The sequence below is a fragment of the Chenopodium quinoa genome, unplaced genomic scaffold (genome assembly GCF_001683475.1).
Source record: "Chenopodium quinoa cultivar QQ74 unplaced genomic scaffold, ASM168347v1, whole genome shotgun sequence".
Lineage (NCBI taxonomy): Eukaryota > Viridiplantae > Streptophyta > Magnoliopsida > Caryophyllales > Amaranthaceae > Chenopodium > Chenopodium quinoa.
Window position 1 is genome coordinate 1,121,701 of NW_018743391.1, and position 144,179 is coordinate 1,265,879.

The window sequence follows — 144,179 nt, forward strand, 5'->3', positions numbered from 1 at the left end:
AGCATCTAAGACTGCGGCGGCCATGCTGCGGGTTTCGCTAATGAAGCAGTCGTACGCCGACTCCCCCAGCAAGGAGGCACCCTTGGTAAGCTTTGAAAACTCTTCCCCTTTAAGTTGTATTATGCATATACTAACTCTTTTTGTTTTCAGTCTGGCACTCCAAGGGCTTCTTCCTCGCAACAGCCGGACCCCAAGGCCCGGAGAACGACTGTTGCAAGCTCTCCTGGGTCTTCCAGGAAAACAGTGGCGGCTGAGAAGCAGCCGGCCACTTCTTCAAAAACCCAGGCGGGGCCGCCTAGATGTATGGACACTTGCTTGTAAAAACTCACTCTTGCTTCCTTCTTGATTAGGTCTAACTTGTTTTTCCTTTTGCTTAATGCAGCCGGCCCCCAGGGACTTGACTTGGTTGAGGTAGCCAAGTCAATGGTTAAAGTAGTTCCTCCCTCTGACAGGGAGGCGGTCAAGGGTGCCGGCACCCTTGACCTCGATGGAATTTCGGGGATCCTAGCTGAGGTATACCCTTTTGAAGTTCCAGGACGCCTGTTAACCCTTATGATTGGAAACTGACGCCTGTTTTTCTTTGTACTTAGGCCCTGCTCCGAGTCAACAGCCTTCGCAAGCCGATTGATCGGAAAAAACAAAGAGGTAAAGGCCGCAAAGGCTATGGCCGCCTCCAGCTGTGATAAAGCAATGTTTCAAATTGCCCAAAATGAAGTACTGACCATTGATCTTCTTTATTATCAGGCGCAGGCGACCGCCGCTGTTCGGGCTCAGCTAGAGGCGGCCCAAAAGAAGGTTGACGAGCTGGAGGGGACCGTCACCAAACTTAAAGCCGAGCTGAAGCCCCTTCGTCAGAAAATGCACTCTTACGAAGCCATGGAGAAATCTTTGGCTAACGTAAAAGAACGCCTGGTGAACCAGGAGAAGAGTCTTACCCAAGAGCTCTCGGACAAGGCCGAGCAAGAGAAACAAGAGCTCGTCCGGGAGATGGTGGAAGACTCCGCCCAAATCCAACGCATGACCTGGGAACGACTGTTCCCCAGTGCCGACTTTGCCTCATGGGAAAGAACGTACCGCCAGTGTTCGGAAATATATAATCAACAGATCCTGGCGGCTGCTGAAGAAGAGGCGATGGACGTTGCGTTGGAGGAGGAAGAGCCGGTTGTGGCGCTTGTGCCACTTGGGGGAAAGGCATCAAAAGATGATGCAGCGAAGGCCGAGTCCAGCAAGAAGAGTGCTGACCAGGCGGCTGCTGCTGATACTGAACTGCCCCCTTCTTAAGCTTTAAGTATATTTTTTCTTTTCACGGCCTGCGTGCCGTTTGCTTTGTAATTACCCGGCCAGGGGGCCGGGGTTTTGAATATTCTGCTGGTCTTTTATGGCCGGCTCATTTTAATCAAATTTTTTGTTTTTGTTCAAATTTGTCTAAGTATTTGAAATTTGCTCACTAGACAGACTGTTGTGTATGGCCGAACGTTAAGACAGGTACAAATAGTAAGTATGCCGCCTATGCCCCTGGACGACTGGTTGTCTGTTTCCAGGATAGATGATCAGTCGGCCATTTAATCAATCGGTATTCGAACTCTTTATTCAATTTGACCAAGTAAATAGAATTACCAAGTAGCCAAGGAATTTAAGTAGGAAAACAAGCGGCGGGTACCGGTTGTTTCCCTTTATTGCCAATGTTGGCCTCTAATTTGTTATTTGTTAACCTAGCAAGAGTATTGGTTGAGAGCCTTTGTTTATTAAAAACAAGTGGACGACTCGTACCTTTTAGGCTCAGTACTAAGTTTGAGTGACTATTAAGTTAACATAGGAGTTACTTAGTCTTCGTCACAATCTTGATTGAGTAGTAAAGGTATCAGGCGGCGTAGGCCGGCTAGACCCCTTGATTTACCAATGTTTGTTGGCTATTTACTCAATAGGTTATCCAGTAGGAATAGGGGTTCGAGTGCCCTTGTTTGTATAAAACAGGCGGACGACTCAAACTTTTTAGGTTCCATACCAAATTTGAAGGAGTGACTATGAGTTAACTTTGGAGTTACTCAGTCGCCGTCACTTTTGTTTGAGAAGTAGAGGTACCAGGCGGCGTAGGCCGGCTAGACCCCTTGATTCGCCAATGTTTGTTGGCTATTAACTCAATAGGTACCCCCTGCATTTATCCCAAGTAATACAGGCGGTCATCTGACTCAGATGTCAACTGCTACCACTGGTTTGGTTAGTGATAGAGTTATCCTTGTCTCAAAAACGGCTACGTGGTTGCCCTTTGGGACAGTCGTATAGGTGCCGTGTAATTAGTTTATAGAACAATGTTCCACCCAAAAGGGAGCTGCTCTCTGCGACGAATTTCATCCGAATGGATGCCGCCGGACGCCTGCTATAATGTTGGGACAGGTCGGATTAGTTTTTAAAAGTTAGATCAGTTGACTAGGCGCCTGGTCTGATCATTCGGCCAGTGGCCTTGGTATGTTCTTGGTGAACGTATGTGCTAAGTAAAAGAAGGGTAGCCGCCTGTTAGTTACAGGATCGGCCAGGCCCTAAACTTTTTAGCTAAGTATTGTGAGTAAAATACTCGAGGGAGAGTAGCCGACTGTAATGGAACAGACGGCATGCCCCTGTAAAGATAAAGAGTGAAACTCAATGGAGAGTAGCCGACTGTAAAGGTACAGACGGCATGCCCCTCGTAATACAAAATTGGATAGTAAGTGCCAACTTTTTTAAGTAGCTCTTTACTTTACATCATTCAAAAGAAATATTTCTTAAGGTTATCTACATTCCAAGTTCGAGGCAACGGTTGTCCGTCTGGTGTTTCCAGACGGTAGGTACCGTCCCTGACCTCCGCATAGATTCGGTAGGGTCCTTCCCAGTTGGGAGTTAGTTTGCCAGACTCGTTAGCCCTACCAACTGCTTCCATTTTTCTAAGTACAAAGTCCCCTACTTTGAGTGGACGCCTGTGCACTTTTTTGTTGTATGATCTAGTCATTCTCAGGCGGTAGATTTCATGGCGCAAAACAGCATTGCCCCTCTTTTCAGGAAGTGAGTCTAATGCCAGGCGCATAGCTTCCCAGTTTGCCTCTTCGTCATATAGCATTACTCGAAGAGTCGGCTCGTGGTGTTCTATTGGAAGAACAGCTTCTGCACCATAAGTTAGGAGGAATGGAGTTTCTCCAGTCGCCCCTTTTTCAGTCGTCCTAATGGCCCAAAGAACATGTGGTAGTTCATCTGCCCATAGGCCGCCTGCTCGTTCAACTTTTTTCTTGAGACCGTCTGAGATGATTTTATTAAAGGCTTCTACCTGGCCGTTTGCTTGTGGACGGCCGACAGATGCAAAGTAATGTCCAATTCCTTGGTCTCCCAACCAGCTTTTGAGAACAGGCGTCTCAAATTGGGGACCATTATCAAAAACCATAGACATGGGAACCCCGAACCGAGTGATGACGTTTTTCCAAATGAATGAAATTACATCTTTCGTCTTGATCCCCTTTACAGCCTCCGCCTCTACCCATTTAGTGAAGTAGTCAACGGCAACAAGTATATACCTTCTGCCGCCTGTAGCAGGCGTATATGGACCCAGAATGTCCATGCCCCACTTAGCAAACGGTAGTGGGCTGTGAATGGTAGTGAGATCAGTAGCCGGACGGTGAATTAATTTGCCAAACCTTTGGCACTTGTCACATTTTTTCACCATCTCCATTGCATCTGCTTCCAAAGTAGGCCAAAAGTAGCCCTGCCGCCTTGCCCTTTGAGCAAGCATCCTACCACCTATATGGGAAGCACAGAAACCAGAGTGAAGATCATCTAGTATCTCTCGTCCCTTTTCAGGAGTAACACACTTTAAGAAGGGTTGAAGGTGCCCCCTCTTGTGCAGTTCCCCCTGTATCATTTCAAAACAGGAGGCTCGTTTTTTCAGTGATGCCGCCTGTTGAGGATCATCCGGCAGTGTACCGTTTGTCAGATATGCCCTGATTGAATCCATCCAGGTTGAGCTTCTGTCTAGAATTCCAATAGGATTTTCCTCGATGCTTCTCTTCTCCATTACTTCCCAAAACACAGTTCGAGGAGTATCGGAGGAGGCGGATGATGCTAATTTCGAGAGTGCATCTGCCTGGTTGTTTTCTGATCTCGGTACTTGGATCAGATGGAAATCCTCAAGGGAGCCGACTGCTTGTCGGACCGCCTGTAAATATTTGATCATGGCCGGATGTGTTGCTTCGTATTCGCCATTGTACTGACTCACTATCAGTTGTGAATCAGAACAGGCGTCTATTTTCCTTGCCCCGGCCGCCTTACACATGCGGATCCCGGCTAGTAAAGCTTCATATTCTGCCTCATTGTTTGAAGCCTGGAAACTGAAGCGTAGAGCATACTCGAACCTGTCGCCCTCTGGAGATTGACATACGACGCCTGCTCCACAACCGTTTGAAGTAGAGCTTCCGTCCACATATACCTTCCAGACTTGGTCTGGAACTTGAGAGTCAGGAGGACGAGTCATCTCTACAATAAAGTCAGCAAAGGCTTGCCCCTTCACTGCTTTTCTAGGCTCGAAAGTAACTTCGAGACTCTGCATTTCTATGGCCCATTTGATCATTCGTCCGGAGGACTCCATGGTGGTAAGGGGCCGTTTGATCGGTTGGTCGGTATACACGACGACTGCATGTGCCAGAAAGTAGGGCTTCAATTTTTTAACAGCCATGAAGAGTGCAAGACCAAATTTCTCCACTAGGGGATACCTCAACTCGGCATTTTTCAGTACGTGACTGACAAAGTAGACCGGAAGTTGACAGCCGTCCCTTTCAGCAAGGAGCACCGCGCTTAACGCATGATCAGAGACGGCCAGGTACATGTAGAGATTTTCTTTGGGCAAAGGGCTGACCAGCCTTGGCAAGGAATGCAAGTGAACCTTTAATTTCTGGAAGGCGGCCTCAGCATCCGGCCCCCATTCAAACCTTGCCTTTTTCTTAATTGCCTGGAAAAAGTATAGGCATTTGTCGCCTGATCGGCTTAGAAATCTTCCCAAGGCCGCCAGACAACCTGTTAACTTCTGAACCTCTCGGACGGTACGAGGCGACTGCATGTCAATGACCGCCTGTACCTTCTCAGGGTTCGCCTCTATTCCTCTCTGGTTGATAAGGAATCCGAGAAATTTCCCAGACTCAACTCCAAATACACATTTCTTGGGATTGAGCATGACATGGTGCCGCCTGAGTGTGGCGAAAGTTTCTCGGAGGTCCGTCAGATGATCTTTCTGAAGTTTAGTCTTAACAATCATATCATCAATGTATGCCTCGACGTTTCTCCCAATCTGATCAAAGAACACTGTGTTTATCATTCGTTGGAATGTAGCCGGGGCATTCTTAAGACCAAACGGCATGACCGTATAACAGTATAATCCCTGATCAGTGACGAAGGCCGTCTTCTCCTGATCTTTCTTCCACAAAGGAATTTGATGAAAACCAGAATAGGCGTCCATAAAACTCATCAAGGCATGGCCGGCTGTTGAGTCGACCAGGTTATCAATTTTGGGCAGAGGATAACTGTCTTTGGGGCACGCCTTGTTCAAGTCTGTGTAGTCTACACACATTCGCCAGGTGCCATTCGGCTTTTTAACAAGTACCACATTTGCAACCCAATCTGGGAAGTAACATTGCCGAATGAACCCTGCATCAAGTAATTTTTTGACTTCGGCGGCGGCCGCCTGACCTCTTTCTTCACCATGGTTCCGCTTCTTTTGCCGTACCGGCTTCTTTTTCGGATCCACAGCGAGTTTGTGTACTGCCAGATCAGGACTAATGCCTGGCATTTCATGGACTTCAAATGCAAAGATGTCCTTGTATTCTTTCAACAGGTTGTGAAAGTCATCACCAAGGTTTCTCAGAGCAGTCGTCCCAACTTTGACTGTTCGGTCAGGGCGGGAGTCGTCTAATATCAGGTCCGTATGCTCACCAGCCGGCTGAGGGCGGAACTCATCCGGCCGGTCCTCTGCCAATGATTGCTATTTTCTTGCCTTTCTGGCGGACTCTGTCTGGGACGCCTTTCTTTTTCTGTCGCCTGTTTCTTGAACAGGCGCACTTTCCTTGACATTGTCAAGGTCTGTTTTTTCTCCACTTGACCCAGTGGCCTTAGCAGTGGGTTTGACATCCGAGAGATAGCACTCTCGGGCAATCCTCTGATCTCCCCTTAGGGAGCCGACTGTTCCATTGTCCCTTTCAAACTTAAGCAGCATAAGTGACGGGATTATAACAGCCTTGGCACTATTCAGGGTTGGGCGACCCAGAATCATGTTGTAGGCAGAGAGTTCCTCTACAACTAGGAATCGGACTACCATGTGTCGTCCTTCCCCTTTTTCGCCCAGGCGGACGGGTAGATCAACTCGTCCCAGTGGGTGGACGACTCCTCCTCCAAACCCTATTAAAGGGTGGGAGGCCGGATGTATGCAGTCCGTCTGATATTTCAGTTTTGACAGACATTTGCTGCTGATGAGATCTGAAGAGCTCCCAGTATCTATGAGGATTCGACCAACTCTCTGGTTGGCCACTTTACATTCAATAACGAGAGGGTCGTCATGCGGCCCCCTTATTCCTCCTAGATCCTCTTCAGTGATGACAATCTCAGGAAATGTATATTTGGACGGTCGTTCTTGGTGAACGGAATTTACATCTAACCGCCTTATATTATCTTTGTTGCCCCTAATAGTGGGGCCGCCTCCTGAGAAGCCGCCTGCAATGGTGTAGACGACTGCATCATCTGTATCGGAACTGTCGGCCTGTTGATTCTTTTTGGCCGACTGCTTTTTTGAGAAAGTATTCCCCGTAGATTTCTTGACATAAGTGTCAAGATCACCTTGATCAGCCAAGCGGTCTAGGTACCGCATGAGACTAATGCAGTCGTTGGTGTGATGACCAATGTCATCATGATAAGCACAGATTTTGTCTTGGTTCCGGTTGCTCGCAGAACCCTTCATGGGGAGCGGTTTCTCAATTGAGAGCCGTCCCTTTATTTCTTTTAGGATAAACTGGTTATCCTTGTTAAACACATACTTTGGGGAGTATGGTTTGAATTCCTTTTTCTTCTTGGCCGGCTGTTTAGAGGAATCAGCCGCCCAGACCCCTTTTCTTTTTTCATCTTTGTTGGACGACTGTTTCTGTCGTCCTTCTCTATTGTCGAACCTCTTCCCGTCCGACTGTTTCATTGTACACAGATCAGTCGCCTGTATATAGGCTTCTGCTTCAATCAAGGCCTCTTGAAGAGTCGCCACCCTTTTTCGAACTAAATCAAATTTGAAGGTAGACCCGTCTTTGAGACCTCTAAAAAAGTCAGTATAAGCTACCTCATCCGGTAACCCTTGAATCTGTATTCTCATCAGGTTGAACCGCCTGATGTAGGAACGAAGCCCCTCCTTTTCACCCTGCTGAATTGTTCCCAAATCAAGGGTCGTTTTCTTCGCAGGGATGTTCATTGCAAAGTTGGAGGCAAATAAGTAAGCAAGCGTCCTGAAACTGTTTACACAACCAGTCGGCAGGTTGCCGAACCATTGCTGTGCAATTCCCTTGAGAGTTGCTGGGAAACACTTGCACCAAGTGGGATCATCCAACCCTTGAAGGTACATCAGGTTGGTGAATGCCATCAGATGGTCTTCCGGGTTAGTAGTGCCATCATAGGCGCCTACTAAAACATTTTTTACTTTGGCCGGCTGAGCGGCTTCAGTAATTTCCTTGGAGAAGGCCGACGGCTGTTCACCAAGTCTAAGCAGCCGTAGCTGCCAGTCCATAGGTTGGACGTGTTTTGCTGCAGGTCCACCAAATGGAGGTGGCTGCATAAAATATTGTTGTTGCGGCACAAATGGCAAATTTGGCACCGCCTGCGCACTATGAAAGCCAGACTGACGGGAGGTGCCGCCTGACTGACTCTCATGGTACGACTGAGTTGGCCTCATCGAGGCATTTCGCAAACTGTCCTGAAAATTTGAAGTAGAAGCCGACTCTGATAATCGGTCACTCTTCTTCTGCTCTAGCAGGTGCCGAGCATCTGTGAACGTTTGCCTTGACCCGTCCGCCTGAATATGACGAACCGGTTTCCTATTTCCCGTAGGATAACGGAGTTTTGTGAAATCAAGAGCAGACGGCTCCCGCTTCTTAGATTTAGGATGGGGAGTCGCCTCTCGCCCTTGAACTGGCTTCCTCTTCAGTGAAGTGGAAGGTTTTTTGGCCGCCTGCTCTTTGACTGAAGCAGGCGGTTTTTTATTGATCAACTCTTGGATCTCTCCCTTGAATCCCCTCATGAAGGTCATGAGTTCGTTCCTTGTGATCGGAGCAGACCCATCAGTCGGCTGTTGCCGAGCAAGCGGTGCGCCTGCTGGCTCGCTTCCTGTTTGAAGATACTCCCGTTCCCTTATTTCAGTATGACGGGTACGGCGGGCCCTTAGGGTCCCGTCTGGAGCTGTATGAGTTTCAACTTCAAATTCACTTTCGGTATCATGGTCCGACTGAACTTGAGGGTCGTCTAGGGGACGCCTCTCTTCTGGGGTCGGTACAGACTTGGATGCCATCTCTGAAGTACTCTCCCCACAGACGGCGCCAAATGTTTCGGGGTTTTCTGATGTCCTGCGGGAGAGTTACAATTCCGAGACTGGAACCGGACGCCTGTACCTGCAAAATAACGGAGACTCCTGAGAGCTCCGCCTCCAACGGTCAAGTTAGTACCTGATTAAGGAGTAATTAATACAGAAATTAAAGTAATAAGGTCTCTCTAGGTGAGAGTATTTAATGTAGGTAATCTGCTTTGCTAGCGAGATCAGCCGGTTATTAGTGTGTTCTGTCAATTATTCGGTCCCTCGATTAATGAGGATTAATCGAGTATTTATAGCCTTGGGAAGCGTGCAACTCTCTAGGTTTAAGGTAAACCTAGGGCCGATCGGGCTTCTAGACTGAAATGGGCCTTGATGGCCGGTTGTCCCATTTGGCATGGGTGGACACGTGGCGTGTCTTAAGTGGTCCGTGGAGGACGCGTGGCGGAACCTGGTTGGTCCACTTGTCAAACGGCGCTTGGTGGATAAAAATCCCCTAATCAATAATGATGTTGGAGAAGAAATTATTAATGAAAATATTAATGTAAACAATGTTATCCAAAGACCTAGTTATCAAGGAGAAGGAAGTTGCACACGGCCAAGATACATACCAGGGAAGACTACCCGGCCTACTCATATACCTAAACATGAAGAAGTGACTCTTGAACCCATAAGTCAAACTGATTATAAACTTAAATAAGATGGTTTAAGAGATAGACAAGATGTTTTAGATCAATGGAACAAGAGTATGAGTAGTGTACTTAATTTAAATACTGAATGGACTTCAGAAAATTTCTTAAATTATATTGAACATAGTCTCTACGGCTGTGTAGAAGACTGGTACGATGGAATAGATGAAGAAGTAAAGACTGCATTAAGAGCTAGTGAATCACCTACTAGAATGTTTAGGCAGTTATGTCAATATATTGAGTTAGAGTTCATTGGTCCTAGAGCCGATCCTAATGAGAAACGAAAGAAATATCAAAGAAAGTTAAGTAACTTGTCCATCTGTAATATGAGATAAGTTGATGATTATATTATGGAATTTGAAACATATTATTATAAAATTGGTGAAAATGAAACAAATCATGGAATGTTCTATGACAACTTACCCAATCCTCTTAATGAAGAAATTAGTGAAAAATATCAAGAATGGAGAGAAAGATTTTTAGCTAGGGATGCCATAAGAAACAGAATTGCTTTCCTTAGAAAGTGGATTGAAAAGAAGTGTAGAGAGGTTGCAGGAACTCAACAAATGAAGAGACAATTTCTCACTTGTTGGGATTTCCCAAATAACTATGGATGTAAAAGAAAAAACTATAATAAAAGAAAGAGCTATAAGAAAAATAAATTTGACCGATCAAGAGGATAAACCTATAAGAAGAAGTATTATAAACATAAATATAGAAAGCCAAGTAGGTTTTTCAGAAAGGCAACATATTGTCCTGAGAAAAAGAAAACATGCAAGTGTTGGTTTTGTGGAGAATTAGGACATTATGCTAATGAATGTAAGAAAGCTAATCATAAACTAATGGAAGCCTTAGGAAGTTGGGATTACATAGAAATACCAGAAGACGAGGCTTTAGAATTGTCTTTAAGCAATAATAAAGGAATAGTAGAAATCGTAGAAGAGGAAAATGAGTATAATGAAGAACCTGAAGTTAGTGATGAGTTTGAAGATGAAAATTACGAAGAAATAAATAACATGATGGAAGGAGAAGAATTAGAAAATTCAGAATCAGATGACAATGAGGAAGATAAAAGCAAAATGAAAATAGGTCAACTAAAAAGAGCTGAGTATTCATTTGAAGATAATGACCTCGATCAAGTAAACAAAGAAAGCTGGAAGTTTTCCCAGATTACTAAAGATAAAATATTTAAAACTTCTTTCTTTAAGACTAGAACTAAATATGTATGTGAAGAAATGGAAGGAAGTATAGTAATCGAGCGAACAAAAGGCAGCCGAAATTAATATCATAAACTGGAAAAGTATTAAAAAACATAAAGAAAAAGGAAATTATAGCTATATTTGTATTGGTGCAGTACAAGTATACATAACTACTTTGCAAGATTTTGGCAAAGATGTTAAATGCTTGAGTTTTATTTGTGATATTAGACATAAAGAATTTTATGATCAAATAGTTAGTGGTATCACATGTAACTTAAGTCAAGGAACGGTAAGCTATATATGTGAACCTAGATATTATGTGAGCTTAGAGGATTCCTTTGCGTCAAAGTTTTTAGCTATCAAGCTATTAACAGAAGGTGTGAAAATGCATAAAGGAACACGACCCATACAATTAAGATGGAAGGTGGTTTATAAGTTGGTAAACACTATAGACTCATCTTTTAAGAAACAAATAGTCGATGCTCAGAAATATGAGCAAGGAGGAGGTCCTAAGAAGAAAAGTACGCCTATAAAGGTAAATCCTAATGAAATTGAAATTGAAAAACTTGGGAGGAATTCTTTATGAACCCTGCAGTTAGTAATAGATCAAGTAAGATGTTAATTGATGAATCAGGATTACTTTATATTGGAATGAATACAAAATCTAAAATACAGAGAAATCTGAGTCTTAGAACACCAAGTCTAAGTAGACAAAATTCAACAATAATAAGAATAAAAAAACAAGGTGATGAAAAGCCAGAAGAGGATGAAGAAGAAATATTAGTTCTACTAAAAAAACTAAATGAAAAATATGAAAGTAAAAAGGCCTTAAAATAACCAGCAAGACATAGCATTGATATGGGATCATGCTCTAATTTTGAGTTAAATGAAGATCCAAATAATCCTATTGATAAAAGGAAGGTAATTGGATATAAAACCAAAACTGTGAGTGAACCAGTATATGAAGATGAAGTTAATATGCAAATGGAAGCTCATAATGAAATATCCAGTACTAACCCTAATAGCATTTATATTCCAATTGATATATGCATTGAGGATTACAATAAGTATAAATTATGTGCATATATTGATAGTGGTATCTACATGTTTTGGAAAGAGATTATTATTTCCAGAATTCTTGTGGAAAAAAGCCAAAAATCCTATGCAAGTTAGAATTGCTAATAATAGTTTCATGATTCATACAGAGATAATTGAATATTTAAAAATAGAAATTGGAGGAGTTCAATGTGTTATTCCTATTTTATGGGCAACTGATCAACCTAATCATGATATGATAATAGGAAATAATTTTCAAAGGTTATACTCTCCATGCACTCAAACTATTGATCAAATAATCTTTACTATTAATGATCATTTTGTTCCCATACAGAAAATAACAAAGGCTTATACTCATCAGACAATGGAATTTACGCGCAGCCAGCGTGGTGATAGGGTTACTCCTACACAACGAGAGGTTGCACTTAGAATTTCTGAGTGTTATTGTAGGGAATATTTCAAGCATTAATCCCCTAGCTTGAACCCCACTGTGATCATACACTAAAGTACGGTGGCGTCCAAAGGGAAAGAAGATAGAGCAAAAGAGTCACCAACAAGTTTTTTAGGAACTTGTAAACCGTTCACGAAGTGAAGGTTACACCCCTTAACGATCCAAGAGATCGTCAACTCCATAAGGTCTTGAACCAAATAGGGTTCGGGGATGAAGGTACAAGTCCAACCTAAAAAAGATTGAACTTGCCCTAATAATAGGCCTCTACTTTATTCTGATCGTATTCATGTGCGCTTTCTGACTAACATGCAATCAATAGGATTACCCTAAACCTGTTTATCTATGTTGGTTGAATATTAATGCACAAATAAACTATTATTGGTGATCACTTGAATTATAATAAAATTAACCCCTAAACAAGATTATTAATTATCTTATTAAGCGTGATTACAAGTATCAATTCCCTTTAAACATGCATAAAGACGTGATCAAGCAATAACAATAAAATCAAGAAACATAATAAATCATCATCAAAATAATAATTATAACCATAATAATAATAATTAAAATAATCATGATCATAAATTATAACAATTATAATCTTGATTAACATAATCGTAAATCATAATTAAAATAATCATATCAACGTTAAAGCATAATACTAGCAAGATCCTAGGAATGATACTAACAAGATTAATAATAAATCCTAGCATGTCATTAAGCATATAAAAATTCAAAGCTTTAACCCTAATATGATACTAACAATCATAAATATTAGGAAGAACATAAAAGGCATCATAACAATCATATTTAATATTAAAGTTACCCTAGACATGATACTAGGAATATCATAATAACAACCTAAACATGATTTCTACATCATAATTGACAGGGTAAAGTCGTATCCTCTAATCAAAAGTAATTCCTAAATCCTCTAACTAGAGTAGATAGGAAAGTAGGGTCGAACTCCACAGGGAAACAAGTCTTTCTATTCCTAATTAACTAATATAATCTAGATTATTAGGTAACCAATATATATGTTGAATATGAACTAAACTACGAAATTAAGAATAAGGAGAAAATAATATATAAAAGGATCTAGGGCATAGGTTCACCAATAAATAATATTCCAGCGTAGAAATAATAATCATTCATCAATGCATATATTAATCAGATTATAAAGGGCTTTCGCTACGTATTATAATCACACAATTAATTTACCGGTGTTAAATCTCATCTTTCGAATCTCGACCTAACCATTTATAAATTAACCTGCCTATTGAAACTAGACCTAAACATCAATTATCATATGTCGAATCTCGAATCAATATTGTTAAACTCATGCATAAAAGATCTGCGCAAATCTAGTCACAGATCATTAAACCAATCAATAGGAAATTAATCTAGCATTGATAATTAACAACAATAAATTACCGCTTCATTTTATTTATGGATCCCCATAAACCCTAGAAATAAAACTACTCACACATAATTAAAACTAAACTAATCAAGACAATTAGAGGAGACATGATCAAAGAAAGAGAATAAATTACAGAAATTAAACCAAGGGTTATATAGAGAGAAAATAATACTAAGAGTTTAAGAGGAGAGAGAAAAGAGTTAGAGAGAGAAAGTCTCAAAAAAATTAAGAAAGAGTAAAAAGAAGGTAAAGAAAAGTACTAAATTCGTTTTACGGAGAAGTATTTATACTCCGTAAGAATCCTAAACTAAAACAAACTTAAATGACGCTAATCGTCTCCTAACAATAACACGCGCCCGATCGGGTGAGGAACCGCCCGATCGGGCGCGCCATCGGGCGCCAGCCTCTTTGGCCGGGCGCCGACCTTTGCTTCTCCCGCCCGGCCGGGCGCCAGCCTTTTTGGTCGGGCGGCTCTCTTGGGCCACTATTTGGACTACGATTGGGCTCCAATTCTTCGGGCCAATTTGGGTTTCCTCTTCCGGTCTTGAATACTCGGTCCAAATGCCCCGGTATCACCTATACCGAGCCCTTAATCACCGGTTCGATGGCTCTAACCGGCCCTGGGCTATAAAATCTAGTCGTGTTTCTCCAATGCTCGTGATTGCTCCAAAATATCTCGGGAAAATACTCCAAAAGCATAAATCCCTGCAAAAGTCAACCAAATCTACAAAAACACTAGAAAACACCAATTAGTAATAAAAGTGGCTCTAAAGAGCCAAAAACACTACTAATTATGACCAAGGGACGGGGGTAAAATACTATATAAAATAAACATATCAAACTCCCCCAAGCCAAACCTTTGTCTGTCCCTAAGCAAAGATCTCATCAATGAATCAATAAATATGCTTCACCCCAAAAAGTAAAAATCAAGCACAAACGATCCAGGGTAAATCAAATAAACATGCTTCAAAGTCAACCAATCAAATCCATCTAATTACCAATCTTCCCTAACAATTGTCAAACAGAGCAAACCACAAGAGCATATAGAATTCAAGACTAGTGCTCACACACTCGACTCTCATTTTTGTGGCGAGTAAAAGATGTACTCGATCGCTCTCCATCCAACCCCTTTATGTGAATAATGCCCTCCCAACTCACACTCTCGTGTGTATAAAACAATGAACGCTCAACCTACTAGTCGACTCGAAATATGTCAAATCATAACTTGCATTGATAAACAACACTTTCACATTCATACAATTCTATGCACAAAGGTCAGAAGGTCTTTAAAACTTGTAATTTAAGGCTAGGGAAAAAGGGTAGGAATCATTTGGGGAAATGTGAGAGAAAAGCTATGCTTAAGGGAGCAAATAATAATAAAGCCCATGGTCAAAATAAATAATGATCAACATCTCCTACATAACCAACTCTAATATCAACCCAATATACTCCAATCATAATAAATAATCCCAACACTTACAATTTCACTCAAAAGATATAATAATGAAGAAGTAGAGTGAATAAACAAACTTTATTTCCAAACTTGAATTTTTTTACTGAAGCTTTATTATTTTTCTTTTGATCAACCTCGAAATAGAACATTTGAACATTGAACACTTTTCTTTTCTTTTGAAGTTCACTTATTTTTTTTCAACATATTTTTTTTTCTTGAACTTCTCTTTTTTTCATAACATCATGCTTTATTTTTTCAAGAAAATATAACTCTCAAACTTATCAAAAATAAACATGATCAAAAACAAAACTACTTCTCAAAAACCCACCCAAATTGTGCAAATAATAAGCACACTACAAACTCCCTCACCTAACTCACTAATAGCTCCCCCAAGCCAAACTTGGGACTAGTAACCAATGGGGCAAAATAGGCTTGTAATATGGCTATTAAAACAACAAAAAGTCAAGGCAACAACATGGGTAGAAAGAAGGGAACAAGTGTATCTACAATATCTGGAGGCTACCTAAAAGCACAAATGCCTTAGTCCTCCACAATGTGCATAATAATGAATCATATAAATATTACTAGTAGTTGCAAACCAATACTCAAATTCATTGACATACTAGGAACTATGGAACTATCACACATTTCTAACCAAATCAACTAGTCAAGCACTATATTCACAAGTAGTTGGACAAAATTGACGCATGTTAAGGTTTCAAGGCAATCAAACATCAAATCATGATCAACTAATCCACAATGCTTATCATCAAATACCAGGAATCAAAATAATTTTTCTCAAGTAAGGGGCACAGGGAAGCATAATTTACAATTCATTGGAACAAAACTAACCTAAGAAAGTAATAAAATCTATACTAAGAAAAATACATAACTTTTGATCATAACTTTTGAGTCAGGTGCACTATTCTGATCATAATTTTTTTCCTGAGACTTTCTCTCTCTAACTCTTTTCTCTCTCCTCTTAAACTCTTAGTATTATTTTCTCTCTATATAACTCTTGGTTTAATTTCAGTAATTTATTCTCTTTCTTTGATCATGTCTCCTCTAATTGTCTTGATTAGTTTAGTTTTAATTATGTGTGAGTAGTTTTATTTCTAGGGTTTATGGGGATCCATAAATAATATGAAGGGGTAATTTATTGTTGTTAATTATCAATGCTAGATTAATTTCCTATTGATTGGTTTAATGCTATGTGACTAGATTTGCGCAGATCTTTTATGCATGAGTTTAACAATATTGATTCGAGATTCGACAGATGAGAATTGATGTTTAGGTCTAGTTTCAATAGGCAGGTTAATTTATAAATGGTTAAGTCGAGATTCGAAAGATGAGATTTAATACCGGTAAATTAATTGTGTGATTATAATACGTAGCGAAAGCCCTTTATAATCTGATTAATATATGCATTGATGAATGATTTTATATTCTACCCTGGAATATTATTTATTGGTGAACCTATGCCCTAGATCCTTTTATATTATTTTGTCCTTATTCTTAATCTCCGTAGTTTAGTTTATTATTCAAATATAAATATTGGTTACTTCATAATCTAGATTATATTAGTTAATTAGGAATAGAAAGACTTGTTTCCCTGTGGAGTTCGACCCTACTTCCCTATCTACTTTAGTTAAAGGACTTAGGTAATTATTTTATATTAGGGGATACGACTTTACCCTGTCAAAATTTGGCGCCGTTGCCGGGGAAACGATTTTATTTTTATTTCTAATTATTATTAGAGTCTAGATTTTTTTAAATTTTTTTTTAATTTTTAATTTTTTTTATGAGTTGAAAATATCCATGCTTATGCCACTACAAGAATTATATAATTTTTATGCAGCACCTAACTACTGTAGTTGTCAACGTCTTTGTCATGAAAATCCTGAATGCCCTTATAGTGAGTTTTTTGTGCGTGCTCCGGATGATTTTAGAGTCTTTCCATATACATATGATCATATTCGGAAACGATTAGTTGCTAATGAAAGTTATTGGAAGGCTCTTGATGAAAAAGTCTATGGACACTTTAATAATATGAATGTTATTGAGGATGAAGAACCATCGGTTATAGAATTTGTGGTTGAAAAATCATTGGTTGACGAATCGGTGATTGAAAAATCATTAGTTGTAGAAACGGTGGTTGATAATTCCTTTGTTGATGATGAGGTTATTTGTGAGGGTAAAATTTTAAAGTCATTATTGGATGATAAAGACAATGACTACCTCCATGTTCGTTCTATTAATTCTAAATTTTTAACGGAGGAAGTAGAAGGTTGTGGTGTATTTTCATCTCTCTCTTTTGATTTTTCCTTCTACCTTGAGTTCTCTTTATGTGCTCCTAACGTTTTCTTCGTAGGGATATATGTGCTTGCTATTAAGCCCTATATAGTGCTTAATGAAATGTTTGCAGGAGCGTTTGATAAGTTACTCAAGGCATTGAATTCTTCTGATTGAGAGAAGGAGTATGGTCGAACGGGACCTTGATAAACTAGCGCTTTGCGGGAGGCAACCCGTATTTTGTTGCTTTTTATTTAGTTTTTTATTTATTTTTTTGTTTGTGTGTTTTCTTTTTTTTTTGTTTTAGAGAGGTAGAGGAGAGTATATCTTATATTTGTGGGAGTGTGATTTTGTGCAGAGATACTAGAAAAGTCGAGAAAAGATCGAAGGGCTAAAGGAATCCCGGGGAAATTAGCAGCAGCTAGCTGCCCCGTCAAATCAGTAGCACGGGCCCGATCGGGCAAAGCTAGCCCGATCGGGCGCGCGTACGCGTCAGCAAACTTTGTCAACTTCGACAGGCCATAACTTTTGCGTTTCTTATCCGATTTTTACGTGTGACCTGTTGTTGGAAATATCTTCAAGTCTAGTTTCCAATGAAATTAAAATCACTGTATTATCATTTATATATAAAAAGTTATGATCAGAATAGTGCACCTGACTCAAATTTGAACTTTTTCCCACTAACACTTTGTTTCTTTCTTGCCCAATTTTGTTCCAAAGAGATGCATTGCAATCCTCGAGTCTTTAGTGACATTGATGTGGTGATGATGAAGAGTAGTCACCTTGACTATTAACTTCCCTTTAAGACAATGGGAACATTGTCTGATTTAGCTTGGGGGGAGGTTCTCGTGTGTTCGTATGGTACATCTTTCACTCTCTCTCTTCTCTTTTTATTTTTATTTTTCTTAGTATACATTATATTACTTTCTTAGGTTAGTTTTGTTCCGATGAATTGTAAATTATGCTTCCCTGTGCCCCTTACTTGAGAAAAATTGTTTTGATTCCTGGTATTTGATGATAAGCATTGTGGATTAGTTGATCATGATTTGATGTCTGATTGCCCTGAAATCTTAACATGCGTCAATTTTGTCCAACTACTTGTGAATATAGTGCTTGAATAGTTGATTTGGTTATAAATGGGTGATAGTTCCATAGTTCCTGGTATGTCAATGAATTTGAGTATTGGTTTGCAACTATTAGTAATGTTTATATGATTCATCATTATGCACATTGAGGAGGACGAGGGCATTTGTTCTTTTAGGTAGCCTCCAGATATTGTAGATACACTTGTTCCCTTTTTGCTACCCATGTTGTTGCCTTGACTTTTTATTGTTTTAATAGCCATATTACAAGCCTATTTTGCTCCATCGGTTACTAGTCCCAAGCTTGGCTTGGGGGAGCTATTAGTGAGTGAGGTGAGGGAGTTTGTAGTGTGCTTATTATTTTCACAATTTGGGTGGGTTTTTGAGAAGTAGTTTTGTTTTTTATCATGTTTATTTTTGATGAGTTTGAGAGTTATATTTTCTTGAAAAAATAAAGCATGATGTTATGAAAAAAAAAGAGAAGTTCAAGAAAAAAAAAAGTGAAAAAAAATAAGTGAACTTCAAAAGAAAAGAAATATGTTCAATGTTCAAATGTTCTAGTTGGAGGTTGATCAAAATAAAAATAATAGAGCTTCAATGAAAAAATTCAAGTTTGGAAATAAAGTTTGTTTATTCACTCTACTTCTTCATTATTATATTTTTATGAGTGAAATTGTAAGTGTTGGGGTTATTTATTATGATTGGAGTATATTGGGTTGATATTAGAGTTGGTTATGTAGGAGATGTTGATCATTATTTATTTTGATCATGGGTTTATTAGGATTTGGCTCCCTTAATGCATAGCTTTTCTCTCACTTGTTCCCAAATGATTCCTACCCTTTACCCTAGCCTTACATTTTAAGTTTTAAAGACCTTCCGACCTTTGTGCATAGAGTTGTATGAATGTGAAAGTGTTTTTTGTCAATGCAAGTTATGATTTGACATATTTCGAGTCGACTAGTAGGAGTGAGCGTTCATTGTTTTATACACACGAGAGTGTGAGTTGGGAGGGCATTATTCACATAAAGGGGTTGGATGGAGAGCGATCGAGTACATCTTTTACTCGCCACAAAAATGAGAGTTGAGTGCGTGAGCACTAGTCTTGAATTCTATATGCTCTTATGGTTTGTTCTATTTGACAATTGTTAGGGAAGATTGGTAATTAGATGGATTTGATTGGTTGACTTTGAAGCATGTTCATTTGATTTACCCTGGATCGTTTGTGCTTGATTTTTACTTTTTGGGGTGAATCGTATTTATTGATTCATTGATGAGATCTTTGCTTAGGGACAAGCAAAGGTTTGTCTTGGGGGAATTTGATGTGTCTATTTTATATAGTATTTTACCCCCGTCCCTTGGTCATAATTAGTAGTGTTTTTGGCTCTTTAGAGCCACTTTTATTACTAATTGGTGTTTTCTAGTGTTTTCATAGATTTGGTTGACTTTTGCAGGGATTTATACTTTTGGAGTATTTTCCCGAGATATTTTGGAGCAATCACGAACATTGGAGAAGCACGACCAGATTTTATAGCCCAGGGCCGGTTAGAGCCATCGAACCGGTGATTAAGGGCTTGGTATAGGTGATACCGGGGCATTTAGACCGAGTATTCAAGACCCAAAGAGGAAACCTAGATTGGCCCGAAGAATTGGAGCCCAATCGTAGTCCAAATAGTGGCCCAAGTGAGCCACCCGGCCAAAGAGGCTGGCGCTCGGAGGCGCACTCGGCCGGGCGGGAGAAGCTAAGGTTGGCGCCCGGTGACAAGCCTGGTCGGGCGCGAGATTAGTATTAGGAAGCAAAAAGGCGCGCCCGATCGGGCGGTGCCTCGCCCGATCGGGCGCGTGTTATTATTAGGAGACAATTAGCGTCGTTTAAGTTTGTTTTAGTTTAGGATTCTTACGGAGTATAAATACTTCTCCGTAAAACGAATTTAGTACTTCTTTACCTTCTTTTTACTCTTTCTGATTTATTTTTCAATAGGCAGGTTAATTTATAAATGGTTAATTCGTATCCCCTAATCAAAAATAATTACCTAAGTCCTCTAACTAAAGTAGATAGGGAAGTAGGGTCGAACTCCACAGGGAAACAAGTCTTTCTATTCCTAATTAACTAATATAATCTAGATTATGAAGTAACCAATATTTATATTTGAATAATAAACTAAACTACGGAGAATAAGAATAAGGAGAAAATAAAGTTTACAATTCATTGGAACAAAACTAACCTAAGAAAGTAATAAAATTTTTACTAAAAAAAATACATAACTTTTGAGTCAGGTGCACTATTCTGATCATAACTTTTGATATATAAATTATAATACAGTGATTCTAATTTCATTGGAAACTAGACTTGATGAGCTTACACGCAAAAATCGAATAAGAAACACAAAAGTTACGGCCTGTCGAAGTTGACAAAGTTTGCTGACGCGTACGCGCGCCCGATCAGGCGAGCTCTGCCCGATCGAATACGAGTGCAGTTCCAACGTGATTGAAGCCTTCTCTAGCTCAAAATCTGCACAAAAACAAACTCCCACAAGCATAATTTACACTCTCCTTACCTCTCTAAAATAAAATTAAAAAAATAAAATAAAATAAAACACACACACATACACAAAGATAAGAATAAACTAAACTAGAAAGCAAATTAAAGTACGGGTTGCCTCCCGCAAAGCGCTAGTTTATCAAGGTCCCGCTCGACCATACTCCTTCTCTCAATCGGAAGAATTCAATGCCTTGAGTAACTTATGAAACGCTCCTGCAAACATTTCATTAAACACTATATAGAGCTTAATTGCAAGCACATTAATTCCTACAAAGAAAAAGTTAGGAGCACATAAAGAGAACTCAAGGTAGAAGGAAAAATCAAAAGAGATAGATGAAAATACACCACAACCTTCTACTTCCTCCATTATAAATTTAGAATTAATAGAACGAACATGGAGGTAGTCATTGTCTTTATCATCCAATAATGACTTGAAAATTTCACCCTTAGGAATAACCTCATCATCATCAAAGGAATTTTCAACCACCGTTTCTACAATTAATGATTTTTCAATCATCGATTTTCCATCCAATGATTTTTCAACCACAAATTCTATATCCGATGGTTCTCCTTCCTCAATAACATTCGTACTATTATAGTGTCCATAGACTTTTTCATCAAGAGCCTTCCAATAACTTTCATTAGCAACTAATCGTTTCCAAATATGATCATATGTATATGGAAAGACTCTAAAATCATCCGGAGCACGCACAAAAAACTCACTATAAAGGCATTCAGGATTTTCATGACAAAGACGTTGACAATTACAATAGTTAGGTGCTGCATAAAAATTATATAATTCTTGTAGTGGCGTAAGCATGGATATTTTCAACTCATAAAAAAAATAAATAAATAAAATTAAAAATTAAAAAAAATAAAAATAATCTAGACTCTAATAATAATTAGAAATAAAAATAAAACCGTTTCCCCGGCAACGGCGCCAAATTTTGACAGGGTAAAGTCGTATCCCCTAATCAAAAGTAATTCTTAAATCCTCTAACTAAAGTAAATAGAAAAGTAGGGTCGAACTCCACAGGGAAACAAGTCTTTCTATTCCTAATTAACTAATATAATCTAGATTATTAGGTAACCAATATATATGTTGAATATGAACTAAACTACGGAGATTAAGAATAAGGAGAAAATAATATATAAAAGGATCTAGGGCATAGGTTCACCAATAAATAATATTCCAGGGTAGAATATAATGATCATTCATCAATGCATATATTAATCAGATTATAAAGGGCTTTCGCTACGTATTATAATCACACAATTAATTTACCGGTATTAAATCTCATCTTTCGAATCTCGACCTAACCATTTATAAATTAACCTGCCTATTGAAACTAGACCTAAACATCAATTCTCATCTGTCGAATCTCGAATCAATATTGTTAAACTCATGCATAAAAGATCTGCGCAAATCTAGTCACATAGCATTAAACCAATCAATAGGAAATTAATCTAGCATTGATAATTAACAACAATAAATTACCCCTTCATATTATTTATGGATCCCCATAAACCCTAGAAATAAAACTACTCACACATAATTAAAACTAAACTAATCAAGATAATTAGAGGAGACATGATCAAAGAAAGAGAATAAATTATGAAATTAAACCAAGGGTTATATAGAGAGAAAATAATACTAAGAGTTTAAGAGGAGAGAGAAAAGAGTTAGAGAGAGAAAGTCTCAGAAAAATTAAGAAAGAGTAAAAAGAAGGTAAAGAAAAGTACTAAATTCGTTTTACGGAGAAGTATTTATACTCCGTAAGAATCCTAAACTAAAACAAACTTAAACGACGTTAATCGTCTCCTAACAATAACACGCACCCGATCGGGCGAGGAACCGCCCGATCGGGCGCGCCTTCGGGCGCCAGCCTCTTTGGCCGGGCGCCAACCTTTGCTTCTCCCGCCCGGCAGGGCGCGCCTCCGGGCGCCAGCCTTTTTGGCCGGGAGGCTCTCTTGGGCCACTATTTGGACTACGATTGAGCTCCAATTCTTCGGGCCAATCTGGGTTTCCTCTTCCGATCTTGAATACTCGGTCCAAATGCCCCGGTATAACCTATACCGAGCCCTTAATCACCGGTTCGATGGCTCTAACCGGCCCTGGGCTATAAAATCTGGTCGTATTTCTCCAATGCTCGTGATTGCTCCAAAATGTCTCAGGAAAATACTCCAAAAGCATAAATCCCTACAAAAGTCAACCAAATCTACGAAAACACTAGAAAACACCAATTAGTAATAAAAGTTGCTCTAAAGAGCCAAAAACACTACTAATTATGACCAAGGGACGGGGGTAAAATACTATATAAAATAGACACATCAATAATATCAATAAAAACCATTAAAATACTTACCTTGATGCCTCGTACCTCTTTCTAATAACAAAATACACACGTTAGTAACTTGAAGGAAAATAATAAAATCAAAGAATTAAATTAAATAATTGAAAGAGAGATTTGGGACCAAACCCTCAGAAATTAAACCTTTCATGTCTAGGGCGAAGGCAACTTCGAATTTGGCTAGGTGTATCTAAATCTAATGAATGCGGAATTTTTATATTTGTGAGAAGGCTAGTTTAGAAAAGAGAGGGAGAGGGAGAGAGAGAGTAATCAAGAGAATCTTATTGAGAGTTGGTGAATAAAAACGGAGTTTTTAACATGTTATTTATAGAGAAAATCATCCAAAAAGATAAAACATCAAAAAGAGAGTTCTGACGCAAAAAACTAAGTTGGCGCCAAACGCTGACCTTGGCGCCAGGCGCTACAGCTGGCGTTTGGCGTTGACTTAGAAATTCACGCGTTTTCTTAAAATCGGATAGAAATTGCCATACAGGAGGATAAAATCGTATTTTTCCTCAAAAATGTTCTTTAATTTTAATTTAAACTCTGAAAAGTCAACAAAAGTCAATTTATCAATGCTAATTGAATTAGGAATGAAAAGAACCTTCTAGAAGAATCTAGAAGACTAAAACCATTCCTAATTGCATTAGGAATGATAAATCTATATTAGGCCCTCCTCTAGATCATTGGGCCGCATATAAGGTTCAAACCGGGCCCAGTTCAGTAATTTGGCCATAACTTCCTCAATATTCATCGGAATTGGGCTTATAATATATCGTTGGAAAACTCTTTTCAAACCCTATCCAACTACACTACTATTGGACCCATATCATGGACCAACCAAATTGGATTGGCTTTTTTCTTAAAATAGGTTTTCAAAAACAGAGAGAAGAGAAAAGAAATTAAAACTTTCCGCAACACTTAAACTTTCCACACTTTCACTTCATTCGATTATGATTCGACGTGAAAGGTACTCATCACTGGGTTTGGTTTTGGGGAGACACAAATGGGTGTCTACAGTGATGCATCATTAATATATCAGATAAATAAGCAACAATAAAAACTATGCGAAAAATTATATTCAACAAATCCTTTAGAACATTGGGAAAAGGATAAAGCATTTGCTAAGATAACTCTAACAAATCCTAATAAGATTATTAGAGTGAGACAAATGGTTTATACTTACCAAGATGTTCAGGAGTTTGATGAACAAATAAAAGAATTGCTTAATAAAAAGCTAATTAAGAATAGCAAAAGCCCTCATAATAGTCCAGCATTCATGGTAAGAAATCATGCAGAAGAAAAAAGAGGTAAAGCTAGAATGTTTATTAATTATAAACAACTAAATGATAATACTTTTTTCATGGCTATTATATTCCTAATAAAACTGTGTTATTTAATAGAATACAAGGAGCCACATGGTTTTCTAAAATGGATTGTAAAAGTGGCTACTAGCAAATTAAAATGGAAGAAGAAAGCATTCCATTAACTGCATTTAGTGCCCCTCAAGGGCATTATGAATGGCTAGTAATGCCTTTTGGATTAAAAAATGCTCCACGGATATTTCAGAGAAGAATGGATAATATTTTTAGAGAACTTAATCATTGTTGTTTGGTCTATATAGATGATATTCTAATATTCTCAAAAGATTTAGAACAACATAAGAATGATCTTAAAGCAGTAACTTAAAAATGTGCAGAGCATGTTATAATCCTTGAAAAAGATAAATGTGTTTATGCTTAACAAGAAATTGAGTTCCTAGGATTAGAAATTAAAGCAGGACAAATTATACTGCAAAAACATATTCTAGAAAAAATTGAAAAATTTCCCGATAAAATTGAAGATAGAAAACAGCTAGAAAGATTTCTAGGATGTTTAACCTATGCTTATGATTTTATAGAAAATCTTGCTTTATTAAGAAAGACATTACAACAAAAACTCAAGAAAGAAATAACTTGGAACTGGAAGGAAAGTGATTCCAAAATTGTTCAAGATTTAAAAGCTATGTGTAAAGATCTTCCTGTACTAACACTACCTATTAGAGAAGATGATTTAATCCTTGAAACAGATTATAGTAATGAGCACTGGAGTGCTGTGTTAAAAATAAAAGAAGGAGAAAGACTTTGCAGATATAGCAGTGGAAGTTTTAACAAAGCTGAGTTAAACTATCCTACAATGCAAAAGGAAATCCTTGCAGTTATTAGAGGGATCGAGAAGTTTTTAATCTTCTTAGCCCCTAAACAGTTCTTAATAAGAATAGATTGCAAAGGCATACTCGGTTTTGTTAAAAAGAATTTGTCTAATATGCAAGCGCAAGGGAGACTCCTGCGTTGGCAATTATGGCTTAACCAATTCTCTTTTACTGTTGAACATATACAGGGAATTCTCTTTTACTGTTGAACATATACAAGGAACAAAGAATTCTTTGGCAGACAGCTTGACCAGAGAATTAGCTAATGTCGTCCAAGAAGCTCAAGACCACACAAAAACCTCTTGCATACCAACTTCAAAAGATGGATGTAGAGAGGAAAAATCTCATTGATGAGACCGAAAAGGCAATGGAGCGGGTTTCACCCTCCAGTTGGGCCTTAATGCAAGGCTTGATCATATCAGCAAAACAACGTTCGCGAGATGGTTTAATTAAGGGTTTCCATCGGGCAGTCCAAAGGTTATTGATGTTCGAAATAACAATTATGTTATTTCAGCTCATTCCAGATGTACGAAATACAATATTAAACAAAATAAGAGATAACGATTTTAGGACATGGTACGAGTTGGTGGTTACAAGGTCCAGTAAATTCTTTGATCTTCGAGATCTATGGGGAGAAAGAATAGAGTTTCCCAAAAACTCTAAAGTTGCATCATTGCGAATCTACCTATATCCTCTTAATAAAAATGCCCCATTCATTAGTATACATTACAAGGCTTGGGATTATGGAATGGTACATGATTTCTATGAATTCCCTACTCCTAATGACTCTTTCTTTCCAAGACTTACAAAGTTACAGCATTACGCATTCAACAAGGTTCGAAAATATTGTGATGACAAAAAAGACGAATTTCAGTTAAGAGTAAAGGTACAATGTGCTAATATCGAAGTTAAAGAAGGAAAAGTTAGTCCCCCGCATTACTTGATAATATTTGGGGAAGTAAGGTGTTGCAAAGATCACATACTAAATCGTCAGGTGACTGTTAGAAATCCAACTGAGGCAAGAGCACTGGGATTTTTCTACATTTCACAATATCTTAACGATTTAAAAAAATAATAATAATAAAAGGGGACCACTTGTTATGTATGAGCATATACATAACTAACCTCCCTTTGGAATCCCCCAGAATCTTGCTACAAATTATGAAGGGATATAGATAACATGTTAACGTATAAATGAAGCCATGCTTGGTAGCATTTCTTAGCTTTGGATTTCTTACTATTTCCAAAATATGAAGGAAATCTATCAAAAAATAAACTAAAGAAACCATGCGCTAAGGAAAATTGACTTCACTCTTCAAAACGATGCTAGCTCTTCTATAAAAGCACAAAATTTAAATGATCCATTCATGGAAAGAGCTAAAGAGGTGTAAATCATTTTTTTTACTGTGCAATTCATGATTCATTTGAAGCAAATTTGTCAAATTCAAGTCAAATGCACTAGGCGTAACAAAATCCACAAATATACTAATTTAGTAAAACTAATTGTTTTAAAGAAAAAATTATACTAATAATTGGATGATGTCTTTCTTCATCATGAATTATTTTTATTGAAAAGGATCATGTCCTAAGCTGAGTATAACATGCGTATAATCCTAGTATATCAAATTAACAAATTCTGAAAATGATCAAACTAAATTAATGAACCTCTAGTTCAAACTTCAAAGAAGAAGCTAACCTTGAAAGTTAGTAACTTCATAACAAGGAAAAATCACACTTTGCTATAAAATAATACTCGGTAATTCTGTTATATTAATGCAGGAAGAGCTAGAAACGAAAGAGTAGTGATATAGTCATAAAATTGCATTTGTTTGATTCTTATTACCTTAAAATTCCGTAATTTTTCGTATTTTAACATATTTGAATCTCATCAATTCCGTAATTTTTCCTATTTCAACGTATTACAATTACCTATCTTGACAATTTGACATAAAAGGGAAGAAACTTTTAACTTAAATAAAAAAAATTGTGATACTTTTTTAGTTAAACCATTTTTTTTTTTGAGGAAATTAGTTACACTGGAAGAATTAATTTAAGAATTTGACGCTCTCCTCTCCTCCTCTCTTCTAGGAAGAAATTAGACTATTTCCGACCTTTTCCTTTAATTTTATTTAGTTTTGCAATTTGAATTTCAATAAATCTACACAAGTAGTGTAGATATTCGTCTGTCTCCCTATGGTGGAGTCATTAGTTTTCGTTAGTTTAGTTGTTTGTTTTTGTTTAGGGTTTGTTTGTGTGTTAGGGTTCATCAAAAAAGTAATTATCTTTTGCCCTATTGTCAGTTCTTTGGTAAAGATTTGTTTGGGATCGCAACGGTTGTCAAATTTTCAAATGCGTTCAGGCGAATCAGATGAGAATCATCCTTACGGCTACAACAAATCGTTAGACCGTCTCTCCGAAAAGGCTGTAAATTCCAGCGATGTGTGCGAGAGATGTACCATAGTGCAAGATCTTTTCAACGACCGTAGCTCTGATGAAGGAAAACCTAATTTGATTCAATTTTATGTATTTGTTAATTTAAATTTCATTTGTAGATGCCGAATGACTTTTTATTAATAAATTGATTTGTTTCAAAAAAAAAAAATTAAGAATTTGACGCTCATCAAGGTAAGAACAATAAAGAAATTCAACAAAAAATAATATAGTATTTCAAAGATACCCTTATTTCACCTTTTCTTCCACCTTTTTGGGTTTATCATAGGAGCATATTTATCTTTCTCGTTTCTTGATTCGCCATCTTTCTTTCCTCATCATACAACACAAACTCGCACACAAAAATTTAAGTGGGGTTGGAATTTGGCATCATTAAAAGTATCCAAAAACCCAAGAAAATCAAATTCACAATTTATTTATTTTTTTCAGAATTTGAGAAATTGTGTTATTAAAATAAATAAACCCCAAAAAACACTCGGAAAACATGTCAACCACCACCTCATTGCGGCTGTTGTTGTCTCTGTCACCATCTTCACCACCCTTTAAACCTTCTTCAAGCTCTAATTGGAGCCTCTGTTCTACTTCTCCATCATCTTCTTCATCTTCTTCTTCATTTCACCGAAAATGGTTTGTGCCAAAGAGATCTTCTTTCAGTTTTGGGGTAATTTCTTTTTCTCTTAGTTTTCTCCAGTTTTTATTGCTTAAGATGTTAATTAGAATTATGAGTTTTGTTTGTTTTGTTTTTGTTTCTGAAATTTTCCTTGAAAAGGGGTAATGGGAATTTAGGAATTGGGAATTGGGTTTTTTTTTTTTTTTTAAATAATTTATTTTGCTGTGTATTTGGATAAGAGACATGGATTTAATTGGATTTGAACTAGGTTTTGTTGTTTTTGAAAATTAACTAAAAAAAAATTTAAATAGTGGGCTTGATGGAGTGTATAAATGTTTGTTTGTATAATAAAATTATGGACAATGCTTGCTTTTTGTTGAATTATATAAGCTGAATTTGAATCCGTCTAGTGTTCGGGTAATGCTGCTGTGCTAAACTACAATTTGTGAGTGACTATTCTGAATAGATCTCCTGTATCAGTTTGATCTTCGTCCACTGGTGTTGTTTTATAGATGTGTGGTTACTTATGTAGTTATGTATGCACTTGGCATCATGTGGTTCATTAATGTAGGAGTTAACGGATTTGTTTGCGTCGAATTCTTTCACTCGTGTTCAGTTTTCTGATATGTAGCTAGAAAATCAACCCACATGGCCACATTCATGAAATTCAATGAGGGAAATTCAGTGAGGTTGATCATTACCATTGCTTTTGGGATCAAAGGTCCATTGTGATTGTGTGTGATTAGTTTAGTAATTTAGTTTGGGTGTGCTTTTTATGATGTTTCAGTGTTTCACCCTTCTCTTACTGTGAAGGATGGATCAAGAATGTCTGATGGCGGATGGATATTTTAGTAACCGACTAACCGGGACTTTTACCAAATTAGTAAAGTTTGGATAACTTGCAATTTAAAATCTCAATATTACCTAAACAAGGGCCTATCATATTTTAAATTTTGTAAAAAAGAATACCATCATTAATTATGTCATTAGTTTCATTACCTTCCAGTCATCTCCCCTCTTGCACTTTGCTGCTTTGACGCACCATCATAACCACCACCAAGGCTCCACCTTCTCTTGGTTGGACTGGTTTCATGGGTGTTTTTACAGAGAGGAATATTTTGAATTACTCAAATGCTAAGGACCTTCATGACTAGCAGATGGAGGCGCATATCTTGAATATGCCGGAGTTAATGAATTGAGTGATTATCAAGTTGGATCTGTAATACTGGTTTTATTGTTTATAATTGAAGCCATCAACTGGAAATGTACTAGATCTTGGCATCCGGATTGCACCGAAGTTGTCCAAAACCTCCCTTAAACCTTTTTATTTCAATGATAACCGTAGGATTAACAAGAATGAAAAATTGGAAAGTCATTTGTGGCATTTATTTCTCCAATATTCTCGCATCAAGGAGGTGGAATATTGCCAAATATCTATAGAGCTTTAATCTTCGATTTCATTGTCGATAGTTGGAGTTATGGAAGAAAAATACCGTCAAAGACTACCGGAAACTCTTGAAAATTGAAATTATTGTTAAAATAAAAATAAGCAGTGCAGGGGGTGAGTCATGGCAAGTTGATGACTCATTAGGAATATGTGGGTTTGTTACGGTTGTATTTGAGAATGAAATTTGTGGATTAGTCATTGTGGGAAATAGCTTTCTAAAATGTGTTATTTTGGTAAAATATTAAACAAGTTCGAGTCCTTGTTTACTTTCATCAAGTACTACTTTGGTGGAAGAATCTGAAAAATTGTAAATGAAAAAGGGGAAGATAGAATTGTTGAGAGTAATGCCTGACGAGTAATGAGATCATATTGATGTTCAAGTGGTTTTTTTAATGCAACTCTGTATTAGTTTGGCTGAATTTGAGGTGAAGTAATAGAGTAGAATTATTGCAGGTGAAGCTTATCACACATGCTTTTGTTCAAGATACATATACTAAAAAAAACCTACACATTAGCTATTTACATTTGTGCTGTTTCATGTACCCAACTAATGTTTTGGGTTTATGTTCTTTAGAGCTATCTTTTTATGCTGTTTGTAGGTTATTTGATGAATCTAACTTCTAATCCTACTCATTACAATATATTTATTTATATTTTTGTACTGTGTTAAATAAAGATTGGATGTTAATTTGTGTTGCTCAAGCATTAATGGTGCTTATATTATACAAATTTCTTATTCTTCTTCCATTTGATAATCAGAAATTTCCTGCATACTTCCTTGGATGCAGTAAATGCATAACCAATACCTCTTTGTATTTTTCTGCCTTAGTTTTGAACTGTGGAATGCAATGTATGCTCAGTGCAAATTTAAGTTGCTCCACACCCCCCCCCCCCCCCACAAAAAAACAAAAAAAAAAAAAAAAAAAAAAAAAAAAAAAAAAAAAACCAAATATTATGGACCATGTTCTTTGTTTAGATGACAATTGTTGGTCAATTTGGTTGCCTACATGATGGCTTTTAAGCAACATATCCTCTATTGGGTATGGATCTCAGATGGTAGCTTTGAGTGGTGATATCTATATGAGTCTATGAGAGTATGAGGTCGTAGTTGCAATAGCCAAAAGAATTACTGCATCTAGTGAATTTGTTAGTTTTAAAATCTTTAAGGTTGGGACATTTTCTTTGGTGACTTTCTATACATTTATAACTTCTTCTGTGAGGACTCCATAACATTGTCACTTTGTATTTCAGAAATAATTAAAGAGTTCTCAAACACATAAAAGATAACTGACTAGAGATAGTAATGCAATTCTCTATGGCTTCTCTTGTCTTTAGCCATTGATCATGACTTAATGAAAGATCTATGTTTAAATAAAATATCACCTTATATTAGGCATTGTTTTAATGAAAGATCTTGTATTTCTGGAATTCCATATATATGCATGGTTTTATAGAGGTTTTTTTTGGTTATGTTACTCTAAACTCTTCATTACACCTTAAATACCCATGTTGGATTCTCGATAATTGAACTTGGATAGACACTTGACATTTCATTTGGGACCTTTTTATAATAGACAAGTCTAGCTCTTGGTCACATGCATGATTGTATTACTTAAAATTACTCATTTTGTGGAACATGACTTGTATGTCATGCACTCATGCTTTAAGTAAATTAATGGAGAGTTGGAGACACATATGTCTTAATCCTTGTCAGTCAAGTTCATGTCAGCTTGAGATCATTTATCATCTTAAATTGTGGACATTTGGTTTTCACTAATGATTTACTACCAGGGACTGTTTTTATGGTATAGTAGATTGGTGCAAATATGAGGAATCCGGAGAACATGGACAAAGGAAGGACTGGAATTGAAAACGTCATTGACATGTTTGGTTCTGATGAAGAGTCTGGCACTAAAATACCAACGCAAGCACAGTCTATTGTGGAGGGGTCAAGCACAGTAATGATGTCTGAGTTCAAACCTGCTCGCGATGTTGATTATATACAGGTCCAATTCTTTCATTGCAATCTTCTTTTGCTTGATCCCTGCTTAAGCATTTGAGCTTGTTATTAGAACCATTCTAATAACATCCCATTACTTCTCTTGAATGGCATTCCCTTTGTGTTATACACTGATGCCTATATTAGTGATTCGTTGTTTTGAGAAATTCATCTTTGCCAAATATTTTGCAGGAGCTGTTAGCTATTCAGCAGCAAGGGCCAAGATCAATTGGATTTTTTGGAACCAGAAATATGGGCTTCATGCATCAAGAGCTAATTGAGATACTTAGCTATGCTATGGTTATCACAGTATGTCTACTTAATTTCTGCATTTTATTTGGCTGCTCATAGTTCTTTTCACTCAATCATGAGCGAATTCTGTTTATGCAGAAAAACCACATATATACTTCTGGTGCCTCAGGCACTAATGCCGCTGTCATTAGAGGGGCTCTAAGAGCCGAGACACCAGAACTGCTTACTGTAATTCTACCTCAAAGTTTGGCAAAGCAGCCTCCAGAAAGCCAGGAGTTGTTGGCTAAAGTAAGAATTTAATTCTTTGCAATAGGGATTGTCGATGCATAACATGTTATTACCTCCTTTTGTTTGTTGTTGTCCCTATTTTGTGTGTGTGTGTGTGGATGGAAGGGGGGCAGCAGGGAAATGAGGGAGGTGTTTTATGTGACATTATTTGTGGGTAGATTTTGTTGTTGGATGTTAATACATATATTTTTAATTATAAATAGACTAATTATTACTTTGAAAAAGATACATTACATGTATGTAACTTTTAATGTACGTGAAAAAGTCACCTTCAACATTTTGGGAATATTGTTATTGGTAGCAATCTTCTTTCTCAGCCCTTTCTTTCTAAATTATTTTTCTTGTGGCAAGTATTTGTATGGTTTACATCCACTGTGTTGAACATATTTAAAGTTTCCTATAATATGATAACTAAGTTGTAGTGGACTTAGGCCCTGTTTAAATCACCTTATTTTTGCTGAACTAAAATTATTTTTATTGAATTGAAATTATTTTTGCTGAACTTAAATTATTTTTACTGAACTTAAATTATTTTTGCTGAACTGAAATTATTTTTACTGAAGTGAACTTATTTTTAGTAAACTGATATTATATTTACTAAACTGAAATTATTTTTGTGAACTGAAATTAATTTTTATAAGATGAAGTGAATAGGGCCTTAGTATGGAAAAGCTAATGTACTTCTTGCAAGTGTCTTGGAATTCGTCTATGAACTTCCACTCTTCCTTGTCATACAAATTATCTCATCTCTTCCCATTTCTTCTTAATTCCTTCCTCCCATTCCTATCTAATTATGTAGGTTTGCATGTCACAACTCATGAATGATGTGATAGAGACCCTCCATTATGAGTGATTTTAGGATTTCAGTGACAGCTATTTCGCAAATGTTGCAAAGGTTATTTTGATAAAAGGATAATTTTGTTTTAAACTCAACTACTTATCTTTCTTTTTGAAACACAACTACTTATCTTTGAGTACATCTTTGTTTTGCATGATTTGGCTTTTGCTGTATTGTATACAAAATGTAATTGGAATTCCTTTTTCTGCTTCTAATTTCGTTGGATTTTTTGTTCACCATAGTTAGTGTCGCTGAAGCCTATCCTTTTACAGGTAAAGAATGTCATTGAGAAGCCATACAATGATCACTTACCTTTGTTAGAAGCCAGCAGGTATAAAGACCTCTCATATAGTCATATACTTGACAGTTCACATTAACGTCCTTTAGATTGATGTTGATTAAACTAATGCAAATCTTTCCATAAATGTGTTAACATTTGACATTATTGTCAACATTATAACCATGTGTTTTTACTATATCGTCAACTAGGGGGAGAAATATTCCTTAATAAAAACAAATGTACTAGTTAAACAATTTTGTCCTTTAAAATTATATGTTATATTGTTATGTTTCCAATTTTCATATTATGATGAAGGTAGAACCAATGAACCATGATTGTGTAATTTGGAATAACTTTTATAAAATTGTAGGTTATGCAACATGGACATCATTTCACAAGTTCAGCAGGTTATTTGTTTTGCATTCCATGACAGCAAATTACTCATGGAAACATGTCAAGAAGCGAAGAACCTCAGAAAGATTGTAACTCTTTTTTATTTAGATTGAGTAAAATCAGAGATAGCAAACTTTCTTTTGTTTGTTCATATATTATTTTGGAAGGTGAAAAGAGAGATTCTTATGAATAGAAAATCAGTTAAACAGTTCTCGCTATGCCGGTGGACCAATTTCTAGGAGAGAAATGGTTGTTTAGCATTCTAGAATAGAAGATTATACAAACCAATTGAATTTTTTCTTGCAGATTGTTCTATTCAAAGGAACCCATTTGCTCCTTGTCTACATATTATTGTAGATTTGTAGTTGCTGATTTATTTTTTATATTTTGTACATTTTGCAAACCAATCATTAGTATTAATTATTCAAATTTGTATCATCTCAGCATTTGTCAATGATTTTCAGTTTTATTAATTATTCAAATTTGTATTATCTCCAGCATTAGAATATTCAACAAGGTAAGTTTTAAACTTTATTTTGATGATTCTATGTACAAGTGTGCACTAGATAACGCGCTAAAATGAGTGTTCAATGAGAATCATATTCAAAGTAAAGCCCTGTAAGAAAAGAAATTTGTTGTTGGTTGGTGGTGGCAGCCCTTGGGCGTCCACCAGGCCACGATGCTGCTATTGCCTTAGGACTGATTCTTTGCAACGGTGTTGGAATTGATATTGCACTTTCCTTTTTAAGAAACTACTTGGAGTATCAGTTCTCCTCACTGATTAATTTTGATTTACAGAGTAAAAAAAATGGAAGTAAATCACTTTAATTTATCTTTGTAATCATATAAAGATAAATATACATAATGTATCATTTCAATGCATGTTTCGAAATACTTCATGGCCTATTTGGTTTAAAGTATGTCATTTGAAATGCTAGATTTGGCCAAATTTTCATGTTTGGGTAATCCGAACATTTGGTTTTAGAATTGGCCCAATTCCAACCCAATTAAAACATTAGTCCATTTATAATCTATATCTATACTTAGTATTTAAAAATACAAACCATCATCCTCATGATGCCACATGTAAATTAAATTTTTCACCGATGCCACATGTCATTTCATTTAATCTTTCTTATATTAAAAAAAATACACTAGCTTTAATTCAATACATGAATGAATCTTTTGTTCACTTTCCCCCAACTTAATATTTTCTACAATTACATTCAATTTTCACCCCTTATTCTTCTTTATAACTATTAATTTTCCAATAAAAAAATATACGAGTATTATAAAATTAAAAATCATATTAAATACCTATAAACAATCCGTGCATTGCACGGGCCAGAAGGCTAGTTAATACTAAAATAACAACCGCTTTAGAACTATGGCAAGACATGCTATTTTGCCATGTGTCACCAATTTTGCCATGTGTCACCAATTTTGTGACGCCATATCATACAAATTCATTAATGATTGAAAACTCAATATATATATATATATATATATATATATATATATATATATATATATATATATATATATATATATATATATATTATTGTTTTGTTTAATTGAAAAACACTTCATATACATAACACTCTATTTAAATTTCCCTAGCTTGGAATGTAACTCCTTAATAATTGCATAATAATAAAATTTGTAAGAAACTAAACATTACTCTATATATTTATGCATTAATTCATAAGATTGTAATTATAGAGTAAAAGTTTTGATTTATATATATTACAATTGTAATTATAGAGTAATTTTTTAGGGTGCATTATGGAGTAGTCGTAGTATATATATTGACATTTATACATATTTGGTTTATCAATTACATTTTTTTTTTCCACATTGGATTGATTTATCATTTACCCTATATGGAAAGTCAAACCACCTCATACAAACAACTAACTACTTAAGCTATCTAAAAAAAAAATAAAAAAAAAAAACCTCTTAAAGTAATAAATTTATAATGACCCAGGGCATTGCCTGGACCAATAACTAAATAATACTAAAATAACAACCGCTGAAATCATCCTAGACACATGTCAAGTTTTTATTAAATTTTTTTCCCTCCAAAATTATACATAATGTCATTATTTTATAAATTTTATTTTATTTAATTAAAATTTAAATTAGCTATATTTATTATTATTATTATTATTATTATCGTATTTCATCATTTAATTTTTCTATAAACTCTATATGTTTTTAAAAAAATATTTAATGGATGTATTATTAATTTTGGGATTTTTTTTTAAAAAAAAATTGATGTAAGAAAATAAACAAATTTAGAATATTTTATTTGTTTAAATCGTGTATCGCACGAGACTAATCTAGTTTAAAATTCAATCTAAAAACCCATCATTTGAAATCCAACTCCTCAAAATTAACAACAATTTATATATATTTATATATATATTATTATTTTTTTTTTGGCTGAACTTGTGAAAACGTTGAGTAGTAAGTTAGATGTTGACGAGTTTATTTCAATATTTTCCAAATAAAGATAGCTGAAACCAATTCTTCCCACAATCAATTTTATCCTTAGTATTTTATTAATGAAAAAATTGACTGTTCAAAGTTGTATACCAGCCAATACGGACAAAAGAAAACGGAAATTACCCGGTGAGACTGGGTGTAAGTGTGTAACCATGTAATCATTAAAAAGACAGCCAAGACAGAACCAACAGGGAAAAAAATTGCCAAAAATGCTAGAATAACTCATTAGTCAAAACTCAAAAGTGTAACTACAAATGTCCTTTTTAAATCAATCAATAAAAACTTTAATCCCATAAGTGGGATCGGCTACACAAATGCCCTTTTTACTTCTATCTAAAATTTCCTACAGCCCTTCTCAAACCTTATTTAGTTATTTATTCACCAAACGTGGAAGGCTGGAGGTTAGCAATGCAGTGAACCTTAAGAGGCCCGGTGCAAACAGAATCAAATTTGCATATTTGAAGCTGTCATTTTAGCAAGCAGATGAATGACACTTTTTCGACTTCAGTCCTCATCTCTCCCTGCACTGTTCATGGAGAGCAGATACAATCATACAAATGTGAATTTCAGGTTTAAAAAATCGAATCATAGGCTGTAGCATAAGAATATTTATGCAGATACAAACCTTAATAGTCATCAGAGTAGTTGCCATCACTGTCTTGTTCATATATCTGATATTCCCCGACATCTGCACCATCCAACTGCTGATTAGAAGCTCCTGTAGATGGAAAGCTTTCAAATAGTTCCTGCAGGTAATTTCTTGATATGTTCTCTGCACCCAAATCTGAACTATGTAAAGGAGATACAATTGGTGTTGAACATGTATCTTAAAGGGGAAAAAGCTACATACAACAATAAAGAATTAAAGACATTGTATTGTAAGAGACAGAATCGGCACAGCTTCACTTCTGCAAGGCATGGCCACAACTAGGTTTACAAGTATTATTACAAAAAATAGCACAATTGGTGGATACAGGAATCAGACTGCAGGGTGAAATCAGCATCGTCTCCATCCTACATAAGAACAAAACACACGTCGTTAGAAAGGGGATATATACTAATCAGATATCTACTCGTAGCATATTAACATCATCTAACCCAACCGTGGCCTGTAGTTGAGGAAAAATCTGGACCAAAACCACTAAGTGTATGAATCTCACCAGGTATACAGTGTCATTTATGTCCAATTCCTCTTCACCATCTTCATCCTCAATCTCATTGTCTTCATCATCATCGTCATCGTCATCATCTCCTTTATCTTCATCACCTGTCAGCTCTGCTATGACAAGATTAGTCAATATCTGACAAGCAAGCAATGGGCGAAACTACAAAGGAAATAGCCCGAGAAGGCTGAGATGCGACAACTAGTTGTAAAGTGCAAACATTTACTACTGATAAAAGCAAAGTATCGCTATAATTATAGAGGGAGTAAGTTGGTAATTAAAAGAAAGCTAATCAACAATAAACCTACTGAGTGCTGAAGAAGTGATAAAAAATAAACCTGGATTAGCTTGCAATTCACCCTCTTCTCCGGGCTTGAGATTGTTTACTTGGTAGCGCATCTTTTTTGACTTCTCAAATTTTTCAGAAACACGTTTCAGCAAAGATTCAGCACCGTCTAGAGGATACACTGATAAAAACCTCACTGCAACACCTAATCTTAAACTATCAAGAACATATGATGTGTACCATCCCGTTGAACACTGCATAGCATTGAAAAAAAAAAGATAAGATGAAATGAAATGATCCTGTATAATAAACATATGATAGATATATGGCATCTAAAGTAGTATTCATTTAAGAAAATGAAGGAATCACAAAGATTATGAACTAATGACAAGGCAAGGGTGCTGGAAGCTAATGAGAAATTACAAAGTAAAATAGTAAATCCTCTATAAACTGATTTCTTTAGCTATTTGTGCTATAACTGTATAAATTAAGTTCATCCTAATAAATCCGTTCAGGTGGCTCCAAAAGCTCACATGGTAATGCATAATGATAAACCTGATACCGCATAAACATGGCAGTTTCAAATATATGCTTCAGCTTTATGCCAAGATTAGAGACAGCAATTACGCAGACAACACCGAAGTTATAGTCTTAGAAAGCATTGCAATGAAGGATATTGTTAACCAATGCTGAGCAGCTGGAAGCCTGGCAGTTATATAGATGAACTAGGAAGTAATGTAATTAAATATTTGTCACAAAAAAAAAAAAAAAAAAAAAAAAAAAAAAAAAAAAGGAGAGATAAGAGAACGGACTAACAGTGCAAACAGTGTGGTTTGGAGGCTTTCGTATCTCATTTTGAATGTAATCATCGGCAAGTTCAGAAAGTTGAAAATAAGTCTGACATTTGTACGGAAAAACCCGAAATGCGCACAAATCCTCCCAGTTATGCTTCTTTCTGTAAAACAAATGTTTACAAGATAAACAAAAATCAGTTAACTATGGATATTTGAGCACTTTATTTTTACTAATACTACTTTTCAAATAATACAACTTTACGGTAGGTCAATTGCTGACCTGTAAACTTTTCAAAAAAATTAAAATTGATTTAATTTTCAACTTTTTGAAGCACTTTATTTTTACTACTCCCTCACTTTCCTATGGTTACGTATTCTATTTTGGGTGTATCCTTTCTATGGTTACATTTCTGAACTTTCATAAAATAAAATACTTATTTTACGCATTTACCACCATATTTTCACACACTTACCCTCTGTAGGCACGGATATTTTATCAAGTGTCGTTATTTATTGTTTGGGTCAAAGTCAAATTGTTGACTCGGGTATATTGACTAAATAATTAATCTGGGTTACTTTGGCCCATGTTATTTGTTTTAGTTAGACTCATTTAATTATTAATAAAGTCCAACGGGTTATTTATGAAAGGAGGTGGAAGTGGATATGAGGCCCATTTAGTGGTTACCTTAAAACCCTAGCTTGGGAGAACTCTATAAATAGAACTCTCCCCCCTCATTTCACACATATGAAAAATCCAAAGAAAAACCTCTCTACAAAAAAAACCTCTCTACTCAAAAACCCTCTCTAAACTTCTCTAAAAACCAATCTCAAGAACTAGAAGAAGAATAACAAGCACCGGACGTGCCGTTCCATTCTAGAAGACCAACCTTGATCGAGATCAAGCCTTTTCGACCCTCTATCAAAGAATTCCAGTTTTGACTACAACAAATCAAGTCATCTAACGACGTAGCGTGGAAATCGAATCAGTGGATTACATTAGAGATTGTACTCAAATTTGTTATATTAATAAAAATTATATTTGTTGCATTTATTTTGACTATTTCACAGACTCAAAATTTGTGTTTACACCCTCGTATTACCTACTTCCAATGCAACTATTCCCATTCCCAAAGCAAATATTTCCACTTAACAAAATGTTTAACTACTCCCAAAATAAAAATTCTCATTATACATACTCCCAACTTCTTTTTCTTAATACCTGCTTAATAAACCAAATGTAACCATCTAATTAAGATGTCATAGCTAATATGCTTTCAATTGGAAATAATGGTTACACTTCTCATTTCATTAGAAGATTTAGAGCCAAGGTTTCATTGGAAAAGTAAGACAGGAAAGAGAAAAAAGTGGAATATTATAAGAAAAAGATAATGAAAATAATGTCCAGTAGTACTTCATATGCACAAATTCAATCATTAATATCTTTAATTACCGATAAGCAAAAATTATGAAAAGTTGATATTTTGAAAATAAACATTGTGACGAATCTAACAAGATCCCATATGACTATATTTTTCATCACGTATAAAGCACAAAACACGGTCAAAGGGGGGTCAAAGGGGAGTATGTGAATAGTGCTAAAAACAAAACATGTCAACTAAAAAAAAAAACGGAGGTAGTATATTATAAGAAAAGAATAATACAATAAGAGGTCATATTATCCAAAGTGAATAAGTGCAAGTGTAACCATTTTTATTTTTATTTTTTTGAAACAAGTGTAACTATTTTTTAAATCAATTAATTACATCGACTATGATAATAGAACAGAACAAATACCACAGAAAACATAACCTAAACATTAATCATCAAAATGTCATCAGAAATCAGAATCGCACATTGAAACAAAAACTAAACTACATTATTAGAGATCAAATCAAACAGCTAACTTACCCACTAGCAGCATCACAATACCCTCTCAAAGATGGGGGAACCCTGAAATCAATTCTTTGATATCTGTCAAAGTTTACAATAGTAAAATTAAAATTCAGGTTAACCAAGGTTAACTATCTCCCTCAGTAGATCAAATGACACATTGAAATTGAAATAGAAATTCTTGCAGTCAACTAGCAGTCTCAGTGACATCTAAGGTTAACTTAGGTTAACTATCACCTCTTCAGAGTTCAAATGACATGTAGAAATTGAAAAAGAGATCCTTGCAGTCAAATTAGCAGTCTCAGAGACATCAAAGGTTCACGTGGCCAATTAAGCCAGAAGGCACAGAACAATCTCCCAAAAAAAAGGAAAAGAAAAAAACATCAAAGATGACTTATTCAATTGTTTATAAATTCAGGAGTTATTAAGCCAAGCAATCATCCAGAAATGGCTCATGAAATTTAATGCTGCTTCCTGAATTTTTTTTTTTCCAGAAACTGAAAGAAAACAGAGCATTCCTCAAAAGGGGCATTTAGGGGTGTACACATTGCCCAAATCAAACTGTAAAACCGTAATGCAGAGATTGATGAATGTCCTCCCAATGTGACCCGAAAGAAAGCTAAATGGACATAAGTCCAAAAGATGCATTTTTTTCAGACATAAACTAATGAACTAATCATCATTCTACATCTTCATCCTATTGTCTTCAAGTAAAAAGATGTACAAAAATATTTGCGGAAAAAAATTAAAAATTTCAAGCTGAACCTCATATTACAAATTCACAATTGTTTCTATTGCATAAGCAAAGTGCTACTGCTCGTAAACACAACATACATAAATCTACCAGGTGATGTAATAACATAAATTTTCCAAGTAAGACACTCACGTAGGCAACTTTGACGATATTATAACAAAATTATGATAATAATAAAATTTCATGCAAAATTTGTTTTTAGAAGCATTATCAATATGTCATGAGTGGAAAATAGAAATCATCAAGCAGTTGCTTGATTTGATCTATGATACTTGACTCACCATGGCCTGCCAGCTCGAACATAAGTAGGAGTGTAACAAGAACAACTCTCAGTGCACAATGCAAATAGGATAAAGACAGTAATTTAGGCTATTTAGCACCATAGATGTATTTATAAATGAACTTACATGCGAGATTCAGGATCTTTGCGAGGATCATAACCTTTTCTGATCCAGAACCTGTGGAACGGTCCACTTCCAAAGTAGTATGCACTCCGAAAAAGAAGCCTGTACCACCAAACAGCAGAATAAAAAGCCACAAATGAAATTTTGTACATATATAATCCTACAGATTTTTGCCACATCAACATTGAAAGAAGAGCATTAAGATAACAATGACAGAGTAAACCTCTTAAGCATATGGTCTCCAAATTTCAGACCCTCTTTACACAAGCGTTCATGGATAGAGCTTCTTGTCCAAATGGGTCGTTCATCAAACAATTTAGACACAACCATCTGCCATTTCCATTGATCTGATCCTCGTGATATGTATTCCTCCCAGTTAACCCTTTTAGGAATCTGTATGATAGTTAAGTGCTACTAAGCAACAGGGAAAGATGGATAATAATGTGTACTTTTAATTGTAGTAGAGCACAATAAAGTGCCTTCAATAGGTAGATAGTACAGATATTTCAAGTTAGAATTGAAACACTGTATACCAAAATTTGAACATGTGACGTAACTTATAAGTATTCTCTAACAAAGGAAAATAAATCTCATAATGAATATCAGACAATCAGATGGAAAATGCAATAAATTCGGAAACCCTCACAAGAATATAAGCACTAAAGGTTTTCAGAAATATATCTCCAAGTGAGGATATCTTTGATATTGAAATCGATAGCTAGACATGGTTCAATCTCCATCTGCATAAAAGGAAAAGGGAATATCAGTCATTCGGCATATGTAACCCACCTTCACAGAGTCACAGACAAACATAAGGAGGACTAACTGTTTCTAAGTCCAAGTATTTCCAGAAACATGAGCCAAAATAGCAGTTATTTTTACAGCCAAGAATCAGAAATCAGTTTAATTTCAGTCATCATAAGAATGACAACATAGTAAAACGAAAGCAACCGTATAGTGATCAATCAATAGATTTGGAAACTATGCCTAGGCTTTGGCAATCCCAATGTAATGAGACCATTGACCCCAGCAGCTACAACCTATAAGATGTTTAAGGAGCAAGGAAAATTTTCCTTTAAACCTTCTAGTGCTTAATTTTCCTAACCCCTTCTAGTGCTAATATATGTAGAAGTATCCCACAAGACAACCTAACTTCAAAATATTAGCACTCTTAGCAGTCACTAGCAAGTATCAACAATGTAGTTTGAAAGTCTTTTTATAAATAGAGTATCTGCAGTAAGTAGAAAGTTTGTGTGCATCATAAATTATCGACCTGTGACAGATAAATTAAAACCACGCCTCTTACCTGAGACCCAATTTAGGTACATAAATTTTACTTTCTACAAAACCCTTCGGAGCCTTTCAAAATGTCAATTACATCAATTATGTCACCAAAACCTGTATGCATATTGCAGACTCAGTAATCTATTTGTGTATATGAGATTGACAATAATGGCTAAAACACAGCATTACAGCTTATAATCCCCCAAATATAAGTACGCACAAATAACTTGATATAATCATGTCACTGCAAGAACTTCAAGCAGAAACTAAAGGATGCCATGAAGATGTCTGAGAATGTGACTGCCACATACTATGCAACTTACAAGCTGCTGCCGCCTGCCAGCATATAATAGGTTGTCCAGCCATCATAGAGATAGACACTAAGGTCTAAAGGATGGTTCAATATTATAACATTCAAGATGAAACCTAATTGGATTGCACATATGCATATGAACATGAAATATACATGTAACTCTTCAATTTGAGAAATTTTTGACTCTTTAATGATCTAAACATCGATAATCTCGACTTTGTGCTCCATAGAAAGAACCAAAGTCATCTATAAAACAAAAAAACATAGCTCACATATTCACTTCAAACTAATGGTTGGTCGTATATCCCATCAATAAAGAGTAGGAGCAGCAAAGAAAAATAGAGTACCTCCCACCGATGTTGTACAACTCCCTCCTGTTTCTTTTTGGAACTCAATGTGATTGATGGCCTCAACCTAAAAAGTATATAAGAAGGCATAACAAATGAGTTCAAACAGTCTTGAATCTCTCCCTAATATTCAGACGTTCAGTTTTAATAAGATTGAAACAGCCATGACCAACACAATATAGTAGTGTGCTAGTATTATTGAAACCAAAGCACACCATATTATCTATAAGAAAAATTCATCGTTAGAGTTTCTGATTGGATTGTACTCATACATGAACATCAAAGCTAGCTATCCAAAGTTCTCTCATGCACCTTGTCCCAATTATTAAAACAAGGATATCCTAACTTATCTTCAAAATTCCAAAACAAATTAAAAGGTGCACTGGGAAATAAAAGACCAAGTAAATAGATCCTTTTTTCATTATTATCCATATTTATCAAAAGGAAACTTCATCATTAAAATTTCTGATTGTAGATTATTCATACATGAACTTCAAAGGTGGTTATCCAATATTTTCTTATAAGCATATCCTTACTTATCTTAAATAGTTTAAAACAAAATAAAAGGTGCACTGGGGAAAAGAAAAAAAGACAATCACAAGTTCACGACACTAAATCACAACAGGAGTTAAATCTATAATGATAAGAGCTTAGGAAAAACAGTTCCACAACGCCAACATACACAGCAAAAAAACAAAGCACAAGCAATTTGCTCAACCACCCCTATTAATTCAACGTTGAAATGCTCATAGAAGCAAAACCTATAGCTTACACTATATTCTCGGGAACATCTTTCAGTGAAAACAGTGGAGGTACCAGCATCATCAAATTTTCATCATCAGCATCACCAAGATCTCCCTTTTCTGTGAAAGTAAATGTCGAATAATGAGAACATAAATAATTGAATACAAAATATAAATATCATACTTGCACAAAAAGGAAACAATTTTACCAAATGGCCCCTTCACTTCATTATAGCTTCCTTTCCTCTGTGCAGCATCAGCATGTACAGCAAGGACATGCTGATAATCCACCATTCCTACATTTGAAAAAAAAATCAGGAAATATGACTGCACTTACTGAACTATCTAATTTAATTAGACACCCTGATCACATTTAAGATCGATGGCTGTGGAACCAAGTGAAGTTCAAAGATGCTATGAAAAAGACATCTTTGGTTAAATCAATCTTCAAAAATCATAAACAGATCTATGTAACAGTGCTTAAGGCAACTCTGTCTCTGTTGTTTAGAAAAAATATTGGTCCAAAGTAAGAGAATGTGAAGTTATAGTCTTCCTGCAAGAAGTTAGATAAGCAGAGATGTTGACTCACAAGGTAAGTAGGAACCTCTATAGAGAGTGATAACCTGATATCCTATGTAGCACCGCTAGCACGGAAACAAAAAAAAAGGGAGGAGGAGAATCTTCAAAGACTAGGAAACGAGGAATAAATAAATCTTGTAATCTAAATATAGCTTAGAATGCCTGACATAACCACATTCTAAATAAATAAACAGAATACTTAACATTACAACAACATTTAAACCTCATCTGAGTCATTTCAAGACTTGTTCACTTTTACTGAAAAGTACATTGAGGACAAAATTTACGAGTCCTTGATTCACTTTTCTTTCATGCTCTTTGGAAACATAGACAAATAATAGCTCTTTGAAAATCAATATATACAGTAGTCTGGCACTATACACATAATTTCAAGTCTTCAAAACAAATCAATTGATTTAGGAAGCTTAGCTTTTTCTTCAGAGATCATATGACACAAATCTTAGCTTTTCTAGCTATGCGGTTCAAAAATATCAATAGTTAGAAAGTCTAGTGTGGAATCATAAAAACTGAATTCAGCACAAGATTTTTTTTTTTTTTTTTTGTTGACAAGTCACAAGTGACAGCTCACATTTGCTAAAACAAATTCAAAAGAAAAACTACGCGTTTGGTGTATTAAATTCCTCAGTATGCCTTCCCTATGTGAATTAGTGAGAAGATACATATGCAGTATTCAATGCACATACAAACATATATACATTGAGAATTCTTTATTTCATGTTCAGTGATATCTCAGAATCCTAACCATTATTATTAAAGAAATAAATACAAAAATCATTTGTAAGAAGACCATCCCCTCCTCACCCCCCCCCCCCTAGTTAACTACACGTTGCATCAAATTTCTATTAATGTCTCAAATCAAACTATACAAATTGATTCAAAGAGAGAAATAAATTATAGTTTGCTCACCAGTAAAATTATAAGCCTCTGGCACTCTAGCAACAATATCGGCAGAGAGAACATTAGGCTTTTCAGATTTTTCAGAACTGCAATCCTTGGATTGGCTGCTGCAACAATTATTACTTTGAATACCCCCACTATTCCCCTTGGATATTTTCAACAGCAAATTATTACAAGGATAAATCTGGCCAAAAGCAGGATGTGAACATGGGTCTTCAGGACGAAAACGAAGCTCCAATTTGTTTAACTTGGAGCTGCGAGCCTGCACACAATGAAAGCAAAAGTAACCATCAACTAAGTTGCTCAAATTTTGCAGATTCTACTTACGTGATACAACGTTTCAGTATTAATAAACCGACTCAAATCTGGTAGTTAAAGCAAAACAAGAATTACTATTGAATTGTCCCTAGAAAGAATTTGCTAGATTTATTATATAAAATTATTTTCATAAAATCACAATTTTAACAAGTAAACTATGGTAGAGTAAATGAAAATTACGGTTATATTAGCCCACCAAAGTCAAACATAACCTATGATTTGAAATATGATACGTCATATAACATAATCTTTGACCAGTCTTTTATATGCTATATTATTCGATTTGCATCTCATCTGATCACAACCAAAAAAAAATAAATAAATAAATAAATAAAATGTTTAGCAGTATTCAGAAGCAAGCAAAGCAGGTAATTTGACATTTTTTTTTTAATCTAGGCTTTGTATGGGAAAGAAAAAAAAAAGATAAACCTTTAAACCTTTATCAATTACATCAATTGACCTTGAATTCAAAGAACAATTCCTAAAACCCTAAATATTTGTTGCATTGAATTGGTTTTAAAACTCTACAATTTACCTTAGCAATTGCATCAATTCCACCAAGGGTTTCGACAGCACGCGACATGGATGAAGGATATGCAGGGTAGTGTACTGCAAACAATTCCTCACTAGGTAAAAAGCCTTTTGCAGTACCATCTTCAATGATTCCCATAACTTGGAGCTGTAGTTGCAAAAAAATTCCTCCCTAAATATCAATTAACAAACTATAATATGATAAGAGATCTAGTAGAGCAATAAAATTAAGATATCAATCACGCTAATCTTCATCAATTAAGGGGCAACATTTCCACAATCTTGTCTATAGGCATAATTTTAATCACTACTAATGGATGGAAATGTTTGAGTGTGAAATAATATAATTTGGGTTAACAGACATAAACCAATAATACCAATTAATCAGAATTTAGGAATTAAAAGGCAAGTCAACGCCGGACTCCGGCGTTGACCGTCACGTGCCAGGCATGTGACTCATTAAGTTGAGTCTTTTTTTTTTTTTCTCACTTTTTTCACGATTTTCTCCCAAATTCCCAATTGCACCCAATTTTTTTTCATTTCTTCTTTCTCTCTCCTCAAAATATAAACCCCAAATAGACTGGAATGTGCTATTGCGCCCTCTTTCTCCTAACAAATACATCCACAATGCAATTGAGGACAAGTAACATAATGTATAAGCATTGTGAATTGTGAAATTTTTTCGAATTTGTCGAATTTCTGCAATTTTGGTTGATGTTGTTCGTTTTTGTGTTTATTTAAAATTGAATTTGCAGCAACATGAATTTGGGCAAAATGAAGAGAACTAAGTGTAGCTGAATATCAAGTCGGTTAAAAATTGTGCATTTTTTGCCCTTTTCCTTTCCTTTTGCCATTGATAAGGTCGAAAAAAAAATATTGAATAAAAATGGTGAGGACTCCAAAACAAGAAAAGACAGGAAGAGAGAGAGTTCAAAGAACTTACCTTTAATAGCCTGTTAAATTGTCGCTGCTCTGACCTCACCAACAATGGCAGACTTAAGTAAATGCCATGAACAAAGCTTAGAGGAGAAAGAAAGAAGAAGAAATGGAAAAATTGGGAATGTCAGAGGAAATCGTGAAAAAGATGGCAAAAAAGGAAAAAAAAAAAAAAAAAACTGACTCAACCTAAAGAGTGACTCAACATGGAAGTCCGGCGTTGACTTAGGGCTTTTTCACATTTACTTAATTTTATTTCAGTTTAGTTCAGTACTTAATTTTCCTCTCTTATAAAATATTCATTTCAGCTCAATTCAGTTCAGTTTAGCTCAGCTCAAATCAGTTCAGTTTAGCTCAGCTCCAATCAGTTCAGTTCAGCTCAGTTCATTAAATGTGAACAGACCCTTACTTGAAATTAGGACTTGGTCCCCCTCAATAACCCAAAGTGTGTTTTGTGGTCCTTTAAAACAACTTTTATCTTAATTAGTCCTTCTGAACAAAAGTAATCACTTAAGCGGTCCTTTTGAACAAATTTTCCCAAAGAGTTTATTTGTTGTTGATGTTGTTTAGAGAGCCACAAAGGCAAATAATGAGAATCGATTCAAGATCTCCTCAAACCGCGAATCAAGCTCTAATCACTTGAGCTATCTTTCACTCTCATTAACTCCTACAATATTTGATTTACTGATTACTCGTTTTATCATTAAAGGTGAGAACCGTGAAATGAAGTGGCTTACCGCCTTCCTGGCCCGAAACCTCTCACAAGCTAAGGTGTAACAAAATTTCATCCTTAAACTGTCACTAATGGAAATTTGATTATTTGTACCTATAATACGGAGTAACAATTACCGGTAATTGTTGGGTAGTAATAATTTGTTTTTTTTTTAATTATTTTTTTAACTTAACTTTTTTTTTTTAATTGAAATCTCCCGTATAAAAATTTAATCTCAAGCTCAATGACAAATCTAATGGAGGACATGGTCACCCCTACCCTTTGGGGTTGACCATACCCTTAATTTCACCCTTTATTCATAGGGTTTTCGTTTAATTTGGCGGCGAAGCCGCCGGAGATAGTGGTGTCGTCGGTAATATTGATGGTGGAAGGTGTAGACGAGGAAGACGGTGTCGATGGAAGGTGGACACAGTGAAGATGGCGAAAATGGTCGGTGGAGGTTGACACAGTGAAGATGGTGAAAATGGTGTCGGTAGAAGATGGATGGAAATGGAGGAAGGAAGAAGGAGCTTCATGACTTCATGGTACATCGTTAGCTAACCAACAAACAGAGTTACTATCATATGTCCAGCACAACACATCCAACCAACAATGCATCATATGTCAACAAGTCAAATATGATGTGTACAATTGAAACTTTTTCCAAAGTGAGCCAATTTTGGCAAATATTAACCAAAATGGTTGCGTGGCAAAAGTATTTACCAAACTAAGCTTCCAGGCTAAAACGCTGTCTCGGTCAGCGTTTTATGCCTGGGTTTTTTTTAAAAAAAAAATCAACCTAAAAACGCTGTCTAGGACAGCGTCTTTGTTGTTGACCTTTTTTTTAAAAAAATTTGTAATTGCCTTTTATTTATAAAAATGTTTTTAAAAAACAAAAACAGTTATACCAAAGACGCTATCCCAGACAGCGTTTAACTCTAGAACTATAAACGCTGTCTCAGACAGCGTTTAAGGTTATTAATGAAACGCTGTCTGAGACAGCGTTTCTGTCGTTTTTTTTTTTCCCTCCAACAGCGTATTTCATCCTTTCATTTCCTCCTCCTTCATTCTCAAACCCCTTCTTTCCCAAACTCTAACTTAATCCCCCCTCTCTCATACTTGTGCTCCTCCGTATAGACCGCCGTCGGCGCCGCCACCTCCACCGTCGCCCGCCGTCACCTCCACCGTCGCCCTCCGTGTAGCCCACTATACACTCCCCTCACCCTGAAATAGGTATTCATTCAACTTTCTTTGTGTTTTAAATTCTAGGGTTTATGTTGGTGATTTCTAATTTTTTTGGAATTGGGTTAAAATGTTGATGAGGTTGAGTTGTTAGTGTTAAAAATGTTGAATTGTTAGTGTTGGTATTGTTGAATTATTAGTGTTGGTAATTGTTGAATTGTTAGTGTTGATAATGGTAGTGTTGATATTGTTAGTGTTGATAATAGTTTGGATAATGTTGAATTGTTGTTGTTGGTTTTGTTTAAAATTGTTGACAATGGTTGATAATTATTAGGTTTTGAACAATTGTAATTACCTACATTGTTGTGTAATAATGGTGATTTAGGGGTTCTTAGTAGTTAATTTGTAGAGTATGTAAAATTTTTTTGTTTGATTGTGGTGATTTAGGGATGATTTAACGGCTTTACGTAAAATGTGTTTTGGTTGTTATGTAGAATATGGCTGGACAAAATGTAGCGTTGTTATGTCGATGGGGAGGTGAAATTTTGTGTAATGGATCAAATGTGGAGTACAGTGGAGGGAATATGGACCTTATAACACTTGAACCGAACATGACTGTGACTAATCTGATGAATGAGGTTCACAGTTGTATTGGTTCAAACCCTATGACTGTTGAACTGAACCTTAAAATGAGGTGTGATACTGGTCATGGGGTGCAAGTGTTACCTGTCTCTACGAACAGACATTTGAAAGGTTTGAGGAGCATGGTAGGAATGAAGGGTTTTCCCAATGAGATATATGTAGAAACAGTGCCTATATGTACCCAACAAAGTACTCGGGCAGAACAACAAGCTACATATGTCTCTGATTACAACACCGCGTCCTTCCAAGAGCCCGCAAACCACATTCCATCGAATGCATATGGGATGGGTTCTTTCACTCGAATGATGCAGGACGACCAATTTCACTTGCCTTTTAGTTCTCATATAGCTTCACCAGTACATGCGGGGGGACGCGTGACAGTGTTCGGCCAGCCTGCTCCGTCGTCATCGAACACCGTGACATCTTCGCCGATGCAATTGCATAGCTACTCTCCTATGCAAGGTGATGATGGTTCACCATTTCGAGAAGAGCCAAATCATTTTGATGATGTTGTGAATAATGAATTGTCGGTGTATGATGTGTATGCGGAAATGGATGATGAGGACGAGAACGGAGAGGGGGATGATGAACCTACACAGGTGGAAGATGGTCAGTCGTTGGTTAGAACTCCCATACCTTGGTTCAGTGAGGTACCCGAGAACTATGAAGTTGATCAGTATTGGGCCGAATCGGGTAGCCACACCTCTTTTGTTCCCGGGGGAGAATTTGAGAAGGGAATGTATTTTGAGAGCAAGAAACTGCTTCAAGAAATGGTGAAGATGTATTCTATTCAGAGGAATCAATTCTACACCACAGTGACCTCGAATGATGGTGTCCTACATCTGCGATGCAAGAAGAAATGTGGTTGGATGCTACGGGGTACCAAATCGAGTGAGCACTCACGTGGTTTTACCATAGTCACGTACAAAGGCCCGCATCGGGAGACATGTGTCAGTGAAGTACTATCTAATGATCACCCACACTTGGATTCGTCCGTAATAGCCGAGTATGTGAAGTCCTTTGTGCGGAAAGATCCTTCGTTGAAAGTGGAATTCATACAGGAACTGATCTCGAAGCAATTTCATTTCGATGTCCCGTATCGACGAGCGTGGTATGCCAAGGAGAAAGCTATAGCTGAGATATTTGGGGATTGGGAGAGTTCATATGGCAGACTTCCCCACTTCATGCAAGCACTCCTACGGTCGAACCCGGGAACATGTGTCGTATGGAAACACAAAGCTTTAGTGGATGGTGTATACTACAGCAACATGGAAGTGTTTGAACGAGTGTTTTGGGCCTTTGGTCCTTGTATCGATGGCTTTAAACATTGTATGCCTGTTATTTGTATCGACGGGACGCACTTGTACGGGAAGTATAAAGGAACACTGTTGGTTGCTACGAGTGTTGATGCAAGCTTCCAAGTATTTCCTATTGCATTTGCGGTGGTTGAAGGGGAAAACACTTCCAGCTGGTCTTGGTTCCTAGGTTGTATTCGAGATCGTGTCACGCAACGGGATGGCCTTTGTGTTATTTCTGATCGGCATCCTGGGATCATTGCAGCAATGAATGATCCCAATGTTGGATTCACCCAGCCCCGAGCGTATCACAGGTTTTGTGTCCTCCACATAGCCTCTAACTTAAAGACTCACGTGCGAAGTAACGACATGAGAGACATGTTCAAGGCCGCTGCGTACCAAAGGCAAGAAAGAAAACTTCAAGCTGATTTGTGTTTCATTGGTGAGGCCTGTCCCAAGGCCATTGAGTACATTGCTCAAGTCCCGTTCCCTATGTGGTCTCTGTTTCACGACAGTGGTCGCAGGTATGGTATATGTACTACTAACTTCTCGGAGACATTCAACAATGTGCTGAAAGGAGCTCGGTTTCTACCGATTATGTCCCTTGTCGAGTTAACCTTCCACAGAGTTAACAAGTATTTCACTTTGAGAAGGGAGTCTTCTGAGGCTAGGTCTGATCAGGGACTTCCATACCCCCCAAAGGTCACTGCCATCCTCGAGAAGAACACCGCTAAAGCCAGATATCATAGAGTGGATGCCTATAACCGGCGATTGCATATTTACCAAGTGACAACAGAGAGGGGAGAGAGAGTTGGTAACAAATGAGGCCACAAGCATACGGTGAACTGGCAGTTGAGAACGTGTACGTGCAACAAACCGAAGATATTCCACCTCCCATGTTCTCATGTGCTAGCAGTCTGTGCTACATACTCACTATCAGAACGCCCTTGGGTGGACCCTCTGTTGCAGTCGGCCGCCTCCATGAACACCTATGCACCACAGTTCTGGCCGATCCCCTGCGAGACAACCTGGGCACAGTGGGCACAGTACGTAGGCCCTAAACTCATTCCGGACGGCACAATGATACGTGGAAAAGGTCGTCCAAAGTCGAAGCGCATACGCAATGAGATGGATGACAGCAACCGGCCCCCAACCAAATGCAGCCGTTGTCACCAGCAAGGTCACAACCGCACTACTTGTCCATCTAGACCAACATAGGACCTAAGTGTATATGTGTTATTTGATATAGTAGTATGTAGTGGTGTTATTTTGATGAAACAATTATAATTTTCTACATTATGTGTTATTGTGTTCAATTCGATGAATTTTATTTTGTACGTTGGATGTTCGAGATTTCCTGTTTATGCCTTTCAATCGAAATTAGTATTCAATATATTGTGTTAGTGTTTGGTGTGTACATCGCTTGGGATTCAGGGAGATCGACCGACACCTTGTCACGGCGTTAGTGGAGAGATGGAGGCAGGAGACGCACTCTTCCACCTACCAGTTGGGGAGGCGACTGTGACATTGCGGGACGTGGCAATACTGACGCGCCTTCCAGTACAGGGGACTGCGGTGACGGGATCATTTCTAGTCGATCCCGTTGGATTGGTTGTGCGGGTTCTCGGGGTGCAGCCGGGTCCCAACGATGTTAGGGGCTCCGCCTTGAGGACGGTCTGGTTACGAGATACTTTCCAGGGCTTGCCTGCGGACGCCGATGACGCCACAGTACAGAGATATGCTCGAGCGTACTTGTTCTTCCTCATATCCGGCGTGTTGTTCGGCAACAAGAGCGGGAGCCACTTGCAGCTTATTTACCTACAGCTGTTAGACCACGACTGGGAGCATATCCGTGGATACAGCTGGGGTAGTGCCTTTTTGGCGGTGTTGTATCGCCAACTTTGCAGAGCCTCACGGAGTGGTGCGCTCGAGATTGGAGGACCTCTGTTTGTGCTTCAGGTATACTACGTATATTATCACAAGCGAATTATGCAATGAGTAATGTCATATTTAACATAGTTTTGTGTTTTGCTATTGAAGCTATGGGCTTGGGAGCACATCCACGTAGGAAGACCAGGTAGGCCTGCTGTACATCGTCCGGGGCAGCAGGACCAGGATGACCAGTATGAGCCGTACATCGCTCCGCCTCGCCCTGCAGCTGATGAGGCTTACGGTTGCAGGTTTGTAACAATTGTCATTTTTTTTTTCCCATATACGATTTCATTTTGTAAACATACTTACCAAATTTGTTGCCCCAGGTGGATGGTCCCCAGACTCACACAGGCACATACGGCGACGGGTCTCCCATACTACCGAAACGCCCTTGATCGACTCACTGAGGATCAGGTACAAACTCTGAAGAAATTTGTAATCATTTAGGTACTGTGTATACTGATTGTGGACTAACTTATTTAGGATGTGTTATTGCAGATCACATGGGATCCGTATGTACCGGAGTTGGTAGATGTCATGCCTGCACATCTATTGGAGCATCAGGGAGAGTGGCGTGCCCGGGTCCCCCTGATCTGTTTCGAGGTTGTGGAGAGTCACCTACCTGACCGCGTCATGCGACAGTTCGGACTGCAGCAGCCTATTCCCCAGAACTGTGACACTGTCGTGCGCCTTCACGACATTGACCGTCGGGGAAAGACGGAGACAAACTGGGTACTGGAGCATTGGCAGTATCTTCAGCTATGGGAGCAGCGGTTGGGTCATGTCGTTCAGGGTTATCCCATGCAGGGCGTTATGGATCATGACGTTCCGTACATGGTGTGGTACAAGCTTATCACACGCCGTTTCATTAACCCCAGCTACACACCACCGTCCACCCATTACCACCCGGCACATGACGTCATTAGCGGATATGTGAGTTTCTTTTACTATGCTTATCATCCTCATTTTTTAACTTTTTAAAATATCATGTACTTGACTGATCGATGATTACTACAGGCGGCGGATATGGTGGCGATGTATGATGCACTGTCCCTCGCCCTTACAGAAGGACCCGCCAGAGCCCAGGTCCAGCGGATGCGAGATATGTCCGCGACTTCCTTACGCAGACATGGTCACGGTCATCTCATCCAACAGCGGGACGGTGATGATGGTCACTCCATCGATTCGCGGTTCGACCCCGGCCAGAGTAGCAGTGGAGGTGATCCTACGTCGCACACAGAGGCAGAGGAGTACATCTTCCACAGTTCTGCACCCTTCAGAACCCAGGAGGACGCATCGTCCAGCCAGCTCACTCCCCCCCCCCCGCGCCGGAACCCATTCACCACCATTCACCATTACACTCGGCGTCGTCCAAGACGAAGGGACGACAGTGAGGCTAGGGAAGGGTTACACCAAATTGATGAGTAGTGAACGTATTGTATCATTGTTTTGTCCTTTTTCCTGGAATGTTGTATATAACGATTGCATTATCAATATAAGACATGCTGGTTGAATGAATCTGTTTGTGTTTTAAAGTTTTGTTTGCTTATTTATCCAAATCGGATTTTTGTCAGTCAAAATAGATCCTTCAGGGCTAATGTACATTAAACAACAGACATTTGGAATCCATAGTCGAAAATGGGGAAGAAAGGATGGCCCGTGGTGGTTAATGTGGTTGTTCATGGTGGTTTTAGTGTTGTTGGTTGTGGTGGGTGGTTATCGACGGTTGTTGAATGGTTGGGGTTGGTGGTGGAGCTGGTTGAAGTGTTGTTGGAGGTCAAAAGTGGTGGCAGATGGTGGTCGATGGTGGGGGTTGTTGGTGGATTGTGGTGGCAAGAATCATGGCAGGGGGTGGTGGGTGGGGGCAGAAGAAAGTGGCAGATCAGTGGCAAAAGGCTGATTCTGCTGCTGTTTTGCACACCAGCAGAGAAACACTGTCCCAGACAGCGTTTTAGGTTGAAAATAAGACGCTGTCTGAGACAGCGTGTTAGGTACAAGGAAGTTTGTACATAAAGCGCTGTCTGGGACAGCGTCTTTGGTATAACTGTTTTTGTTTTTTAAAAACATTTTTATAAATAAAAGGCAATTACAATTTTTTTTTTAAAAAAGGTCAACAACAAAGACGTTGTCCCAGACACCGTTTTTAGGTTGATTTTTTTTTAAAAAAAACCCAGGCATAGACAGCGTTTTAGCCTGCAAGCTTAGTTTGGTAAATACTTTTGCCACGCAACCATTTTGGTTAATATTTGTCAAAATTGGCTCACTTTGGAAAAACGTCCTGTACAATTAAACTGTTCCTTTTTATTACAAATTTGCCATTAGATAAACAAAAAATGTTTATCAAATAGATGAATGGGGCTCCCCCGCAAAACCCTACACTCTTTGTATATACCATTGCATACGCTTTCTCACCACAACAATATTATTACACAATTCTCCAATCGTTCACTTTCCTCCACCCGAAACAATGTCCTCCTCCGACCAAACCTCCGCACCACCGCCTCCCGCCGCCGCCGACGACGCCAACCAACCGGCGGAGCAAAGCAAGAAGGCCGCTAAGAAGGAAGTGGCAAAGCTTGAAAAACTCAAGAAGAAGCAAGAAGCTGCCGCAGCAGCCGCCGCAGAAGCCGCCGCCGCAGCACTCGCCGAAGCCTCAATCGCCGATCCTCTCGCCGACAACTACGGCGATGTCCCGCTCATTGAGCTCCAATCGAAGCCCGTCACCGGTCGTAAATGGACCGAGGTGAAATCTCTCACCTCCGATCTCAAAGACGAGGAGATTCTCATCAGAGGACGAGTGCAAGCGATTCGAGCCGTGTCGAAGAAGATGGTGTTCGTTGTCATTCGAGAAGGTTTGTTCACGGTTCAATGTGTTCTAATGGTTGCGAAGGAGAAAGTCAGTGAGCAAATGGTCAGGTTTGCGAGTGCATTGAGCCGTGAATCGATTGTTGATGTTGCGGGAATCGTTTCGGTTCCTGGTGAAGCCCTTAAAGGCACTTCTCAACAGGTAATATGATTTAGGGTTTGATTTTGAAGTGTGAAATTGTGATTGTTGAGAAGATTTGTGGAATTTGAATTGAATTTGGTTATTGATTGTGTCAATTGTGTAGGTTGAAATTCAGGTGAGGAAGATTTATTGTATTAGCAGAGCTGCGGCAATACTACCTATCAATATCGAGGATGCGGCTAGGAGCGAGGAGGAGTTTGAAAAAGCTGAGAAGGTAACTTATCACTTATTTGCTGCGTATTTCAGGTTTTAAGATCAATTGGACGCATAATTCTTTATTACTTGTAGTTATCAGGGTCACTGGTTTAGAATTATATGAACGTTGCACCTTAGGAATGCAGGGGAGTAAGTCTTATGAATACAAAAATGTGTACTAAGAAATCGTGTATATGGAAATGATGGCAAATTATTGTAGAAGACACCAACGAAGGGATTTTGTTTTTTTGTTTCCGGCTATCTTTTGACAATCTTCATCTTTTCCTGCTCGACGATAGCGTGTATAAGCAGTTAGTTTGAGTTTTTGATTCCTTAAACCAGTTACAATGTTACACCAATTTAGTCAACTGTGAATATATGTTTTTGCCCTTTGATTGGCTGGTGACTAATTTTGATTTTGCAAGTCTATTCACCAGGTCTAGGTGTATCTGGTGTTCTGCAAATAGCCAAGAACTGAAAGTAAGCACCATATAATCATACACTAGAACTGATTCCTATTATTGTGAAACATGGATTTCAAAATCAATGATCTTAGAATTTGGTAAGACAAGGATATACAATATTGTAATTTTGTAAATCAACACCCTTAGGGTTTGTTTGGTATCATTGTGGTTTTCAGTTTTTTGTTTTTTTTTTATTTATTTTTATTTTTTTATTTAAATCATATGATATATGTCATATAATGAATTAAAAATTAGTCAAACTTATTAAAATCATGACAATTTTGAAAATTGACAACAGAAAAATGAGGGAGATTATATTCAATGAGGGAGATACGAAGGAATTGGGTTAATCACTTAATCTGTAACTTATTTTAGTAATTTCTTGAGAGGATACCTTGTCCACCCTTATCCAAAAAAGGTGGTGTTATTGCAAATTTTACAGAAGCATATAAGAGATTTGAGAGGCCCTGGCTAAAAGTATTTGACTAAAATATCTTGAGAGGATACCTTGTCCACCCTTATCCAAAAAAGGTGGTGTTATTGCAAATTTTACAGAAGCACATAAGAGACTTGAGGCCCTAGCACTGAGGTCATTTTGGTGCAAAGTCATCTTGAAGTGTCCTTATATCCCTAATTTCCTACTTTTCTCTGATCTCTTTATTTAGGCATCATATCATTCTTCTAGTGCAATCAAAGCTTTTAGTTTTGTAGCATTTACTAAACTACATTGTGATTTTTACTTGTTCTTACCACTGAGTTTTACTTTAATTCCCTTGTTGTTCTTGCCTACAATTCATATTGATTTGCCCCCCCTCCAAAATCAAATGATGCCAGATAGCTGGTGCTTATTATGAGCAACAATTATCTTTGCTTTATATTGTAAATGAAACAGTGTGCATTGGTAATGTCAGAGTGTGATTTTACCCCGTTATTTTTTTTCCCTAGTTTTCTATGTACATGGGTTACACATTTTTGGTGTCCTGATACTATACTTTTGTTGCTTACAAATTAAAGAAAATAAAAAATAAAGCTTATCAATTTTATTTACATGTATGCAGGATGGAAAGCAACTGGTTCGAGTAAACCAAGATACACGGTTGAATTACCGAGTCTTAGACATAAGGACCCCAGCTAATCAGGCCATTTTTCATCTGTCAAGTGAAGTTGGTTTTGTAAGAAATGATTTTAGCTGCTTCAGATTGGTTAACATTGATAGTATTTACTTTATATGGAGTGTTCCCGTCAAAAAAAAAAAATAAAAAAAATTATATGGAGTGTTGGGGAGCTGTTTAATAGAGTCGTAATTGTATAGTACCTGCTAACTTTATTATTTTTTGTTGGTCATTGAAGTATCTTGGTAAATGATAATGATATGTGCTTATAAAATTTTTGTATATGTACTGAAAAACTCTGAATTTTTGCTTTTTATGCACAAATTGGCCCTAAGCTGTACTTGTATTTTTAGTGCCCTGAATTTGGGTAGCCCTCATCTAATCTTCTCTTAACCTTTGGCCCTTTTCTGAACTTATTACTATTGAAAAGAGCAAATTTGTACTGATGTCTTTTAGATCCTCTGATCGAGTGGTAGGAGGGGGGGGGGTGAGATGAGGAATTTGTATTTTTGCTGGGAAATCTGTTAGGTTTTATAAGAAAGAAGCATTCATGTTGCATGTTAGACTGCATAACGAGTTTGTTGAGCTGTCTTGTTATCCATAACTTAACATAGCAAAAACAGTTTTGTAAATGTATGAAGATGGTGAATCTTTAATGTCAATCATTGGTTTTTTTTTTTTTTATTTTATTTTATTTAAATAACAATTGATGTGCTTCTGGACTTCTGGTGATATTGATGGGGAAGATTATCTTCTTGGTTATTTTTGTTTTTTGTTTCTTGTTTCCATGCCTGGAAGTCTTAGTTGGGGCCCTCTTTTGAGTTTATACTTTTTTTTGGCAGATATTCAGTTCATTTTTGCGATCTGAAGGTTTTCGAAGAATTCATACACCCAAGTTAATGGGAGGAACAAGTGAAGGGGGTGCAGCAGTTTTCAGACTTGACTACAAAGGCCAGCCTGCATGTCTTGCTCAGTCACCTCAGCTTCACAAGCAAATGTCGATTAATGGTGATTTTAGGCGAGTATATGAAATCGGTCCTGTTTTCAGAGCTGAGGACTCCTTTACTCATAGGCATCTCTGTGAGTTTACGGGTCTTGATGCAGAAATGGAGATCAAAGAGCATTATTCAGAGGTAGAACAGGGTTTTCAGATCTCTTTGTCCAGGTTCAAATATCTCACATTTTTGCAGGTTAAATAAGGTTTCTGGTTGCATCATACAGGTTATGGACATAATTGACCGGTTGTTTGTGACCATTTTTGACCATTTAAATGAGAACTGCAAAGGAGAACTTGAAGCTGTTTCAAGGCAGTATCCATTTCAGCCTTTGAAGGTTTTTCTATCCTTTAATTGTTTTACTTCATTGTGTTTATGAAAATTGATTAAACTTCTTGGTTTCTTTTGTACAGCTTCATAGTTTTATACTTTCATGTTACTATGTGCTTGCACATTTACTTGGGATTTATGTACTTGCAGTATTTGAGGAAGACATTGCAGCTGACATTTCCAGAAGGAGTTCAAATGCTGAAGGTAAGGAAATATCGTACATTTTACCTTAGTAAATCTATAAAAGTAGCATACAATGATGAATGGAAAATTTTATAGAAACTTCTGCAGCCTATTAAGCTTCCTTTGCTTATATGCTGTAAAATATTCTGACATTATGCAGCATATAGATTTCATTGATTTATATCCGGGGCATGTTAAATGCTGAGATGAGTTTCTTGATATTATGCTTTGAAAGTCTTGTTGCATTAAGTGATCTAACCTTTTTGCATTTGTTGTTTCTACACGTAAATTTCATTTGCAATTGACAATATTTTTGCAGGAGGCGGGTATTGAAGTTGATCCTTATGGGGACCTTAATACTGATATTGAGAGAAAGCTTGGCAAATTAGTCCTTGACAAGTTAGTTTATCTCTGCGTTTTATCTTTTGCCATACTAAGCTCTATAGCACTTCCTTTTCACTTTGACAATCATTTTACAATGATGCAAATTGCATACTTATTGGTAGTCTATCTCATATGTATGTTCTACTTGATTGATAAACACCCCCTTCCTTTCAGCCTGAATTTGTCTAATTGTCCTCATCTTTATTACACACACAAAATATGTTATGAACTGACTTTCTGGAATTATAATATGATTTGATAATGTAAGTAAATAAAGATTAAAGCTTGGATTTTGATTGATAATGGTTGAATGGTTACAAAAGATAGGATAATAGCTTAAGGCTATCAATCTTCAAAAGTGAGTTTAGCTCACAACTCTCCAAGGAGTGACTTGAGGTCACAACTCTCAACAAGTTTCATCCAATATTTGCCTACCTACCTTCTTACCCTTACCTCTCTATTTATACTAAGGACTATTAACCCTAATAAACTAATATTACTAGAATACCCATACTATCCCGCTAGGTTAGTCTATTACAATACCGCCCCCCTAAACTTCCACCTTGTCCTCAAGGTGGCTTAAAATCAGATGTTATTGCCCGGCGTTGGCACTGAAGGTCATCATCCCACCACTCGAATCGTCCAAATAAAGGCCACACTTCAGATTGTGTTGTATTGTGTTGTAGCATGTGGAGGTAGCAGGGTTTGGGTGATGTAGGAGGGGAAATGGAAAAGGAACTTTGGTCTAAATTTTGTGTGGTGTAATGGAAGGATCTGTTGGGAGGTTTGGGTGTTGATACATGTATTAAAGAAGTGTGAATAGCTATGGAAGAATGGGTCCTAAATCTGGGTTTATAGATTGGTGGAGTTATGGGCCTAAGGGTTGAATAATTGTAGCTGTGGGTTTTAAAGGCATGGGCTGGAAAGTTGGAAGCATATCTAGTGGGCACAGAATTGGGCTTTAAGTTGATAGGCCCAAAAAATTGCCAGACCTCATTAACGGAATTAAGAGTGGGTAATTTGGGAGAAATAAAATCACGTGCCACCAAATACCAAACTTCTGCATGGTCAACACTTCTGTCATCATATTTTGCTATGTCCCCACTCCTCGTAAACACAAATTTACCCTTAATAACAAATTCTATCACTGGCTTCCTCTCCAAGCTAAAGGTTGACTCAGTCAATTTCCTTTTTAACTTTTTTCCACCGACCACCACCCTTGAGGTTCTTCACCATCATTACCACCGCTGACAAACAACTCCACACCCCCGCTATCGGCCCACTTCAACAACCAGTTCCGCCCATCTTCACCATTAATTTCGCCAACAGAAAAACGGCTTTTCCCCCTAATCAACCCACCTCCGACCAAGCGACCACCGCCGGAAAAACCACTAGCAAAATCACCACTCCTCAGCTGCGCGAAGCCACCATGACCAACACCACCCCTGCAATTGACGTCCCTGCACCATCGACCACATTTTTCTGCGGCGAACCAACAACCCGGACCACCACCTGACTCACTTGCGACTGACCCGCCTTTCACGAAGTCACCTCCGTCTATGTTCAGGCCACCACTACGGTGGTCTCATCACCACTCTCAACTTTTACGGTTAAAGCTCCTGAAATCCACTACTATTGGCGCCACCCTTCTCAATAAATCCTCCTATTCCATTGCCTACAAACACATCAACTTCAGCCCTTTGCACAGTACTAAAATCCACCCAAATTGCACGAGCTTCGCCACCAAATTCGCTGTTGACTCCACCCGGACCTCCACCGGCATATCCAGACCCTTGGTGGTGAAAAATCAATTTCGGATCTTCGGCCATCTCCGCTCCCCTCAAACGAAACTTTGGTGGGTTTGCTTGTGAAACCACCACCAAGGCCACCTTCGAAAACACTCACCTCACCCTCAAAATCACTAGTACAGATTACCCCACCAGTCAACTCACCTCGCCCATCAGGTCCACCGTCCACCAGATTCGCCGGCGACTCCAGCTTGACACCACCGCACCGTCAGACTGGAAAGAAACTTCAGTTGGTTTGTCTGTGAAACCTTCCTCACCCTTCCTCTCCGTGCCCACAATTGCAACGCCTTGCTCGGCCGAGGGTTTGGATTCCAGATAACCTTTCTTCTCCTCGGCCCTCTCCCTTTCCGTTGCCATTGCTTGGGCGACCGCCACTTCCACCACTGTCCTAATGGATTCTTTCTCTAATAATTCACGAGATTTCTCACTCCTTTCCTTCTTATTTGGTAGCCACCTCCCTGAATTTCGAAGCAGCCAAGTCTTCAATTCTCGCCAGTCACGAAATGGTAGCTATCGGTGTTCACGTTCGAACCACTGCAACGCTTTGCCGTCAAGTCCAATGATGGCTGCCTTCAATTTTGTCTCCTCATTCAGCTGGAAAAAATGGAAGGAGTCCTCAAGTTGAAGGACCCAGTCTTCCAGATTTCTCCCATTGAACTCCGGAAGTTGAAGCTCGCATCGGACTCTTCGCTCTTCCTTGAGATCCGAAATCCCCTGTTCTCTCTTGCTGGAAATGTGTGCATACTCATCACAAATACATTTCTGCATCAGTTGCGTTACACTCTTTTGAACAGATTCAAAGACCATTTTTTTTTGTATGCGGTGGTCGGACTGGTGGTTCCGGTCACTGGCAGCCTGCAAGACCGCCTGCTCTGATACCAATTGTTATGAACTATCTTTCTGGAATTATAATATGATTTGATAATGTAAGTAAATAAAGATTAAAGCTTGGATTTTGATTGATAATGGTTGAATGGTTACAAAAGATAGGATAATAGCTTAAGGCTATCAATCTTCAAAAGTGAGTTTAGCTCACAACTCTCCAAGGAGTGACTTGAGGTCACAACTCTCAACAAGTTTCATCCAATATTTGCCTACCTACCTTCTTACCCTTACCTCTCTATTTATACCAAGGACTATTAACCCTAATAAACTAATATTACTAGAATACCCATACTATCCCTCTAGGTTAGTCTATTACAAAATAACTTGAATGCCTTGCTGGAACATAGAAATCTCTTTACTGATTGGAGACATGTATCATATTCTCATCTTCTTAATAAAACTATATTTAGCTGGATACTGACCGGTCTTTCTTTATTTGCAGATATGACACTGAGTTTTACATTCTCCACCGATATCCATCAGCTATTAGGCCATTCTATACCATGCCTTGCTATGATGACCCGTCATATAGCAATTCATTTGATGTCTTTATACGGGGTGAGTTAGATTTTTTTGCTACGAAGCGTATAATTAGATTTTTTTTTATTAATCTTTTACCTTGAGGTGAAATGAATTTCTTGCTCTATCGATTAGAGAGTACCCTATTTTTGCTTGGTAGCTGTTTCCGGTTCTGTATTTTGTGTGATGTATGATACGTAGGTTTTCTTGAGTTAACGTATTGTCTTTGATTATTACTCTAAATATTTTAACTTCATTGAAGTTGGTAGCAAGAGTGGGTCACCATGACTGCGTGAGATAGTGAACTTCTCAGCATTATCCCCTTGAGTAAGCACTGTATTTGAGCAATGGCAAGGGTTGGTCTCAGTTCAATATTGACTTATTGAGTACTATAATTTGGGTGCTTAAAGTAAAGTGAAACAGGTAGCCTGAAGGGGGTTGGATCCTGCACTCTGTTTCTGTTCCACGTGTGAAAATATTGTCATTTCTATTGGGACTTAGTTCTAGCTCTATACTTGAAAAATGCTGTTAGGAATTAGGAGCAAATAATTCCTGGATTGGTGCATCTTGCTGAGTGTAAAGAGCATTGGAGACCTCAGTTAACCTGTTTTGTGGCTTTGACACAAAAAAAAGAAAGTCAACGAAAAGGTAATGGGTCTTTACTGTAAGTAAATAAAGTACAGCATTAGTGCTTGCCAATTAATTTGTGGTCATCACAACTTCATATCGTTTCTTAATTCCACTGTTTTTAACAAAATTTTCTCATGGCCTAATTGGTAAAAAGAAAACGTAGTATATTTCCTTTGTCCTCATTCCTCAATTTATGTTCCTATTAGGTTTGAAATTTGGACACTCATATCTATGAATTTAGTAGGGCAAGGTAGATAATTTGGTAGATAGTAGGGAACTAAGGATAGATAAATTGATTATAGTGCCCATAGTGGACAGTAGGAACCTCATGAAATAGAATATGATAAAAGAGTGTAAGAGAAAGAGTTTATGGAGGGGTCTACATCACATGGATTGGGTGAAATTTCAAGTGATAGGAAGATTTTGTGTGAACATCCCAAAAGGAATACGTGATGGGTATTTGTGTATGGAGGTTTGCTTGTTGGTACAACTAAAGATGGGTACAACTTTGACCAGCCAAATATTGGTGGCATGTGATCTGTTGGCATTTGACTGTTTATATTTTTTTCTATTTGGTCACTGACCTGGCAAATCGAGCTATGCTTAACGAAGCCACTGAGGATTGTCTGAATAGTGCATCTCAAAGCAGAAAGTGGCTTGAATCGATAGAACTCTAGGCATAGAAGTTATCAGTGCATCCAATTTTTTTTTTTTTTAATTTTATTTATTTATATATTTTTATCTAAATGAGCTTGAAATGGTCTATTACAGTCATTAACTCACAAAGTAGGCAGTTAACTATGGGCTCCTATGGTGGATTACTATGTCTCTGAACTTTGGAACTGAAATGGTGTTTCTTCATTCATGTATGCTTCTTAATTCAATTGTTCTGACTTCTTAATTTCTGTCTCCACTTTAGGTGAGGAGATAATATCGGGAGCTCAGCGTATTCATGAACCTGAATTTTTGACAAAGCGTGCTGAAGAATGTGGCATCGATGTCAAGACCATAGCTACTTATCTTGACTCCTTCAAGTAAGTTTGTTTTTCTTGTTGAATATGGGTTTATCTTTTAATTAAAATGCTTGATTATGGATGACTATAACTCTAATGCTATGGTTGAATTGTTGGGAGATTATGATTTATTTAATTATCAATGTCAGATATTTGTAGTTTGATTATCTATGGAGGGGCTAAGGCTCCGTCTATTTTGACGGAAATTTTTTCCTAGAAAATGTTTTATTATCGTAAACAAACAAATAAAGGCAAACAATATTTACAATTGTATTTCCCTTGAAAATTGGTATCTGAAAATGTTTTCATTAAAATAAGTGGAGCCTAAATTGCCTTGCTCTTTTACCTGGGGTGGTGGATTGTGGACACTTGGGGGTGGAGTTTAGGTTAAATAGTTGATGGCATCATGAGCAAACTTTGACCCTTTTGATTGTACCAACCAGGCAAGCTTTGATGGCATACATGCTTCATGAAGTGATGGACCTAGAATTTAGATCAGTAAATTACAATCATTGGCGATATTCGGAATTCAGTGGGTGTTGAAAATGTATGTTGGTGTGCTGAGTGTTGGTAACATTAGAGTCCAGGTGTTTGAGACGTATAAACAAGGGTTTACTAAGGCTCTTTTCTAGGCATCTTTAATCAACAATTTGACCTGGACAGGTTTATTCTTATATTGGAAGGCAGTCTGTTAGTGTGTACAAGCTGCACTCAGTATTTCTGGAGGCTGTAATTAAAATTTGTATGGTTTCTGATATATTGCAAAAAGGTAACAGTGGAGGCCCGATATTCACTTTTGTCTATCTAGAACAAGGGCTGGAGGCGATTGGTGGAGCTTTCTAGAAGGATGGGTGGCATTATATTATTGGGCAAGGACTGAAAGAAGATTGTTGCTTTCAAAACTTGAATTATCTGGTTAAGGCGCCATGGAGGCGGACTTTGAAATGTTGCTTAGCCAAGTGGACAGTACATAACATCTCCTTGTTATTAGCCATATCATAGCTATCTTCTACTGCCCATGTGCTATTTTTCTTCCCCAAACTTCCTAGACTGCAAGTGGCCTAGCCTTTCCAAAACCATTCCGAGTCAACTGCTGTGGTGGGAATATTGTTATGTTGTTGCCTTTGGTTTTTTTATTCAATTGCCTTAATGCACTGTTATTAGCATTTTCTGAACCATCATACATATTTAACACTTGCATTTCTAGGAAGTGTATTAATTTCACACAACTAATAAAATTTTCTGTTCAGGTTTGGTGCTTGGCCTCATGGAGGTTTTGGTGTAGGTTTGGAGCGTGTTGTTATGCTCTTCTGCAACCTGAACAACATTCGGAAAACCTCACTGTTCCCTCGTGATCCTCAAAGGCTTGCACCTTGATTTTGCTGGCTTGGCTTAAAAATTGTGATTACATTCCAAGGTTGAGATCTTGAAAACAGGTAATTTAGAGTAATTAGGTCAGAAATTGGTCGTATAAAATCTCATGTAATCCCTGCTGAATTACATATGACGAGTTATTTTTTTGAATGAAGTCTCTACTTCATATTTGGCTGTGTTGCATGCTTAGTACTACGATGTATGAAGTAATTTTGTATTCCCAGTTGGCAACATGAAAGTGCAGGTTATTTCCCTTAAATTCTGTATTTTCGAGGTGGCTTTATTCCCAATATATCATTTAAATGCATAAGCAAAATCTTTTCACCCTTCATTGAAGAAGTGCTTGTTTATGGAGGGGAAGTATGAAGTTTAAGTTAGGGGTATGAAAGTCATTAACAATGTCGTTGTAAGTAGGGGTGAACACCGGTCTAGATCCGGACCGGACCTGAACCGGATCAGACCCGGACCGGTTTGGACCGGCATGCGTGGACCTGTGTTAGACCTGTTCCTGTCGGTCCGGGTCCGGTCCTGAAAAATCAGGTCCGGTCCAGGTCTGGACCTGTTTGGACCGGTTTGCTTGTTCTTCATCAATTTCATCGAACAGGTGGTGGGCATTGAAAAAACAAAAACCCAGAATCAAAGCTATTGAAAAAACATAAACCCACAGATTCAAAGAAACCCTAAAACCCATACAAATGCACTCAAAAAATGTAATACAATTCAAAAAATCAACATGCAAACATCAACAAGTAAATGTAATTGAGAAAAAAACACTAACCATGAATGAGGAGTCGCAGAGAGAGATTTGATTCGCCGGTGAGGAAGAACGCCGGTGAGGAAGGATTGCCGATGAGGGAGGATCGCCGGTGAGGGAGAATCGCCGTGAGAGAGAAGTGATTTTAGGGTTTTTAGGAGAGAGAGAGTGAAAATGAACGTTGAAATTGAAATGAACTGTTTGATTATACCCAAAATATTTTTTTGTTTTTTTTTTTTTAAAACCCGGTTTTCGGTCTGGACCGGGAAATTCCGGGTTAAACCTGGACCAGACCGAAAACCGGAATAGACCTTTTTTTAGAACCGGGACCAGACCTGAAGGTTCTGGCCCGGGTCCGGTCCGGTCCAATTCCGTCCGATTCAGGTCCGGTTCATTTATGTACACCCCTAGTTGTAAGTATTTTATTTATCGTCAAATAAAAATTCAGAAAGTTTATCTTTTCTTTATCTATATATTAATGAAATCTAAAGAATATTGACATGAATTTTATCTATATTAAAAAAGCAAAGAAAAAAAATATCGATAGATTTATCTTAAATCTAATTAGTTTGTTTATGACGTAATTAAATAACCAAAAAATATTATTGTATATTTTAAGGCCATATTATCTGATCTAGAAGTTTGTTATGACTTGAAAGTTGAAACGAAGTAGGAATCGTAGCATAGTCGGTGTATCCATCTATATATACCCTTCTCCTGCCTTGCTTGAATATACACATATTTGATAAAGTATAGAAAAATAAAAAAATAAAAAAATCTAATATGGCTACGAAGAAGAGAAAATCAGAAATAGAAGATTTAAGGGATGAGACCTTAACGGAGATTCTTGTGCGATTACCAGTGAAATCAGGCCATCAATGTAAGCTGGTCTCGAAGCGGTGGCTCGGCTTGACTTCAAGTAAAAGCTTTGCCCTTTGCCATCGAAAACGGCATGTGAATCATACAATTGATGATGAATATAATCATATACTACTTGCCAACTATATGATCAATGCTCCTTCTAATCCTTGTCCACTGGTTCGAGAGGTCCACGCCTTACCTAAGAACCAGAACCAGCCCTTAGTATCCTTAGATTTCCTCAATCAACAATGGCCTATGAACTTGGTGCTGTTGGTTTCTAATGATTTACTCTTGACAGTGTCGTTGCCGTCGAATCTTGGTGTTGGTGGTGGTCCTTCCTTACATCTACACGTATCGAACCCCTTAACGAAGCAATCTTACAGGCTCCCTCAACCTCCACCTTGTTTCTTTGATGATAATCAAAGAAATCCTCTTATTGACTTCACAGGCATCATATGTAGCGTTGACGATCCCACCCAATACAAAGTGGTCCTTGTAAAGAACTCGCCGCGCCTAATTAGGCGTGGATGCAACATTGTGAGAAGCAGTGAGATTTTAGATATCTACGTCTTCTCTTCCGATACTGGCGGTTGGTGTAATTTTGTTGTGCCTAGTCCACCAAACTTTTTGGCGGTGTCGAAAGCAGATGAAGCGGATGGTCAATATGCCACCACTTTGGATGGGGCGCTTTATTGGTGCACCAACATGATCATGGTATATAATCCATTCGACAGGGACAACCCAGACTTTATTGATCTTCCACAGGAAGCAAAAATCGATGAGATGTATGTTGAACAACGAAGTTTATGCATAGAAAACGTTGAACAACACCTGCGGCTTTATCATTGGCACGACATCACTGCTTCTACTCAAACAGTCACCGTGTGGGATTTGAAGGACTACTCGAATGGCCATGCTACTTGGAATATAAAGCATTTTGTGGATCTCACAAGTATTAATTGGCAAAGTGCTGATGTGCGTATGTCTATCAAAGGTTTCGATCCTTTCAACGGAGATGTGTTGTACGTTTATTCTGAAGATCATTGTCTAATGGCTGTGAATCTAAGAAGTAAGACGGTGCAACTAGTCTCGGATTTCAACTCCTCCGTATTTTCTCCGATCCCATCCTTCAGATTGTTTCCTTATCGTCCACCTCTCTGGCCAACCCCCATCACCAACACAGCGGTTGCTAAAGATGATCATCAAGATACCTGACTTTGGTTATTTGGTTATATTAAGTAATACCTCCCTTTCATACAGTGGATATGGATCACGTTGATCAATATTAATGTTTCAATATTTTGTGGTTTCTTATTTTTTAATTCACATTTAGCATGTTAGTCGTTCATTTAACACCTCTAGATTAGGGTAATTACACTTCTCAAAGCACGGTTTAACCCTTAAAAAACTTTAATTATATAATAATAACAATAATAGTGATAAAAAATAAAGACGAGTCTAACAAAATATAAAGCGACTATTTTTCTTTACTATACTATCTTTTATAGATTAACGGTAATTTATGGTCAAAGTTTTTAAAGTTTGACCTAAAAATGGAGAAAATGTATGATTTTTTAGAACTTAATGATTTCTGTTGTCTAATTTTATCTTCTAGGAATCAATTTACTTAAAATGGGAGAACAAAAACTTGTATATGAAATAGATTCTTTTTTAACTTACCTTGAATTTCATTAATATTTTGCAAAAAGGGGATGCAAGTGCTCCCCTTCAAGTCCTTATAGATCTGCTAATGGTTTCATATGATGTGCAACACAATTGGGTATTACATCCAATTGTTCCACATAATGTGAAATAAAATGAACCGTTTCATATTGCGTGCAACACAATTGGGTATTACATCCAATTGTTGCACATAATGTGAAACAGAATGGACCAAAGATATAAAAATCACTTAATGAAATACTTTCTCGGTTTCTTCGAATTCCAATTATTACTTTCCCGATTAAGCAACCGATTTGAGAAAATTGAACATATTAATTTTACATAAAAAAAATTGAACTTTAACCCTCATTTACTAAATAACTAGGAATATGAGAGTTAAAGTGCAAAAATCAAACAACTATACAGTTCCATGCCTTTTAGGTATTGTACAAATCTATAAATTCCTTAAATTTAATGAACAAATATATATTAGATATGTCTATGATTTTCATTATAGAGGATTAAATGTGATCCATCTTTGAAACATTGCTAAACATTCTCGCGGCTTATATTCAGGGGCAACATGTCCTGCTCCCTACAGAATTAACAATTTGTCTAATGTTAAGTAATCCATAATCATAAATAAAAAATAAAAAAAATTGAGTGAAGTTCTATACCTTGATTGTAGTAAATGTCAAATTGTAGTTATCATTTGAATGCTCTGTGACATATCTGTATGAAACAAGAAATTCTCAGACTTAATTGGTTTTTAGGGTTTACCATTTGTCGAAATATTTATTCGCAACACATATTCACAATATTTCTCAAAGGCCTTCATCATGATGGAAGTGTGAAACTTAAACACAGCTTCCATGGCGAAGTTATACGTACAAATAAAGAGAGAAAGTGTCGGAAGTTTACCCTGCAACTTGGCCGTAAAGAAACCAAGGACTCCAATAAACATCATTTGGGACGACATTTAGTTTCTTCATCCACTTCAATGTGAACATATATGGCATGCATATATCCTGATCACCACTGTTCGTTTAACATGTTAAACAAAGAACATAGCTCAAAAAGGGCAATTTTATGTTAAACAAAGAATATAGCTCAGAAAGGACGATTTTATGTTAAACAAAGAATATAGCTTAACTGAACTGAATTGAACTGAAATGAAATGAATAGTTTATGAGAGAGGGAATTTAGGAGCTGAACTGAACTGATTGAAGCTGAATTGAAATTAAGTAAATGTGAACAGATCCTTAACCAGAAATGAAACTCAGAATCTACATTAAAGTCAGAAATTACCTGAAGATTAGTGCCCTGGGAGGGTGCATGGAAAGATTTTGATGAAAACTGACGCTACTATCGATATCGTGAGTGTAGTTAAACTTATCATTGTTGTGACCGCGACAACGAATCCATTGGTTAATCGTTCCCTAAATACATTCTCAAGATTAGACTGCAACATGCTACATGTTATTATCAACTAGCTAATACAAAAGTGGTTGTTTTGAGGATCGATTTAGTTACCTCTCGAACATGAAGAGCTTTTTGGACATTAATGTTATTTGCCCACAATTCAGACATGTGATCATGATAGTATTGTTGTATGTACCACCAAAAAATAATAAAAATAAATTTGTATCACTATTATTATAGAATCAACTTTAAAAATTAAATGCCTCTCAACTTTGAAGAAAGAATGCAGGTGAGAAACAAAGCAATACCCGACACCACTTATCTGGTGATGGATGGAAACATTTCGATTCAAGGACGAATTCATCTTCTAATGGATCAATGCACTACATAGGACAATAGTTAGACTTAGATCTACATAGTTGTACATGATATTAAGTTGTTAACGTAGAACTATGTGAGTTAGATTTATGTATGCGAAAGAATATAAAGATAAACTCATCACCTTTGATGCAGTTTCTAGATTCTTCTTGCATTGTGCATTACCCTTTGCAGCAATTGGCCGATAATCACCATGGCAACTTCCTTTGGCCGACTAACAATTGTAATATACATGATGATCCATCAGCAAAAAATAAATAAAAAAAGGCAAAATTAGCCGCAACATCCTGAAGTATGGCTTAGGTGCACTAAGCACCCTGAACTATGTGTATTTGCCAAAACACCAACTATGGTGTTAGGTGCGACGCATGCCTGAAATGAAAATTTTTCGGCCATTTATTTCATTGGAGAAGGTACACGCATCGCACCTAACACCATAGTTGTCAAAAAAATTTCCATAAAAAAAAATCGCTTCATCAACAAATTATTTAAAAGAGAATTACATGCATAATGTCTTATTCAAAGAGAGTTCATTTTTAAACTTTGAAGCGTAGTACTAGACATTAGACAATTCTATGCTAACCATTGTCCTTGGAAGATTTCCTTGTAAATAATTATGGACAAACAATCAATGTATTGCACAAATTTGGCACAAAAAAACGTGTTTCAATGTTATTGGTGACTCAAACATGGTGAAAGTAAAGTGACAATACTAACCTCATATATCTCATCGGATAGTACGGATACACGGTGAGCATATTCAACTTTCGTCTGGTTTTCAAGATACTTAGTAGTCACCGGATTCCCGAGAATATATCCCTGGATGCATGCCAACGTGCGTTTTATTAAGAGAGACATTGCAAGACAATACAAATGAAATTTTAAAATTGACTAAAAATGCCCTTGGTGTGTATAAAATAATTTACATGGTGTGTCATCATTATAACAATACATTTATACTTTCTCCGTTTTTCTTTTGCTGCACCATAAAGATTTTAAAACTATTCCCATATTCCTTCCGTCTTTAAATTACATTCCTACTTTTAGCATTTATTCCTCACATAATAAAGAGAAGTAGGAATGTAATCATATGTGATTTATCCGTAAGCAAACGTAGTCAGCTAGTTAGATTAGTCTTGAAATATACATTTCATACATCAAATGTTTAATAATTTTTAGGGTAATTAAAGGGTTTTTTTTTTTTCTTTTTCTTTTTCTTCTGGCGTTTAGAGAGCCACAAGGGCAGGTGATGAGTTTCGATCTAGTATCACTTGAAATAGGGAGGGGAGCTCTAACCACTAGAGCTATCCCTCACACTCATTGTAATTAAAGATATTAATAAGCTAAGTAATGCATTGAAAAAGAACGGAGGAAGTATATCTTTATCCATATCCCCATCTCTTATTGAACGCCCCATGAAAGTTTTAAATTTACTCGGGCAAGGTACTATGATTTTTGTCTTTCTAAACCTATTATATAGGAGTATGATGTTTATACTTAAACGTTATAAATCAAATGCTCTCTTGACATTAAAAAATAAAATATAACACACCTGAAGATTTATTTTTGCCCCAAAACCTGCTTCATTTCCTATAGGAATAGAAACTCATACATACAAATATACAAGTGTTAAATAAAACGCATTAATATATATAGGTCGTACTATAAATTCTTTGTAATTTATGTCTTATACTACGTAAATATAATGAATTGTATGTAATTTGTTACTATACGAAGTGGAACATTGATTCAACTTTATTTACTCTGATCTGTAAAATTGTAAATATTGAAATTTCAAGCTTTCAACAAAATGACTATATTATATACATATATAACCATGAAAGCTAAGGTATTTGTATGATGATAAATAGAGGGTCGAAATTACCATTTACAATCTCTAATGCAATAGATGGAACTACTTTTCCAGAATACGAAACACCTGCAATGTAGACAGGGTTTCTTGCAAATTCAGGATGCTCCATAAGCCACTGTACGCATCACAGTTTATAATTACGATTAACAAAATCAATCGGACCATAAAAAGATGTATGCTTCACAAGGGCGAAACAAATTTCAAATATATACGAGCCATTAGTCTTAATCGCTAGGCCAACATCTCATTGGTAAGGCAGGACACGTGATAAAATGCGAGTAAGGATATATATAATTGAGGTGCATTAATTTTAACCACTACGCGTATAGGATCTAGCTCAATCGGCTAATAAATGAACTAACCTTCTTCAAAAACTCATATGCTTGTTTTGCCGTGTTTGTATCACCGGGAAGGTAAGCCTTGCTTGTTGTGTAGGAAAATCCAGCACCAACAGGTGAATCGAGAAATATTATGTTTGCAACCTAAAACATTTATTGTATCGTTACTTTACGATAAATGATAGATAAATTATTATTTCTACCATACTTTGTACAATACATCATATTCATATCACTTCATATAGATAATTACTTTATAATTGTACACCTTAGTAGCTTAAAATGTATTTTTTTTGGGATGAACACACTACTAAGTTGAAACAAGCTTGATTAATTTGCTTTCCTCTTTGTGATCGGTGATCCTATACATTTTCAAACATGAAATATTGATTTTTGAGGGTTAACAATACTTTAGAATTTCTCCTATATTTATACACACCTAACATTTTCAATATAGAAGATGATAATATAATATGATATGGTATACTCCGTAATAAGTATACTTAAAAAAAAAAAAAAAAACTCTTAATTCATATTGAGGTCTCGTTCTCTTCACCTTATTTTTGCTAAACTGAAATTATTTCTAAATTTAATTTACTTAATTATAATTGGATTTTTCTATACAGTGTCTATGAGGAATTGACTTTTCCAAGTCGTGTCCACCCATTTTCAAAATTCCACGATGTACCAGTGTCTACGATGTAACCCTATCGTTATCTCTCCGTTAACTAAAGTTAACTTTCAATTAACTTCAAAATAAATTAATTGAAAAAAAAAACCCAAACACCTCTATCTGCTCCCTCACAACTACTCACCACTACACCTCCAGCCGTACCACCGCTGCACCTCTAGTCGCACCACTGCCGCACCCCCAGCTGTACCATCGAGCCACGCTCCTCTCTCCTTGACCCACCACCACGCGCGTCACCCTCCTCTCTCCTTCTCTCTCAAATCCTCGACCCTAAACTCCACCGTCGTTCTTAGCTTCATGCTCATATTTTCGTTCTTCATGCCCAGATTTTCGACCAATTGAACCATATTCGTGCAGATTTTCATTGGAAAAATCAATTAAAACAAGTTTTGTGAATTTAAAGTCAATCTAATTGAATAAAAATTGATGATTTAACAATTAAAATCAAATTGGGGGAGTTTTCTATTATTTTGAACCAAATTCTTTGATTTTAAAACGAAAAAAACAATTAACAACTTACTTTTCCAATTTGAATCCAATGAAACAAAAACCCTAAACCAATTTGTCGAAATTTCAATTCGAATTCGAATTAAATTCCTCCATTGCATTCTAACACTTTCTTTGGTGGTGCACTAGGTGGTGGTGGGCCTGTGGTGGTGGGGCTGTAATGGGTGATATGGTTCGGCTCGCTGGTGGGGTTCGGCTCGCAGGTGACCTGGGGTGTGTCGGTGGGTGGAGGGTGGTGGGTGGTGGGTTGTGAGAGCTGAGTTTTGGTGGTGAAACATATAAACTACAATAGTTAACGACAATTTAACGGTAGGGTTCGTAGACACTAAAGTTACCTTGGGGGTATAGCGTAGAATTTTGAAAATAGGTGGGCACAACTTGGAAAAGTCAATACCTCTGGGGCACTATATAGAAAAACCCATTATAATTTCTTAAACATAAATTTTTATATGTGGCCAAGGTTACTCAAGTTACTCGAAGGGTTCGGTCAGGGGCTACTTGAAGGGTTACTCGGTCAGAGATTACTCGGAGGGTTACTCGATTAGGGTTTACTTAAGGGGTTTGGTCAGGGGTTACTCGAATGAGTAACTCGAGTAACGAACCCCGGCCACACGATGTGGCCAGCCACACAAAAAATCCCCGTGTCAAACTTAAATCATTTTACCGAACTTAAATTATTGATTAAAACTTATTTTTTTAACTAATTCTCAACAATGTATCATAAAAAAACCCGATGCCTAATCAATAAATTATACATAATGTAAGTGTTTGAATTGATCTGAGACAGAGAGAGCTCTTATAAAAGCAATACTCCAATTTAGATGCATGAACTATGAGTACATAAAGCTATTAAGCTAATAGAATTAGATAGATGATTTGATTACCTTAGTCCAAGAATAAGGATTTGATTCAAGTCTCGGTAGACCAAACTCCCTTTGTGATGTTGCGTCGAAGGATAGAGGACCTTTGTTGTCGTCACAACAATATTTTTATTAGAATTAACAAAGCTTATGTTTAAGCTCTATTAATAATGTTAGAATAAAATTATATAATCTGTCTAAAATAATGTTATAATTAATTAGCATTTTAATCATTCTTTAAGTTTAATCATTGTTTTTGTCTTAAAAAACAAAAAGTTAAACACGGAGTATTAAAAAAGTTTTGCAAGATTCTACATTTAATTTGGTGGCTTCATATATTTGCAAATTCCACTTGGTTACGATATATAAACCCGATGAGATGATACCAAAGTAAATTAAATAAAGTTGATTTAAAAATATATAGATAAATAAAAGTTAATTTACCAATATGTCCAAATACAAGATCCGTTAATGAAGAGCAACCAGGTCCTCCAGAGAACCAAATTAAAAGTGGGTCTGTTTTTGGTTTTTTCTCGGATGGTATAAAGTAGTAAAATAGCTGCACTTGCTCATCCCAAACTCCAACATATCTACAATAATAACATTGTTTGAATTGTTCATGCAGCCCAAGAATGCAAATTAATAATAAGCCTTTTTTTACAGTCAAATTAATATTAAACTTGCACACAGAAAATTAAAATACTGTAATTTAAATGTCAATAGGATAATGTTATATGCTGCCCTTAGGGCTGCATGTTAGCGTTTAATATACTTCCTTTTTTAAGTATTAATTTGGAAATTTATCGACAATTTACAAGTAAATCGGTGTAATAAATGTTAATTGTATATATATACTTTCCATTTTTAGCTTCTTACATGCAGTCCTTTAGGGTTGCATATATATTTTTCCTTAAAATAAATATACCAAGTGGAACTTAATAACATAAAACATAACCTCTCCAAAATATAATTTAGAGTTCAAATTAGACCATAACGTCTTTTTAGCTAAAACAAAGAGAACGATACCAAGTAGGAACTTAACAACATAACTTCACAAAAATTATAATTTAGAGTTCAAATTAGACTAAACACCTTAAATAAGACGAACTGAATATAACCTATGTTCTTTTCAATCAACTGAATTAATTCAAACTTTATTTCGTATATTTGAATTAATTTTTCTAAAGAGCAAAATAACATAGCATAATTGGCAAGGAATGGGACAAAATGCCTTCTACAGCCTTATTGGATTAAATGTCTTTTCTACATACATTATCCACAAGTTTCTAATTAGTTTTCTATTTTCATGACATTTTATTAGATTTGCCTCAATATATATGGTGCAAATAACAGCTTAATGTGTAGCATAAATTGTGAATTAACAAGAGTAAAAATACCAATAATGCAATTTAAATAAAAGGAAATTTTGCAAAAAAACCACCTTTTAAATCTTGTTTTTTGCATATAACCACCTTTTAAAAAAAATGTTGCAAAAGACCACCAATTTATAAAATTTTGTTACAAATTACCACTTTTTTAGCCAAATTTATCAATTGTTTTACATTGAATTGGTGGTAATTTGCAACAAAATTTTAAAACTTGGTGGTCTTTTGCAACATTTTTTTTAAAATGTGGTTATATGCAAAAAAAAAAAAACAAGATTTAAAAGGTGGTTTTTTGCAAATTTTCTTAAATAAAATAGAGGAAGAAATCGACATGAAAACATACCCGGTTTGAAGGTTGAAAGGAAGAATTCCAGGGAAGCCAGGTAGAAATCGAACAGCATTTGAATTTGTATTTGGAGTTGTATGATAATAGTTACACAACACAAATGATACCAAATTTATCGTCAATACTAATATTAGTTGAGTTACAAATTTGTTACTCATTTCGTTTCTTGAAATTATAGGGAAGAAACAAATTAAATGGAGAGAGAAGTCTATATAAACTACAAGTATATAGTTGAAATTTAAGGAAGGTCTGAACAAGCTACTCGGCACTAGTTACGAACATTTAAAGTTGATTAATTAAATCATTTGTATATGATAATTAGGGGTGAGCAAAAATTCCGGGTACCCGGAATTGGAACCGGAACCGATTAGGAACTGGCGGGTCCGGAACCGGAATTGGACCCGGTGGTTCCAATTCTGGGTAATAAATTAAGGACCCGGTTATAACCAATTCCAATTCCAATTCTCAACTTTTTGGACCCGGAACCGGTTGGGTACCCGGTTACCCAATATATGCTAAACTAAGTTAAATTTAAATAATAAAAATACATTGAATGTATCTAATCTGTAAAATAAAAAAGTATTATTAATACCTAACATAATTACAAATAGCTTAATGCACATATAAATATAAGTGTTAAATGCTAAAAATGAACCTAACTAAAATAAAATTATAATTTGTATTATATTTTAAAAATTACATACACAAGTGGGTACCTGGAACCGGAACCGGAACCGGTACCCGGTGGTTCCAATTCCTAAATTTTAGGACCCGGTTGAACCAATTTCAATTCCGGTTCCGAATTTTAGAACCCGGTTCCAACCAATTCCAAGTCTGGGTCCTAAAATTTTGACCGGGTACCCGGTTTGCTCACCCCTAATGATAATGTTAAATGGTGTACGACAAAGAAGTACTCCAAATAGGCAAATACCAATTAATTATTTGGACAGACAAACTTGGGAATTGTGTTACGGTTCGATATTTTTGACCATCTGACCACTAACAAAATATAGGGTGAAATATAAAGGCATAATAAACTGCACATAAAATAATAAGTACAGTATGAAATTGTTTTTTCCAATTTGATTAATCTCAATTCGTACGTATTTTCTGATTTAATCTGAAATAAATAAAAATAAGGTGATCTAAACATAGTCTTGCAATATTCCCTCCGTCCTTTAATAGAATGTCTCTTTCTCTTTATTATGTGAGGAATAAATGCTCAAAAGAGGCATTGTATTAATTAAGGGACGGAGGGAATACTAATTTGCATAAAATTATTGTGAGTATAAGGAAATTTATTAATATAATCATTAGAGTTACATATTATATAGAAAGTTTAAAAAAAAACGGCTAAAAAAATGGGGTAATGCTATATGTAGCTCTAAGGGCTATATATAAGCATTAAATACATTCTTGAAAATTGTATAAAATAAGGAATTCATGAGCAAGACAGGCGTAAATTAGAGTAATTAGGGGTCGTTTGGTTCGCACGGGATAATGGGAATGGAATGAACAAAGGGAATGAAAGGGAATGGAATGAAACCCTTTCTATGTAGTATGTTGTTTGTTTTACAAAACAAAGGAATCACCACCGGTCCACCACCACCACCACACAACCCCTCTTCCCCAGCCACTTCACCAGCCACCACCTCACTGACCCTCGCCGCCCAATTTCGCACCTCCACCCCCTCGCCTTCCATTTTCACATCTTCCCACCCCTCGCCGCCCCATATCGCACCTCCCCCACCCACTATCACCCTATATCGCACCTCCCCCCAACCACTGTCGCCCGATATCGCACCTCCCCCACCACTCGTTGCTCGATTTCGAATCTCCCCTACCCCTCGCCGCCCGATTTCGCATCTTCCCACCATCGCCGCTCGATTTCGCTGGCTTGTTTGGGTTTGCGTGGCTAGGTTTGCGTGTCGGAATCTTAGGTGGCAGAGAGGTTGGGTTTGCGTGGCTGACTTGGGTGGGAGGATGATTTTCTAGGGTTTCGGCGAGGGGAGGGAGAGGCGCAATGGATTCCGACGATAGGAGGGGGAGGGGCAACGGATTCCGGCGAGGGGAGGGGGAGGTGTGACGAGTTCCGACGAGGTGTCTTGGCAGTGGGGGTGACTGTGTAATGTAGCGGTTGGTGGTGTAGTGGTGGCTGGGGAAAGGGAATGTCAAAGTCTTGGGGGGGAGGGGTAGGGAATCAATATAGAAGGATTTTGAGTACTCAAAAATGAAAATGGGTAAAGAGAATGAAAAAAATGACAAACAAACAACAATAAAGGGAATGAGCCAGCTTCATTCCCTTTCCCTTTGATTATTAACCCCAACCAAACGGCTCCTTAGTGTTTATATTTAGATGATTTCTTAACTTTTTACGATTTTCTAATGTAAATTTAATGCTTATATGTAGCCCTAAGGGCTATGTATAGCATTTTCCAAAAAAAATATTAAAAAATTCTTCAATTATTATTTTTCTTTTATAAATACAGTAAATAAATATTATATACACCGATTAATGCATATATTTATCATAAAATATCAAAAGTTAGACTACATAAAGCAAGTTTATATAGGGTCTATTATGAATATTCTAATATGGAAAAATGATTTCCACGGCATAATAACTACTGAATACTTTCCTCAAAGTTCGATTCACTTACTATTCATGTGGTCAAAATAAAATAACTTTTATCACTTGTAATAATTTATATAAATTACAGCTTGTTGACAACTAACAGCTACCTACACAACTAACAGATAGCTACCTTCATATATATATATATATATATATATATATATATATAATCCAATAATCGATATATATGAAATAATTACCTTATCATAAAATCAAGTAATTAGCTATTACTCCCTCCGTTTTTAAATACTTGCCCCACTTTCTTTTTTGGCCTTTTTTAAATGCTTGTTACATTTTCTTATTTGGAAAGTTTTTATAATATTTAATTAATTTCTCTTACCTAGTGTACCCACCATGAATCATAATTTATAAATTTCATATTTTCTCTCCTCCGATTTTCTCCACTACTTTTGTTTTTTTTTTTTTTTTAAATATATATATAATTTTTTGTTCTTCCACCTATCCCACTACCTCCATGTTTTATTATTTTCTCCAATTTCTTCTAAAACTCCGCACATGGAGAAATGGAGTAAATATTTATAAACAGAGGGAGTAAACAAATTGATACAGAGTAATATATACGAAGGGATTCTGTTGGGATTTGAAATCTGAGTCCCACATGGAAAGAATAAGGAAGAAAGGACTTAGCGTCCTTAGAAGTAAGTACATAATCCAATTAGTATGAGACCTTTTGGGAAGGAGCCCAAAAACAAATCAATACGTGTTAGGCTCAAAGCGGACAATATCATACTAATGTTGAAACATAGTTACAAACAATATAATTTAAGTCGGGTCTTCTCCTCTCTTGCACCCAAAAAAAGAAAAAAATAATAATTTAAGTAACATATTTAAACAGAAAGGGAAATGAATATATGTATTCCATTGATAAATTATACTTCCTCCGTTCTTTATTACTTGACCCGCTTTGACTTTTACACTATTCACCACCCCTCCTTTGACCTTCTTTTGTGAATAATATGTAAGGAAAAATATATTCATGTATGATCTTTTTGGATTCGTTTTAATAAGTACTATCCTAATATATAACATTTAATTTTTACTTATGGAGAATTTAAGCTATTGATCGTTAAAGTTTTGTATTGACAAGCGTGATAAAAGAAACAGGTCAAGTAAAAAAAAAACAAAGGAAGTACGAAGTATGAAGTATTTCCTCGAAAAAAAAAAATGGTATGAAATCCTTTTTACAGCTCAAACACATACAAACCACAATCATATTTGTGTTATAAATTGTAAGTAACTTATTTCAGTCCATGTGTGGCCAATGGCCACACTGTGTGGACACTTATATAAAAACAAAGTAACTCTGTAAACTCCTGTAATACCGATTAAGTAACTCCTATTATATTGACCGAATAACCCTATAACAATGACGATATAACTCATTTAACATTGACCAAATAACCCTAGCTATTACACTAACGAATAAAACCCCTATGATGACAGATCACATATATGGCCAACCACTGAACCACATACAAGAATATGTGAGTTTATTCATACCTATTCATTGTATTATCTTAAAATTACAAAAAACAAATTTATTTTTATTTTTTATTTTTTGAAATTGGGGAGACAACTGCCCCTCCTTGTTCCTCCATGGCTCACTGCTTTTAGGTATGGAGATAGGTAATTACACAAATCTATAAATTTCAAGAGATACAAGGCTAAAATTCAACAAACAAAAGTTGATAATTTTTAATTTTAATTACAGAGGGCTAAATGTGTTGGGAATATAGGAAAATATATTATTGTGATATATTTTCCATATATATCTTATGATATTATATTTAGGATAATAATATATCTTAGTGATATTCTAAGATAGATTTATGGAAGTTTATATGATAGAGTTTATATTGTGTAGGTTATCTTATCAAGAGCAGGTTAAATCTTGGGACCGTTCACACAAATTCTCTCCCTGCCGGTGGGTTAGAATATTAAACCCACCGGTGGGATTCATAAATTTGCTTCCACTATGCAATAGTATTGCTCTTTGAAATTTCTATTTTTTTTATTTAATCTTTTTTTTTTTTGGAATAACCATGTGATACGTGATCAATATGAATGGTCATATGTGATTTGGTTAGGTTGTAGTGTTTGAGTGTGCTTCCTCCATTATTGCATCTCCAAGGAGATGAAGAAAAGCCACGTTTGGCGTATTATTTATTATTTAAAAAAAAAATTGCAAAATAACACGGACACCAGCAAAGGGCCTGGAAAAGAAGATCACGGACACCAGCAAAGGGCCGTGGCAAAGAAGATTATGGACACCAGCAAAGGGCCGTGGCAAAGAAGACCACGGACACCAGCAAAGGGCCGTGACAAAAGACCACGGACACCAGCAAAGGGCCGTGACAGAAGACCATGGACACCAGCAAAGGGCCGTGGTAGCAAAAGTTCTTTTTTTTTAAATAAAAAAAAATTGAAGGCGACATCAACAGAGTAGTGCAACTCGATCAACTTCAACAAAGTGCGAATTTCCAATCATAACGTTCGTGTTACTGCCGTTACGATTGCGGGAGGGTGTTGGGAATATAGGAAAATATATTATTGTGATATATTTTCCATATATATCTTATGATATTATATTTAGGATAATAATATATCTTAGTGATCTCATATTAAACCATTTAATGAGATTATATAATTATCTTTAGGATGATAAAATTTAAAAATCATCTTTTGAATGATGTAATTTACTATTTGATACTTTTTATAATGATAAATTCACTTTTTGAGTGATACATTTACATAATAGTTTCAAGATGATATAATCACTTTTGTAATAATATAATCATATTTCGTATGATATAATCACATTTGTATGGTATACTAGAAGGTTGGGTCTACAATAAGTTATTGTAGACCGGGTCTATTCTAGTCTTAATAGTTCTGTAAACATAAGTAAAGTTCGACAAAAATAAGATATGTTTAATTAAAAATAAAAAAAAATAAAAAAATAGCAAAAATAAGTTAAGTTATTGGAAATAAGTTTAAATCAATAAAAAAATTTAACTTCAAAGAAAAAATATAATAGTTGATCAAAAAACTAATTTTAATCAATAAAAATTATTAAAGTTGAACAAAAATACTTTAATTACACAAAAAGTATTTAATTTCTACAAAAATAATTTAATTTTAGTAAAAATGATCTAATAAGTTTAGTACATAACAATGGGTATATAAAAGATTAAATTGAATTGAGTAATGCTTATACCTTGATTGTAGTAAACGTCAAATTGTAGTTGTCATTTGAATATTCTGTAACAAATCTGTAAGATACAAGACATTCTCAGAACCTACTAAATAATACTCCCTCCGTCCCCGATTGATAGTCATTTTTGAAGAAAAATCACGGGAATTAAGGAGAATTAAAAAAAATATTTAAAAAGTAAATTTACATTGGTTATGCAAAAAAGTAGAGAAAGAAAGTAACTAAAGTACATGGAAAAGTAAAATTTACATTGAAAAGTTAAATTTGCATAAATATTTTTGCAAATGTTAGAGAATTTTAGAAAAAAAAATTATATTAATGATACTTGAAAAAAACAAATGTGACTAATATTTTTGGTGCCCAAAAATGACATAAGTGACTATCAATCAGGGAAGGAGGGAGTATTTATTTTAGTAATAAAATACAGCCACAATAAAAGTGGAGCAAATATAATAATAATAAACAGAGTACAACGTCAAAAAGTTGCAAATTAAGTTCAATAAAAAAAACTTCCCACATATTTACCTATGCATAAGATTATGTTGCAGTGTTAATTAGGTCACTATTGTCAAACTCATTAAGATATAGATCCATTCTTAGATGGTACTCCATATTTTATTTCACTTAATAAGTTAAGGTCCAGCCTTTATAGAAGGCACCCAAAACTTGATGTACTTTTCTTCCCCCAAAAATAAACCCATATGCTACAACAGGGCTCGACTGCGTATCAAGTGGCTCTCTTGATCTTTACTCCTTGGACGCCGGGTAAGTCAATCAGAGATATAAATTTTGACGAGGCTGATATATGGGTTCATCTCGATGAGGTACCTCTGAACTCCACATTCATGTTTTGGAACCGTTGTTATCAGGATTTTACTTGGACCTTGGACAATTTGAGTTTAAATGGATTAATTTCAAATATGAGAATGTGTTTATTTTGTGCTCTAAGTGTAATAGAGTTGGCCATAAGCAGAACACTTGTCCTATGAATTTTTATAGTTCTGCTCCTTTTTCTGTTGATAAGAACGGGTCGTTTAAGTCTGCTACTTTGCTTCCTCATAATCTCTCAAATATGAATATTGGCTTAAAGAGAACATAGAAATTTAGAACTACCGCAGTGAATCTCATGAGCTTTTTCAAAAACTTCGATCGACCCCAACCCCAGAACTTTCAACCCAACAAAAGACCCCGTGAGTTTGCTACTCCGTTTTTCTCACCTTTGAAAATGAAGAAATCACAATTAGAAACACCCCACATAAACCTTGTTCTAAATGAATTGTGCCAAACACCACCCCAACCCAATATCTCAGCCGTCAAAGAACCTTTACACGATCTAGTAAACAACGAACATTGCCCTGACACCTATCCACAATCACCTTCCAATTCCACTACCCAATTTCTCAATCTCCTCCCTGACCCTCAAGGTTAAACCCTCGTAAACGGTCAAATTTCTCTGTCTCTTCGTCAGTTTCATTGCGAAAGGGGCCTAAAAGAACTTCACCATTAGAGAGGATGAAGTCAGTTTGTCCTAAGAAGAGATCGCCCTCAGGTTCTACTGAGAATTTAATGCTCTGCTCTAAGGAGAATGGAGCGGAGGCTGCTGCTGCTAGGTGTTTCTCATGTCTCTCTGTTAAGAAACGTAAAGGAATTGGTACCTTTTCTCCAACTCAAATGTCCCTTTCTGACTTTTTCTCCGAGGGCTTGGTGGTCGCCTGTTTAAGGCCACCAGGCGACATATGAAGCTTGTGGCTTGGAACTGTAGGGGTTTGGGTCAGGCGAACTCCTCTAAAGTTCCTTACATTGCGTCCTTAGTCCGCTCTTATGTTGTTGATATTGTATTCCTAGCTGAAACCATGGTGTCTGTACATTCTGTACTGCATAAGTTATCTTCCCTGTCATGTTCAGATTTTGTGGGTGTTGATTCGATGGGTCTTAGAGGTGGGCTATGTGTGTTTTGGTTTGCCCCAGTTGTGGTTGAACCTCTTTTAGTTTCTCCGCATGTAATATTGTGTCAAGTTGTGGAGAATTTGGTAATAAAACATGTCCTTTGTTTGTATGGAGCGCCTCAGGTTTCTGATCGTATGACTATGTGGTCGGAAATATCTGATATTTTAGCTTCTTATCCGAATGTTGTGATAGTTGGAGATTTTAACCAGGTTGAATATTTATCGGATAAGGCCGGAGGTAATCTGGATATTCCTGGCCGTCATGATTTTATACAATGGAAATTAGACAATGGGTTACTTGATATTCCGTTTTCTGGACTGTCTTTTACTTGGACTATGGGAGAACAATTATGGACCCCACTTTAGAGAGGTTAGATAAAGCATTAGCTACTTCCCATTGGCTTCAGGATTGGCCAGCTACCTCAGTTCATCACGAGCCCATTTTGTTTTCAGATCATGGAACTATTATTTTGTGTGACTCTTTGCCTTCTGGTAGTTATAAACAGCCTTACAGAATTGAAAACTGGTGCCTACACTCTGAGGATGTTGCTACTATGGTTCAGACTATTTTTGCCGAACATATCCCGAGGTCTCTTATGTTTTCATTATCAAAAAGGCTATGTGTTCTTCGTCACCGTCTGCTTGCTTGGTGTACGTGTTTCTCATAAAAAGGCGTGGGGCATTGATTGGAAAGCTCTGGTTGCAAATGTTGCTAATGCTTCTTTTATTCTTGATTCTCGGAGTAGTCGTTGTTTGTTTAGCACTTTTAGGAGGGAGAAGATTGAAGAGGCTCAGGCAGCTTATCTATTTTGGAGACAACGAGCAAAAGTGAAGTGGGATGCATTTGTAGATGAGCATACTCGGTTGCTTTTCTCTGCAGTTCAGGCTAGACGTCGGAAGAACACTATTTGTGGTCTTAAGGACAACGATGGATCTTGGGTTTCAAATGCGGGGGACATTCGTTCTGTGGTTCTGGATTTTTACAAGTTACTGTATAGTAGGAATTCAGATCGGTCTTCAGTTTCTCAGTTCCCTTGGGATTCCCTTCACCTCCCTTCTTTGTCTGACGGACATCGTCAATCCTTACTAGCTCCCTTTTCGGCTGAGGATATTAGGCAGGCGATGTTTAGTATTGCTAATGGTAAGTCTCCAGGTCCTGATGGTTTTACTTCAGCCTTTTTCAAGACCTACTGGACTGAGGTGGGTGATCATGTTGTGAATGTTGTTCAGTTCTTTTTTGTTCATGGCTATTTACTTAAGGACTGGAATCGCACTTTCTTAGTTTTTCTCCCTAAAGTAGATCACCCTGAACTAGTTTCTCAATTTAGACCGATAGGTCTCTGTAATGTCATTTATAAATGCATAGCAAAGTGTCTTGCTCGTCGTCTGCGTTGGATTCTACCAGACATAGTTTCGGATTTTCAGAATGCCTTTGTGCCTGGTAGGTTGATGTCTGATAACTGCCTGATGGTGCATGAGATCCTTTCATTTATTAATGCTTCCAAAGCTAGGAAACTTTTTTACGCGACCTTGAAGCTAGACATGAACAAAGCTTATGACAGAGTTGAGTGGGACTTTCTAAGTCAAGTACTTCAGGTTTTTGGGTTTCCTCCCTATTGGGTTCATCTGATTATGCAGTGTGTTTCTACGGTCTCTTACCAGGTGCTAGTTAATGGTTCTCCTACAGAGGGTTTTCGTCCTCAGCGTGGTCTGTGTCAGAGAGATCCTCTATCTTCCTACCTGTTTGTTTTGTGCATGGAGGTTCTTTCAGCAATGCTTCGTAAGGCAGAATCTGAAGGCCTTTTTCAGGGTATTAAAATAGCGAGGAGGGCTCTAGTTATTTCACATTTGTTCTTTGCTGATGACTCCTTACTATTTTTCCAGGTTTCTCCTCTTGCGTGTGAACATGTGATGAATGTGCTTTCTGCATTATGTGATATTTCAGGTCAAATGCTTAATTTGCAGAAGTCGTTTGTCAAGTTTAGTCCTAATACTCCAGAGGACTATCGAGCTTATCTTTTTGTTTGTATGAAAATGCGGTCTGAATCTTGATTGGGTTCATATTTGGGGCTACCTATTGATTTGGGCCGTAGTAAATGCTCTGAGTTTGGGTTCCTCTTGGACAAGGTGGTCAACCGCTTACAGGCCTTTGCAGCTCTTCAACTTTCACCGGCGGCGAAGCTTGTTATTATCAACTCAGTGCTCGTTGCCTCCTTTAATCATATTTTGTCTGTTTTCAAAATTCCTGATTCTATATGTTCTAGGATGGATAATTTGTTAGCCAGGTTTTGGTGGAAGTCCTCTTCTTCTAATCGAGGATTAGCTCTTCGTTCTTCGTCATTGCTCCATCTTCCGAAGGGTTTAGGAGGATTGGGAATTCGCAGTATTGCCCCTTTTAACTCTTCCCTGTTGGCTAAGCAGAGTTGGCGGTTTATTCAGTGCCCTCAGTTGTTGGTTTCCCGACTTCTGTTTGCGAAATATCCGGCTCTTCGTTCCATTGATTCGATCTCGGTTTCTCGTCCCTCTTGGGGTTATAGGAGTTTTATGTCGGGATTTTCCGTGTTGTCGAAGGGTATGTTTTGGAAGGTTGGTTCAGGTTCTCGTGTTCGTATTTTGGAGGATTCTTAGGTTCTGAGGGGACCGTTTCAGTTTAAGGATCTTCTGCCTGAGTCAGTTCGACCGACTCTTGTGTCTTCTTTACTTGATCCGCGTTCTTGCGCATGGAATGCTACTATCATTCATGGTTTGTTTGATTCTAGCTCTGTTGCTAGAATTCTTTCGTTGGATCGTCCACTACAGTTGATGGATGATTTTGTTTACTGGAAGTTCACTAGGGATGGTGTTTTCTCAACAAAATCTGCTTATGCACTTTTTTGTGAGCCTAGGGTCTTATCTAGTAGTCAATCTCAAATTTCTCCAGCATGGTGGAGGAAGTTTTGGGCTTTACCAATTCTTCCTAGGTGGAAAATCTTTGGTTGGAAATTGCTGCATGACGCTCTTCCTTTAGCGACTACTCTCCATGCTCGAGGTCTCCCGATCGATCCAGTTTATGCTTTTTGTTATGTGGATGTAGAATATGTGTCTCATACATTCAGAGATTGTCCTGTTATCTGCAGTCTTTGGTTGTCTGGAGCGTTGGGCATTCAATGGGATCTTATGCAGTTTCCTTCATTCGGTGTTTGGTTCTCGTGTATAATTTCTCATTTTTCGTCACTGAGGGAATTGGAAGGGTATTGCTTCGTTATTTGCTCTTCTTTGGGCGATTTGGATTTCTCGTAATCATATGAGGTTTAGGAAAGTTGTTTGGTCGCCTGGGACTATTGTTGGTTTGGCGTCAGAATGGTTTCTTCGTGTTATGCAGGCTCAAAAGTGGAAGAGGTCTTCGAAATCTTCTTGTTTGGTTCGTTTGGAGGATAAGCAGGATGTCAGGTGGCAGTGTCTGCGAGGGTTACCTAATATCTCTCCAACGGTTTGTTTGATCATAGATGGGGCCTGGGATTGTTCCACTTATAGGGCTGGAGCAGGCTGGATAGTTCGTGATATTCATTCTTCTGAGGTACTAGGAGGTGGATGTCGGGCTTTTATGGCAAGTTCAGCGTTGCAGTCTGAGCTTCAAGCTTGTGTTTGGGGTCTGGAGTTTGCTATCCGTAGAGGCTTCTTGAAAATTCGGGTTTATACAGATTGTGCAGCCCTTTTTGCTCTTTGTCCTCCGTCTGGGTCAATGGAAATTTTGGTTTGGTGGCTCATTCAGGAATTGCGGGCTTCGGTTCAATCCCTTTTGGTTTGCCAGGTACAAAAGGTTCCTCGTTTGTGGGTTACTCCGGCTCACTGGTTAGCATGTTGTGCCCGGCGTCGTCAGTTTTCGTTGACAGATGTTGTATTCGTTAGTTTTCCATTTATTTGATAGCTCTTTTGTCAAAAAAGAAAGAAAGAAAGAAAAAAAAAAGAAAAAGAAGAAGAAGAAGAAGAAGAAGAAGAAGAAGAAGAAGACAATTTCAAATAATAATTGCAGAGAGATTTTTTAGGAACTTAACTTACCCTCCAACTTGGCCATTAAGAAACCAAGGCCTCCAATTAACTTTTGGGACGATATTTAGCGTTTTGATCCATTTCAATGTTGACATATATGGAACCATCATATCTTGGTCACCATTGTTAAACAAAGTCAACGTCATTAGTATAGTCAATGTAAACCAAGTGTCCAATTAATTTGGATAACAACTTACTGCACAATTTTTTTCTAACACAAAGTCTTATATATGGCTGGTCACACGATGTGGCCATTATATTCATCATTAGGTTACTTTGTTAGTGTTATAAGGGTTACTCGTTCAATTTTACACGACTACTTCATCAGTGTTATAAAGGTTGCATATGTGTTACTTGATCTGTATTACAAGGGTACCGGTTTAATGGTTACTTTGTTCTTTTACAAGTGGTCACATAGTGTGATCAGCCGCACCGTGTTTCTCTTATTTTCACTGTTTCGTTTTATTTGCAATAATTGTTTTTTTTTGTCTAATATAAAATACTCATTTATTGTAAATTAAAAGAAACAAAGGTAGTAGTATATATATTATTCCACTGGTTTCAAAAAAAAAAACATTTATTGTAAATTAAAAGAAAAGGTAGTAGTATATATATTATTCCACTGGTTTCAAAAAAAAAAAGGAGTATATGATTCCACATTTCTCTTCGTTGTACAAAAATTGTTACCTTGCAAGGCTTGTACATACTACATTTGGTTAGAGTTTTAAATATCTAACCAAATATTGCAGCTATAAACATCAAAATTAATTTTATGATATGTGATCTTGTTTGATTTATAAATAATCTTAGAACACGAGATACATATAATTTTCTCGGAAAAAAAAAATTAAAAAAAAAATACTTTGTATATAATTTAAATATTACATAAGCAAATATATTACAAAGTACACCTTCCATCCCCTTACTTTTGCCCCATAGTGTATATTCTCTTTATTAAGTGTTTTAGTTATATAAAAGATGAGAGAGAATAAAGGTGGGTCCAAAACATTATTTGTGAGAGAAAAATAGTGGTTCCTTTAGTCATAAATGGTACAGAGCAAAATAAAAGAGGACACCACAAAAAGAAAAGTGGAGCCATACTTAAGGGACAAAGGAAGTTCTAGTGAAAGATTATATAACTATTTTTGTGAGATGAAGGTAGTGTATGTATACCACGTATAAGATAATGATATGAAGTACTTCCTCCATTTTTCAATATTTGCAACACACACATTTTCACGGTATTTAAGGTATGTGGGGTTCACATGGGGTGAGTGGTTATTAAGAGTGTAATTTAGTAGACCATGTGCTTTAAGTAAGAGAAATATTATAGTTTTTCCCTAAAATAACTTCCATTTATAGTGTGTTGCAAGTATTATGACATTTTCATTTTGGAGAAGTGTTGCAAGGATTAAAAAACGAAAGAAGTAATTGTTATTACTAGCACATACATTATATTACTTAGATAATTTTTGGCCTTGCAAATAAGGCATCCGACCAGTAGAGGTTCGATTCTCGTTAACCCCAACTTTATGGTTAGATATTGAACTACTAGTTTCATGGGTAAAGTACAATCTACAAATAGAGAATATATACAAAGTATATATTACCTGAAGATTAGTGCCCTGAGAGGCTTGGTGGTAAGATATTGATAATAATTGATGGCACTATCAGCATCAACATCAATATTGTACTTCAACTTATCATCGCTGCGACGACCGCGGCAGCGAAACCATTCGTTAATCGTTCCCTAAATACAATGTCAATATTAGATTGCAAAACAGGCAACACGATAACAACATCTAGCTAATAATAGAAAGAACTAATCTTCATCATTAGGCCCTAAATCTACTTTTTCACCTATAAAAATATCAATAGCAAATAAACATAGTTTTCATAAAATGTTAAACACTAATAACAAAATCTTAGTTAGATATATAATACTTTGTACAGGTCTCCTTTAGAAAAAAAAAAGGAAAATTCCCTTTTCTCATAGTGAGAAACGAAATTTGTTTTTCATGGGGGTATTTTCGTAAATAAATCAAAAACTTTTTCATTATTGTGGGCTTTACAATTTAATAAAGTTGTTGGTTTTTTTATAAGATAATTTCTCGCAAAAAAAAAGTTGTAAAAAACTACCTTATAAAAACTAAATGTTGTAAAAAACTACCTTATAAAAACTAAATGATTAATAAAGTTGTTGGTTTATAAGATAGTTTCTCGCAAAAAAAAAATGCTTTAAAAGGTAGTTTCTCACAAAATATCCATTTATGAATCCACTACATACCTCCCGAACATGAAAAGCTGCTTGGACATTAATGTCATTTGCCCATGATTGAGACATGTAATTACGATAGTATACCTGCACCATAAAAAAACACACACACCTACAAATTCAAAATTTGTTATAGATCACACAAAGTCTACTCTTTCCGTCTCCAGTAACTTTTCCATTTTGAACAAAATTGTCTTACCAAAAAAAAAAAAAAAAAAAAAAAGAAAAAAAAATGAAGTACTTAAATTATAACCCTTTCAACTCCAAAAAATTGTGAACAAAAGAGGGGAGTTAAGCAATACCCGACACCACTTATCGGGTGTTGATACATTGCATTTGGATTCCAGGATAAATGATTCTTCTACTGAATCAATGCACTGCATAGGCAAATAGCAAACCATTTATATTAGTACATGAGATAGCCCCGTATAATTAAGTTTATCACACATGTACGTGTGGAACGAACTATATGTGTTTGGGTCCAATTTAGTCAAAATTGGGCCTGAGCACTAAATGATCCAATTAAAAGCCCAAGGTCAAGGTTCAACTCTCCAATTGCTCAAAAGTCAAAAGTCAGCCCACAAAGTAAGCCAATTGGGCTAAAGCCCAACCTCTCCAAATATGATGAGGTATAAAAGCCCTCATATTAACACATTCAAGGAGAGAGTCATATTCTTACATAAGACATCTCATAACATCACATACGAGACACAACAACACATGCATCATCACATACATTATCTCATACACGGATTATTCCAACTCATATGCTCATTCTTGCATTGAGAAATACTCCACAAAAGCCTCAAGCTACAAACTCTCTTGCATAGTGTCTTCCTTTTTACACATTGTACTGACTTTAGCATCGGAGGGGCCTTCCTCGGAAACACCCCCGAGGCTAGTTTACGTGTGTTCACTGTGCAGGAAACCTTCGGCCCAACACAGCTTGGATCGAATCCAGTCTTCTCCATTTTAGTGGACCTTCGGCAAGGTCCCATTGTTTTCAACCGAAACAATTTGGCGCCGTCTGTGGGGAAGACTTTCAAAAATCTTTAAGCCAAATTCCTAACCAAGATCATCTTGCAATTGTCTTAGCAGCCATGGCTAAGAACCGCAAGAGCAAAAGCCTCCGTCAAGGAGCGGGCGAAAAGCCTAAAACCCCTACACCATCGCCCTCGCCGGACCGGAACTCTCCCAAGGGTGCCGGCTCGGGGGGAGGATCACACAAGGAGGATTCCCTATCTCCTATAATGCATGACTCTCAATATAGGCCGGACCACTCTCGGTCTAGCAGGGGTCAGTCTGATCATAGGACATATTCAGTGTCCCGAAGCCAACCATCGGCTGCACGGCCTCATGCCCACACTCGGCCGGAGACCCCTTTGACGGGGCCCAGTTCGGAAGAGGTGGCAAGAGCGCTGGCAGTACTCATGGAGGCAATGAGGGCACAGAATATGCCACCGCCTCGTGATCGAACTCCTCCGCATACCCGGCATCAGCGGAGGAAGTTAGACCATGACGGTGGGAAGCTTCCTTCCTTCCGGGAACTGGAAGAGTGGGAGGAGGATTCTTGGAAAAATGAAAAACAGAGGAAGAAGAACTCTCAATTATTTAAAGGATCCTCATCCTCAAGACCAGCAGCGCATAAGAGCAGCAGCTCAGCTTCTCGGCCAGAATCTACTCGCCGGGAACCTGAGACTGCTCGCAGAAGCGTCCTTGACCGACTCGGCGGCCAGGAACCGAGCGTGCGTAGTCGCCTCACGTTCCCTGCAGCCGAGGCCCAGACTTCCCAGCCAGGGACGAAAACCACTCCTACCTCTCTGAGAGGGCGGAGCGCGGTCCCTTCGGCCAGGAACAAGGGCAAGGCCATTATGCTTCCCGCTAGTTCACCATTCGAGCAATGGATACTAGAAGAGCGCGTACCCACGGTTAAAATACCGTCGCATATCACATATGACGGGACCACGGATCCGAAGGACCACGTGGCCTCGTATGAGGCTCATATGCATCTTTGCCCCAGATCCGAGGCAACTTGGTGCAAATATTTCCCAACCACTCTCAAGGGGGTCGCGCAAGCGTGGATCTCCAAGGGAGTAAGGCAAGGCTCCATAACAGGTTGGGATGATCTGTCCTCCAAGTTCAGGAGCAAGTTTTCCACGGCAAACCGCCGAGAAAAGACTACCGCAGAGCTCATGGGTCTGCAACAGGGGGAAACCGAAAGCCTCCGAGACTACCTGACCCGTTTCAGTAACGAGTCATCAAGCGTCTCTCAGCTGGACCAGGGGCTAGCTGTTTTTGCAATGCAGAATGGCCTTCAGCCAGGAAAATTCCTAGACTTCATGGTCATGCATACCCCGCAGACCTTGGAGGAAGCTCTTAGTGCTTCGGATAAGTTCATCCGAGCCGAAGAATGGAATAAAGCAAAAACCCAACCTCAATCCGGGGGAGGGAAACAGAGGCAAATACCCTTGTCTGAAGGCCAAGGCCATAAGGCAAAGGGAAAATCAAAGGCCTCGGAGCCATCTTCGGCCAGCGACCTAAAGAAGGACAGGTTTGCCTCATACACAGGCAGATACGAGTCCTACACTCCGCTCTCTCTTCCACGCGCCAAAATTTACAGTGTGACGAAGGAGGAGCAGAGTTACCGAAAGCCGAGACCACTCCCAGAGTGGTATCAGCGAAAAAATAAAAATCAGTGGTGTGAGTTCCACGAGTCTTCGGGCCACAACACTGAAGAGTGTATCCAGCTGAAGGACCAGATAGAAGACATGGTCCGGAAGGGATACTTGAAAAAATACATCGCGGATCACCGCGAGAAAAAAGAATCCGAAAGGTTAGCAAAGGACCCTCGGCAGGACCTTGATTTCCCCCGGAAAAACAGTAAAAAACCGGAGGGGAAATTCCCTCCGATCAATGTTATCTCGGGAGGAATATACTCTCGGAGGGAGCACAAGCGTCACCTTAGAGCTTTGACTCACCAGGTGAACAACGCTGACATTCAATCTCCCCAGTCGCCGGTGCCGAACATGACGTTCACAGCCGCCGACTGCCGGGGGATTACGTTCCCTCACGAGGATCCGTTGGTGATCATCGCCACGGTGGCCAACCACGACGTCAGTAAGGTCCTTGTTGACGGCGGCAGCGGAGCAAACATTCTGTTCCGAAAGGCCTACAACCAAATTAAGCTGAAGCCCAAGCACCTTACGCCGGTACCCTATCCGGTATCCGGGTTCAATGGGGCTTCAACTTATCCAGATGGGAAGGTGACACTTCCTGTCACCATCGGTTGCGATGAGGCAGCCCGGAACGTCATGATTGAGTTTTTGGTCATCGACGCTCCTTCAGTGTACAACGTGATTTTGGGGAGACCCATAATTCACGAGATCCAAGGGGTCGTCTCAACTTATCATCAGCTGATGATTTATGTCTCAGACGCCGGCTTCCCCGAAAGGATACAGGGCAACCAAAAGGACGCCCGAAGGTGCAACTACCTCAAGCCATCCAGTAGTCGCCCAGATGACGACAAGGATGAGGAGGAGAAAGAAAAAGAAAGAGAGCCAAGCACAAAAAAGCCGAAAGGCCTAAGTGCTTCGGCCCAAGGATCAGTGCCCAGGGAAAAAGGTCCCGAAAGGGAAAAGGTTGACTCTTCATCTGAGCCGAAAGACTCAGAGAGCCAGCCGAAGAACACAAAGACTGGGACACCTGCTGACATTGGCAGCAGACCAGATTCTGAAGAGTCCAGTCCATCGGCAATGGACATGGACCAACAGACTGAAACAGTTGAGTTAGCCGAAGGAGATGCTGAGAAATGTGTAACAATCGGGATGGACCTTGATCCTAACACCCGTTGTGAACTTATTCAGCTCCTGCGGGATAACAGAGATGTGTTTGCTTTCTCGGCAGCTGATATGCCCGGGATAAGTTCAGACCTCATCTCCCATAACTGAAGGGTCCATGCAAGGCCTCTCAAAATTGGGGATCTTGTCCTTCGGAATGCTGCTGCAGTTCAGAAAGGCCGAATCCATGGGAAGCTCTCAGCTACATGGGAGGGACCTTATGAAATTTATGATGAGCTTCAGCCAGGGACATACCGACTTCGGCAGTTGGATGGAACTGAGTTGAAGAATCACTGGAATGCTGATGTACTGAAAAAATACCATGTGTAAACCCTTCGGGGCAGAACAATCTTTGTAAGTACATTTTGAACTAATGACAGGCCTTGGAGCCGCCATTTATATAAAATTTACAACTGTTTTTCCTTTCAAAATTTTCTTTGTTCTATCTACTCTTTGAGGGTTTTTTATTCAGCCTCGTCTGAAGCCTTCGCCTTCGGGTAACTGGGTTTCAGATTGCTGACAAAACCTGTCTTTTTAAAGAACACCGGTCTTTCAGCTGAAGTCAAACTTCAGTAAGACTTGTTCTCCAAAGACATGAGTCCATGGACAATTCTGGGATATTGCCTTAACTGAGCCTTGTATCCCAGAGAGCCATTATCCGAAACATTGCCTTAAGTTGGCCCTGTGTTTCGGGTATCCATTTTTCAAAGATAGCCAGAAAATCAAGGATAACAGCAACAGTTGAAAATTTTTAAATCAGCCTCGTCTGAAACCTTCGCCTTCGGGTAACTGGGTTTCAGATGGCTTACAAAACTCAGTCTTTTTAAAGAACACTGGTCTTTCAGCTGAAGTCAAACTTCAGTAAGACTTGTTCTCCAAAGACATGAGTCCATGGACAATTCTGGGATATTGCCTTAACTGAGCCTTGTATCCCAGAGAGCCATTATCCGAAACATTGCCTTAAGTTGGCCCTGTGTTTCGGGTATCCATTTTTCAAAGATAGACAAAAAATCAAGGATAACAGCCTTTTTAAATCAGCCTCGTCTGAAACCTTCGCCTTCGGGTAACTGGGTTTCAGATGGCTTACAAAACTCAGTCTTTTTAAAGAACACTGGTCTTTCAGCTGAAATCAAACATCAGTAAGACCTGTTCTCCAAAGACATGAGTCCATGGACAATCCTGGGATATTGCCTTAACTGAGCCTTGTATCCCAGAGAGCCATTATCCGAAACATTGCCTTAAGTTGGCCCTGTGTTTCGGATATACGTCTTCTTTAAGAACGCTGGTCTTTCAGCTGAAGTCAAATTTCAGTAAGACTTGTTCTAAAGAGGTTAGTCCCAGAAAGCTAATATCCCAAGCATTGCCTTCAGTTGGCCCTGTGTTTCGGATATCCAACTTTCAGACAATCTTCAGTAAGACTTGTATCCCAGAAGCATTGCCTTCAGTTGGCCCTGTGTTTCGGATATCCAACTTTCAGACAGTCAATCTTCAGTAAGACTTGTATCCCAGAAGCATTGCCTTAAGTTGGCCCTGTGTTTCGGATATCTATTTTGAAGAAGTTCAGAAATTGCTTATTCAACTAAAGTCATACTTCAATTTCTGTGGGGGCAAGAAGCACGCAGTGCAGCTATGTTCGGCAGAGTTGAAGAAAAGAAACAGTAAAGCATTCAAAAATAAAGCAACTGAAGAAAAAATTTTTGAGCTACAAGTTCAATAATTCAGTATCGGCAGCCGCCCACAAGCGGAAAATAACAGCTGCCGAAATACGTACATAAGCAAAAAAATAAAACTGCTGTACGACAAGGCAAGCTGAAGCAAAAAACAAGGCAAAAAACTCAGAAAGCGGCAAGTCTAAAGTTAAGCACATGATGAACCGCAAGATTCTGAAGACGACTGCCCGAGTTCCTATGCTTCAGCCGGAGGATCAGACTGATCAGCGTTGAGTCCCATGGTGGCCTCAGCCCCAGCAGCAGAAGAGGCGGGCTTTGCATTTTGCCGAGCCTCCCTTTCCCTCTGCTCAGCTTCCAACTCCAGTCTTTCAGCTTCCTCTTCGGCTTCCTCAGCCTTAAGAATTTCAGCTTCAGCTGGAGTTGCATACTTCATGTGAGGGTCTTCGGGATTCTGGACCCACTCAGCACATTTAGACCAGTCCAGCTTCGGCTCAGCATGAAGGCAGAGTCTTCGGCATACTCGGAATCCGTTTCTGAAACCCATCTCATATTCCTCTTGGGTGTAAACACGGACTTTGAGTAAAGCCTCAGCATCAGCCAGCTTCTTCTGGGTCTCCTCCAAGTCTTCCTTGGATTTCTTCAGCTGTTCAGCGACTTTGGAGGAGGACCCCTTCAGCTCATTCAGCTCTTGCTGAATTTGGAAAGCCTTTGTCTGAGCTTGGGCCACTTCAACTTTCTGGATCAGCAGTTGATCCTCAGCCTCTTGGAATTTAGCTCTTTGAGCTTCAGCAGCAGCAGCAGCCTCTGAGAGTTGGACGTCTTTGGCCAAGAGCAACTCTTCAGCAGCCATTCGGCTGGCTTCAAGAGCCTCTAGACGCTGCTGCACTTCAGCTTGTGCAGCAGTTCCTTCTTGAATTCGGCTCTCAATAGCAGCCTTGAATTTGGAGACGTCCACTCCCATATGCTCCTGGAGGAATTTTTCCCCTTCCATCAGTGGGGGAAAAACCTCCATCTCCATAGCATCGCAGAAGGTTTTCAGAGCTTCGGCAGCTTTTTTACCGTACTCCTCAACCTCCTGCTGCTTCTCTTCAGCTGCTGCTTGCTTCAGCTTAGCAAGCTTAACTTCCTCTTCAGCCACCTTCCTTTCGTGCACAGCAGCGTCTACCCTATCTTGTAGGGTATCAATCAGCTCTACAGTGAGAGTCTGATTGTGCACGAACTGAAAACAGGAAGACAAAAAAAAATAAGTAATAAGAAAAAAAATAGAGCTGAATTTCGGAGGAAATGAAGGAAAATTACCTGCATCATCAGCAGTTGGTTAGACCTGGCTGGGTCAGGAACTGATCTACTGGATTCGCCCATCCCAGCAGTGGCCTTCAGCGACCAGATCCTTGCCCTGTCTACTTCGGACATGCCAGCAAAATTGCCGAAGTAGGCTGCAGCTCCTTCTCGGTTTTGACCCCATATGAGGTCCCAGATGTGATCTGGGATTGGAATTCGGGGGGCCGAGAAACCCATTTCTCCAGAATGCAGAGTCTGGAAAGAAGGGAAGGACGACGATGGAGCTTGATTAGCTTTGGTTGTCTCAGCATCGTCCTTCTCAGAGGAGTCAAGTACTATGACCTCCTCTTCTTCAGGGGTGAGGACGAAAGCCTCAACCTCTCTTGCGATATCTGCCGTGAAGCCTTCAGCACTTGACATCACGGCATCTTTATTTCCGTGCTCAGCAGCACTCTCCTTGATTTCTTCTTGGACCCCTCCCTTAGGTTCGGGAGTCCTCTGATCCACCTCCATCTCAGGAGGTGGCGGAGGGGTCTTTTGAGGAGATTGGGGTGTTGGCTGGGGAACCCTCGGCGATCCATTGCCTTCCTCAGGTTCCCTTATTGCGACGCCGATGGTCATCGGCCTCTGCTGAAAGTCATGAGGGCCGATGATGGCCATCCTTCGGCGCCTTTTCAGAAGAGGCTGCTCGTCCATATCTGAGTCTGAAGACTCTTGTATTTGATCTTCGGGACGAACAGGAGCTTTGCCTTCTCTGTGTCTGTTACTCTCTTCAGACTGTAACAGACAGGGGGGAAGAAGAGTGTGAGTAAAAAAAAAAAAAAAAAAAAAAAAAGAAGAAGAAGAAAAGAAAAAAGTTGTCTGAAAGCTCACCGAGGTCTTCAGCAAAGCCTCGTCTTCTTCAGCTGCTCTAGCTGCAGCTTCGGCTTCAGCAGCTCTGGAGGACCCTTCTCCTCCTTCACAAGCCTCAAGTACCCGTGCAACCTCTTCGGCTGTGCGGGCAGCTTCAGCTTCTTCGTTCAGCAGCTGAAACCAAGGGTCTCTCTTCTTCCACCAAGGCTTCTGCCTCTGATACAGAGCGACAGCCTCAATTTGGAAGTGGGAAGAGTCCAGATGAACTTCCCTATGCCTCGGCTCAGTGATAGACGGGGCCCGTTCAGTTACAACTCGCTCTCGGTTAACACCAAGACGAGCGTAGTTAATACCAACGTTGGTCTCGTCTCGCTCTGAAAAAAGGAAAGGGAAAAAGTTTAGCTCAGATATGTTGGCACAGCATAAAAAAGCAAAGCGAGAGAAGAAAAAGAGGTAGTTAAAAAGCCTCGGCCCCAGCCGAAGAAGCTTACCATCCTTAAACTTTCGGCTGAGGCCAACAGCTGCTAGCATATTCTCTTGGAAAACGTAATGCGTATCGGGGAGCCAAGTCTCCGGGATATGCTGCATTCGACCACTCCCCCCGGGTTCGGCAGCTTGCCGAAGATATGTTGCTGATCCAGGTTCGGATCCGCCCCGTTATCTGCGGGGGGACCTAGACTTCCCATTTCGGGATCAGGCTCAGCTAAGTACCGGGGAGCGCTGAAGACACAAGGGTGGCCCGGATCTATGGGTGCCCTAACCCAAATCCATTGACCTCTCCAGTCCTTGTCTGAAGAGTCATTTGGCCACATGGTCAAATATTGGGGCCGGGACTCAATCCGATACCACCCAGAACCATGGCTTCCGTGCCCACTCTGAATATTTGGCACTAGCCGATGGAGCTTTCTGAAGCAGTGCAGGTTCGGCACGTATCTGAAGAACTTGCAGACCCATAAGTATGTCATCACCCTTCGGATGCTGGTGGGGGTTAGCTGACATAGGGAAATGTTGTAATGGATCAGCAAGTCTCGGACGAAAACGTCCAAAGGGAACCTCAGCCCATACTGAAGCTGTCTCGTGTACACCCCCACATACCCCGGGGGTGGACGATGGATTCTATCGGATGCTGAGGGCATTCGGCACCAATATCCATCAGCTTCAAAAATGCCGTAGTGCAACTCAATTTGCTCGGCAAATCGATATTGATCGGCGTTCTCTACCCACCATGAGTAGGGGCGGTTCTTTATCATGGCCGAAGCGACTTCGGCATTCTCCCACTCTGAAAACCCAGGGAGGATATCCCAAAGGACAGCGGGAATTTCATCGTCCCGTCCAGAAGCACTCGGCTCATCCGTTCTTTGAGGAGGAGCCGAGGAAAGGGGAGTCGCCCTAATCCCATCAGCAGGGTCAGACTCCGGCCTTCGACCATTCCAGGTCCCAATCCTATTCCTAGGATCGGGAATCGGCCTTGCTCTTCTTGGAGCACGGGCTCTACCTCTAACTCCTCTTGCCATGGACTATTTCGAAGAGAAAAGTCGAAAGAAGAGGGGAAGGAGTTCGAATTCGAAGAAAAATAAACTGAAATCAAAGGAATTTACCTAATCTGAAGCGAAAGTTGCCGATTTACGAGTTCGTAGTGGCAAGTCTCAGCTTCTAAGCTCAATGCTCGGGGGAATTTGCGAAGTTTTGATACGGATTCTTGGATTCTCTCTCGAAGAATTCTGGGTTTGTGTTGGTGAATCAGTGAGGAGAATGACGCGCCTCTGTTTATATCTCCAGGTACGGGATACGAAGAGTCTGTGCTTTAATTTCTCTTAAGTACCCACTAAGTAACCATTAAACACATGTCTTGTGATTAAACCGCCCATTATCCGTCCAACTTCCGCAAATCATTAACCGTTGTTATCTCATTAATTACGGTTTAAATTCAAATTTTTGGATCAATTAAATCATTTACTTCCCTCCTTTTCTGAGTTAAATCAAACCCGACCCGTCATTCTTCCGAATCGGGTCTGGGGGGCAAGTTGTTTGGGTCCAATTTAGTCAAAATTGGGCCTGAGCACTAAATGATCCAATTAAAAGCCCAAGGTCAAGGTTCAACTCTCCAATTGCTCAAAAGTCAAAAGTCAGCCCACAAAGTAAGCCAATTGGGCTAAAGCCCAACCTCTCCAAATATGATGAGGTATAAAAGCCCTCATATTAACACATTCAAGGAGAGAGTCATATTCTTACATAAGACATCTCATAACATCACATACGAGACACAACAACACATGCATCATCACATACATTATCTCATACACGGATTATTCCAACTCATATGCTCATTCTTGCATTGAGAAATACTCCACAAAAGCCTCAAGCTACAAACTCTCTTGCATAGTGTCTTCCTTTTTACACATTGTACTGACTTTAGCATCGGAGGGGCCTTCCTCGGAAACACCCCCGAGGCTAGTTTACGTGTGTTCACTGTGCAGGAAACCTTCGGCCCAACACAGCTTGGATCGAATCCAGTCTTCTCCATTTTAGTGGACCTTCGGCAAGGTCCCATTGTTTTCAACCGAAACAATATGTATTCGATCCACACTTTAATTTGAATCGAATTGGGCCGGGTTAACCTATTAAACTATTCCAAATGATTTTTAGGCTTCATTCAATAATCTACTTCATCTTTAAGCGTTTAAAAAACGTTTACAGACTATATCTTAAGTACATATAGTAGCTAATTAGAGCTAATCAGCATATCCAATCTATATCTAGTGTAAAACACATTTTTCTTTTTTTTATTTCTTCTTTTTTTAATTGCACCATTTTTTTTTTGTATACCATTATTTTTCTTTTTTTAAAGACTGATACAACAATTATTACCCTACTGGCCTACCTTTTTTTTTTTTTTTTTTTTAAAATGGTTACTTTTGACATACTCCATTATTTCCCTTAAATTCTATGCCCAAACCACCAAGTGATACATTTAAAAAAATGGAGAAAGTATCATTTTTATGTGCATTTTGTTTAAGGTAATTTAAACGTACTCGCATTCAGTGTCAAAAAGCAAAACAAAATTATACTCACATTTGATATAGCTTCAAGATTCTCTTTGCATTGTATATTACCTTCAGCAGCAATTGGCCGATAATCGCCAAGGCAACTTAATTTGGCCGACTAACAGTTGTAATATAAATGATGCATTAGTGAAATGATTAAATAATACAAAGAACACAACAATATTAAAAGAGAATTACATTAATAATGCCTCAATAAAAGAGATTTTTAATGTAATATATTTTTTTAAATAGAGAAAACAATAATTTGAAATTCTTAAGTAATCCAATTTGATTTGTGAACAAGGGTAGATGGCAACATTAGTGTTACTAGGCCTAAATTTTACAAAGTTTAATTGTGATTAAATAATCCTTACTACACTAGAGCAAGTATGGAGTAGTACTCGACAAATTCCTGTAAAGCTTGCCTTGTAATTTCTCCATTCTTTTACTTACAACATTTTTTATTTCACGCTTGTCAATCTATTTTTTTTAATCACAATTATATTTAATTGTTAAAAACTAAAATTGTAAAAAAAGTAATATATATATATATATATATAGAGAGAAGTATGAACAAGACGGATAATATAACTAGCAATGCAAGACCTACCATACCCTTCTTGAATAAATCATCAAATTTAGTCAAAATAAAGCACGTAATTACTAATTAGAGTAGTTATTTGTAAGTAAATTTATTTTTATTCAAAAAAATAAATAAATCATTGCATTGTACAAATGGCAACCTAAAAATTTGTTTCAATTAGTGACACAGATATGCTCATAATTAAGCTCTAATTAGGAATACTAACCTCAAAAAGCTCATCTGACAGTAAAGATATACGGTGAGCGTATTCGATTGCATGCTTTGATGGGAAATTATCCGTCAAAGGATTACCAATAAGATATGGATTACCAATAATATATCCCTGGATTCAAATGTTATGAAAGGAGATATCATTACAAATTTACATACAACTGAGAAATTCAAAATTGCCTAATGCACTACTTAGGGCCTGTTCATATTTACTGAACTGAACTGATTGGAGCTGAACTGAACTGAACTAAGCTGAAATGAATATTTTATGAGAGAGGGAAATTAAGAGCTGAAATGAACTGAACTGAACTGAACTGATTGAAGCTGAACTGAACTGAACTGAACTGATTGGAGCTGAACTGAACTGAACATAAGTAAATATGAACAGGCCCTTAATTTCTTCCTAATAGCCTTTTGAAATAATATATGTAAATGTCCCATATTGATAAAAGAAAAAACTTATAATGATTAATTATTAATTAGTATGTAATGGGTATGTTAAAAGTTAGAGGAAGACTGGGTTTGTAGCATTGATAAACTTGAGATGTTTGTCAAATGTCATTTTTATATAAAAAAAAATTCAAAATACAATCGATAAAAGTACCTATTTTACGGGTTACAACCATCAATGTTTATTTTTGCAAATTACAACAAAAAGTCGCCCAACATTATAACTACTATTTGATTTCAAAACCTTAAACAATAATACATACCTTTTAACTTTTTCCTTGGATTGCATGCATTTGAGTATTGAAACAATTAAGGAGAATGTATTTTCAAACCCTAAGTTTAAGGTCTTGTTTGGCACCATTTTTGGTTTTCTGTTTCTTGTTTTTTTTTTTTAAAAAACTAAAAACCAAAAACAGAAAACAAGAAAAAAGTGTGTTTTCACTTTTCTGTTGTCAGTTTTCAAAATTATTATGATTTTAATAAGTTTAAATAATTTTTTATTCATTATGTAACATGTATCATATACTTTTAATAAACAAAAAACCAAAAAACAAAAAAGCATAGCAATGCCAAACGAGCCCTTAGTTTTCACTTTTTCGCTTTTAGGTATTTGCCCAAATTTGTGATAGATTAATGAATAAAGAATGGTAAATCCTGAGAAGATGGAAAAATAAGTTGGAAAAGAAAGGAGTGGGGCCTAATGCAACGTTATGCAGGGCCGTAGAAAGGGGAGGGCAGCTGGGGCGGCTGTCCTGGGCCCCTTGTTAAAAAGCCTAGTTTCAATACAATACAAGCCCCCAAATAAATATACTTCATACTAAATAATATTACGTAGATATACATTTAACAAAAAAAAAAAAAGGCAAGAAGTGTATACTGTACAACACTACAATAGTAGTTTAGAATTCCAAAATATCATATGGGATTTTTGGTAAACGTATTTCTTCCCTAATTTTTTGCCCAAATTATTCACTTTCCCAAGAGAATTTGATTAACAAAAAAAAAATCATTAATTTTAATTGTATCCCCATTTTTGGTAATTTTATTTTTCAAAATGTATCTCATTACAATTTTCATTTAGTTAAATTCCTTCTCTGTTGCGATTCAATTGATGTAGATGAAAACTATAATCAACGGTCATTTTACTCTTAAATTTTCAACGGGATTTATCTAATTATATATAATTCTCTTTGCATACCCTACTTTTTTTTTTTTTTGGAACGGTGCATACACGAATTTATTCATCAAGATCTCTTCTTTGTATTAAATTATATTTTTCTTTGTATTAAGAAAATCTAATGGTTTGGTTGGATATATACTTGGTTTGAATGGTTCGGCTGGTGTAATTACTTCAACGAGAGTTACGGAAATATAATTTCAATGTTTTAAGGAATATGATGTTTTTTAAGATTATTGATCGTAATAAAATATTTTTGCATACCCAATTTTTTTTAAATTTTATATAGTATATGTGAATTAGGGCCCTGATTTATGTTTTTGCCCCAGGCCACTGAAATCTCATAAACGGGCCTGACGTTATGAAAAAGACTTTGGGCAAAATAAAAAAGTGTAAATTTTAATTAAGTAAACAGTTGGTAGTAAAATAAAATAAAAAATTTGTGGGTGGTATGTAATTACTAAAACATGAATATAGTTGGTGGTAATAATAAAAAAATTCCAAAAATTATACGAAGTAATAACAAACCTGAAGATTCATTCTTGCACCAGATCCTGCTTCATTTCCTATAGAACAAGAAACTCATATATTAAATAAATTGATATCAATACAAAAACCTATAATCATATTACATAATTTCCCATAAAAAAAATACATAATTTAAATAAAAACTGTACATGATTCAGTACGAGCAACTGAAAGGGGACACAATCTATCAAATATTAAAAACATTATTTAGTATAGTTGTTCCTTTCACCTTACTTAATTATGTTGAACAATGTTTTTTTTTTTTTTTTTGCTAAACTTAATTTACTGAATTCTCTATTGTATTTGTTCTTTAAATTACTAATGGTTATTGATTACAACAAATATTTATTAAAATAACTTAATTTTGTTGTATTTAAATTACTTAATTTGATAGTTTTTCTATATTTTTTTTTCTCTTTAAATTACTATTTTTTATTAATGAACTTAACGCCGGAAATTAGGACTTGATTGGTTGGTGATATACAACGTTGACGAACTGAAATTACTTTTAATAAATATTATTTGAATAAGGTAAAGGGACCATGAGTACCAAAATTACTAAGTATATATTAACAATAGAAAAAATTGAAACAATTAAATTCATTAAAGCCTTACGGTAATTAAATTAAAAAAGGAAAAATTGGATTCAATAATCCTAACTTTGCCCAATTTTTTTGAAATAATTCCAATTTTGGATAATTTTGAAATGATCCAACTTTGGGGTCCCATTTTTTTTTCCGTCCCAATGACGATAAATGTTGAGGGTTTTTTTAATTTTAAAAGCCGGTCGTCGTATATTAGTTACAATTTTTTTTTTAAAAAAATCAAAAATTATATCCAATTACTCATCACCCTCTCCCTTAAGCCACCTGTCGGCTACTTCCCTTCCTTTGCATCGGTGCCCTAGACCACACATATTCCCCTATGCTGGTTACCCCTTTCCTTGCGTCGTTGCCCAGTGGTGATGACCCACCCGTACCGCATTCCTTCCCCCACAACCCATCCTCCTCCTTCTCTGGTCCTCCCCCAACCTAACCCCTCGAAAATCCCTTGAAATCCCTCCCTTACCCACGAAAACCCCCAATTGCCCCTTCCCCACCCTCGAAAACCCTAGTTGTTAATATGATTTTCGAGGGTGGGGGGAGGGGCAATTGAGGGTTTTCGGGTGTAGGGGAGGGAATTTCTTGGGGGTTAGAAGGAATGGGAAGGGGTTTTGGGGAAGAGAGGATGGTGATTAAGAGGGAAGGGAGAGGGGCAGCGATTGGGTTAAAGGAGGAGGGCCAGGGGTTTTCTTTTTAAAATTTATTTTCAATTTTTTTTTGTAAAATTTGGACCAATCACAGCTTGACACGTGTCAAGTAACCTGATAATCATCGACTTCTATTGACTAGTATGAGATTGAATAAAGTAAACATTCCTACAAGTTAGGACTATTAAAAAAAATAAAAATAAAATAAAATTTGACAAATTTGAGATTATTAAAACCAATATTTTCAATAAAAAAATTGTTTAAGCTAAGCATTAAACACCAAATTTTCAACATGCAACCTACATAATTTCACCATTCTAAAACTAATGAATGATCTCACTTTGTTTTTTGGAGGAACAGTTATTATATAAATTATGTCCTTTGATTTCTAAGTTCTACCCACTTTTCGTTTTCATCGATCTTTTATCCTATGTTCAACTTAATAATTTTCCTTTTTTCCATTTATATATAGCAACTTTTTGTTCATTTTTTATCAACTACAACCCCACTTTATGAGGCCTAATTATATTATAAAACACGTACATACCTTCTATTTCCCATTTTTAAAACAAAGCAGTCACATTGTATGGTCTTTATATTACTTTTTCTTGGTTTCTATAGCTAAAGTTACAATATAGAACAATAAAAGATAGCAGGTATATTACTTGGATAATAAATTAATGCTCACATCACATGTATATATATAGGGCTAGCTAGTTAGTAAAAGATTCAAGTCACAACTAGATTATTTATTTTTAGTATTCAGGTTAGGTTCAAGTCGGGCCAACTTAGGCTTTCAGTCAAAGTTGGAACGAGGGTTAGGTGTTCAGGTCATTTACTCTAGCAAGTTGGGTTCGATCAAGTTCAAATTGTGTCTAATTCAAGTCCTATTGATTCGGGTTCGATGTAGGTTTATGACCCATAAATTCGGGTTTGGGTAGAGGCTATAAGAAATTGAGTTAGGCCAGACATAAGTATATGAATTTTGGAGCTCAAACTCACAAATATGGTCCGTGGTCTATAAACAATTTTAGTGACACCCAAACTCACATCTTTTTCAAACGGGACTATTGTTGATTAACTGGTCTCAATAATTGGGTTCAATAATTATTGGGAAATTTTAGATTTTAACACCACATAAAAACCCGAAAATGGTTTTTAACACCTCCAAAAAAAAAAAATTGATTTTAACACCATACAATAAAACTAACAAAAAATGGGTATTACCACCACTTAACGGATTCCGTCCAAAAATTCCGTTAAGTGGGGTCCTCAGTGACACGTGTCACCATTTTAGTTGTTTAAAATAAATAAAAAACCCTAAAACTACCCCAGCCACCCCAGCCCCACCACCGCCAACCACCGACCTACCCCCGCCCTCCCCGAAACCACCACCGGCCGTGACGCCTTCGCACCCCCAACCCAGCTAAAGCCTCCCCCTCCCTTTCCCGCAACCGCTTCGCCCCCAAAAACCACCTAACCCAAAACCCTCCTTCCTTAATACGGTCGCGATTCCGACCACAAATGGCCGAAATCGGCCGGTTTTGGGGCTGAGTTGCCTTAACCGGCCGATTGCGACCATTTCTGGCCGGAATCGTGACCGTATTAGGGAAGGAGGGTTTTGGGTTGGGTGGTTTTTGGGGGCGAAGCGGTTGCAGGAATGGGAGGGGGAGGCTTCAGCTGGGTTGGGTGAGCGAAGGCGTCGCTGGTGGTGGTTTTTGGGAGGGCAGGGGTGGGTCGGTGGTTAGGCGGTGGTGGTGCGGTGGCGGGGCTGGGGTGGCTCGGTAGTTTTAGGTCTTTTTAATTTTTTTTTTATTTTTTTGGCCAATAAGAAAGCGACACGTGGTACTTAACTGATTCCGTTTAGGAATCCGTAAAGTGGTGGTAATAGCCATTTTTTGTTAGTTTGTGTGGTGTTAAAATCAATTTTTTTTTTGGAGGTGTTAAAAACCATTTTCGGGTTTTTATGTGGTGTTAAAATCTAAAATAACCTAATTATTGGGTTAGATAATGATCAAGGGTTTAGTCAAGTTTAACTTAACAAATTAGTCCTTAATCTTCAATCAAGAGTGATAAATATATACTACCTCAATTTCTTATTATATGCAACAAAAGAATCTTTTATGTCTCATAAATAATACCTCTTTGTTGCACATAATAAGAAATGGAAGTAGTAATTAAATATGCTTTTGAACCTATTTAATTGCGAACAAGAGGTATATGATATGAATAAAATATATAATAATTAAAACATTTTTACATTTTTATTATTGTAATAAAAATAAATCAAGATTAATTTATGTTTGACCTTGAATCAAATTGGGTACAAAAATAGATGGAGACATCAGGTTCCGTATTAATTTTCAAGATTTGTCAATAATGGTACTCTGTAGGTCGAGTTATCAAATATGAGAGGAGTAAGGCCCTGTTCTCTTCACCTTAATTTTGCTGAACTGAAATTATTTTTACTGAACTGAAATTATTTTTGCTGAATTTAAATTATTTTTACTGAACTTAAATTAATTTTACTGAGCTGAAATTATTTTTACTGATTTTCTATTATAATTCTTCTTTAAGAAAACTGAATTTTACTAAACTGAACTTATTTTTACTGAACTGAAATTATTTTTATTGAACTGAAATTAATTTTACTGAACTGAACTTATTTTTACTGAACTGAAATTATTTTTACTTAATATTTTTTTTAAGGTGAATAGAACAGGACCTAAGTTTGAGTGACGTTACATCTGGTTCCATATTAATTTTCAAGTTTTGTCAATAATGGTACTCTTTAGGTCAGGTAAATAACAAATTATGTTGGGATGTGTATAATTGATTTTGGTAACTAATTGGGTCGGGTGCTAGTTTGGGTTTAGACCATTGTCCATTGGTTTGTCGGGTTAAATCAATTGTCAGTTGATATCAAATTGGGTGCAAGTTTGAGTTTGGGTCATAGATAGAGTACTTGGTCAAAACCATTTTTTTTTTTTTTTTTTTTGGTAAATATCAAGTCAATTTAGGTCAAGTTATAGTTTACTAGGGCCTGTTCTCATTGACTGAACTCAGTTGAACTGAACTGAATTGAACTGAACTGAACTGAAATGAACTGAACTAAACTGAACTGGACTGAGCTGGACGGAACTGAACTGAACTGAACTGAACTGAGCTGAGCTAAGCTGAACTGAGCTGAGCTAAGCTGAACTGAACTGAATATTTTATAAGAGAAGGAAATTAGGAGATGAGCTGAACTGAACTGAACTGAACTGAATTTCAACGTAAGAGAACAAGCCCTAGTTTTACCACATTGTTTTGGTGCAAGTCAGGTTCAAGTTATTTATAGTACTTGTCGGTTTCTCAGATCGGGTCAGCTTATGACAACTTCAATTCAAAAATTATGTGAATAATGAAAAAGTCAAATTAAACTCCAACATCTATATTAATCTATCTATTAACTATTAATAAAACAAAACATGCTGACATCATTAAGAGACACATGTCAACTTTTTATGAAAAAAATTTTCGCCAAAATTATTTTTGACCTTATCATTTGTTTTTTCTCAATTTTTACTTCCTAAGTTTTTTTTTTTTGAAGAATTCTTCTTAAGTTCTAAGACCAGGGGCGGATCTATTAAAGTGCACAGTGAGTCACGTGACTCACCAGCACCAAAAAAAAAAAAAAAAAAAAAACTAAGAGATTGCCTAGTACAGATAGGCGGTCTCTTTGTTGCTTCTAATTGAGATTAGCCCACTGTCAGTTTTTTAAATATCAAAGAGACCGCCTATTAAAATATCAGATAGGTGGTCTCTTTGTTGCTGCTATTGCCACCACGTCATTAGAGACCTGTTATCTATATAACATGTCTCTTTTTGTCAGCCATTGAATTAGAATAATTTTTTGTGCTGCTTTCATTATTTCATTAAAGAGACCTGTTATATTTAATAACCGGTCTCTTAAGTTATCTAACTTTTTTTTTTTAATAATTCTTGTTTTTAAGTAAAAAATCATAAAGTTAGTTTAATGTAATAGTTTTATAGTATGTATTTTTATATCCTATTTTTGGATTGAAATCATTTTGGTGAAATATATATTTTTTTTTATATAATTTTTGGATTGAAACAAGTGATCAATTATTGATCGTGACTCATAAGTTCGAAAATCCTGGATCCGCCACTGTCTAAGACTACCTAAATACAATACTTCTTTCAAAATTAATTAATGAGTTTATAATAACACTTTTTTGAATTAAAAATTTTGACAACTATTTTAATCAAAAAATTATATTTAATCTATGCAACACACGGAAAGAAAGTTGTTAAAAAAAACAAAAAGAGTATATGTAAGTTAATAAAATCAAAAGTACCTTTAATAATCTCTAACGTTAGAGGTGGAATGATTTTTCCTGAATACGAAGCACCAGTGATGTAAATAGGATTTCTTGCAAATTCAGGATGCTCGATAAGCCACTGTAAGAACCATGCTTTCGATTAACAAAACACAAGCATTGGATGTGTTTGTTTCTTCGCGAATCAATCCACCCAAAAATTATACTACCTCTGATTTTTTTTTTAGTTGTAACTTTGGGGTATTATTTAAGAGATATAAAACATTCTATAGTTGCAACTAAAAAAAAATCGGAGATCGTACATATATGTACAATAATAACTTGTTTAAAATTGTCAAAAACTTATGGATTATATAAAATATCCAAAAACTTGTATCCAAATTTCAAAATAAAAGTCAAGATAAAAATGTACTCCCTCCGTTACGAATTACTCGCAACAATTACTAAAACTGGCAGTTACATATTACTCGCAACAAACTTTTTTTTCCTTTTATAGCAATTTTTTTATGTGTGATTTTACAAAATTACCCTTACTTTATTTTAAACACCCTAATTAAACTACTTATTTTAACTTATTAACTTAAACCCTAACATTGATTAACTTAATTATTTCCACCAAAATCATTCCCCTTCCATCTAAATTCATTCTCACCACCACCAATCTCCATTCTATGTTCATCAACCCAGAAATTTCTCTCTTTGTTCATCTCCCCTCGATTCTACCACAACAATCTATGGAGACATCACCGTCGCCGGAAGTTTGCCGCTGTCCCTTTTGTTGTTGCCGCCTCCGTTTTCTCTCTCTTCCTCTTCTTGTTGTTTTGTCATTGCCAATGAAGCACATTTTTGAAGATTTTATGGTCAAATTTATTCATGAAAACTCTAGATCTAGAGTTTTCATGGTTAAATTTGACCAATTAAAGCTTTAATTAATGATAGAAAGTTGTGCGTTTTAGATTTTGGGGTTCTGGGTTTGGGTTCAAGTTCAGGGTTGTGGATTTTGGGGTTGTGGGTTCGTGGGTTGTGAGTTTCGGGGTTGTGGGTGGTGGGTTTTGAGGTTGTGGGTGGTGGGTTTCGGGTTGTGGGTGCTGGTTCTGGTTCGTGGGTTTCGGGGTTGTGGGTGGTGGATTTCGGGGTTGTGGTTCTGGATTTGTGGGTCGTGGGTTTTGGGGTTGTTTGTGGTGGTGGATTGTACTGGGTTTGGTGGTGCTGGGTGGTTAGTGGGTTTGCGTTGGTAGGTGGTGGTGTTGTGTGATTTTGTGGTGCTAGGTGATGGTGTTGGTGGTTTCGTGGTGTTAGGTGATGGTGTTGGGTGGTTTCGTGGTGTTAGGTGATGGTGTTGGGTAGTTTCGTGGTACTAGGTGGTGGACTGGTGGTGCTAGGTGGTGGTGGTTAGGTGGTGGTGGTTCGGTGGTGGTGGTTCGTGAATTCAAGTGGCTAAATTGTGATTTTTTATTTAAATTTTTTTTTGGTTGGATTAACACTTAAATGTATGCCCTTATTTTTCATTAATCATGCTTTCAATATTTTGTCTAAGAGTCTTCAATTCCCTACTTTGTTGCGAGTAATTCGTAACGGAGGAAGTATATAAAATGTCGAATATTTAATGTTCTTCTTACTATAAACCAAGACAACTCACGTACACAATACTTGCTCACTAGACAAAAGGTTAGATTAGACTAATGATAATACAGAGTACTCAACTTTGTTTTAAATTAATTGGAAATGATAAATAGATTTTACTAGTAAATAAAAAAATAAAAAAAATTCTTGGAACACTGAAAATAATCATTAGTATATATGGAAGAAAAACGTTAAAACGAAATTGAAAATTATTTGGAAAAATGAAAAAAGGACAGAGAAAATAAAGTTCAGGAATAGTCAAACCAGAGAAATACTCCGTAATACATCAAATCTAACCTCTTAGACCATGCTTGGATTGAGGGTAATGATTTAAAGAGTAATAAGATAAAGTTAAACCAGGGAAAAATATCAGTAATTATAAGTAATGTTATAGGATATAAAATGTTTACAAATGAAATAACAAAATGTTTGTGACGTGAGGAAAAGAGCTAGAGAAATGAACAGTAATTAATCTCATAATGAAGATAATAGATTTACATCCCCATAACTATGTATTACCCCAGAATGAGAGCAATAGTTCATTTTTCTTCACCTTTCTCCATAGTGCCACACCATCACGTACTATCTCATCCTTCCTTAAATTCATTTCAATTATTTTTTTTTATTTTATTTTTTATTTTTTTTATTTTTTGTAATTTGGCTTTTATTACCTTTATAATACATTACTTAATCTCAATCCAAGTATGCCCTAGCCTTAGTACAAGCACTCCAATTCGCTAATAATTAAAATGAGCTAACCTTTTTCAAAAACTCGTATGCTTGTTTTACAATGTTAGGCCCTGTTTAGTTCACCTGATTTTAGCTGATCTGGTCTGGTCTGATCTTATCTCATCTTATCTTATCTTATCTTATACGATCTGATCTGAACTTATATTTTCTGATCTGATCTGAACTTATTTTTTCTGATCTGATCTGAACTGAACTTATTTTTTCTGATCTGATCTGATCTGAACTTATCTTTTCTGATCTGATCTAAACTTATTTTTTCTGATCTGAACTTTTTTTTTTGAGGGAATCTGAACTTATTTTAATTATTTCAATATTCTACTTTTATTTTAATCAATATTAATGTTTTTTTAAAACATATTAATGTTTTATTATTATTATTATTATTATTATTATTATTATTATTATTATTATTATTATTATTACTTCCTCCGTTCTATTAATATTGCAACAATGGACTTTTTGCACTATTCATCACTCTTGTTTGACCATATAATATGAGTTATAAGTTAAGCAAAATATAGTCAAATGGGATCTTGTTGGATTTGTCTCATTTAATACTTTCACAATATCAACTTTTTATAACTTTTACTCTTACACAATTATAGATATTTAGCATATAAAATGTGTTTTGGGATGCGTAATTTCCTCCTTGTTGCAATATTAACAAAACGGAGGAAGTATTATTGTTAGGAAAATTATTATTATTATTATAAAATATTTTAGATCCCTTACAAATATTTTAAAAGAAACCTAAAAGTATTAATATTATCAGATAGTACAAGGTAATATACTTGTAATATTTGATAATTTTATTATTTACAATATCCAACATCATAAATGAATTTGTATATAAGAAATTGTTAAAATGGGATCCTAAGAAACCTAAATTGCATATTAAATTTGTCATAGCTTTATAGGGAATTTTACAAATTTTTTGGTAATGTAAATGGTTGACTAAATTGAATTGAAAATTATCATTTCATATTTCAATATTCCGAACAACTATGGGTAACACCTCTATTTTCCTATTTAAAACAACATCTTAGTGTCATAATTTTCACACTCTAAATCAATCTCCTAAAATATTTTTCTATTCATTTGTTCAATAGGTTGTTTGTCTTTTATCTCCATCATAGGTAAATACTTCAACACTCTATGTCATTAATTTTATCATTTGTCTATTGTTTTTTTATAATGTAGGAAAATATACATTTATTTGATTTCATGAATTTTACATTTGACCTAATGCAAGTAATATCAATGAAAATGTAAAGCACAATTAATATTTTATCTTCAGTTCAATTCATTTATTTCAAAAGAATCCTTTTGATTATAATCCTGGTGCCAATTCAACATTAATGTCTATAATTTATGCATGAAATATTGATTCCAAAGTGCTCTTTATCATAGTGTAATGGCTGGTAGGGTAGCATGGTCTGAAGAATGTACGGAGATATTGTTGGACATATGCTTGGAGATGAAAGAATTTGGATATTTAAAGTTTAATTGGGATAGAATAGTGAGTACTTTGATCGTTAAATGTGGAAAGCAATTCAATATCAAACTAGTAACAAATCATTGGAATGATTTGAGATGTTTTGAACAATTCAAATCTCAATGGAAAATGCTCACAATGATGCCAAATATAGACACTAAACATCAATTGGCGATTATGGTTGATGCATTCACACTTCACAATTTTATTCGATTACATGAGTTGGATATACCCATTGATAGTGGTATAGAAATCGAACCAAGAGCAGATTATGATTTGTTTAACGAGAATTGTAAGGCTGTAATGAACGAAGTACAACTTAATATAGCGAAGGAAATTTGGAACTTCTTATGATGAAAATTATATTTGTAAACGTTTATAATTTGGAGCTTATAATGAAAATTTAATTATTATCGTTTATTGTTTGAACAATAACAACAACAACAACAACAACAATAATAATAATAATAATAATTATAGTAATAATAATAATTATAATAATAATAATAATAATAGTAATAATAATAATAATAATAATAATAATAATAAAAAATAATAAATAATAATAATAATAATAATAATAATAATAATAATAATAATAATAATAATAATAATAATAATAATATGTATCTAATTTGAACTTAACTGATCTGATCTGAACTTATTTTTTCTGATCTGATCTGAACTTATTTTTTCTGATATGATCTGATCTAAACTTATTTTTTCTGATCTGACCTGATCTGAACTTATTTTTCCTGATCTGATCTGAACTTATTTTTTCTGATCCGATCTGATCTGAACTTATTTTTTCTGAAATAAGTAAAAATAAGGTGAACTAAACAAGGCCTTAGTATCACTAGGAATGTATGATTTATTAGTTGTATAAGAGAATCCAGCGCCAACCGGTGAATCTGGAAATAATATATTTGCAACCTAAATAACATTCATTGCATTATTGTTAATTATTTACACAATATAATAAACAGTAAAAAATTTCATATACTAGTATATATGATGCCTTACTTCACAATAAATATTTACTTCATAAATGTACGTTGCACACTTTATAATTTCATGGTGGTTTGTTGGTTAGGGTGGTAAGGGCTACGATGAAATTATGGAATGGTGTTAGGGACGGTGACGATGGTAGGGTATTGTGGTGGTAGTGAGTGTGGTGGGCTAGTGGGTGTATGTATAGTGTGATGAGTTGAAGTGGTGGATAATATACCTAAAAATCTACAATATGAATCTTCTATATTTATTTTTTAACTTGTAATTTTTGTATTTTTTTATAAATAAAGATGCCATAATTATTTAAATATCTTCTTTTCGCTATCAATTAGTTAGATTACTTAGCTCCTCCTCAAAAATTAGTCACAATAAATTAAGAATTAATTTACTTTCTTTATTCTCAACTATATTTTCAATAAAATTATAAAATGTAATCTACTACTAGAATCTTGTATCATATTTACTTTCACGTGAAATAATAATTGCTAACATATCATCAACTTATCACATAAAACTTATACATTTTATTTTTATAACATATGTACTCATAAATATTCGGATAATCCAAGATGGAGGGAGCTTTTCTTAGAGCAATATAGATATATAAACTATATGTATGTAAAAACCGTGGTAACAAATAGATAGATAATTTAATTACCTTAGTCCAAGAATAAGGATTTGATTCAAGTCTCGGTAGACCATCCTCCCATTGTGATGATATGTTGAAGGATAGAGGACCTTTGTTGTCATCGTCACAACATTACTTTATTAGAAATTAAAAAAGCTTGATTTTTTTTTTGAAAGAAGTCCTAATTAAAGGACGCTAAATTTCATTAATATAAGGCATACGACATCTACAATTGACAATGAGCGATAATGAAAACGAATTTAACAAAATCAAACAAGAATTAATCGGGGAAGGGCTAAGAATCCAAATACATAAATATAACAATTCGGCATATTCTCGATTCGTTGTCTCATACAACTTTTTGAGTGGATCCGTCGTCGCTTCACAATTTATATGAGAAAGTAAATTCTTGTGCTGATTCCGTAAACCGAATCCGAGCCATAATCAATGGTAGCCCCGCACAACCGGAGACCAAATTAAGCGCAAATAAAACCTTGTCTTTCGAAGGAGTCCGAAAAACCTTGTCTTTCGAAGGAGATCGAAAAAACCTTGTCTTTCGAAGGAGATAAACCCTTTCTTTCAATTCGAGGGAGACATTATTGTAACCTAAACAAAAAGCTTAAAAGAAAAATAAAGATTGGGGCTTTCCACCGGTGAAATCCGATGGAAGCCCCTTTAAAATTGACAATGGAGACTAGGTTTAGGAGAGAGAAGAAAGAAAAGGAGACTAGGGGTTTTTTTTTTCGTTTGGTTTGTGTTACTTCTGTTTCTTTGATAAAAAAAAGCTTGAATTTTAATTACAGTTTTCCTCTAAAAAAAAAAAAAAAAAAATAAAAAAAATTGAGGATGGGCCTCAAAATTTTTTTTTTTTAAATTTTGTATATTTTTTTTTGGTAAAAAAGGGTCGTGAATATGTGCTAACATATTTCAATTTTTATGGCTCCGTGCCTCCAATTGGTAGGAGATCGATACTAAATAAAGGTAATAAATCTGCTTATAATGAATTTTAATGTAATAAAACAAGAAATTATCATATACTTCATATAATTACTGTTCCATATTTATTCTATAGAACCCTTCAAGACCTCTAGTGATGGAGAAGATAATGCAATTTTTTACATTGTAATAACTTGCATGGCATGCATAAACTACAAGTCATAAATTTTTGTACATGCTATTATAACTGAATTCATTCTATTACTACAGAGTACAATTTATTGTCACTTGTCAAATGGACAATTAAAGTTAATTAAGATGATGAGATGATATTGAGACAAATAAAGTGGATTTAGCAAGAAGTGAATTTCTTGGCATCAAAAAAAAAAAAAATAAAAAAAAATGAAGAAGTGAATTTACCAATACGTCCAAAAACAAGATCCGTAAAGGAAGAGCAGCCGGGTCCTCCAGCAATCCAAACCAAAAGTGGATCTGTTTTTGGGTTATTCTCGGATTTTATAAAGTAGTAAAATAGCTGCATTTGCTCCTCCCAAACTCCAATGTATCTACAATTATATTGTTGAAATTAAATCATTCATGTTACGCAACAAATTAATAAATTCGTAATTTAAATAACATAATATACTATATTAATATTTGGGCCCAATGTTTAATTAGCCAAATAATTAGACCAACATATAATGACGGGGTTAGTTTCAATTGTCAAACAAATCATTAATTTAGAAAATTTTAGCTTAATGATAGGGAGTAAGGGTCTGTTCTCTTACGTTGAAATTCAGTTCAATTCATTTCAGCTCCTAATTTCCTTCTCTTATAAAATATTCATTTCAGTTCAGTTCAGCTCAGTTCATTTCAGTTCAGTTCAGCTTAATTCAATTCAATTCAGTTCAGTTCAATTCAGCTGAGTTCAATTAATGAGAACAGACCCTAATAATGTACAGTAATAGTTTCTTCTCCTTCAAAAAAAATTGTAACAGTTTTTTCATGTGACCCATACCCGCTTCTATTGGGATGGGTGCGGTGTGAGACGTATATTTGCCGCTGTTGGACCGGCTCATGTAATGGTTCATGTTGAATCTACACTATTAAAAATTGACTTTTTCCTTAACTATAATCAATTGATCATATATTCATATGGGACTAGTGGGTAGGAGTAACGGAATTGTTTCTTCCAGTTACTTTCACTTTAAGGAAATATTTATTTCAAGGAAAAAAAAAATCTAATTTTTATTGAAATTTACTCCATTTTAAATTTCTTATTAACCATTTTTTGTGATACGTAAAGAAAAATATATTTGTCCGAATTCGTTAGATTTGTCTCAAATTTTGTTTTTTTAGGACACTCAAATTTTGTCATTAAAACTAAGGAACTTCTGATAAAATAGTCATTCTTACCAAACTATTTATCAATATAAGTGTGTTAAAATTCTAATTCCTAATCTAACAAAGTTATTTATCAATGTAGGCATGTAGCCATGACAACACAAAACCCAACCACTTAAGCATGGCTTAAACTCATATGCAATCATGTTGTTCTTGCGTGCCTAAATTGAATTCAACATATTTTAACGTGCTTGTGTCATGTTATGAATTCCTCATAGTGTAACTTATTGTACAATAGCGTGTCATGCTATGCCTACTCTATGTCCCTTTCATGTTATGTGACCAAATTTTATAATTGTATAGTTATTAAATTTAACAAAACAATTATTGAAAATATAAATAGACAAGTTTAACAAATTAGCAAAAGAATGGTTCACAGTCTTAACACCACTCTTTCATACAGCCGCGCACAAAAGATCACATTAAATGAATAAAATGTGTAATGATTTGGTACGTCTTTCAATTTAAATAAAATACTTTATTTTTGGAGGAAATTAAAATAAAATACTTCGTATCTATGGCTAATGATATGATCTACTACCCAACTCATCAATGATTTTGTTATTTTAAAGAGTTATGAACTAATCTATTAACCATTAGTCTATTAGTATAGAAAAAAATAGCTATAATTATCCTCTCTCCAAACTGTACATTTTTTTTTTTAAGATAGCGCCATAAACAAAATATATAAAAAAAAAAAATTCTCAATCAAATTTCTCATCTACTTTGTAATTCAATGTACACTTCATAGGTAAAAAAAACAATTCACCATTTCAAAATATAATACCAAAAAAAAAGTGAAAAAAAAATTAAAAAAAAAAATCAATATGCATAAGACTACTAGGGGTGAGCATGGGACGGGTACTCATACCGTTAGTACTAACGGTTCGGGTACCCGATAACCAAAATCACTAAAAGTGATACCCATAACCGGAATCGATAAGTTCGGGTACCTGGACTTCGGGTACCCGGATTTTCGGATCGGTTATCGGGTACCCAATAAGATATCCAATAATGATAATTAAACTTAATTATATAGTTATTATGATATAATTTACAACTAATTAACAACAATACCATATGATCTTGATCAAATTATTAATAATATTAGTAATCATTGATATTATAAAGTGATTATAAAGTAAAGTAAAAGTTTAGATTTATATTAATTGATTTAAGTAAGGAAAGAAAAACAAAAAAAAATGCTTATCGGATCGGATCGGGTAACCGTTAATTTTAAAATGATACCCATAACCATACCTGATAACAAATTATCGGAACGGGTACCCGAACCATTATAGTTATCGGATCGAGTACCCAAATTTTCAGAACGGTTACGGATCGGTTTTTCAGGTTTTCGGTTTTTCGAGTAGTTTTGCTCGGCCCTACATAAGAGTATATGAGCTTAAGTACAAGTAGTTATATATTTTTTTTGAACCACAAATAGATAGAGTTTTAAAGTAATTTTGAATGTATAGTTGTGTAAAAAACAATTTTAACCAAAGATTCATAAATTAACTACTTTTTTCTTTTGTAAAAAAAAAAAAAAAAATCTACTTTTTTCATATAATTTGTAGCATAAAGTATGAATTAACAAGCATAAATATCTAAATAATGTAATTAAAAAAAGGAAAATGTTATACATAGCGGTTACATATAAGCATTAAATTTACAGAGGAAGTAATCGACAAATAAAAGAACATACCCAGTTTGAAGATTGAAAGGGAGAATTCCAGGGAAGCCAAGTAGAAATCGAACAATATTTGAATTTGAATGCGATGTATTTGTATTTGTTTTAAGAATGGTATGATATTTGTTGGACAACGCAAATGATACCAAAATTATAATTAGGCTAGTTACAAATTTCATATTCATCATTTTCGGTTCTTGAAATTTAAGGGAATTGAAGAAACAAATTTTGAAATCCAGAGATAAAAAGAGAAGTTCAAAGAGGAGTTATGGAGGTCTTCAACTCTCTGAATGTGTTATCAATATTGTTAGTTTGTTACTCCATCCGTGATTCGTCCGGACCCAATTATGGCACGTGTTTTTATTTGAGTGTTCTATTTTTTTTTTTTTTTTTTTTTGTTAAAGAAGTTCTAAATAACATTAATTTTCATTGATTAAAGTAATACGACATCTGTAATTAACAATTAATGACAAACAAAACAAAATCAAATAAGAATTAACTAGAAAAGGCTAAAAATTGAAATACATAAGATATACGTAGTATAACAATTCGACATACATACATATTCTCGATTCGTTGACTCATACAACTTTTTTAGCTTGAATTCAAACAATCAATTGTAGCCTCGCATAGCCTGAGATTATTCCAAGGGCATAGAACATCTTATCTTTAATGAGGTCGAAAAACATTGTCATTAGAAGTAGATAGAAAAAACCTTATATTTCTTAAGAGAAAAACTCTTCTTTCGAGGGAGACAAGTTCCTTCCAAGCGGAGGAACCATAATATTTTTATTTGACATAATTTTACCATAATACACTAGATCATTTTTTTTCATATAAAATATGTTTACATATTCCAAATTATCCATGTAATTATTGCAATTTTATATTTTCAAAAAAAAAAATCCCCTTATGTTTGGATGGCCACACCGTGTGAAACGTTCATCATTACAAGTATTGCGATGATCATTAAGTTACATTTTTAAGAGACTTATATACAATTACTACTTCCTCCTTTAATGGTTAATTGCAACAAAGGGGTATTATTTGTGATATATAAAATATTCCTTTGTTGCAATTAACCATTAACGAAGGAAGTATTAATTTCAAAAATCGAGCATGCCTCAGATATAGTATCCTTAATTAGTTTAGGTCCCGTGCAAATGCACGGTTCTTACTAATAAAAATGGAGTATAAAGAATTGAAATAAGGTTTTTTTTTTTCTTTTTCATGTGCCATTTTACCTAATTTGCTTTTCATATATTTAACTATTACGATCTGACCTGCTCATCATTAGGCTGAAATTCATTAGATTCTTGATTGATTGACATTTTTTTTTATCAAAAATAGTAAAAAAATGCTCTCTCAAAATTCTCATCCTCCAAACTCAACAACTGAAGAACAAGATTTGCTTAATCGTTCCACAAAAAAACCAAAAAGAACAATTTATCATCCGATTTTGGTTAAGGAAAATTCTGAAAATCCTGGTGATTTGGTGTTTCTACCAACACATTCCCCTGCACCACAACCTATGTCCTTTAGGGATTTGGTAGCTAATGAGGAACTGCAGAGGACTAATACCATCAATAGGAATGCCCCTCATATTGATGAAGATGATGCCTCAGATGATGATGAACCGCCAGAAGGAGTTATCGATGATCCAAAATGCCCTATAATCCTCTTATCTAAAGAGGAAAAAATCAGAATGCGCAAGCCATGCATGGAAGCACACTCTAATAATTAAGACGTTCCATAATAAAATTGGTTACATGTCCTTAATTAATGAAGAGATTGAAGAGAAAATGGGAACTGAAGGGTGGTCTTGTCCTCACTGACATTGGGCATGAGTATTTCATTGCTAGATTTTCTTAACTCAGGGACCATGGATGTTGGATGACAACTATTTAACAATCCGCAAATGGGTTCCGGATTTTATTCCAGATGACACCTCTATGCGATTTCTCACAGCTTGGGTGCGTATACCTCACCTATCAGTGGAATACTTTGATGCTCAATTCCTTCACAAAATAGGTGGTAAAATTGGTAAGGTGGTTAGAATTGATAATAACACAGCTTTGGCTCAGAGTGGACAGTTTACTAGGCTAAGCGTGGAATTAGATTTAACCAAGCCTCTTTTATCAAAGTTCTAGCTCAAAGGCAGGGTGTGGCAAATTCAATACGAGGGCTTGCGTATGATTTGTTTCAAGTGTGGAAAAATAGGACATAATGATGAACAATGCACACTTAATGATACAAATTCAGACTCTCAAATGATGGAAGAGGACCAGAACCAAAATTCTCAGCAGGTAATTGCTCCTACAATTGAGAAACAGGACTATGGAACGTGGATGATGGTAAAAAAAACCACCACCAAGAAGAAGGCCGACCAAACCAGACAAAGCTCCGGTGGCTTCCAATGAAGGTGGTCAACGCAAAAACATTCAGCAAAAAGTCAATGGTTCTGGCAAAAATCAAGGGGGATCAAGATTTTCAATTTTGAATAATCAAGATAAGGAAGGTGTGGATCCTACGGGAGAGAGTCAAGGCACTTCTTTAGGCAATAAAAATGATAAGTTTGACTCCTCAAGCAAGATAGTTGATTTGGCAGGATCTCCTAATCAAGATAATCTTATTATTCAAGATAATTCCTTTAATTTAGGAAAAGATACACCCAATCCCAAATTAGGTGGTCAATTGCTAGGTGGAGCTAAGAATTGGCAGGAGATAAGGAAACCAAATAAATCTAATTCAAAAAATATCCCGAAAAATAATCCACAAAATATTCTGAAAGATTCTTCCAATATTCCAATTCCTTACTGACAAATTGAGATGCAAAGAAAATTCTCTAAGCATCTTTCAAGCCAACAAAGAATCCATCCCCTCTGACTCCTTCAACGCCACCAATGAGCTATCACCACATGAACCCTCCCATGTATCAAACACACCGGAACCCAATTGCCCTGAGAATCCCACCAGAGAAGATAATATGCGCAACCGAGTCAATGGAGAACCCATTCTTGGGCATAGTCGACCCCCTGATTCACAAATTGGAGGCGGAGATACACTCATGGTCGACATCGATGCAAATGGTGCTGGAACTGATGATAACATTGAAGCTACCATGGGATGTTAATCAAGCATTCCGTTTCCTTGCTAATGCTTATTCAGCGATCTTCCCAAATTCCCCTGGTCTTATGAATAATAATCATAATCTCAATGTTGATTCCTACCCCCATCACGTGTATGGTATGGAACGCTCAAGGTGCTGGGAACCGAGAATTTTTGGCAGTACTTAGAGAAATTATCAGGGCTAATAGGCCTATTGTACTTGCTTTAGTTGAAACCCACATGGGAGGTGATCATGCACAACATGTAGCAAATCTTCTGGGTTACAATGGCCACACAAGGGTCGATGCTCAAGGGTTTAGCGGAGGTATTTGGGTTTATTGGAAACCGGAGCTTGTAACAATTGACCCTATTGCTCAATCCAATCAATATATCACTATGACAGTAATTAAAGTAGGTGAAGATCCATGGTATTTCTCTACTATTTATGCTAGTCCGGATCCCTCGAAGAGACAAGAATTGTGGAGAGATCTCTCAGAATTTGCAAAAAGAAATAATAAACCATGGCTTTTAGCTGGAGATTTCAATGAAACCCGATTTGATTGGGAGCGAAGCTCAAGTTGCTCTGAAACATCTCGTAGAAGTCGTAATTTCAACCATTGGGTGCATGATAATCAACTGCTTGAGGTTGAATTCTCGGGGCCTTCTCACACTTGGGCTCGGGGAAATTCAATGGACACAAGAAGAAGTGCAAGGCTTGATAGAGTACTATGTACGGGTGATTGGAGTTTGCGGTTTGACAAAGCTCGGGTGAAGCACCTTCTTGCCATCCAATCGGATCACTGCCCTCTCCTTATCTCGCCTAATGGTTTTGCCCCGCTTGAGGCCTTAAACATCCCCTTTCGCTTCCAAGCTGCGTGGTTAGTTATCCCATGAAAAATTTGAGGAATTTCTTTGCAACAAATGGGATAAAAATGCTCCATTAGTCCCTCTCTTGCATTCCTTCTCTAATGAACTGCAGGATTGGAACAAAAATATTTTTCATAACATTTTCAGAGAAAAAAGGAGATTAATGGCCAGGATTCAGGGCATTCAATCGAAACTTGCGCAAAAAAGAGAATCGGGCTTAATTAAATTAGAAGCTACCTTGCGAAGGGAGCTTGACACCGTCCTCAACCAAGAAGAAATTCTATGGTATCAAAAGGCAAGGGTAGATTGGTTGCAATATGGAGATCGTAATACTACCTTTTTCCAACTTAGCACGGTTGTTCGGAGATGGAAAAACAAAATTGTTGCTATAAAAAATAGCAGTGATCAGTGGGTATATGACAAAGAGGAGGTAAAATCAATTGTTGTTAATTATTTTGCCTCTCTTTTTTCTGATGAGGGGATTAGTACAGTGTATAATATCCCTAGAGGAGTATGCCCTGAACTTTCTGAAATGGATTTAAACTTACTGTCAAGGCCTTATACCAAGTGTGATATTGATTATGTTATCAACAATATGGGCTCTCTTAAAGCCCCAGGGCCCGATGGCTTTCAAGCTTTGTTTTTTCAGAAAAATTGGGAAGTTGTTTCTCCAAATGTGTATGCTATGGTGCTCGATGCCTTGGAGGGAAAAGGACTACCTGACTGCTTGAATGAGACGTTTATTGTCCTCATACCAAAACTTGACAACCCGGAGCAGCCTTCACAATTTAGACCTATCGGTCTATGTAATGTGGCCTACAAAATAATAACGAAGGCTATAGTGAATCGAATCAAATTGGTGCTTCCTAAACTTATTGCCGATTCTCAATCTAGCTTTGTGCCGGGTCGTCAAATCACGGATAATATCGTGATTGTTCAAGAAGTGCCACATACTATGAAGCGCAAGAAAGGCGGAAAGGGTTATATGACAATTAAGATAGACTTTAAGAAGGCTTATGACAGGCTTAATTGGGCATTCATCAAAGATACCCTTATGGAGATGCAATTTCCCATGGTGATGATAGAGGTTATAATGGAGTGTGTGACGACTCCATCAATGAGGGTGCTTTGGAATGGGGAAAAAACCGATTCTTTTTCACCGTCCCGAGGAATACGTCAAGGTGATCCTCTCTCGCCTTACCTCTTTGTTCTTTGTATGGAGAGGCTCAATTTAGTTATTGAAGAGGCAATTCTCGAAGGCCGATGGAAACCAGTGTATGCAAGTCGTGGGGGACCTTTGTTGTCGAATTTTTTCTTCGCCGACGATCTCATATTATTTGCTGAAGCTTCTGTACAGCAAGCAACAATTATTAAAGACTGCCTCGACCGCTTTTTCTCGGCCTCAAGACAAAGGGTCAGTCTCCCTAAGTCGAGAGTATACTTCTCACAAAACATCACTGCCACTGACCAGTAGGACATAAGCGCAGCTCTGGGAATGGAAATTACAGAGGATTTAGGATTATACCTTGGGATGCCGACCTTGACAAGTCGGGTAACAAGGGATACCTATGCCCACCTATGTGAGAAAATTGATCGCCGATTAACGGGATGGAAAACAAAATATCTATCTCTCGCTGGCCGTATCACTCTCACCAAGTCTACCCTCACAACCATGGCGAACTATTCGATGCAAACAGCGAATGAAGCTCCCAAGAACAATCTGTGATGATATTGATGGGAAGGCCCGTAGATTTGTTTGGGGAGGATCGGAGGAAGGGCGTCGTATACACCTCCTCTCTTGGGAAACTATTCAATTACCAAGGGATAAAGGAGGACTTGGTATTCGCTCGGCAAGACAGGCTAATTCGGCTTTTCTCACTAAGCTAGGATGGAGAGTTCTTTCTAGGGCTGGCAAAAACTGACCCGACCCGAAAATAGCGGGTTTGGGTTGAGATTTCTGACCCGAAAACTTAAATGAGTCGACACGAACCCGACCTGATAATTAAATGGGTTAGTTTAAGGTTGAAATTTTCAACCCGAAAATGACCCATCTAACCCGGAAAAAAAAAAAAAAAAAAAAAACGAACAAGAAAAAACGAAAATAACTCTTAAGCCCAAGCCCAAAAATCCACCTAATAAAAGAGAAAAACCCTAAAACCCTCACATTCTCCTTCTGAAACAGGCAAACAGCCGTTTTTCAGTTTCTTCCTCTCTCCTTGTCTCATTGCCTCACTTGTGTCTCCTTCACTCCTTTCTATCAGTCCTACAATCATTCCTTTAACCTTCTCCATCATCTCAAGGTAATTTTCCTCTTGAATTTATTTACATGCTTTCAGGTTTTTTTTTTTCGTTTTTAACATGTTAATTTTTGTTTAATTTCGAAGTCATTTGCTGTTTATATTCGAATTCATCATTAGTTATTAATTTTTTTACATCTAGATGTTCTTAGCTTGTATTTTAATATCTAGATCTACTTGTTTGATTTGATATTTCTTATATTAAGATGGCTATTTATGAAATTGGTGAAAATTGCATCTACTTTCTACTACTTTGTCGTAGTGTTTATGGTTTGAATTGTTTTAGAATTGAATATACATATTATTGAAAGTTGATTTTGTATTTTATATAATCTAAATTGATGACTTGAATATTTATTAATGTGTTTTTGTTATTGTTTGCAGGAAAGAACGAACAGCAAACCAGCATGTGAAGGATTTTGAGAAGTTAAAATTTTGTTGTAAATTTAAGTTTCAAATCCCTTTAATTGGAAGTTTTGGTTGTAAATTTATTACATTTAAATTTATTTATGATTTACAAATTTAAAGTTGAGATTCAACTTGCATTGATTTCTTTTTGTTTTTAAGATTTTTATTGGTAATAAATTTTTCTTTAATCTACCCAAAAAAAAAAAAAATCAGGTTGAATAAGGTCAACTTCGGGTTGACCCGAACCCGAATAAATCAGGTTAGGGTCAAGAACTTCGACCAGAAATGCTAAACAGATCAGGTTCAGGTCAGGGGGTTTCAACCCGAACTCGAAATGACCCGAACACGAATATGACCCGACCTGATCCGTTTGCCACCCCTAGTTCTTTCAGAGCCTAACTCTCTTTGGTCTAGAGTAATCCGCCATAAGTATTGCAAAGGGAGGTGTGACATCGATATGTTTCAACCCATATCCAACATGTCGAATGTGTGGAGAGGTATGGTTGACAATGCTGCGCTTTTGAGAAAAGGGTCAAGAGTTGCCATTGGTAATGGTAAGAAAACTCTGTTCTGGGATCATTATTGGGCATCGGATAAACCTCTTCGGGATGTTAGTGTGGCTGCCATTCCTGACTCCATCGAAGGAGCTACTGTCAATGAGATGTGGTGTGTTGGAGATGGGTGGCGTTGGGACTTATTTTCTCATCTTTTACCTCAACTATACCTTAAATAAATCGCTTCTCACTCTCTTATTGAAGACCCTGATATAGGTGATCTGAGATATTGGAAAGGACCGAATAAAGGTAAATTTTCAATCAAATATGCTTTGAAAACTATGAGGGAGGATGATCAAATTCCATCTGATCATAGGTGGGAATTAGCTTGGAAAATTCCAGTGCAGCAGAGAATTAGAACCTTTATATGGCTTGCCCTTCATGACTGACTTCTCTGTAATACTAACCGTATGAAAAGACACCTAGCTGATGATCCTCCTGCCACCGTTGCTCACTCAATGCTGATGAAACATTGTTGCAACTGTTTCGGGATTGTCCTGTGGCTAGAAAAATATGGAATAGTGTTGGAGGTACGGCTTTTTATCCTTCTTTATACACTGGTGATATTAAATGGATTAGCAAAAATCTGGAAGCTGAGGGTTTAATTTTCTCAGAGAAATGGCCGACTTGTTTTGCTATCACATTGTGGTGGATTTGGAAATGGAGAAATAATTTTGTGTTTGGCAGAAGAAATGAAATTCCTATGGAAACAGGCACCTTTCTTCGCTCACAAATTGAAGAAACATGGAAAACTTTTTCCTTAGGCACAACTGAGGGCACTGCTAAGCCTGGAGATGAAGTCTTCATTAGGTGGATTGCTCCACCAACAATGTGGTTAGTGTTATAAACGGAATTGCACAAATAAAATAGTAAGAACAATGTTACCGAGAATAAGACTGAGTCGCGGACTATGTCGCTCTCTTTAGAACATTCGCGGCACTGCCTCAAACTTGTGCAAGCAGCTCGTACCAAACCGGATGCCCCCAGGATAAAACAGTCTTTCACAAGTATAAAATACCGGCGGTTTTGCACCGAACCACCGGACAACGGAACACCAGAAAATCAGAAAGAAACTGCTCGACTGTTTTGAGAGGAAGAGAAAATATATTTTGCAAAGTGGTTTTCTGTATTTTTTCGTGTGTTTAAAAACAAAGCTGGAACCGTCCTTTTATAGGTAAAGATACGTAACAGCTTAAGCATGAAAACGGGAGAAAGATTAGCAACGTTTACTGCAATTAGTGTATCCGTTAAGCAAGAATCAAGGCATTAAATCAGTGTAACGGTGCAACGTTTAGCAGTAAATCAGCAACGAGAATCAAGCAATGTAACGGAAAAATTTAAACCAAAACAGTAAAACGTTTTGTAACTGAATATTAATCAAACCGGTAACAAAAATTAAGTTTGTTTAATAACCCAAACCCAAACCCAAACCCAAACCCAAACCCGACCCGACCCAGCCCAGCCCGGCTCGGCTCGGTTCGGTTCGGCGCGCGTGTGTGTGATATATGGTTTACCATATAGGTCCTCCCTCTCCACAAAATGTGGGTAGCCCAAGGGCCACACCCCTTTAGCCCACTCTCTATATTATAAAGAGAGTAAAACTCTCATTTCCCACCAATGTGGGACTTTGAGTTTTTTCACAAAATTCACACACTACACACTTGTTGTTCCAACAATCCCCCACTTGAATTTTTTGAAAACATTTTCGAGCAGAATCCATACATATATAGGTTGCGCATAAACAAAAGTGTTTTTCAACTTGAACTTCTACGTAGTGAGTACGATTCAGATTCAACAAGGGTGACTCGAAGTTTTGAACCCTATCTCTGACAAAGTACCACACACAACCTACTCTTGGTGTTGTTCTAGACCCGTGCTATTTCGGCCATGCACGTCTATCCCAGTGTAGTGAATGCTCTAGAAATGCTGCCACACATTTCATAGGAAGCGGCCTAACTTCCACATTCACATAGGTGAATCTATCAAGAGTACTTCTGTAGCTTGGTACTCCACTCCAAATTGGAGTATAGATTTCATTAAGAGATCCTATTAACTCATCCTTGATCGCTTCAGGAAATTATGTCTTTTGAACATATTCAACTCATATCACACCATAACTTGTTATTACCCTTTGAACCTATTTCTTGGGATCTCCAGTTCATAGGTTGGGTTACCATTATGTGTGGTTCATTTTAATGGCAATAGTCCCATTTTCTTAGAGGAAAAATGGACTTTCTCCCTAGCTAATCCTTTCGTCAAAGGATCAGCCAAGTTATTCTCAGTGCGTACGTGATCCACTCTAACAGCTCCGATAGAGAGATATTCTCTCACAGTGCTGTGCTTACGACGTATTTGTCGTCTCTTACCGTTGTAATAACGGTTCTGAACTTTTTCAATAGCCGCGGTACTATCGCAATGGATCAAGACAGCCGGTAATGGCTTTTCCCATAGGGGAATTTCACCTAGCAGGCCTCTTAACCAACCTGCTTCTTCACTAGCCGTAGCTAGTGCTATCATTTCTGACTCCATGGTGGACTGAGCCAAAATAGTCTGTTTCTTAGACTTCCAAGATACAGCTCCACCGGCTATAGAAAAAATATATCCACTAGTAGCCTTAGAGTCATCTGATAAGGTGTTCCAGTCAGCATCACTATAGCCTTCTAGTACAGCTGGAAACCTTTCATAATGCAACCCTAGGTTCATGGTCCTCTTAAGGTATCTCATGACCCTTTCAATAGCATTCCAATGCTCATTACCAGGACAACTAGTAAACCTGCCTAACAATCCCACGACATAGGCAATGTCGGGTCTAGTACAATCAGTGGCATACCGAAGGCTGCCAATGATGCTCGCATAATCAGATTGCCTTACGGCATCACCAGTGTTCTTAAATAATTTAACACTGGAGTCATAAGGTGTATTAGCAGGTTTACAGTCAAAGTAACCATATTTCTTTAGGATTTTCTCAATGTAATGAGATTGATCCAAAGAAACTCCATTTTCTGTCCTAGTAATCTTAATTCCAAGGATTACATTAGCCTCTCCTAGGTCTTTCATGTCAAACTCAACATTCAACAATAACTTTACATCATTCACAGCATGAATGTTCGAGCCAAAAATTAACAAGTCATCCACATATAGACAAATTATAGTGCATATGTCATTCTCAAATTTTACATATATGCATTTGTCACTACCATTTATCTTAAAACCATGTGAGATGACTAAGTTATCAAATTTTTCATGCCATTGTTTAGGTGCTTGTTTGAGACCATAAAGAGATTTATCTAGCTTACATACCATATGCTCTTTTCCTTGAACAACGAATCCTTCCGGTTGATCCATGTAGATTTCTTCTTCCAATTCACCGTTCAAGAATGCAGTCTTTACATCCATCTGATGTACTACAAGATTAAAAACAGAAGCAAGAGATATTAGTACTCTAATAGATGTTACTCTAGTTACAGGTGAATAGGTATCAAAGAAATCAACATTCTCCCTCTGTCTGTAGCCTTTAGCTACCAAACGGGCTTTGAACTTATCAACGGTCCCATCAACTTTCAGCTTTCTTTTTAGGACCCATTTGCAACCAATTGACTTGCAGCCTGGTGGCAACTCAGTTAGATGTCGCCGGAGTTTATTTTTTTTTTACCAAATTGTCGCATATAGTTAGCTTTTTTTTACCAAATTGTCGCCGAAATAAGTTTTTTTTACCAATTTGTCACTGAGGGTCTTTTTTATTTACCAATTTGGTCAATTGACCCATTATTTTGTAATGTCAGAGCTATGTGAGAATGCTATTATGTGAGCTATGTGAGGTCTTGCTACCCTGCCTTTTGTTTTTGTTGAGAAATATGCCTTGAATCGGTGACCGAGTAGGTATACAATCATGTAGTCCATTGTACACGATCGTGTAGTCTGTGTTATTATGTACTTTTCAATATACACAGCCATGTGGTTCATGGTACATGGTCGAGTAGTTCCGCTACTACAAGACATGTCACACGGTCGTGTGGGTCAAGGTACGTACACGGTCATGTGGTTTTGGTTCGTGTGGTTATTAATTGGGTTTTGGCCCAAATCAGTTTCTGTTTTGGAGGGTTCTTTATATACCCCTTAGGGTTACTCCTAACCGAATAAGCTGATAAGTTGAGTGATTATTTAGAAAACTGAGAGTCTTTTGTGTATTTCTCATCTATGAGATCTGAGATAGATAACTTAGAAATCTGAGAGACAATTAATTTGTTTTTGTGATTGGTCTCAAATCTATTCTGAATCTGTATTCTGTTTTTCCCAAGATCAATAAAACTATTACTCTCGTCTGCCCGTGGATGTAGCCAACACATCGTTGGTGAACCACGTAAATTTGTGTGTTCTATTTATTTGTTTTGCATTCATTAATTTGTTCTTTTTCACATCCGTTATAACATTTTTTGTGTGACAGAATTACTGTCAGCACTTATAAAGATTTTTGGTGATGGGTTAATAATATTAATGTTGATTCGATTCAGTTAAATTTTGGTTGGGTTGTAACCGGGTTTTAAACGGATTTTTTCGGGAAAAAGCGGGTTTGGTTTCCTATATCGAGCTGGCCGGGATTTAACGCGTCAGTTCATTTTCAAGTATACGGTTATATATGGATCATCGTCTATTTTGTGTCTTGTTATGTTCCAAATTGGGCTAAATGAGTCATTATAATTAGTTTACAGGTGAAGTTGTTCGGTTTAACCATTTTTATTTTAGCTTCAAACGTGTTTGGGATAGAAACACTTCGGGTCAATAAATGTTTAAAACATACAAGTATTTGGTTCGGTTGTGGTCAAATTCAAACGGTTTAGATCATTATCAGCTTATGGTTCATATACGGATTAATATGCAGCCCAGGGGCAGCAGGTGGAGGTGCAATTATAAGGGATCATCGAGGAGGATTTTTCTCAGCTATAGCTGCAAATTTTGGTGTGTGTAGCGCTTTTAATTTAGAGCCGAAGTATTAGCACTTACCAATGGCCTTAAAATTGCTAAGAACCTCCAGATTCAACAGTTAGAGGTGCTACCATGAGCTAATCCAATGCCAAAATATGCTTAAAGATGCTAGTTGGAGAATTAAAGTTGCTCACATATATAGAAAAGGCAATCGCGTGGCGTATTGGTTGGCCAACCGCGGAGTAACTCAAGGCACCAGAATATTTTTAATTGAGTCAATCCCTTTAGAACTTAGTAGAATTTTGGCGGAGGATGATAGGGGGTGGCTTTGCCACGCTTAGGGCTTGTTTACATTTACTGAACTGAACTGATTGGAACTGAACTGAGCTGAAATTAATTTTTTATGATAGAGGGAAATTAAGAGCTGAACTGAAGTGAACTGATTGAAGCTGAACTGAACTAAAATTAAGTAAATGTGAACAGACCCTTAGTACCGCCTTAGTCTACCTGGGTTTAGTTGGCAGTTGTTTTTTTTTGCTTTCATTTTATTTCTTTGCTCTTTGTTTTGTAATATTTCTTTATTGGAATTATTCCTGTGATGAGAATGAATCCAATTCCAAGAGAGAGATTAAGAATCATAGAGGCGGGTATTCGAGTTATAATGAGCCAATTCATTCACCCCGCTCTTCCCGAATACGAAAATCTGTTCATCCCTATAAAAGCACCTCCAAAAAATCCACCAACTTACCCCCTGCAATTGGTAAGTCAATGTCTCAATCTAATGGAAGCAAATAATCAGATGGTAGCTTTGGAGACAAAGAAGGAAGTGGTGGGGTTCGAATTGAATCTTCACTATGTAAGTACGGGGAATCTAATGCAGGAAATTCAAATGTTAGCAACACCATTGTCGATGGAAGAAGTATGGGCAATGAGGAAGCTAGACATATGGAGGGATTGGATGATGTTGTATCCATCTAAGACCAACCATCAAGAGCAACATAGAGGGATCTTCCCGATTCTACCTAATATTTATGTCAATATGAAGGCTATCCTATGGAATGTTCGAGGTGCAACTAGTAAAGACTTTGCTCCACATGCAATTGAGGTTGTGCGTATGCATAAACCAGAAATTTTCTTTCTTTTGGAAACGAAATCTACTGATGATGTTTCTCGTAAGCTTTGTAAAAGGCTTGGTTTTGAAGATGTTAGAACAATTCCTGCGGTTGGGCTTCGAGGGGGGATTTGGCTCTTTTGGCGTAAGCCGCCAATATTGATAGATTGTGTTGCTGACTCGCCCCATGTCCTTCACTCTCTTTTTAAGCTCTCACCCACTGAACCTGATGTTCTTATCTCTAGAGTGCATGCTCCCAAGATAAGAAGAAATTGTGGAAAAATTTAGGCAAAAATCCCCCTCCTACTGGTACTCCTTGGCTCCTAATGGGGGATATGAATGAGGTACTCTCACAGTCGGAAAAAATGGGGGGCAGACCAGTGACTAACTCTCAAGGCAAAGACTTCTCGAACCTAGTTGATGCCGAGGGTATGATTGATCTAAAATATAATGGTCCTGCCTTCACATGGAACAATGGAAGGGAAGGAACGAAACTAATTAGGGAAAGACTCGATAGGGCACTTGCAAATGCGGAATGGATGAGAGTGCACCCAAATACTCAGGTATATCATCTTGCTAGAACTTATACTGACCATTGTCCAATTTTAATTGATACTGGTGCAATTCTGCATAATGGTAATTATCCTTTTAGATGTAAGGAAGCTTGGTTGGAAAACCCTAATTTTGATGAATTTTTTACTCAAACGTGGGGACTAGGTAATAACTTTAGTGAGGCCAAAAACCGTTTCACCACTGAAGTTAGGGCTTGGAACAAATTTGTCTTTAACGAAAGCATCCAAAATAAGAATAGAATTATTGCTAGGATTCATGGCATCCAAAGAGTACTCTCCACTAGATATTCGTCCTTCCTGATTAATTTAGAAAAATCTTTATTAGAGGAGCTTAATCACACTCTAAAATTGGAAAGGATAAAATGGGCTCAAAAGGCCGGGGTAGATTGGAGAAAATTTGGAGATTGGAATACTAAGTATTTTCATATTTTAGCTAAGGTTAAAAATTGTAGGGGTAAAATTCTTAGTTTGAAGGATGAGCATGGGAATTGGATTCATGATCAAAACTTGCTTAAATCTATGTGTGTTAATCACTTCAAAAATATTTTTAAGTCAAGAATTAGTGCTCATTCTTTTAATTCGTTGTTTACTCCTAATGCCGTGGTAAAACATGATGATATTTTGTTCCTCTCGAGTGAAGTCACTGTAATGGAAATTAAAAGTGCTTTGGATATGATGGCTCCAATGAAAAGTCCGGGTCCGGATGGCATTCAACCTAAATTCTTCCAAAAATATTGGGATGTGGTGGGGAATTCTATTGTTAATCTAGTGTCTAATTGTTTTAGGAATGGGGAAATACCGGCGTATGTTAATGAGTCTTTTATTTGTCTAATTCCTAAAATTGAACAACCGGAAACCATGAATGATTTTAGACCGATAGGGCTTTGTAATTCTATTTATAAATTGATTACGAAAATCATAGCTAATAGAATTAAACCTCTTCTTGGAGAGCTTATTAATCCGGTTTCAATCCAGTTTCATAGAGGGAAGATCTATCGATGAGAATATTCTAGTCATTAAGGAAATTGCTCATTTTTTTAAAAAATCAAGCAAAAAACACCTTATGGCTTTTAAAATTGATATTTCTAAGGCCTATGATAGTTTGGAATGGGATTTCATTAAGGATACTTTAATTGGTTTATGTTTTCCTATGTCCCTTGTCAATCTTATCTTAAGTTGTATTACTACTCCGTCCATTTCTATTTTATGGAATGGTGAGATTACGGATAGTTTTACCCCTTCTAGAGGGATTAGACAAGGGAACCCTCTTTCTTCATATATTTTTGTCCTTTGTCTTGAAAGGCTTTCTTTGATGATTGAGGACAAGGTTGGGATGGGTAATTGGAAACCGATTAAAATTGATAATGATGTTAGTGTCTCCCATCTTTTTTATGCCGATGATGTTTTTTTATTTGGCAAGGCTTCGGTGGAAAATGTGGGGGTTATAAAGGAGGTTCTTCTTAATTTTGGAAACAAGTCGGGTTTATTTATTAGTCCTACTAAGTCTAAAGTTATTTTTCCCCCTAAAATGTGTCTCTCCCTCAAAAGGGCTATTCTTGATGCTTCCAACATTAAGGGTGCGCCTTCTTTTGGGAAATACCTTGGTGTTAATATTAGCCCTAATAGACTTAGGAAATCGGATTATATTGATCTCCTTAACAAGACTAAAAATAGAATAAAAGGGTGGCAAGCTAAACTCCTTAATATGGCCGGAAGAAGTACTCCAATTAAATCCGTTCTTAATTCCTATCCTCTTTATGTTATGCAAACTACCTTGCTTCCTAGTGCCATTACTAAGGAGCTTGAGAAATGTTGTCGGAGGTTCCTTTGGAATAAGGTGGATAGAACTCATTATCTTCCTAGAACAAGTTGGGAAAAGGTTTATCTTCCTTCCGGATTAGGGGGTCTTGGTATGCGCAACTTAAGGAATTGGGATCTTGCTTTTATGGCTAAGCTAGGTTGGAGAATCATTCATGAACCGGATAAACTTTGGGTGAGAATTCTAAGAGCTAGATATATTAACGTTCCACTTTTCTTAATAGTATTCCTAATTCTAATGACTCCCCTCTTTGGAAAGACATTCTGAAAGGAAAAGAGTTACTCTTGAAGGGTATTTCCTATAGAATTGGAAATGGGAAGGATATTTGTCTTTGGTTTCATCATTGGGTGGGGGATAAACCCATTTATTTACTTATAGACAAACCTATCCCTAATTCCATGGCTCATTGGGGGGTTAATCATATTATTGAGAATGGAATGTGGAATACTAATAAAATCAAGCACATCATTCCGGAGTATCTTTGTAGGCTTATTGAAAATATCCCCCTCCCTAAAGTAGCTTTGGTTAAGGATACTTTACGCTGGGGTGTCGAACCTAGTGGACAATTTAATATCCGGAGTGCTTATAAGCTGGCTTCTAATTTTGTGGCTCACCCCTCTTTCCCCTCTATTAATTGGAAGAAATTATGGCATATCCCTATCCCTTTTAAATATAAAATGTTAGTTTGGAACATTTGTCATCATATTTTGCCCACGGCTTCCTCTTTGGCTTTAAGAATTGATAACTTCGACCCTATTTGCACAAGATGTAATCTTAGTGATGAGAGTCATATGCACTTGTTTAGGGATTGTGTAAACACTAGAACGTTATGGTCTAGGATTTTTGGCTTAAATAAAATGGATAAGGGCTTTAATTATCATAGTTTTTTCAATCTTAATTGGGAAGGATGGGTTAACTATAATCTAGGGATGAGTACTACTTGGAAGGTTGCCTTCTCAATTGCCTTGTGGCATATTTGGAAGGCTAGAAACTATACGGTATTTCAGCAGGCCATGTATCATCCTATCTCTTTATTTATTAAATATAAGTTGGATTTGGATGTTACTCTCAACCTTTTTCAGGGAAATGCTAGACTCCCAGTAAGTTTGATAAGAGAATCAAGATGGAAAAGACCTTTGGGAAGCTGCATCAAGATTAACTGCGATGGGGCTTGGCAGGGGGAAGAAAAGGCAAGCGCTGGAGCAGTGGCTAGAATGTCGGATGGAACCTGGTTTTTTGGAAAAGCATGGAAGGTGGCTGCCAGCAGACCTGCACAAGCTGAGCTTATGGCGATTTATGGGGGTATGCAAATGGCAGTTGATGCACAACTTACGGAAGTCATCATTGAGACTGATGCACTCTCTCTTAAGCGTAGCATTGAAGAGGTGGCCAAACAAGGAACTCATCAGTTAGCCGTGATTTTCAGGGATATGGAAGCTCTCCTCAACAAGGGGTGTTCTTTTACTTTCAGCTATGTGCCTAGAGAAGCAAATAAAGTGGCTCATATTCTTGCTAAAATTGTTGTACAGGAGGAAGGAAATGCTAGGTTCTTTGATGATGCACCCACTTGTGCTAAGAGTGCATATGAGGAGGATATCACAAGGAGTATCTAATTACTGTATCTTGAATGCTATGTTGCTGCAGAATTCAGACAGAGGACGTGAACCAGTCTTATTTACAACTTAATGTAGGAGGAACTTGTATTTTCTGGGTTTGGAAACAAAAAAACAGTAGTGATGCCAGTTGTTTTAGGCATGTTTTGCTCATGCTTGATGTGCCTTGGTTTGTAAACTTTTATTATCTTTAATGAATGAGTAACCTTTCTATTTTTAAAAAAAAAAATGTATTACTCGGTTTTGTGGTTCGGTTTCGGATTAACTTAAAAAGTAAAAATAGCTTGAGTCAGTTTACTATTTTAAATCGATTTTAACTCAATTTGTTCCCCCCTACTGCCCTACGTACTGTAGCGAAGTTTCATGGTTCTATTTAAAAATTGCTAATTTGTTATATGAAGTAATAGTGACAAAATACTTTGAACAAGTGCCCCTATAACTGTACTCCACACATATAATACTGCAATCTAAATATCAAATACTACGTAAATTATTTACTTAATCAATAAAGATACTCCATTACAAAAGGTTGCTAGATTGAAAATTTTACAGTAGTCATTTGAAATATGACTATTATAATGTTTTCATGATTATAAAGTTTATAATTGATATATTTTTTTTCAAATAATTAATTATTTAACTTAATGTTAGGTATAAAATAGTATTATCAACATTTTTTTGATTTATCATATTTTTAGTAACATTTATGTAATTTTTATTCTTATTTTATAGTTTCTCGAAAAAAATTATTATATATTGGATTAAAATTTTCAATAAATATGTATGCATAGTAGATATAATAAGACTAATTGTGACCATTTTATAAGGTAAAAAAAATAAACCAATCATATTGTATGCTATTAAAATAATATGATAGTCATTTTTCAAACGACTACTGTAAAATCATCCTTGCCAGATAAGGAATATGTGTTTTTTTTAATAGTAAGGACGGTTTTCCCTTTTCCTACTTTTGGATTTTGTAGACTTATTTTTTTAGAAATCATAGCATATGCTGATATGCCAATGCACGGGCTAAATAAACAAAGACTTCTACGAGTATATGGTCAATAAATGAACTATTATAATTTATAGTTGATTGTCTTATTTCAACTAAGTTTGCACCAAAAATAATTGATGTTTTACGTGGCTAGAGATAAAGAGTTAATTAGGGGTTACTAGAAATTAATGATGATGACTTTTAATTGGTATGCTATCAAGGAGATAAGGGTGGTTAATTGTAATTTTATTATTAGTTGAAATATGGAAAGCTTATGGTCAATATTTATTATACAATATATAAATGGACTTGGGTCACACCTGCTGCAGCTGGACACAACTTTCTTGTTTTTTCAATGTGGATTACACTTCCACACACTTTTAGGCACTCACATGTGGGTTTACTCATGGGCTTAACAAGGTTTAATTCAAATTCTCAATCTTCCTAGACTTTAGGGATCTGAGGTGGAAAGCAATGCCTAAGCTACTCCACCCCCTCGATCTCAAAATTGTTGCAATGCTAATATCGAAGTACAAGACTTGTTGATTGATAGATTGTCGAAAATTAAACTTAAGAGTAACACAAAATTAGATACCGAAGTATAATAAACTATACACTAGGGCAGGTGTACGTAATAAAATATTACCCTCCATTAGAACGATAGTTTAGCTATAAATAGCACTCATTTATGCCCAAGTCTTTCACAAATACAATCACAAAAAAGAAAAAAAAAATCATATGATGGAGAGTGCTAACAGAAATAATGGAGGTGTGATTGTTGATCATATGAATCAACAATGGGAGTCAATGAGACAATTCCTTCATTCTCAAACCACCGGTATGTGTTACCCCCTTCGATCACTCCGTATATTTCACAAATCAAAATTTATACAAAGTACTAGTAATCTAGTATACATATGTTTAAGGCATTATTGTATGTACAAGTTATGCGATGTCCCTGATGAGAGAGGAATCTTCCTTCCTATTTCCTGTTATTTGTTTTGTTATTTCTTTTGCCTTGTTGTGAGTGCTATCAGCACAGCCTGTCACATAGAATATTGGACTATCCTTTGATTATTCTTTTGTCCTTAGCTGATTACCGTTGTAATGATAGGCTTGTATGTATAATGAATGTTGTAATATGCAGTACTTAGATATTAATGAAATCAGTGCTCCCCTCTCTCACTCATCTACATCTCTTGTGACTTTTGTCATCATGGTATTAGAGCCAGGTTACTTTGTTATCAGAAATTGAGAGCTGTAGATTGAAGGAAGCCTAGATGATTTTGAAGAAAAACCTTGCAAATTTTCAACTGAAATTTTCCCAAATTGATTTTGACCTAGATATGCTAAACCTTCTTCCCCAATATCCAAATGGCCAGAGAAACTAATGTTTCTTTGGATTTCACAAATCCACTTTACCTTCATCCTTCCGATGGTACTCACACCATTGCTATTTCAAAACTCACTGGATCTAGCAATTATCGGACATGGCGAAGGTCGATGGAAATTGCTCTGTCCTCAAAACGCAAACTTGGGTTTGTGACAGGGATGGTGAGTTGCCCAGCTGATGATTCAGCAAAAGCGGAGCTGTGGGACACCTGTAACTCCACCGTTATAGGATGGATTCACGCTTCGGTGTCAGATTCGATCAAAAGCTCGATACTCTTTCTGAGTACAGCGAGAATGATTTGGTCTCACCTTGAGAAGCAATTTTCGCTTACTGATGGGTCGCACAAATACAAACTTAGCAGAGATTTGTATGCTTTGAAGAAAAATGGAGTGCCTGTACATGAATACTACACGAGCATGCGTGGTCTATGGTAGGAGTTAGAGTCGATGAGTGCTCTTCCTACAATAACCACAACAGCCACAGATATCACTGCATTCTTAAGAGCAATGGAGAGGCAACAAGAAGAAAGTCGACTCTTCCAATTCCTAAATGGATTGGATGAAGAATACAGTCCTCAAAGAAGCCAATTCCTGATCATGGCTCCTCTGCCGACTGTTGAGACAGCTTGCTCTGCCATTCAGCAAGAAGAATCGCAGAGGGAGGTGCTAAATAAAATCTGCCAAAACAGAGGTGGAAACGGCTGCTATGCTCAGCAAGACTTCAGAGATCATCTGTAATGTATGTGGAAGGAAGGGACACTATACCAGAAAATGCTTCGAAGTGATAGGATATCCAAAATGGCATCCAAAGTCCAGGAAACAACAACAAATGAAAGGCAAGCCCAAGGCAGATACGAAGGTGGCTGCAATGGGACAAATCAGTTCCGAGGGCACATCTGATGCTGGCTCTATCACATTCACTAGCTCTCAATTCGACCAATTCTTGAAGAAATTCACTGGTATGTCTGCCCAATCATCCTCTGTTGTTTCTGAAACTGATGATGAGTTAGAATATATTTTTGAGGGTATGGTTACCTGATGTAGTGCCTCTAGTGGTGAAAATGTGTGGATCATAGACTCGCGTGCCTCTGACCATATGACATGTAATGTATATGCAATGCAAAACCTTGTTCTGGTTAATTATGTGCCTAGTATTAACTTACCTAATGGTGTTGTGTCAAAAATCTCACATATTGGTGATGTGAAACTTGTTGGGGGTTTGATGTTAAAAAATGTGTTGGGGGTGCCTACTTTTAAGCACAACCTTTTATCTGTTAATAAACTCAGCAAGGATAATGACTGTAATGTTGTGTTTCACTCTGGCTTCTGTGTGATAAAGGGGAATAGTGATCAAAAGATCAAGGGATTGGGCAAGCTTCACAATGGCTTGTATTATCTAATAGACAAACCCTCAGAACCTGGAAACCTTAGTGCTCTGTGCACTGCCTTCAGTGGCAAGGCTGCTACTGGTCAGGCCAGTGTGGAATCCTTCACTCTGTGGCATAATAGGTTGGGGCATGCCCCTGCTCCCAAACTCAAACTTATTCCTGCCTTAGTAGATCAAATAGGGTCTTTTGACTGCACTTGCATAACCTACCCTATGGCTAAGTTTGTCAAACAGCCATTTCAGTTGAGTAAATCTGTGTCAAAGCATGCATTTGAAATCATTCACATTGATGTTTGGGGCCCTTATAAATTGATTTATAAGGGAAAATTCAGGTTCTTCTTAACTGTGGTAGATGATTACAGCAGGTATACATGGATATACCTGTTGCAAGAAAAGTCTCAATGTCTGAACATTCTGGAAACTTTTGTGAACTATGCAAGAACTCAATTTGAAAGAAAGGTTAAGATTGTGAAATCTGACAATGCTCTTGAGCTGGATGACACTAAAGCTAACCCTTTGTTTGCAAATTATGGCATAGTGCATCAAACATCATGTGTTGAAAGACCTCAGCAGAATGGAAGGGCGGAGAGAAAACATAAACACTTGCTTGAAATTGCAAGAGCAATTAGATTTCAAGCTGGCCTTCCCTTGACTTTTTGGGGTGATTGCATCCTTGCTGCTGCATACATAATCAATAAACTTCCCTCCCCTGTTCTGAACAGTCAAACACCTTACCAAAAGCTTCACAAAAAATTCCCTGGATATGATGAGATGAGAGTGTTTGGGTGTCTCACCTTTGCCTACAATCCTGCTCTCAAAACTGATAAACTCAGTCCTAGGGGTGTGCCTTGTATTTTCTTGGGTTATCCTCCAAATACTAAGGGGTATATACTCATGAACTTGCTTACTCAGAAAAGATTTATTTCAAGAGATGTAAAGTTTCATGAACTAATATTTCCTTATAACAATGCAACCCTCAAGAGTATCCTTCAACCTGTGCCATCAGACACACCCAAACCACCTACTCACTTGTTGTATGAAGATTTGTCTCCAATACAACTTGCAAACAATGATGCTCAGAACACTGATACAACACCTAACTTACTAGAACACACTGCCAGTCTTCCTGAGGCCTCTCAAGAATCCATCAGAACACTAGAACTTGTGATCAGAAGATTCAATAGACCCACTTAAGAACCTGTATGGATGAAGGATTATAAGAAGCTGGCATGTGCAGCTGATTTCCAGCCAGTGTGTGTTGCTAATGAAGGTAACACCAGTGTGTCCTCAGAATTCTGGTGTTTCATGGCAAGTGTGTCAGATGAAACTGATCCCACTTCATTTGATGAAGCAAAGAAAAATCCAGATTGGATTTTTGCTATGAATGAAGAGCTTGCAGCTCTTGAAGCAAACAACACTTGGGAACTGACTCATCTTCCAAATGGGAAGAAAGCCATAGGTGCTAAGTGATTGTACAAGACCAAATTGAACCCAGATGGAAATGTGGAGAGAAAGAAAGCTAGACTTGTCATTCTTGGTTGTAGACAAAGACCAGAAATTGATTTTGATCAAACATTTGCCCCTGTTGCTAAAATGACCACAGTGAGGTCATTGTTAGCTGTAGCAGCAATGCAGGGATGGATCACAACTCAGATGGATGTGAAGAATGCTTTCCTGCATGGAGAGTTGAATGAAGATGTGTATATGAAAATACCAAAGGGGCTATGTAGGGCCAGGCATGTCTGTTAGTCCAGAACAGGGGGAGCTCTCTGAAAACAGGTGTCAAATTGAAAAAATCCCTGTATGGACTTAAACAAGCTCCACGTCAATGGTTTTCCAAGCTTACAGTGGCCTTGAAATCATTCCAGTACACTCAGTCAAAATCTGACTACTCACTCTTTACTAGACAGTCGGGAAGTAGTTTTGTTGATGTACTCATCTATGTTGATGACCTGTTGATTGCTGGAAATAATCAACAAGAGATTGATAATATGAAGGCTATTCTTTCAAAGAATTTCAAAATGAAAGACCTTGGCAAACTGAGGTATTTTCTAGGCCTAGAAATTGAACACTCAGAATCAGGGATATTTGTATCTCAGAAGAAGTATGCACATGACTTGATCAAGGAGTTTGGACTTGCAAAAGCCATACTAGTGAAAGTGCCTATGGACACTCATACTAAGCTAACACCTAGTTTGGGTGATCCTCTCCCTGATGCTGAAATCTATCAGAGATTGGTGGGAAAATTGTTGTACTTAACTGTAACAAGACCTGACATCAGTTTTGCAGTACAAGTTCTAGCCCAGTTCATGCAAGCTCCAACCACAGCTCACCTGCAAGCAGCCAAGAGAGTGCTGAGGTATCTCTTGAATTGTCCTAGCAAAGGTATTTTTCTAGCCAGTGAAATTGCTGCCATACTCACTGCATACTGTGACAGTGATTGGGCAGGCTGTCCAGTCACAAGGAGGTCGACTACAGGATACTGCATTCTGTTGGGGGATTCACCAGTGTCATGGAAAGCTAAGAAAAAGTCACTGGTAGCTAGGTCATCAGCTGAAGCAGAGTACAGAGCAATGGCTCTTACCATCTGTGAAGTGACTTGGCTAAATTATTTGCTGAGAGACTTGGGCATCAAAAACCTTGGGCCTACTATTCTGAGATGTGATAACAAGGCTGCTATTTCTATTGCATCTAATCCAATGCCGCACGAAAATACCAAACATGTTGAAATTGATCAACATTTGTGAGAGAGAAAGTTTAAGAAGGTGTTGTAAAGCCAACTTATGTCTGCAGTTCAAAACAACTGGCTGACATTCTAACCAAGGTTCTGCCAGTGCAACAACATGAATATCTACTGGGCAAGCTTGGTTTTACTTCTC

General features: G+C 36.9%; 8 protein-coding genes across 11 annotated transcripts; 5 read left to right on the forward strand and 3 right to left on the reverse strand.

Annotated features, from left to right (window-relative positions):
- Nucleotides 1-27,859: 27,859 nt before the first annotated feature.
- Nucleotides 27,860-34,186, forward strand: LOC110738661. Its single transcript, XM_021919058.1, has 6 exons — nt 27,860-28,398; nt 31,609-31,800; nt 31,986-32,102; nt 32,184-32,333; nt 33,444-33,502; nt 33,822-34,186. Exons 1-6 carry the CDS (start codon nt 28,222-28,224, stop codon nt 33,955-33,957), a joined length of 831 nt encoding a protein of 276 aa, XP_021774750.1. The 5' UTR covers nt 27,860-28,221; the 3' UTR covers nt 33,958-34,186.
- A 2,363-nt stretch (nt 34,187-36,549) lies between these two features.
- On the reverse strand, nt 36,550-47,775 carry LOC110738659 (general transcription factor 3C polypeptide 5-like). Of its 4 annotated transcripts, none has more exons than XM_021919057.1 (16): nt 47,620-47,775; nt 46,681-46,848; nt 45,837-46,089; nt 44,540-44,626; nt 44,360-44,450; nt 43,588-43,654; nt 42,341-42,383; nt 41,867-42,038; nt 41,647-41,745; nt 40,504-40,566; nt 38,618-38,756; nt 37,854-38,055; nt 37,513-37,619; nt 37,327-37,366; nt 36,978-37,136; nt 36,550-36,878 (listed from the first exon to the last, which is right to left on the reverse strand). In XM_021919057.1, the coding sequence occupies exons 2-15, from the start codon at nt 46,813-46,815 to the stop codon at nt 36,979-36,981; spliced, it is 1,656 nt and encodes a 551-aa protein (XP_021774749.1). In that variant the 5' UTR covers nt 46,816-46,848; nt 47,620-47,775; the 3' UTR covers nt 36,550-36,878; nt 36,978. The 4 variants fall into 4 exon arrangements, with proteins under 4 accessions (XP_021774749.1, XP_021774748.1, XP_021774746.1 ...); XM_021919056.1 differs by having other exon boundaries at nt 37,513-37,628; nt 46,681-46,824; nt 47,620-47,773; XM_021919054.1 differs by having other exon boundaries at nt 37,513-37,628; nt 47,620-47,773.
- A 7,975-nt stretch (nt 47,776-55,750) lies between these two features.
- On the forward strand, nt 55,751-66,584 carry LOC110738662 (aspartate--tRNA ligase 2, cytoplasmic-like). Its single transcript, XM_021919059.1, has 10 exons — nt 55,751-56,382; nt 56,486-56,596; nt 58,100-58,213; nt 58,996-59,286; nt 59,375-59,485; nt 59,629-59,682; nt 59,981-60,060; nt 63,181-63,296; nt 64,807-64,921; nt 66,151-66,584. Exons 1-10 carry the CDS (start codon nt 55,843-55,845, stop codon nt 66,275-66,277), a joined length of 1,659 nt encoding a protein of 552 aa, XP_021774751.1. The 5' UTR covers nt 55,751-55,842; the 3' UTR covers nt 66,278-66,584.
- Nucleotides 66,585-67,811: 1,227 nt separating this feature from the next.
- Nucleotides 67,812-69,104, forward strand: LOC110738565. Its single transcript, XM_021918962.1, has one exon. It carries the CDS (start codon nt 67,812-67,814, stop codon nt 69,102-69,104), a length of 1,293 nt encoding a protein of 430 aa, XP_021774654.1.
- Nucleotides 69,105-69,756: 652 nt separating this feature from the next.
- Nucleotides 69,757-77,509, reverse strand: LOC110738566 (serine carboxypeptidase-like 17). Its single transcript, XM_021918963.1, has 14 exons — nt 77,349-77,509; nt 76,051-76,210; nt 75,645-75,731; nt 73,587-73,706; nt 73,237-73,339; nt 72,904-72,941; nt 72,069-72,170; nt 71,476-71,565; nt 71,281-71,356; nt 71,085-71,152; nt 70,860-70,990; nt 70,473-70,589; nt 70,229-70,283; nt 69,757-70,146 (listed from the first exon to the last, which is right to left on the reverse strand). The coding sequence occupies exons 1-14, from the start codon at nt 77,507-77,509 to the stop codon at nt 70,063-70,065; spliced, it is 1,392 nt and encodes a 463-aa protein (XP_021774655.1). The 3' UTR covers nt 69,757-70,062.
- Nucleotides 77,510-85,623: 8,114 nt separating this feature from the next.
- LOC110738567 lies at nt 85,624-88,446 on the forward strand. Its single transcript, XM_021918965.1, has 3 exons — nt 85,624-87,189; nt 87,295-87,753; nt 87,796-88,446. The coding sequence occupies exons 1-3, from the start codon at nt 85,624-85,626 to the stop codon at nt 88,444-88,446; spliced, it is 2,676 nt and encodes an 891-aa protein (XP_021774657.1).
- Nucleotides 88,447-90,802: 2,356 nt separating this feature from the next.
- On the reverse strand, nt 90,803-112,945 carry LOC110738568 (serine carboxypeptidase-like 15). Its single transcript, XM_021918966.1, has 7 exons — nt 112,892-112,945; nt 110,734-110,836; nt 105,124-105,161; nt 102,964-103,080; nt 91,774-91,848; nt 91,484-91,558; nt 90,803-90,946 (listed from the first exon to the last, which is right to left on the reverse strand). The coding sequence occupies exons 1-7, from the start codon at nt 112,943-112,945 to the stop codon at nt 90,803-90,805; spliced, it is 606 nt and encodes a 201-aa protein (XP_021774658.1).
- Nucleotides 112,946-123,495: 10,550 nt separating this feature from the next.
- Nucleotides 123,496-124,254, forward strand: LOC110738569. Its single transcript, XM_021918967.1, has one exon. The coding sequence runs from the start codon at nt 123,496-123,498 to the stop codon at nt 124,252-124,254; it is 759 nt and encodes a 252-aa protein (XP_021774659.1).
- Nucleotides 124,255-144,179: the final 19,925 nt, after the last annotated feature.

Coding starts and splice junctions, on each gene's coding strand:
- LOC110738661 (XM_021919058.1), top strand. CDS start 28,222: ATGTCAACCACCACCTCATTGCGGCTGTTGTTGTCTCTGTCACCATCT. Junction 31,801..31,985: donor GCGATGTTGATTATATACAG/GTCCAATTCTTT, acceptor AATATTTTGCAG/GAGCTGTTAGCTATTCAGCA. Junction 33,503..33,821: donor CCTTTGTTAGAAGCCAGCAG/GTATAAAGACCT, acceptor ATAAAATTGTAG/GTTATGCAACATGGACATCA.
- LOC110738659 (XM_021919056.1), bottom strand. CDS start 46,815: ATGGGAATCATTGAAGATGGTACTGCAAAAGGCTTTTTACCTAGTGAG. Junction 42,384..43,587: donor TTGTACAACATCGGTGGGAG/GTACTCTATTTT, acceptor CCTTTTATGCAG/ATGGAGATTGAACCATGTCT. Junction 37,137..37,326: donor CACCCTGCAGTCTGATTCCT/GTATCCACCAAT, acceptor TACATAGTTCAG/ATTTGGGTGCAGAGAACATA.
- LOC110738662 (XM_021919059.1), top strand. CDS start 55,843: ATGTCCTCCTCCGACCAAACCTCCGCACCACCGCCTCCCGCCGCCGCC. Junction 63,297..64,806: donor ATTTGATGTCTTTATACGGG/GTGAGTTAGATT, acceptor TCTCCACTTTAG/GTGAGGAGATAATATCGGGA. Junction 64,922..66,150: donor ACTTATCTTGACTCCTTCAA/GTAAGTTTGTTT, acceptor TTTTCTGTTCAG/GTTTGGTGCTTGGCCTCATG.
- LOC110738565 (XM_021918962.1), top strand. CDS start 67,812: ATGGCTACGAAGAAGAGAAAATCAGAAATAGAAGATTTAAGGGATGAG.
- LOC110738566 (XM_021918963.1), bottom strand. CDS start 77,509: ATGAGTAACAAATTTGTAACTCAACTAATATTAGTATTGACGATAAAT. Junction 73,707..75,644: donor ATCCTTATTCTTGGACTAAG/GTAATCAAATCA, acceptor TAAATGTTTTAG/GTTGCAAACATAATATTTCT. Junction 70,991..71,084: donor AAGCTCTTCATGTTCGAGAG/GTAACTAAATCG, acceptor GAATGTATTTAG/GGAACGATTAACCAATGGAT.
- LOC110738567 (XM_021918965.1), top strand. CDS start 85,624: ATGGAACTATTATTTTGTGTGACTCTTTGCCTTCTGGTAGTTATAAAC. Junction 87,190..87,294: donor ACTATCGAGCTTATCTTTTT/GTTTGTATGAAA, acceptor CTCTTGGACAAG/GTGGTCAACCGCTTACAGGC. Junction 87,754..87,795: donor CGAAGGGTATGTTTTGGAAG/GTTGGTTCAGGT, acceptor GAGGATTCTTAG/GTTCTGAGGGGACCGTTTCA.
- LOC110738568 (XM_021918966.1), bottom strand. CDS start 112,945: ATGAATTTAAGGAAGGATGAGATAGTACGTGATGGTGTGGCACTATGG. Junction 103,081..105,123: donor GTGCAAGAATGAATCTTCAG/GTTTGTTATTAC, acceptor ATTTGAATCCAG/GGATATATTATTGGTAATCC. Junction 90,947..91,483: donor CAGCTTTTCATGTTCGGGAG/GTATGTAGTGGA, acceptor CATTGTATTTAG/GGAACGATTAACGAATGGTT.
- LOC110738569 (XM_021918967.1), top strand. CDS start 123,496: ATGGTATGGAACGCTCAAGGTGCTGGGAACCGAGAATTTTTGGCAGTA.